The sequence below is a fragment of the Phalangium opilio genome, unplaced genomic scaffold (assembly GCF_054372755.1).
Source record: "Phalangium opilio isolate 3A_F unplaced genomic scaffold, DU_Popi_V2 ptg000528l_1, whole genome shotgun sequence".
Lineage (NCBI taxonomy): Eukaryota > Metazoa > Arthropoda > Arachnida > Opiliones > Phalangiidae > Phalangium > Phalangium opilio.
Window position 1 is genome coordinate 6536 of NW_028324242.1, and position 115731 is coordinate 122266.

At 37.6% G+C, this 115731-nt stretch overlaps 6 protein-coding genes and 2 long non-coding RNA genes across 15 annotated transcripts; 4 read left to right on the forward strand and 4 right to left on the reverse strand.

Annotated features, from left to right (window-relative positions):
- Nucleotides 1–3828: 3828 nt before the first annotated feature.
- On the forward strand, nt 3829–5889 carry LOC149588873 (mRNA cap guanine-N(7) methyltransferase-like). Its single transcript, XM_089861989.1, has 10 exons — nt 3829–3988; nt 4118–4244; nt 4309–4437; nt 4497–4624; nt 4712–4893; nt 4967–5131; nt 5206–5323; nt 5397–5525; nt 5604–5637; nt 5713–5889. Exons 1-10 carry the CDS (start codon nt 3947–3949, stop codon nt 5757–5759), a joined length of 1101 nt encoding a protein of 366 aa, XP_089718115.1. The 5' UTR covers nt 3829–3946; the 3' UTR covers nt 5760–5889.
- A 533-nt stretch (nt 5890–6422) lies between these two features.
- Nucleotides 6423–82053, forward strand: LOC149588874 (uncharacterized). 7 transcript variants are annotated; one of them, XR_016379754.1, is made up of 6 exons: nt 6423–6617; nt 44467–44640; nt 71227–71366; nt 79734–79795; nt 80758–80823; nt 81929–82053. It is a non-coding gene; the product is annotated as an uncharacterized LOC149588874 (long non-coding RNA). The 7 variants fall into 7 exon arrangements; XR_016379756.1 differs by having other exon boundaries at nt 71227–71345; nt 80758–82053; XR_016379757.1 differs by lacking the exon at nt 80758–80823 and having other exon boundaries at nt 71227–71345.
- LOC149588875 (beta-1,3-galactosyltransferase 1-like) lies at nt 6745–16627 on the reverse strand. The gene is made up of 2 exons (XM_089861988.1): nt 16265–16627; nt 6745–9506 (listed from the first exon to the last, which is right to left on the reverse strand). The coding sequence occupies exon 2, from the start codon at nt 9486–9488 to the stop codon at nt 8331–8333; it is 1158 nt and encodes a 385-aa protein (XP_089718114.1). The 5' UTR covers nt 9489–9506; nt 16265–16627; the 3' UTR covers nt 6745–8330.
- LOC149588876 (uncharacterized) lies at nt 16651–18446 on the reverse strand. The gene is made up of 3 exons (XR_016379761.1): nt 17774–18446; nt 17648–17707; nt 16651–16859 (listed from the first exon to the last, which is right to left on the reverse strand). It is a non-coding gene; the product is annotated as an uncharacterized LOC149588876 (long non-coding RNA).
- Nucleotides 35215–40130, forward strand: LOC149588877 (uncharacterized). Its single transcript, XM_089861987.1, has 2 exons — nt 35215–36383; nt 38670–40130. The coding sequence occupies exons 1-2, from the start codon at nt 35912–35914 to the stop codon at nt 39428–39430; spliced, it is 1233 nt and encodes a 410-aa protein (XP_089718113.1). The 5' UTR covers nt 35215–35911; the 3' UTR covers nt 39431–40130.
- Ctu2 (Cytosolic thiouridylase subunit 2) lies at nt 73430–75951 on the reverse strand. The gene is made up of 12 exons (XM_089861986.1): nt 75588–75951; nt 75431–75508; nt 75218–75356; nt 75090–75150; nt 74932–75023; nt 74563–74859; nt 74442–74488; nt 74304–74385; nt 74039–74200; nt 73828–73973; nt 73613–73726; nt 73430–73551 (listed from the first exon to the last, which is right to left on the reverse strand). Exons 1-12 carry the CDS (start codon nt 75659–75661, stop codon nt 73491–73493), a joined length of 1353 nt encoding a protein of 450 aa, XP_089718112.1. The 5' UTR covers nt 75662–75951; the 3' UTR covers nt 73430–73490.
- Nucleotides 76242–77620, forward strand: LOC149588879 (uncharacterized protein C18orf19 homolog A). The gene is made up of 4 exons (XM_089861990.1): nt 76242–76450; nt 76617–76850; nt 76927–77137; nt 77202–77620. Exons 2-4 carry the CDS (start codon nt 76637–76639, stop codon nt 77500–77502), a joined length of 726 nt encoding a protein of 241 aa, XP_089718116.1. The 5' UTR covers nt 76242–76450; nt 76617–76636; the 3' UTR covers nt 77503–77620.
- Nucleotides 82054–83692: 1639 nt separating the features above from the next.
- LOC149588880 (uncharacterized) lies at nt 83693–90302 on the reverse strand. 2 transcript variants are annotated; one of them, XM_089861980.1, is made up of 4 exons: nt 89878–90302; nt 89603–89794; nt 86067–86983; nt 83693–86000 (listed from the first exon to the last, which is right to left on the reverse strand). In XM_089861980.1, the coding sequence occupies exons 3-4, from the start codon at nt 86207–86209 to the stop codon at nt 85685–85687; spliced, it is 459 nt and encodes a 152-aa protein (XP_089718106.1). In that variant the 5' UTR covers nt 86210–86983; nt 89603–89794; nt 89878–90302; the 3' UTR covers nt 83693–85684. The 2 variants fall into 2 exon arrangements, with proteins under 2 accessions (XP_089718106.1, XP_089718107.1); XM_089861981.1 differs by having other exon boundaries at nt 89603–89821.
- Between the last annotated feature and the right edge of the window lie 25429 nt (nt 90303–115731).

The window sequence follows — 115731 nt, forward strand, 5'->3', positions numbered from 1 at the left end:
CTAAGCTATGCTATGCTAAGCTATGCTAAGCTATGCTAAGCTAAGCTATGCTAAGCTATGCTAAGCTATGCTATGCTAAGCTATGCTAAGCTATGCTAAGCTAAGCTATGCTAAGCTAAGCTAAGCTATGCTAAGCTATGCTAAGCTATGCTATGCTAAGCTATGCTAAGCTATGCTAAGCTAAGCTAAGCTAAGCTAAGCTAAGCTATGCTAAGCTATGCTAAGCTATGCTATGCTAAGCTATGCTAAGCTATGCTAAGCTATGCTATGCTAAGCTATGCTAAGCTATGCTAAGCTATGCTATACTAAGCTATGCTAAGCTATGCTAAGCTATGCTAAGCTATGCTATGCTAAGCTATGCTAAGCTATGCTAAGCTATGCTATGCTAAGCTATGCTAAGCTATGCTAAGCTATGCTAAGCTATGCTAAGCTATGCTATGCTAAGCTATGCTAAGCTATGCTATGCTAAGCTATGCTAAGCTATGCTAAGCTAAGCTAAGCTAAGCTATGCTAAGCTAAGCTAAGCTAAGCTATGCTAAGCTAAGCTAAGCTAAGCTAAGCTAAGCTATGCTATGCTAAGCTATGCTATGCTAAGCTATGCTAAGCTAAGCTAAGATATGCTAAGCTAAGCTATGCTATGCTATGCTAAGCTATGCTAAGCTAAGCTATGCTAAGCTATGCTAAGCTATGCTATGCTAAGCTATGCTAAGCTATGCTAAGCTATGCTAAGCTATGCTAAGCTAAGCTAAGCTATGCTAAGCTAAGCTATGCTAAGCTATGCTAAGCTAAGCTATGCTAAGCTATGCTAAGCTAAGCTATGCTAAGCTATGCTAAGCTATGCTAAGCTATGCTAAGCTATGCTAAGCTATGCTATGCTAAGCTATGCTAAGCTATGCTAAGCTAAGCTAAGCTATGCTAAGCTAAGCTATGCTAAGCTATGCTAAGCTATGCTATGCTAAGCTATGCTAAGCTATGCTAAGCTATGCTATGCTAAGCTATGCTAAGCTATGCTATGCTAAGCTATGCTAAGCTATGCTAAGCTAAGCTATGCTAAGCTATGCTAAGCTATGCTATGCTAAGCTATGCTAAGCTAAGCTATGGTAAGCTATGCTAAGCTATGCTAAGCTATGCTAAGCTATGCTATGCTAAGCTATGCTAAGCTATGCTAAGCTAAGCTAAGCTATGCTAAGCTATGCTAAGCTATGCTATGCTAAGCTATGCTAAGCTATGCTAAGCTAAGCTAAGCTAAGCTAAACTATGCTAAGCTAAGCTAAGCTAAGCTAAGCTAAGCTATGCTAAGCTATGCTAAGCTATGCTAAGCTATGCTATGCTAAGCTATGCTAAGCTATGCTAAGCTAAGCTAAGCTAAGCTAAGCTAAGCTATGCTAAGCTATGCTAAGCTATGCTATGCTAAGCTATGCTAAGCTATGCTAAGCTATGCTAAGCTATGCTAAGCTATGCTATGCTAAGCTATGCTAAGCTATGCTATGCTAAGCTATGCTATGCTAAGCTATGCTAAGCTATGCTATGCTAAGCTATGCTAAGCTAAGCTAAGCTAAGCTATGCTAAGCTAAGCTAAGCTAAGCTATGCTAAGCTAAGCTAAGCTATGCTAAGCTAAGCTAAGCTAAGCTAAGCTATGCTATGCTAAGCTATGCTATGCTAAGCTATGCTAAGCTATGCTAAGCTAAGCTAAGATATGCTAAGCTAAGCTATGCTATGCTATGCTAAGCTATGCTAAGCTAAGCTATGCTAAGCTATGCTAAGCTATGCTAAGCTATGCTAAGCTATGCTAAGCTAAGCTAAGCTATGCTAAGCTAAGCTATGCTAAGCTATGCTATGCTAAGCTATGCTAAGCTATGCTAAGCTAAGCTATGCCAAGCTAAGCTATGCTAAGCTATGCTAAGCTATGCTAAGCTATGCTAAGCTATGCTATGCTAAGCTATGCTAAGCTATGCTAAGCTAAGCTAAGCTATGCTAAGCTAAGCTATGCTAAGCTATGCTAAGCTATGCTATGCTAAGCTATGCTAAGCTATGCTATGCTAAGCTATGCTAAGCTATGCTATGCTAAGCTATGCTAAGCTATGCTAAGCTAAGCTATGCTAAGCTATGCTAAGCTATGCTATGCTAAGCTATGCTAAGCTAAGCTATGGTAAGCTATGCTAAGCTATGCTAAGCTATGCTATGCTAAGCTATGCTAAGCTATGCTAAGCTAAGCTAAGCTATGCTAAGCTATGCTAAGCTATGCTATGCTAAGCTATGCTAAGCTATGCTAAGCTAAGCTAAGCTAAGCTAAGCTAAACTATGCTAAGCTAAGCTAAGCTAAGCTAAGCTAAGCTATGCTAAGCTATGCTAAGCTATGCTATGCTAAGCTATGCTAAGCTATGCTAAGCTAAGCTAAGCTAAGCTAAGCTATGCTAAGCTATGCTAAGCTATGCTATGCTAAGCTATGCTAAGCTATGCTAAGCTATGCTAAGCTATGCTATGCTAAGCTATGCTAAGCTATGCTAAGCTATGCTATGCTAAGCTATGCTAAGCTATGCTAAGCTATGCTATGCTAAGCTATGCTAAGCTATGCTAAGCTATGCTAAGCTATGCTATGCTAATCTATGCTAAGCTATGCTAAGCTATGCTATGCTAAGCTATGCTAAGCTATGCTATGCTAAGCTATGCTAAGCTATGCTAAGCTATGCTAAGCTATGCTAAGCTAAGCTAAGCTAAGCTAAGCTAAGCTAAGCTATGCTAAGCTATGCTATGCTAAGCTATGCTAAGCTAAGCTATGCTAAGCTATGCTAAGCTATGCTATGCTATGCTATGCTAAGCTATGCTAAGCTATGCTAAGCTATGCTATGCTAAGCTATGCTAAGCTATGCTATGCTAAGCTATGCTAAGCTATGCTAAGCTAAGCTAAGCTAAGCTATGCTAAGCTATGCTAAGCTATGCTATGCTAAGCTATGCTAAGCTATGCTAAGCTAAGCTAAGCTATGCTAAGCTATGCTATGCTAAGCTATGCTATGCTAAGCTATGCTAAGCTATGCTAAGCTATGCTATGCTAAGCTATGCTATGCTAAGCTATGCTAAGCTAAGCTAAGCTATGCTATGCTAAGCTATGCTAAGCTATGCTAAGCTATGCTAAGCTATGCTATGCTAAGCTATGCTATGCTAAGCTATGCTAAGCTATGCTAAGCTACGCTAAGCTACGCTAAGCTATGCTATGCTAAGCTAAGCTAAGCTATGCTAAGCTATGCTAAGCTAAGTTATGCTAAGCTAAGCTAAGCTAAGCAAAGCAATGCTAAGCTATGCTAAGCTAAGCTAAGCTATGCTAAGCTATGCTAAGCTATGCTAAGCTAAGCTAAGCTATGCTAAGCTATGCTAAGCTATGCTAAGCTATGCTAAGCTATGCTAAGCTAAGCTAAGCTAAGCTATGCTCAGCTATGCTAAGCTTTTTTTGAAACCTGTGAAACCCTCAATATTATGTTATAAAATTAATCGCTAAATTATGAGCGTAAATAACTTAATAGGTTTCCTTGAAAAAACCATGAGTTTCATCGAGTTTTCGGTAAATTTATGCAAATTAGTATTATTGTAGCAAACTTTTTAAATTAGTGGCCTTATGCATGAGGAAGTTTGCTGGTGAATTTTATGCAAATTAGTATATTGGCTGCAAACTATTGAAAATCTGGTCTTATGCAAGAAAAAGTTTTATGCAAATTAGTATTTTGGAAGCAAACTTTTGAAAATGGCGGCCATATGCCAAAAAATTGGTTTGCTGTAAACTTAGGCAAATTAGTAGCGTCCTTTTTTCTCTCCCGTGTTTTGTCCTCCTTGCCCTATGTCCTTGCCTAATAGCAGACGACAGTTACTCTAAAAGAGCTCAGCTAATTCGACAAAGTTGCATTTTTTTAATTATTTGCGCGAGAAATTTAATTGAATTAGTTAAATTTCGTAATGGAAGAGTCAGCTACGGCGATGGAAAAACCTAAAGATGAAGTAAGATAAATTTTAAGTTGTATATTGGGATTTGGCGATTTAGTTTCGAAGTTTTGACCAAGGCTTAGCGTTTGTTTATGAAGAAGCCATTGTAGACGTTTGTAATTTATTTATTTTAATTATGAAAAGGGTGATTTAACGAAAGTTGTTGCCGAACACTATAACACCCTTGAAGAAAAAGGCCTCGAGGCCAGAAAAGAGAGCCGTATCTATTTTATGAGGAACTTTAATAACTGGACAAAGAGTATTCTTATTGGTATGATCTCTATTAGTTAACAAAAGCCTATGTCATTAACGTAAACTTTAAAACGATTTAAAAGGCGAAACTATAAACAAAGTTAGGAATAATGATCGTAGAAAAGAGATCAAAGTATTAGATATTGGTGCTGGTAAGGGAGGTGACCTTTTAAAATGGAAAAAGGGGAACATACATCACTTAGTTTGCGCTGGTAAATAAAAAACATTGATTTTAAAAGAGGTTGGTTAGAAGTTCATTTACTCGTATTAGATATTGCTGAAACCTCAATGGAACAATGCTACGATCGTTTTTGTGAAATGAAAGACCGTTCACGCGGACAAAGAGATCACGGTGGCCCAATGTTTACTTTAGAATGCATCCCGGCTGATTGCACCAAAGTATTAATAGGAAAATCAAACACACGTACACGCGGATGAGTGGAAGTGTGGTGGTTATTTGAAATTTACAAATTATTTAACATTCAGATTAGGTTGAAAGACAAGTTTAAAGACCCAGATATCAAATTTGATATTGTCAGCTGTCAATTCAGCTTTCATTATTGCTTTGAAAGTTTATCGCAGGCCAAATGTATGCTTAAAAACGTCAGTGAATGTTTAAAACCCGGTGGTTATTTTATTGGTACAACACCAAATGCGTATGATCTTGTGTAAGCTTTACAGAATGGCTTCCTTCCTTCTAAAAACACGTGTAAAATAATTAAAAATAATTATAATATTTAGTAAAAGACTAAAGGAATCTCCCGACTTAACATTTGGCAATGAAATATATTCAGCCACATTCAAATCTAAAGATAATTTTCCGTTATTCGGAACGCAATATAACTTTCATTTGGAAGGTGTTGTAGATTGCCCCGAATTTTTGGTTTATTTCCCAGCATTTATTGAGTAAGAATAGTTAAAAAAAAGTATTAATTAGCATAAACCAAGCTACAAGACTTAATTATTAATTATCTTCAAAGACTAGCATCGCAGTTTGGCTTAAAATTGTCCCTTAAACAAACATTCCAAGAATTTTTCCAAGAGAATTATCATAAGGGTGAAGGGAAATTTCTTTTAAGTAAAATGAACGCCCTTGAGGTAGAGTAATTAATTAGTTTTAAATTAATTGAGAAGAAGGTTTCGTTAAATTTATTTAAACTTTGTAATCTAGACTTATCCCCCTTTTGATGGTCAAGAATTAGTTGGTAAAAATGACCAGGATTATAGTAATACCAAAGAAAAGTTGACGGAGTTAAAAGAAAATCCGGGGGAAAGAAATCATGAAAGGAAAATTAGAGTGGTAATGATTTAATTAATTAATTAATTAATTAATTAGTCTTCAGCTTTATTTTATTTAAATTTAATTATCAATCATTAGGGAACATTAACAAAGTCAGAGTGGGAAGCAATTTGTAAGTTAAACAATGTTTAATTTGTTTAAGGATTCTTAATTAATTGATTGATTTTATATTTTTAATTATTTTCAGCTTTGTATTTGGTTTTCGTTTTCATTAAGGAAGATTCAAAAGATTAATTAATTTTTCTACTTTAATTTTTCTACTTTTGTTTGATTAAGTAATTTTTTTATAATAAAAATTAAAAGCATAAAATAAACATGTATCTATGCTAAATAAAATGAAATTAAAAAAAATTAAGTGATTTAATTTAGTAAAAATGTTTTTATTAGATGTTTGTGAAATTTTTTTTAATAATTTAACGCCTTTTCGGTTTTTTCACAAGAATGATAAATGCGCGATCAGCTTGCGTCCTGATGCGCGTGATCGAGTGGGCTATGCTATAATAAAAGCGGGAGTGTATGGCACTCATGTAAGCCAAGCTTCTGGCTGACAAAGGATGAGGGAATGCGACATGTCGGCGATCCTACCGTATAGGTGCCAACTGCCCCGGGTCCCCCCCCCCGAGGTGACTTGACCTCAACACCACTTCCGTCACCTCCCAAGGACATTGTCCACTGGAGTGTGCAAAAATAGTGTCGCATCTTCATAGTCAAGCTATCAAAACTTCGGAAAACTTATTGGTCAAAAAATTTTCAGTAATCTTAGTTTTTTAAAAAAAATATATGCAATGTGACATTTAAAAATTGCTTATTTCCGGCCTTGCATTTTACTTGGTAAAATTATAAACCATACCATGCTTTAGCGTCACCTATCTTTAGTACTCTTGGATTAGGTCATAGGTCAAGCAGCCGCTTCATTTCGTATCAGTTGCGGGAACTTGCGGCGCGCGTTAATGTCAATGTGATGGTGTTAATGGCTGGCTAAAAGAATGTTCGTGAGTTTTATGCGTGATTGACAATAAAAATGTGACTTTTTCTTGAAGAAATGTGATCCATAATAAAACTCTAGAGAAAAAACAACTGGAAACATAATTGGTAAGTTTATTTTCTTATAACTTAACGCGCGTACTTTTTTGGCGGGAAATGATGAGCCAGCTTGGCGGCCATTTTCGGGCCTTGGTCTGTCAGTATCTTATTCTTCGTTTGCCCAAATACGAATAAGTGATTTTCATAGATAATTTTAGTTTAATATCATTTAATAGCTTACAACTCTGTACAACAATATACATTCGTATTTTATCTTCTTCCAATTATTATTGGACCCAATGAAAATTATGAACAATGTAAAAAATAATTTCTTTCATTATGGGTTAACGGGTAAACTAATTTTTAAACAATATTTAGTTTAGGTTCGCTTGATTCCAAATTATTTATTTATATATTTCTTATTATAATTATTTAACAAATTTTATATAAAATTCATATTATTTAAACCTAGGAACAATTTAGGTTGAATTTGGTCATTTAGTAAAAACAATTGTTTTCTGGCACCTTTAATTTAAAAATTATTAATAGGTAAGGATTTATTCCCATGGAAATTATTATAGAATGTTCCTCTTTGGTTTACTAAAGGTAATTTCACTTTGAGGTGTCAGGGACTACTTTTTCTCTATCGGATTTAGTGTATAATATTCCTCCGCCCTAGGAGTCACCCGCTTTCCTTTCAAGGTGAAATTAAGACATACGGAACCCCTCTTGGTTAGAATTAAAATCTATAGTCAATACTGCATTTCAACCGATTTGAAAATTATTATTTTAGTGTTCTACTTAAATTAGGTTTAAATTAATAATCTAGTTATTTAAAGTTGATTAGATGAATGGTATAGCATGAATGCATCAAGGAGACTTTAGCAATCTTGGTTAATTATTTATTTAATTACGTATTGCCGTTTTTATTTTTTAAAAAAAGGAATCATTAATTGCCTCGCAATTTCCAGTTTTCACATCATACTCGTGTTTATAATCTGTTCAAAAATTCCAATTAGCCTTAATCCTGATCAGCGCCACCTACCCATAGCGGTGACTTTGAGAACTACTGTAAGCGGCAAGCCAATCAGATGTCGCTAAAATCTGGTGACGTCACTGACTGGCACTCTCGGGGGTCTTACCAAAAATGACGTCACCAGATTTTAGCGACATCTGATTGGCTTGCCGCTTACAGTAGTTCTCAAAGTCACCGCTATGGGTAGATGGCGCTGATCAGGAATAAGGCTAATTTGAAAAGACTACAAACATGGCGCGATATATTGCACAATGTGGGAAGCAGTTTATATTATTGCCTGACTTTCATGAAAAACATAAATAGCTTAATTTATTCACGCTAGATCCTTATTCCGATTCCTTATAATTTTTGGCAACTAACGATGAATGAACTATATTCTATTTAAAACGTTTTTGGCTATTTGTAGCTGGTTGGTGATGTAGTTAGTATTTGGCCACAATTTATGTTAAAAGCCCGCTCGCGTAAAATCCTCCTTGATGTAAATAATATGCCATGACGGACTAGAAACGTAATTTGAGCTAAACTTATTAATTAACGAATAATTAATTAATGAAGATGAGATGGTTACCATCTTTATATCTTACGCTATATTGTAAACTTGACAGCACAGTGGTGTTTTTTTTATTATTAATCTCCTTTAATAGAAACATACTCTTTCTTCGATCGCTTCTAAGCCCAAAGTGGTCTACTCTATGTCGATCCAGCTTCGAAACTATAGTTAGCTATTTTGTCCTTAAAACCCGAGTCTATGTCTTCTTCTGTATAAATCTCCTACAAGGTATCGAACCGTTGCGCAATTCCCGCCATATTTTGCGCATTTCTTGTACGTTGACGTGGTGTCCCGTAATTGAGTTTCTAAAGGCGCATCCATTGGACGGAAGTTTGTAATGATGGAAACCTTTGACCTCTACGCGTTTGACACCGACGTACGAGGCGCATATTCCCGTAACGAAAACGTCCTCCATGATTAGGAATGGTTTCTTTAGGCTAGCTTCGTATAATTTAGGTACCACGTCGCTGGTCATAGCGTACCCGGTACCGGATAGGTAATCCGGGAACCACTTTCCGGGGTATTGGGAGACGGGGACGTACCACTTGGCCGTCGCGTTACGTTCCGGGTTCGCCCGTCGGAAAAGCACGCCGAACATCAGGTTCTTTTTGTTACCCAATCTGGTGGCAGTCCGCATTAAGTTGGCCACGTTGACGTACATGTCGTCGTCGGTTTTCAAGACGAACTGTACGTTGGGGCAATACTTGGAGGCCCATTTTAGCATCATGACCGATTTGTGGGTTAAATTTTGATAAGAATCGACAAAATTCTCTTGCACAATGTCCCCGTATTTCTCAGACTCGGCTTTGACTTTGGCCGTGATTTCGGGGTTTTTGGAAGCGCCTAATAAGAAGACGAGTCTGACGGGACCCGTGTTACTACTTTTGGTGCACGCGGAACCCCACGTTTCGCGTATCGCTTGACGTTCTCGTAAGTTTTGAACGGCGGAACAAACGGCGATAAGTAGTAAGAGCTTGTTTCCCGCCGATTTGAGGCACAAATCTTCGCGGTTCATTAAGTATTCGTAAGGATGCGTTAGCGGGGTTCGGGTTAACGCGGGGATCCGTTTCTTTTTGGAAGGCAACGTCGGCGAAGCGAGCGCCGTGGTTGAGCTCGGTTCTTCGCCAATGGAAGCGTTAGTTGAGGCGATAGAGTGGATCTCTCGGTGAACCCGGCCGCTAGCCGTGGTGGTCAGGTCGTCGTGACCTTTACCACCACCGTCGCTCTCTTGACGAGTGACCGCGTGACCCGTCGTCTCTAGGAGTTGGAAACCTTTCGGTTGCAGGTACATTAGGCAAAGTAGAGCGTTGGCCGCCAGTATCAGTAAGAAAATAGCCAGCCGAAGTTTGCCCATCACACTGGGTGCAAGCACCTATAAAATAAAAGAAACCGTTTGATTAAAGTTCCCTAATTCCCTTAAAACTTTCCGCTCTCTGAAACCTTTAGAGTTTCTAACTGCTACGCCCTATAATCCTCCGTTTCAACCTTTTTTTTGTCAAACGTCTACACTGACGGGACAATGGAGAACACAGAATGAACATTAAATATGTTTACGTTGTTGACAACGTAATGCGTAACTCGTAAATTCACTAAAACTGTGTTTAAAATGTCGCTCTACGCGGTGATAAATTTCAAATTACGACAATCGTAAATAGCTATGATTGTACCGTCGTAACAGTGTCGGATTTTCGTGCGGTTTTATAATTAACAAAATATAATTACTCGCCGATCGCGTTCGGTACAAGTACCTACCGTTTCACGTGATAAGAAATTATATAAATATTTGGTACGGGACTAAAATCAATAATACAATAGATAAGTTCGACCGTTGTTGTAGTTGAGGCGTCAATCAATTTCTCTCGAGGTGGGTCGTCCCGTCCGCTTTTGGTTTGGTGTATGACATCAATGCTTAATGAGGGTCAGAAATTACAGACAACTATCCATGAATATATTTTTCTCTGTTATAATACACGCGTTCTATACTTGAACTTGAAATCCCAGTCTTTTCCCCGTTTTACTGTCATTTTTGGGTTTATTAGAATAAATCCACGTTTCGTGGGAATGCATTGTTTATCTTGTCTAATTGACAGTTATACCATAAGTTCATAAGATACGTTCCATAAGTTTGTCACTGGTTACAAACTGGAGCTTGTCATGACCCTCATTAAGTCTCTAGTATTTTGAAGTATATGTAGTGTCATACTTATTGAACGTATTTTATAAAATTATGGTTACACAGATGCTCTTACGAACAGCTGTTTCGCTCCATTTTTTTTCATCTTCAAAATCGTCAGAATAACCAATTACTACTTACTGAAATTTAATTACGTCATCCTAATCAAGGCCAACTTATGTTAATTTCCATCTGACATTTCGTTTAGTCACCAATTTTATTTTTTTACAAGCCATGACGTAAATTAAGGTTTTGCATAACGAACGTGTCACGTGATTGGTTTCTATACTGTATACTCTAGACATTGAGATTGCGACGGTATTTATAATGAGTATATGTATGATAATTTTGCGCATCTCATATCCGTTTGTATCGAAGAAGCATTAGAGTAACTTTATTTCAAAAAAGGGAAAGGTGACGTCATGCGTACATACGTCGAATATTTGAAGAGCTACCCAATCTAATTGGAGTCACGTATCTTATACTCGAAATTGACGAGGGGCGGGGATTACAAAATTAAATTTTTTTTAAAACCAAGTAATCATCATCGGTGGTGATGAATATTGAATTTTCCCGTCGAAGCATATCTAATTAAATACCTTTTGCGTTTGAGACGCGATAGGGTAAAGAGCGGGGAAACAGGTAAGGTAACCCGCAATTAATTCGACCAAGGACGTGTCTCCAATTCGCTTGGGTGGACTTCTCTACTCTTTTTTATAAATCCTCCGTGACTTATAAGTTGGTTTAAAGATCATGCAGAGTCCTACACAACGCCAACGTATCTGTTGGTATTTAGCCCACTTTTCCAAAATAACGCCAACTCTTTCTTAGTAAATAATCCCTTTTTTCGAGAGCGCGGAAAACTGTATCTCTAACTTTGATTATGGTACCACTTTTCGCTTGAATTACCGCGTATAAATAGCCGCGGAAGGTTTTATCTATAATTGATAATATATTGTTATAGTTGCTTATTCTACGCGTGTAATAATTTAAAATATATATATGTAGTATCTTTGGCATACTCCAGTGACCAAGTAACAGAGGTAATTTAGATGGGTCTTTTGCAATTTATTCACATAAACTGAATCCAATTTTAGATTATTGGTAACCAACTTTGGGAAGTCAGAACTCTGAAAATTTAAATGCATAAGGCGTCGCTCTGTGACGTTTCACCTACCACGTCACAAGCTCTCAGTAACTAGTGACAAACTTATAGAACATAACTTACGAACTTACGCTTGTACCTACATACACAGCTTTGGTTAATTAGCTTTGAAATGGATTCATTTTTGGAAATATATTAGGCTAAGTTGGGTTTTAGTTATGGGGATCTAACACTTCGTGACTGGGAGCAATGCGGGGAAACATGTTCTACAGGAACGATTTACTCTTTTAGGCGGAACAACCCATGACCACCAGGATCGTTAAAACCCGTACCGCCATTCCCCACCCTTTTTTTAAGCATTAATAAATGTTCAAAAGGCTCTGGTAATCCTAGCTTGCGCTGCTGTATTTATTATATAGCCAAAATATTGCACTGATGGTTTTGCTTTACGGTTTACGATGGCGGGACTAGATTTTGACCTCAAAACCTTGCTTTGGAAATTAAAGGAGCAATCTCGTGGAAAATGTTTAATTCAACTTTGAAAATTCGTGTGTGACAAGTTCGACGAAGATAATCGGTGGGAAAGGGACTTGTATACGAGAGTAGATGTTAAGTTCCATATATCCTACTTGATTGGAGTAGAAGTATATAATACTTCTCTTCGAGAGAGAATTGTACCAGCACAAAGCGGCCGGGGTAATTGTAACATGATTCTTCCCAACATCAGCATTGACATTTGGAGTGCACAAGGTTACTAAACCGAATCACATACACGATAAAAAGCTCCCTTATCATTAATCTATTAGCGGTTAATTATTTGCCAAGGCGCATGCGCTTGTGGATTTTTGTCCCACGTCAAGACAATCAAGGTTGCTGAGGATTTAGTAAATACCAAACAGAATTCACCCTAGCACGGTGCGATGCCCATCTGAAGTTTGATGAGCGGGAGAGCAAACAGCAAGGGGTGAGGGGCCTGGGAAGAATCATGTTACATAATAATGTATTAAGAGGAGACAGAGTGTCACCCTTCTTCCGTTATCCACTTCTGGTTGGTTAGAGCTAATCTCGGAGCTATCTTATATATATATGACTGTGGGAAATTCATTTCTTCTCTAAGAAGATACTGCCTGCACGTTGATGTAGTCCAGAGTGGGTCGTGGCCATATTTTTCCCCTTGTAAATGTAATAGGATATCTTTATATTCTTTCTAATTTAGTTTCTTTTTACGTACATTTTTTCTTCTTTCTGTAAAGGCTAAATGACATAAAACACTATCAGGAAATTGCCTCTTTTATCTTTGCAATAGGAGGAGTTGCTAAAAGTTATATTTGTATCCGATAAGATAACAATTTAGTAGAGTACCGAATTTGTGGGTCACAAAAGGGTTAATACGCTATTCGATTTACCGCAACACCTTATCTTACAAGTGCACTTTAAGACGTGTAGAAAACCGTACATGCAAAAGTCGATTTTGTCACAGAACGTGTGTGACAGATTATCACATTATACTCTACATAGCAAGTTTAGACGGAGCTCGCCCAGTAATTGTCAAAAATCAAAATTATCCTTCATTCTTCCAACGAATTAAAGCAGTTAGTTTTTACTGAAAAATTTGTTCGAGTCCAAAATTTTTAAAAACGTTAACAGTTAACGGTAGAGCACTCGCTTAAATTTGGGGGCTTTCTTTTTATTGAGAACGAAGCTCAAAATCACAGCGAAGTCAAGTAACCAACCCCTCTGTTGGGTTCGTTTTCTTTTTAATCATTTTTGACTTCCTGACACCAAGCTCAGCCTTGCTTGAATTTCTTATTATTTTTGATTTGAACAGGAAATTGAGTGTGGTACCCCCAACCCCCCTTCTTTTCCTTCCTATAGATCTCCATTCAATTGACTTAACTCAAAACGAATGCCGAACACGCCTCCCAATTATTTCGGCCTAAAACAAAGAGAACTATCATTTCGAAATTGAAACTTTTTGTAACTTTAAATTGGTTTCTATACCACAGAAAATATATAGCTCAACCGAGCCCCGAGCTCTGTTAAAAGTGCAGTCATTTCATATGGAAATCTCAGGTATATACAGGGTGTTTCTGATAAGTCTACATGCAAAAATTAAGAGGGATGTTCATTTGGGCACTGTTTTCGAGTTATGATTTGAGTGTTTTAAGGATGACCCCCTTAATTGAATTAGAAATCATTGTCTTAATCAGTTTTTAAATGTATCAACCATGTCTCTCTACATCTGATGGTGAATTTGGCGTACTTTTTAGTGTTGGAAGGGGGACCCTGACCCTGAAAACCGGGGACCCCGGTACCTAAGATATAAAATGTAATCTGGGTTTTTTTTCGTGGTTAGATTTTGGTACTGGGAAATTATTTTTTGACCTGTTTCAAAATCAAGCGTCGGATTCGTCTCAAAGAAGTACTCTTTTATGAAAAGCAGAGAGATGGGTAACAATTAAACAGACTGCATTACTTTTCCTACCTTTTTTGGCCTATGACGACTTAATTTCTTCAATTGTACAGGATAATACAGTGAAAATTTCGATCTGACTGTAAAATCTGTTCTATATGCTAAAATATTACACGTATAATTTGATGCCTCACAAACTGTTTCTGCCTCATTAATCCCGCTCAATCCCTTTATATGTATATCATTTTTTACTTTTCATTATTGGTAAAAGAATATAATGGATAAATCATGAGATTGCAAAGATAGTTTGGTAGGTGCATCGCTTTATAAATAATGATAAGCTGTAGAGGTTCGTTTTAAATGCTGTAGAGGCTCGTTTTAAATGCTGTAGAGGTTCGTTTTAAATGCTGTAGAGGTTCGTTTTAAATGCTGTAGAGGTTCGTTTTAAATGCTGTAGAGGTTCGTTTTAAATGCTGTAGAGGTTCGTTTTAAATGCTGTAGAGGTTCGTTTTAAATGCTGTAGAGGTTCGTTTTAAATGCTGTAGAGGTTCGTTTTAAATGCTGTAGAGGTTCGTTTTAAATAATTATACTCTGTTGAGGATCGTTTTAAATAATTATACTCTGTTGAGGATCGTTTTAAATAATTATACTCTGTTGAGGATCGTTTTAAATAATTATACTCTGTTGAGGATCGTTTTAAATAATTATACTCTGTTGAGGATCGTTTTAAATAATTATACTCTGTTGAGGATCGTTTTAAATAATTATACTCTGTTGAGGATCGTTTTAAATAATTATACTCTGTTGAGGATCGTTTTAAATAATTATACTCTGTTGAGGATCGTTTTAAATAATTATACTCTGTTGAGGATCGTTTTAAATAATTATACTCTGTTGAGGATCGTTTTAAATAATTATACTCTGTTGAGGATCGTTTTAAATAATTATACTCTGTTGAGGATCGTTTTAAATAATTATACTCTGTTGAGGATCGTTTTAAATAATTATACTCTGTTGAGGATCGTTTTAAATAATTATACTCTGTTGAGGATCGTTTTAAATAATTATACTCTGTTGAGGATCGTTTTAAATAATTATACTCTGTTGAGGATCGTTTTAAATAATTATACTCTGTTGAGGATCGTTTTAAATAATTATACTCTGTTGAGGATCGTTTTAAATAATTATACTCTGTTGAGGATCGTTTTAAATAATTATACTCTGTTGAGGATCGTTTTAAATAATTATACTCTGTTGAGGATCGTTTTAAATAATTATACTCTGTTGAGGATCGTTTTAAATAATTATACTCTGTTGAGGATCGTTTTAAATAATTATACTCTGTTGAGGATCGTTTTAAATAATTATACTCTGTTGAGGATCGTTTTAAATAATTATACTCTGTTGAGGATCGTTTTAAATAATTATACTCTGTTGAGGATCGTTTTAAATAATTATACTCTGTTGAGGATCGTTTTAAATAATTATACTCTGTTGAGGATCGTTTTAAATAATTATACTCTGTTGAGGATCGTTTTAAATAATATGGTTCTGACATAAAATCATCTTCGAAATTATTTATTCCTTCAACGGAAATAATTACACTTTAACCGTTTTGCCAACGAAATAATTACGCTAGCGGGTTTCATACTCTCAACTAATCAAACAAAGTGCACGAAATACGTAATAGTACCCTTGGGGAGGGGGGGGGGCTTCGTATATGAAAGGGAAAACTCCGTAAAAATAGTTTCAAATTGATTTCGTACGCTAATCGAGCAAGAAACGTTTTTAATTTCGAACGCGATACAGAAGGAGATAGCTCGAATAATTCGGTAGAGCGTGAAAACCAGAAACTCCCACTGCTCAGAACAGTTTCGAGAGCACTGAACGAACTTTCCTTTAATTAATAATTTATAGAACTCAATTTAACAGAAGGGGGACTCGTTTAAATTATTTAATCCGCACGACTAAGAGAGACTAGATTTTTTTTTAAGAGTCAATCCCTATCTATAGTGTTTGAACAGCTTTTTTTCACTTTCACTTTTGTCAACCCATTAGTTCTAATTGAAGCTTGAATTAAATTAGTTTCGTAGCTATAAAAAGTTGAGCGCGGTTTAACCGTCGCGCCATTATCGAGTTAGTGAATCGCGAGTCTAGGTTAGTCGCGTTTTGATTGAGTTTAGACGAGGCTTAGGCGTTAACGTTTTAAAACCCAGCCTAGCTAGCCTAGCTGCGTGCTGAGGTAGGAAAGGAAACGCGAAATTGTCAGTCGGAACTAGCTAGGAAGGTTCAGGAACCTTGGTTGGTCATACTCGAACCGAGAGACTCTAGCTTCGATCGGTTCTCTTATACTAGAGAAATAGCCCGGTCTCTTATTTTAGGTAATTTACCGAGAGTGCCCGTTTAACCGTTGGTTGGTAAAGAATGAAGGAAGCTTACCTGATATTGTCATCACACGGCAGTGAGATTGTCCGAAGATTTTACGCCAAGATGACCATGATTTTGAGTTGATCACGGGGCTTGGTGGTCTTGAGCATGTTGGACCGTTCGCCATAGTTGGTGGCCCCCTGAAGACCGAAGCATTTTTGCTATCAAGGCGGTTCTGTTCTATAAGCTGTATGGCAGGCAGCTTCTTAAAGCCGGCGGGCGCGGCAGGGCCCTAACGCTTCCTTCAGTCTCCACTGCCAGTCTGAGGAATCGATTTCATTTGTCTGTGAACGGGAAACACTCGGCTGCTGGTACTGGTGCTGCTTCCACCGGCTCGAAAGCCTTCACTTCCCCCTCTTCTCCCAATTCCGAGTCTCTCTCTTGCTCTCTCTTCTCTCTCTCTCTCTCTCTCTCTCTCTCTCTCTCTCTCTCTCTCTCTCTCTCTCTCTCTCTCTTGCTCTCTCTCGCTCTCTCTCGCTTGCTCTCTCTCTCTCTCTTGCTCTCTACTAGGGATCCTTCTTGTTGGAGGGTTTGCGCTTTACTGGTCTTGGAACGTCAGGATTTCAAGCGAGATTCTGCCTCAAAATATATTAGGGTTTATACAAACCTGGAAATTTCAGGGAAATAATGTTAAACTAAAATTAAGGGAAATTTAAACTCGGGAGAATTTATAAATTGTAGTAAAATTCAGGGAAATGGGGGGAAATTTGCGAGAAAATTTCAAACAAGGTCGGAGAGTTTACCTCCTCATAATATCACAAAAGGGAAGACCATGCAAAATGTTATGTTTACAACCCAAGTGTTGGCTTGGGTATATTGGTCAACGCAGGGCAGAATCTCGCTTTTGAAGCTACGAAATTCCCCGTGGTGCTCGTAGGGAAGCACCCGAACATATCTCTTCTCATAATGTATTCTCGGGTGTCAGGAGGTAAGGGAGTTGTGTACCGCATGCAAGAGCGATCCCTGGAAACGTGCATTTGCCGAGTGTTTCGCCGATTTTATATTTTTACGCTTGACTCGCTTTCGAGTGCTTCTGATTTGTTGAAATATAAATTTTATTTACCTGTTAATGATGATAAGTAATACACATTAATCGTAATATAGGGAAAAACTAGGCTTTTTAATAGAAATTTTATTCTAATTTAGAATTTTTTCGGACGTGAGTAATGTCATTACAATAATACCATTGTTTCAAAGTTTAGCGAAATGTTCTAATTTGTGGGTTATTTAGATGGAATTAAGATTCGCTTGGACGGAAAATTATTAGTGATTTCATAAGTTTATGAGATAGGTTCTATAAGTATGGCACTACCCATACTTGTGGAAGATATCTTATAAACTTATGGTGGTTTGTTTTCTTCTTGTAATGCACAATCTGATACGTTCTATCCCTACCTGATCAAGGTTTCCCTTTACATTGGCAATCAAAATTTGCATAACCAAACGTTGGAGTATCTTAGAAACCAATTTTTTTGACTCATTATGTTAAATATAGCATTCTCTAATGTTTACAACGTTTACCAGCACGATTTAAGTTGTATTTCCATGATTTATTTAAAGACAATCCAAAAATTATTGGAAAAATAATATGTCCATAATAAATATTTTAAATTGAGATGTCTCGTATAGATTCTAGATCCAGTCACATTTTTCCAATAGTACCTCACTATATTTGGCGTAAAAACACAACAAAATTTGCAAGCACTGCCAGATATATAAATAGCCTACATTTGAACGAAGCTCTGTATAGTTCTATAGATCGCAACGCGACGTCTGGTTATGTATATTTATTTATTTTTTTCCCCTAACGGCCTGGAAGAAAACTCGACTAAGATTGGAGATTTTCCTCTCTTTTGCTATGCTATGCTGGCATCCCTCAACCACGGGGAGTTTCTCGTTTCTTTTAACGTAAATAAAGAAATACAAGACGGGTAAACTAATATCTTTAGTACGGCTGTTTTTCCCTATCGAAAATATTCATAAGATATGTTCCATAAGTTTGTCACTGGCTACTGAGAGCTTGGCATGAAGTGAATGAGGTAGGTCATAGATTCGAGGTAAAGCGACACCTGGTGACTGGGGCGCTGTCAAAGGCTTAAATAGGAAGTTGGACTGCAAAATTAACCGAGTGTAGTCTCTCGAACAAGCTCGAGCTGTAAGTCTCTAGCATTACGAAGTATATGAAGTGTCATACTTATGGAACAAATCGTATAAACTTATGATAGCAGCCATGACGTCTTGTAGCTGTATAATTCTTATCTCCATTCGGGCCTCTTGTATTGCTGAAATGTTTATATTATAGACATACGTATAGCTATTATAGGCAATGGTTTGTTTCCGGTCGTGCATTTTGTTTATTTCCATGTAAATCATCGGCGTTTTGTTTTATAAATAGGCGATGATACTGTAGTTTTTCTGACAGTGTACGTTACGCTTTCTAATATAGAATATATAGTGTCTGAAGTTGATTTCTCCGAAGTCGTAAACGACAAACTGTAACGAAGTTGGCGTAGCTTTCGTACACGTCTTTATTTAAATTTTTTAAACTCTCACGTGATTAGTTTCTTATCAAAACTCAGAGAAATTTATCCCAAGTTTGACTTCAACTAACCGACTTTCGACAACACCGAAATAGGCCTAGATGCGTGTGATATATTTTGTTTTTATGTATATTTGTTGGTATTTGGCATGAAACCAACCACTCGGAAACTTAGACACACTCACAAGTAGTAGTTCCTGAATGACATTGGAAAAACCAAAAAATATTGTTAAAAAAAGAGGCGTTCCCCCCTCCTGTTTCACTTTCATCCCTGCTGTCACTTTGTTTTTGTCTTTTTGTTTTATGTTCCACCTAAAATACAACGACGATCTTTTGTTTTCGAAGTGTGTCACTTAATTTAGTCGTTTTCCAGTTAGCGGCGCAGCACCGGGGATTGAAGCTTTATTTAGGGTGGATTTACGAATTGTAATATAATATATACACTTCCTGTACTCTGTCGCAATATTTAACTGTAGGATTCTTGTTAAAATATTGGGCTCAAAATAGGCCCGTTTTCTGTCGTGAGGAATTAAGAATTTTTTATATTGAATATTATAACAAATTTATTCTGAAAATTCTTTTGGAAACAATGTCCCTAAGGTGGCAAAAAACCAAAGAATTCGTAATCCTGTACTTCACCCAAGTAAAGAGAACCGTTATAAATGTTTAGGTTTCATTATCTAAATCCGCGAAACGTGTTTCGAAATATTATACCCTGAGTTATTATGTTAATACACTGCACGTATACATTTATAATATTTCGGAACTTAAAAAAAAGTTTTATTTCCTCCCTAGAACAAACACGTTTTTGATGAATGTTAGTTCAAACTCCAGTGACGGTCTTTATACCTTATGTCAAGTGAGAATATTGACCCCCTCCCCTCATATAAGACGTGGTTCCCCCCCCCCTCTGTCAGAGAAGACTTTGACAGATATATGAAAAACTATTCTTGGAGAACGTGGTATTTGTATACCCGGCCCGAATGATTGTTCTTCTTTATTGTCTGGAGTCTGAATATAGCCAGAAGTGAATATAGCCTCTTATATTATAGTTCCATGACATTTAAGTCTTGTTTGAAACGTCACTCAACAGCTGCCTTTAAACGATCTGCACTGTAACGGTTAAAGATTTGATTGCTTCTATCTTGGCTAATCGAATAAAGACCGTTCTAACTACTCCCCAAGTCCCAATAGGCTGGATTCTACACAGATGAGCGTAGTTCCTTTTGGGTGCACCAACATTTTTGACGCTAAAAGATTGTCTAGAAGAAATCGTTAAGCTTTTAGGTTTTATCACGATTCGTTTTAGAGTTCCCGCGCCATCATCAATGTGAGAAATGTAAACCCAAAACTATCCCTGACGAAATTGAGGCACTCCGACCCCTCCTCTGTTACGAGGAGAAAATTCTTAGACACTGATTATTTACTCACTTGGTCTTGGGGGAAGAAATTAAGATAAGGAGTCAAGGGCTATATTTTTAGAGCGCCGCTGCTAAACGACAGACATCGTAAATTTAAAGGAGTATCCATTAAAGGGGCTTGTATCCTCTAACTGCTGCGTTCCTCCTAAAATTGAGGTTACCAGTCCCTTGAATTAATATTAATAATTAATTTAAATATCCCATAGCCCCTATGAGATAATTTCTCCTTGAACACCGGTGTAGTTAAGCAAAAACATTTCTACAGGCGCCCGTTTAAAATATATGGGATTTCATAACCCCTAATATGCCTCTTTACCTCATTGATTTTCTCTTTGGCGCGTTTCAATCTCCCGCCTTTATTTGAAAATGCACCGCAGTGCTGCCATCTACTTTTTAAAAGGCAAAACGTTTCACTTTCATAGAGATTAAGGGGGGGGGGGTTTGCCCTGCGTTTTTCGAAGGTGAAAGGAGTGGAGTCGAACTCGAACCACAAATGTGGATGGTATATTTAAGATTTTTATATTAATTTTTTTTAAAAAGTGTTCCTAAATATTTATACATACATATAGTTGGCTAACATTTTTGTAAACAACGTTCAAAATTTTTAAATCCGTAATGGAATTGCCTTGAAAGCAAAATACCGAGAAAATTTCAATATGCTAATAAATAACCAAGGCTTAGCTCTAAACTATCCCTTTCTTAATCTTACGTTACAAGAACCTTATACAGCAAGTTTTGAATCAAAACTACGCCAAATTATAAGAATTTCTTTTACCAAATTTCAACAAAGGTCCTGAAAGTCACCAGAGTTGGATATGACGCTAATCTGAAAGCTCCTGGTAAGATTATCAAGCCATATATCTTCAAGGATAAGCCTCAAAAATGCTTCGGAGACTTAATTCTTACGTTAATTATACTTAACACTTTTTTTCTGAAGTAAATTGGAAACAAAATGACGGAAACCAAGAAGATGCAGATGAATTTTAAACGTTACATTCTATTCCTTATTGCTTTCTTCTTTATATGGGCTTTTGTTTACCTACCGATTATATACTCTATACATCATCCCCAACTAGAAGTTCCATCTTGGATGTTAGAACAGCAATATTTACCTCAATACATACAACCCGATAACGACACGAACCTCTTAAACCCTAAAAGCATATGCAAACCATTTTACGGCCAAAAGATTTTAAACTTGGTCATTATTATATGTTCTTCCGTACCTAATTCTCTTTCCCGTCAAGCCATAAGAAACACATTTGGAAAATACGCGAGCCGCCATTATGGCCTTAAATACTACTTTTTAACTGGCACCTCGATAAACGAAACCTTAAATAAGAATTTGGCCGATGAAAATACCAAATACGGTGATATCATACAGGAGAATTTTTTAGATACCTATAATAATTTAACTTTGAAAACCGTTATGATGTTAAAATGGGTTGAAGCGCGATGCCAAAGGGTTAAATTTGTTATGAAAAGCGACGACGATGTCTTTGTCAATGTTCCTAATCTAATTAATTACTTAAAAACAGTTAACGATACTAAACTCTTGGCTGGTTGCCTGATAAAAAACGCCGAGCCTGTCAGAAACGCTAACTCTAAATGGTACACGCCAAATACCATTTTTGAGGGTAAATTTTATCCCGAGTATTTATCGGGAACGGGGTACGTCATGTCACGTGCCCTGGTCCAGCCTTTGTATAAAACGGCTCTTCAATCACCGTTTTTCTATTTAGAAGATATTTTTTTAACCGGAATGTGCGCGTCAAAATTAAATATAAGTCGGGTTAACAATGAGGGCTTTAAATTCGCCAAGCGAAAAAATGATCCTTGCGTATTTCGCGCGCTTATTACCGCGCACCATATGAATCCAAAGGAATTTTACACCATTTGGAATAAATTGTTTCAAAAGAATCTTAATTGCAAACCTGTAGTTGCCAAAAAAGTTAAGAAAAAGACTTAACACCTCGTTTTTTTCTCTATTTTGTCGGAGATTAAAATAATCCGCGAACATGTTGTGCCTAAAAACTATGAATGAATGATACTTTGTACCCCACAGTGTTACTTATATACTTTTAAATTAATTTATATTTAAAACTTTCTATTTCTAATATTTAATTAGCCTTATTCCTGATCAGCGCCACCTACCCATAGCGGCGACTTTGAGAACTACTGTAAGCGGCAAGCCAATCAGATGTCGCTAAAATCTGGTGACGTCACTGACTGGCACTCTCGGGTCTTACCAAAAATGACGTCACCAGATTTTAGCGACATCTGATTGGCTTGCCGCTTACAGTAGTTCTCAAAGTCACCGCTATGGGTAGATGGCGCTGATCAGGAATAAGGCTAATTAGGGACATATTAATTAATTAACCTTATCAACGCCCCCCCCCCTGTTAAGTCTGTAATACTCGCGGGTGCTTGGTATTGTTTTAAGTCTTTTTTAATATTATTTAAACGCAAATACTGCGCTGCAAAAAAAATCTTTAAATTTGCCGAATAAGTTTAAGAATTACTTGAGGGCGACACTGGTTCCATGAAATGGAAGGTAGCACCACCCTTGGGCGCGAAATATGAGAGAAATAGGCGCGCTAACTGTGGAACAGTTCAGGTTTGGTGGGACGATAGAAATGGCGGGGGGAATACTCGGAAAAATGGTGGGGGGAATACTGGGAAAAATGGCGGGTGGAATGCTGGGAACAATGGCGGGGGGAATACTGGGGGAAAATGGCGGGCGGAATGCTCGGGGAAAAATGGCGGGCGGAATGCTCGGGGAAAAATGGCGGGTGGAATGCTGGGGAAAAATGGTGGGTGGAATGCTGGGGAAAAATGGCGGACGGAATACTGGGAAAAATGGCGGACGGAATACTGGGAAAAATGGCGGACGGAATACTGGGAAAAATGGCGGGCGGAATACTGGGAAAAATGGCGGGCGGAATACTGGGAAAAATGGCGGGCGGAATACTGGGAAAAATGGCGGGCGGAATACTGGGAAAAATGGCGGGCGGAATGCTTGAGAAAAATGGCGGGCGGAATGCTTGAGAAAAATGGCGGGCGGAATGCTTGAGAAAAATGGTGGGCGGAATGCTCGGGAAAAATGGCGGGCGGAATGCTGAGAAAAATGGCGGGAAGACCTCCCTCCATTTTTCCGAGTATCCCCACCCCCTTTCTAGCGTCCCACCGAACCTGAACTGTTCCACAGTTAGCGCGCCTATTTCTCTCATATTTGGCATCTTAAAACTAAACATAAAAACTTCCCAAACACTTGAATCTCATCTCTCCTTTATCAGGTCATTTTACAGCTCGATCTAGGTGTCCTTTCCCCCCATTTGTTTTCCCCCACCATTTTAAAATACTCGGTTTTTGCAGACCAGTAGTAACACTCGTGAATTCTAAATAGATTTCTGGTTAAAGCAGCTCACTTACTCTTGTTTTTAAATTAAACTCTTCAGTATTTCTATTATATTTAATTATTTAATTGCTCTTTTTTTTAGCAGTATTCTTTAGCGCGATAAATTGTGATAAATTACTTTTTTTTAAAAAAGTAATTTAGTGTTCTACTACTTCTGAGATTAGTCCATAACGGAAACACTTGGCCTTCCACTAAAAAAAATTTCCTTCCAATATGGGATATATATTTTCTAGCGACTTGTTAATTAGACTTTGTTTATTATTTATATTAATAATGTTAAAGAAGCCTTTCTAATACTTGCAAAGGCTTTCGTTTTACCGTAACAATACTTAATATTACGTAAATATATATCGTAGAACGTAGACTCGACACCGGTTATTTAAAGAGATATCCCTTAAATTTTAACCACTAACTAAAACTTGACGTGCGTAGAACGTTTAACAGTGCCTAATTTCAAACGTGATAAAAAGAAAATATGAAATCTCGTTTAGTTGTCCATATTTACGCTATGAAAAAACAAAAAACACATGTACAGAAATATTTTCCTACAAAATGTTGTTGCCAAGGGGATGGACATACGTTAAAAATTTAAATCCCGTACAAATACAATTTTATTAAGAATCTCTACTCCAAATTTTAGTCTAAATAGCGGTATAACTATCCTCAACCCTCGGACTCGACGTAATCCTAAAATTTCAACTGTTCAACCCCTTGGTTACTTACTATATTAATTAAAAAAATTAATGCCAGATTAATAAACAAATATTGTTAATTATAAAATCTGGGTTATAAATAATAATAAAAAATGTAAAACTCTATTTAAAAGCAAAAGCAAATACTACCACTGTATCTTCTCGACGTCTGAACTCAAAAATTGTGCCTATAAAGATGTGATAAAGATGCAATTTTTTTACAATAAAAGATTAGAAATTGAATCTTGCGTTTCTGAGTTGCAATAGTAGTCCACCGCGTGTATCCTTTTTTTCAAGGCTGGTCTACAACCCCCACACCCCCGAGGTAAGACCGCTGACCTACCCAATTGACCCACAGTCAATCAACTGAAGTAACCAGGACCGTGATATTTGAGAATTGGGCTCTTCTTGGGGGGGGGCGCTCCGGTGTGTTGGCCCGCGCACCTACCTTTTTGGATAACGATAATTATGAAACTCCCCCAATCAACTTACGTCATCTCGACTCTCTTGCAGTTACAGCTTATCTTATCTTATTAGTTTTTGGTTCATATTGAAAGCTGAAAACGAGGAAAATCGGCAAATATGGACGGTGCATTTAGGACTTTCATCATTTTTTTAAAAGTACTCTTAAATATTTATATTGTTGGTTAAGAATTAATTTTGTAAGCATCTTTATAAATAAATTAAATCCGTAAAAATCCAAGTAAGCAGCGCTGAAAGTCACCGGAGTTCTGATTCTGAAACCACCTGGTAAGATTATCAACCCATAAGTCTCAAAAATGTTTTAGAGTGAGTTTTGTGATTTTTTAAGGAAAGCCTAAACTTTTTCAAAGATAATCCTTTGGAGACTTAATTCTTACGTTAAATTTAAAGCATAGTCAATTGAAACCAAAATGACGGAAACGAAGAAGCCGCGAATGAATCTTAAGCGCTACATTGTATTAGTCATTGCAGCCTTCTTTATATGGGTATTCTGTTATCTTCCGAGTATATACTCTATACATCAACCAGCTCAACTAGAATTATCATTGTCGATGCTACAGCAGCAGCGTTATATACCTAAGTGTATACAACCCTATAACAACACAAACATCTTAAACCCAAAAAGCATATGCGAACCGTACGACGGAAATAATATTTTGAACTTGGTCATCGTTATATGTACCGCTATACCTAATACCGTTGCCCGTCAAGCCATAAGAAGCACATTTGGAAAGTACGCCAATCGCCAATACGGAGTTAAATACTACTTTTTAACTGGTACCACAATAAACGAAACCCTAAATAGGAATTTGGCCGATGAAAATGCGAAATTCGGCGATATTATACAGGAGAATTTTATAGATACCTACAATAATTTAACTTTGAAAACCATTATGATGTTAAAATGGGTTGAAGCGCGATGCCAAAGGGTTAAATTTGTTATGAAGAGCGACGACGATACCTTTGTGAATGTTCCTAATCTAATTAGCTACTTAAACACGGTTAATGATACTAAACTCTTGGTTGGTTACACGATGGAAAACGTCGAGCCGATCAGAGACAAAAACTCTAAATGGTACGTGTCAAATACCGTTTTTGATGATAAATTTTATCCCGAGTATTTATCCGGATCAGGGTACGTCATGTCGCGCGCCCTGGTCCAGCCTTTGTATAAAACGGCTCTCCAATCAGAATTTTTCTATTTAGAAGATATTTTTTTAACCGGAATGTGCGCGTCAAAATTAAATGTAAGTCGGGTTGACAAGAGGGGATTCTTTTTCGGAAAGCGGAAAAATGATCCTTGTCTTTTTCGAACCATTATAACCGCGCATCATGTGATTCCAAATGAATTTTACACCGTTTGGAATAAAATGTCTCAAAAAAATCTTAGATGTTGAACAACTGTAGTAGCCATAAAAAGACTTCAACCCGACGCTTCAACCTCGTTGATAATTTGTTGATAATCGGCGAACAAGTTGTGTCTAAAAACTAAGAATGAACATTTGTGCCTAAAAACTTTCTAATATTAATTAACTTTGCCGTCTTGTCAAGTCTGTAAATTATTCCCATTTAAGCAATTTCAAAGACTTCAAAAAATAATTCGAATTTTCTCCTATAATTTCAATTTGGTTTCACGATTTGATCGTAAATTTGACCATTCCTAATGAAATTGACGAACCAATTCTTGAAAAGAAAAACGAATAGTGAATTGTGATAACCTATATGTGCTAAATTATCACTGATTGGTATTTTCAATAAAAAGGTGTGGTTTCTATGTACTTAATATATGAATATCAATTTCTCTAAAAAACAATTATTCATATTTAATCCTTATTTTTTCATCCATTTCTATTTCCATTGGCTGTTTTTGGCGATATTAAATTTTCATTTGACTATTTGACGGAGTCTTTCGCGTTTTCGACCTCTGGGTCACGGAGATCAGTAAACCAATTAAAACACGCGATTTTCAATAAATGTTGAACTTCTTTAATTGATAAAGTAAGTTCGATTTTTTTCTGGGCACCGAAAATACGAATATATTGAATTTGATATTTCAGGAATTCTTCTAAAGTTTTAAGGCGCAATTTTAGAGGGTATAATTTATGGGGGGTAAGAATTAATGCTTTTGATCGTTTCTTCAAAACCATATACTTATCATTTTGACCTTAAACAAATTCCATTTCGGAATAATTCGATACGGATCTCAACGAATGTCAAAACCTCCGTCACTTATACCAGAAAAACCCACAGATGGTGGTTGGTTACTTCTCAAAGTTCTCAGCCTATAGTCTCTGTTCATATCTGGATTCCCGAGGAACCGATATTATTGTTAAAGTAAGAGCTTTCAGATGGGATAGTAGTACGTCATACCCTCCCAAGTCTTACCGCTGTTTTGGTAGCCATATTGTTGGTGGTCTCAGCTTCATTCCTGCTTTAAACCCACCAATATGGCAGCGTAAATTATGTCACGAGATTCAGCTCCTCCCCCAACTGAAAGCTCTCTATTGGGCAAAGATTTGAATGCCACTTAAGGTTCAAAATATGATACAGGTGGTAAAACCGAAGTACGGTGCGTGTTGTACGGGCAATTTTGAGTTGAAAATGTTCTATGAGAACATAATAATAATTAAGACTCCTGGTGAATATGTTTGTATAAAAACAAAGAGTTGATCTTAATGTTGGAAGGAATATCGTGGAATGTTTTAAGCCAGTGTTTTCCGTGCGAACACAACCAGCAGCAGGCCCTCGGAGCCCGCAGGTGCTAAATAGAAAGAAGTGATGCAGTATCATTATAATGGCGGCATGTCCGCAGCTATTTAGCGCGTGAAGATTCACCGCCCTTCCATAATTTGAACCCCCTCATTATTGAACACCCCCCCCTCTTTTTCTTAGCGGGTTTGAACTCGGATACTCATGCACTGAGAAACAGAGCCCAGAGATAGATAAGACGCAGTCAAGAAAGAACTGGCCTAGCATACGAAATTACTCGGGACGCGAGATGCGGCGCCTTTCTTAAAGGAATTACAAATGGTCTTAGGTTCTTGTTTCCTTTTTACTTACCCCCCCTTTCGTATATAATTTTTTGTAACCCCCCCCCCCCTACTAAGTCACTCTTCCCTACCTTTCTACAAAATGTATAATAGTTAGACCCTCGGCGCTTATTAGGATTTAACTTATGATGGTACCGAAAAAGGGGGACTTTCAAAAAAGGTTTGTTGAAATACCTTAATTGTTACACGCAAATTTATCACTCTGTAATTTCTTATAATATTTTAGCTAAGTAGGACGCTCGAGGTGCGAATGTTTACGCCAAATTCTTTATATATATCTTAATTAGCGCACCTATTAAACGCTAATTAAAAACCGATCAAGTTTAATATCTATATTTCCTTATATTGGAAATGGCTAAAGGGCCTGTAATTTCAATCATATCCTGAAACTGAAAGAGATATAGAAAAAAAAACAGTTTGTAACCTAAAATTGGATAGAATTATTGTTTGAAACCACGACTTTAGGCTCGCGCCCCGAATACAAACAGAATGTTTAGCCCCAATTACGGCACCGAAGCTGTGAAACTGCTTCCTCACAGCCACACGATTTTTGCCATTCCCCCGTGGACCTCCAGAATTCTAAATCGCTCATCCTATCTTCTCTTTCTCTCTTTCGAATTTTTCAAAACGATTCAACAAGTTGGAACTTTACCTATGATTTCGCTCTCTCTAACTCCATACTATCATAAGTTTATATAAGATATGTTCCATAAGTTTGTCACTGGTTATTGAGAGCTTGTCACGAAGTGACGTAGGTCATGGATTCTCGTCATGGTATGACCCTTCCTATGCCTCGTAATGCTAAAGACTTTACTAAGCGCTAGTTTGAGGATTGATTGGCTACACTCGGTGGTCAATTTTGCAGTCCATCTAGTCCTATTTAGTACTAAGCCTTTGACAGAGCCTCACCAGGCATCGCTTTACCTCGAATCTATGTCCAAGCTCCAGTTTCTAAGTTACCAGTGACAAACTTATGGTGAACATATCTTATAAACTTATGATTCTAGTAACAAGAACGGACAATACCATAATCTCCCTAACAATGATGTTTGCACCGGTACAAAGATAATTTTTAAAATACCACACCACACCGCATCCTCTGTGATTTCGTACCTTTCTTCGCCATTTGAAGTTAAGTCTATTCTGAAGCGAGAATTGCTGCATGGGGTTTGTATAGTCAGTCGGCTCAGGCGCTAATTACAGTCCCGGTTTAGGACTCCACTGTATACGTGCTCGAGTACATAAATGATGAGTCGCGTTTCCCAGCCACGAAATAATTATTAAGCAGCCTGCAACTGAGTTAGAAAAAAAGAAAAGGTATGAGAGGGGGGGTTGGTACTCCTCTATTAGCAGAAGTAAGATGAGACTAGAAGTACTGAGCTAACCAAATTCTTCACTTGGCGAAAGTGAATATTCTTGATAACGCACCAACGGTTGGCCCTCTGGTAGCGGTTTCTAAATTTTCCCTCTCCAAAACGTGAGAGGCTCGTGGAGCCGCGTCCGTGTTCCGCTGCTTTAGGATGAGGGGAAGGGGATAGGAAATATTTTTGGAACTCGACCAATTTTTTCTCTCTATGGTGTAGGCGCGATGGAAGCGGCGAATAAAATCCTCAAATATGTTCACTAGTGCCAGGATCTATCTACTACCAATGCTAGAGCTCTTTACTTCTAGTCTTATCTTACTTCTGCTATTAGTAATCCTCCATACTTCTTTTCCTCCCAAGGTTTTTAAGGAAAACAAAAGGCCTTCTTCTAGAAGCGTGAAATGATAATGAATTAGAATCTTGAAAGTTATAAAAGAAACAGGAGATTATGAAGGGAGGGAGAGGGGATGGTAGAATAGATCGTAGATCTTAACGTAGTTACGAGTCGTGTCCGCGGGCTAGCAGATTATATTGTTTATATTTTCTTTTTCTAAATGTAAAAAAGAAAAAAAAATCTAGCTGGCTAGGAATATCATTAGTAAATCTTTTTTTTTATATTTTACCTTCCATCACGTTTTTTAAGTTTTTCTTTTCTACAACTGATAATTAATGGTATTTAATTTCAATTTGACGATCGTGAAACATTAGCTATAATTCCATCAACGCTTCCTATATAGCCCGATAGTAGAAGTTAATTTATCGATGTATGTGTGTTTGTATTTAAGTTCAATAGGCTTTACCATATGTCGTGGGAGAGTTTGTTGAAGTTGTAATTCTTTGGAGGGGGATCATAAAAATTATAGGAGCGAGTCGTTGAGAAATAATGCGCTTTCAAATATTAAAATTGTTATTCATATTATAAGCGTGGAAAACTTGGGGAAATAAATAGTTGATAATAAACTACTCGGGGGGAATTTATAATTCTTTTGTAAAATTCATGGAAAACTCGGGGAAATTTATAATTCTTTAGTAAAATTCATGGAAAACTCAGGGAAATTTATAATTCTTTAGTAAAATACATGGAAAACTCGGGGAAATTTATAATTCTTTAGTAAAATTCATGGAAAACTCAGGGAAATTTGTGAGGCTTGAGTAAGTTTGCTCTGATTGGGGTTGCTTCACTTACTATCGATATTATATGGGAAAACTCAGGGAAATATATGGGAAAAAGTTCGTCGTAGACAATAAGTGAAAATGGCTACTCAATGACTGTATTTGTATCCCTAGTATACTACATATTATGGTCTTTAAATCGATAGTTACTAAAATGACTGAAAGTGGAAACGCATCGTGGTGTGAATCACTAATTTCATTCGTTTTTTGGCTACTTTTAATTTTAAGTTACACTCGCGTGGAATTCAATTTTTAATGTACTTTAATTATAACAGGCATACGTGACGACGCCAGATGTAAAAGCATGCAAGCAGCGTTAAGAGGCCTCGATCCCTTCATTCCACACACACTTAAAATTGTCTTCCCCGAATTTCTTAAAAACCAATTTTCATTTCTTACCAATTAAACTTATTTTACACCTGTTTCAACTTTCAACATTGGAATTAAATTAACACTCCAAAGTGTATATAGACTTTATTACAGAAAAACGTGTGAAACGTACACATAGATACTGTACACTAAATTGGGTGTTAATTTCCTCACCTGTTTCTTAACTTCAACTCCGCTTCAGGGCTGCCAGTAACTTGCCGGAGCGTATTTAGAACTGAATTGTTCAGAACTACAAGCATGTAGATAGTGGTTGAACTTTAATTGCATTTACAACACTTAATAGTCCGCGCAGTATTTATTCACTCTTAAATCGAACCGAAATTTAATTCAAACTTTAATTTCAAAAACATACATATATCCGGTGTGTATTTGAAGAAAACCAATTAAATAACAATTATATTACATTGTTCAAAGGCGGCTTATCCTTAAAGCGGATAGGCTGTACTTTAATATGTAACCTAACGCGATGAAATCACCTAGAGGCATTTAGCGCTTGTTAAAAACGTCGAGGACTATAGTCCATCATATAAAGGAGTATTTATATCATAAATAATTCCTTATAAAATATAATAACCAATTCAGTTTCTAATGAAAATCAGCTCCAGGGCAGTTAAAGTTGAAATCCCGTCAATTTTCTAAACGCTATAGTGTGTTATTCGTAAGTGATGGCGTTCTTACATGGAGGATTCGTACCATTTACACCAGAAGTCCAAGATACCTGGAGGACAAAAGCAGACGGGAGTTAGCCCGGTCTCCTGGTGTAAATGGTATCAATCCTCCATGCGTGTAAATTATCTATAAATCGCTTTATAAAATATTCCGCGTTAAACGCAATTTTAAGCGGGAGACGAAAAATAGTGTCTTGCGGCACGAAATTGAATTGCCTAAAAGAAAATAAGTAACAAGTTGGAAAGATGCATGGACATGATAACTCTCAGTTTTGACATATCTTCGCTGTATATAGAGATCCTTCCTAAATACAATTCCCCTAATTCAGAAGCGGTCCCAACAATAAGTATGAAGCTAAATTAAAATTATCAAGGCGTTGTCTATATATACTATTATTACTTCTATTCTGTCCAAGTTCTAGTAATTACTTCCTTTGCTGCGTATAGCCTCTAGGTTGAAGACGATATGCTAATACGTATCTTCGTTTTTAAAGTCTAAAACAGACTTGGGGTTTGTATTTTTTGGCCTCTTTTTTTCACCCTTGTTTTGGGGTGAAAGTGGATTCATCTTTATTAGTGGGGTGTGTACGGTTTTTGAACGAGAAAACGTTTCGCGGTTTATAATTCGGAAGCTACTGGAAATTGCAAATTTACACGCGGTTTATTCTTATTTTTGGTTTTAAAAAGATGCTTCGGCCAGAGTTGTTTCTTTCATTCGATCAGACGTGGTCATTTTATTATTAGTTTGAAGTAAACCGAAAATTAGCTAAGTAACCGCCTATTAAATTTAAATATGCGCAGATTTTAAGGGATTTTTTGTGGAAATTCAGGAACATATTGCCTCCTTTGGCGGGAAATTCATGAGTGATTACACCGTCAGTATATCATCAGGAATCGATCCGTTTTAAAAGTAGTAATTTATAAAATTATTTTAAAAATTCGTTAACGTTCGTTGAAATTTTTTTTAAAATGTTCAATATTATCAAAAAAATAACTAAGGTTCTTTCCATTGAGCTTACTGAAAAGAAAACACATACTGAGACACTAACATGAATTTTCACTTTGAACTATTACCCATTCTTTACATTTGACAACTTGCAAACGCCTTAAACACCTCCAAGTTCTACATAGGGTACACGATTCAAGCGTATATGGCAAGTGTAACGAATGGAACACTTTTTTTCCAGGCACACACGTAGGTCTAGCCAGTATCTCTGCACCCTATAGGGATTCGTCCAACCTTAGAGGAGAGAGGCGATATGGAGTAGAAGTTTCCATGTGCCTATAGCGTAGGCTCTCCACCCAGTACGAAAACCTCGAAAATTCTATTTCACGAGAAGTAGCTTCAATTTTTAAATAGCTCTATACGGCAGCACTTAGCGTGCGCAAGGTACTCTGGGAGAATTTCATTGTCGCGTATGACCATCGAATATTTCTACTCCATCTCGCCTCTCTCCTCTATGGTCTAACTGACCGACCACACCTTCTCATGATGATTGTAAGGAGCTTCCAAAATAGGATTGAAGAAAAGGTTCCCACTCTTCCATGCAACTATTGTTATGGTTTTAATTGGCTCAAAAAAGTGCGGGAAACTCGACGGGGTGTGAGTCGACCTCTTCAATACCCTTCTGGTTTACAATAGATACCTTTTTTTTTTTTTGGTTTTGTCGGATTTCTTTAGAGGTCTAGAAAAAGCACTCCTATATAGTATCTAAACCAATACAGCACATTATTTACCTTATAAATCTTCAGACCTACTGCCAAACTTACCTGATCTGTTTCTGCTAGAATAGAAACGTTAAGAAATACAACTAAAGAGGCTTAGATATGGGCTGGTATAGATATGCCCTTCTAGGTAAAAACCCACACCCTCCCGAAATGTTATTGTAGTTGATACCATTTCTTAGCCTGTCTAATTTTTGAAAGTTAAGAGTGAACGTCCATTCGTTTCGAATGGTCTTCATTAGAGGCGTTGAAGTTGCTGGACAAGAGACCATGTTTTACGTTTATTGAAAGCGTGTGAACAACCAGATCCTGCGCCAAAATATTATGATGTCCCGCAGTTTTTGTAACCGTATATCAACATCAGTTACTTTTATCAGAAGGGGATAATTGAGGAAGGATAACACTCTGTATCCTCTTAATACATTAGTTACGTAACTTGATTCTTCCTTTTTGTTTGCTCTTCACAAGCGCATGCGCCTTAGCAAATAGTTAAGCGCTAATAGAGTAACGATGAGGGAACTATTTATTGGGTATGTGATTCGGTTTAGTAACCTTGCTCCAAATGTTCTGATCTAGGAAAAATCATGTTACAATTACCCCACTGCTTTGTGGTACACTTCTCTTGAAGAGAAGTATTATACACTTCTGGTTTTATGTGCATGTTAGACCGTCCCTGTTTAAGGTATAGTTTCTTAATTCAAATGAAAGATGTTGCAGGGTTTGTTTTTATGAGAGTTCACATATTTTCTGTAACCAAAATAGCTCGGCTCGTCTCGTGCCGAGTTTAGCTATCGACGAATATCTTCCGTGGCAATTAAAAGGGTTAAAACATCTCCAGGCATAAAGGACTTTGAGGTGCCATTTTCGCCAAACATCAAAACAGCGGTATCTTTTTTAATACCTTTTAACGACTGTTTATTCTCATCACGAGGTGTGAAGAAAATGCATTTTTCTCGCCCTAATTTTAATATTTCCATCAAGTATCTAATTAAAACTGATTCAAAACCGCAACTTACCAAAGTCGTTTTTGGGAATATAAAGGACCGCCATTCTTTTTTTTAAAAAAAATGAAAAACAATCTCATTAGTGAAATTTTTTAACAGTATTCGATAACGTGTGCCATCTTTAATTCTTAATTAAAGTCGGGAGTCAATTAACCGAAATATTTCGCATATATTAAACAATATGAAAATAATAACCTGCCCAATTTTTTTCTTTCTTCTTCATATTTTTATCTTTAATTTATTTTATCCTATCCAATTTAGTTGTATTAAATATAGTAAGGCGTTAGAACGATTAGAGTCATTAAGAGCTTTAAATTATTCCTTATAAATCTATCTGAAATAACGATTAAGTTTCTAGAAACGTATTTGTAATAAGGATAACGAAGTCGAGTTTTCTCAGTTCGTTTTTTTCTTCTTCGTAAGAGGAAAATTAAGCTCGGGTACCTTCTCTCGGAGAAATTATGAAGTCGCTGACGTTCCATTTGGTTTTTTTGCGGTTAGGCAACCAATAAACGAATGGCGGGAAAACGCCCATTTTCCCGCCTTTTCTCGCGCGCGGGAACCCGCTTGATTTTTATTTTGCCCCCTTTTTATCCAATAAGAAGTTGTCTTTTACCCGGGCTCTGTTTGCGTTCGATACTCGAAAGGTGGCGACTCCGGCGATAAAAAGTTTAAGCGTCGAGGCAATGTATGGGATTGGGATCGAACCCTAATATGTTTCTTTGGGTATTACTACGATAGAGCTTGGATGGTGTGCTTTTCAATATTGCAAAATTTATAGTACCATACTCCATAGGGTCAATGGGTTAACGTTTACTGCGGGAGACGCACTCCTGGTCAAACCGCGTGGAGTTAATTCTCTCACTATCTTATTTTAAAAATGGCGGGTTATCTAAAAAAATTTGAAACACCCTTAAGTTCAATACGGGGGCCATAACCCTTAAAACCCCCAAATCATCAAATGATCTCTGCCCCCTCTTTTTCTTCAACGTATATAGATAAAAAAGTACCCACAGTAGAAACCCTAAAATCAACAAAAACATTAACTACTGCTTGTAAGATCCTTTGGTATAAAGTTGCTGAAACTATAGAATTGTACGTCACGCCCACATCTTGATGGAGGGGTACTTTGCCAGAGTAAAGAGACCAGAGTTGGGGGGGGGATAAAATATAAGAACGGGGAGAGGAAAACCTCCTTATAAAGAACCCGGGTCTGACGATGGGGAAAAACAGATAATGTTTGATAAGGGGGGGAATAGAAGAAGGGTGTTAGTAGTGGTGGTGGTGTTTGATGATACTGGCGAGAACTGAGTCTCTGATAGTATTGCTAGTGCTAGTCACTGACTAGTGCGTGGTGGTGTGTAGGCTCTTTTTGGTAGACCCGTCAGCCTCGAGGGCTTATTCGTACGAAAAGCGAGAAGGCTTTAATCATTGCACCCCCGATTCCGAGCAGCGCGGTGTGTTTTTTGGGAGGGTCTTGAAATCGCTATCGAGGGAAGTTTTGGGGGTCTCAAAAAGAAGACCGCCGTAATTTGAGCAAGACCGATGGAAAATTCGGTCTATAGTTACCACCCCACAATTTAATACTTTCTACTAATAAGTCCGCGCGACCGAACTGGCCAGCACCCGCGAACGGTATAAGTCAAATAGAGTCAAACCGCGTACCCGTCTGCACCTTGCGTTCCGTTCCGTTCCGTTCACCACTCACTATGGTTTAAACGTCCCGAATTTCATGAAAAAATTGGAGACTAGTATTCAAATGCACCGAAGGTCCGGTTTCAGTATCGAATCCTTGATCGGCGGTGCCTCCGAAGTTTCACCCGGGGTCCGAGCAGCCGCTGCCGCAGCCATGGGTCCGAACGGTTTCCCATTCCCCTTGTTCTACAACGGCTATCTCTTACTGCAACAACAGCAGCGGGCCTTACATCCCGCCATGTATCCTGGTTATCCTTTCCCCACTGCAGGGGACGCGAGAACTGCCGAAGCCGCTGTTAGCCAAGCGGTTTTAGAATCGGTTAGATTAGCCGCCGTCAGGGATCGAATGACAATCGGTGCTCCTAAATCGGACAATCGTAGTTTAGACGCTCACGAAGCCGCGTTGAACTTGTTAAGAAGAAACGTAGTTGACGCCGGCGATTTAAGAGACATTGCAGCCGGTATACTACGCGATGAAGCCAATTATAACTACAAGATGTCCACTTTGGGTAAGTTTCATTTAATTTTTAATCTATTTTCAATCAACCCCCCTCCCCTCTATTCTTTTCTTAATTCGAACAGAGGTGTCTGTATATCCTTTAAATTTTTTTGCGTGCCAGTGTTAATTTCTTCAAGCGCAGTTTAATAACGGGCGTAACCTGATATGACAACGCTTGTAACGTCCAAGTGATTGATGGGACCCAAACTTGCTACGTTTTCAATCTCAAAATTTGACAATATAATCGTCAGCGACTAGACCTTTCGTCGTCGGGGTTAAGCGATCAGAAATAATCAATTTAGGGTTATTAATGCCTGGCCTAATATTTATGGGTTGGGTTTGCTAATGCTGACGACGTGGTTATATACGCATGCCCAAATAAGTAACGAGTTAATAGGAAGCCCTGATATCTTTGTGCAGGGGCATGGAAACCCTTTCGTTACGCAGCCCTGGATAATTTACATCAGATTTACAAGTGTTAGAACAGAAGCTAAAGGAATTGTCGCGGGACGTTTAATTGAAGAAATTTAATTAACCAATTTTAGCCCACAAGTAATTAAACCGTAAGTTGTGCAACTAAAAGTGCATTCATCCCATCTGGCCATTACAAACACACGCAACAATCTTACTCAATATTCAGCCAATCCTTCGCTTGTAGCGAAGATAACTTTTTTAACGTGGGGCCATACGTTTCTTAATATTAATCTGATAATACATCCTAACCGCCATTAAACGCTTTAGTACAAATCCATCAAAAAAGGTGTGTTAATCCGCCCAAAATCTCCGTGTCATCTTTGTATAATGTAACAAAACGCAGGATGTCAAAAATTAGGAAATTGAGCGAAGAATGAAATGCGTGTAACAACGCACGCACCTGGCTTCTTTACCCAAAAATTCTCAAACAAATTTTTGGTTACAAATTTTCTTATAGAAATCGGTTTTTCACACCACAAAAATTGTATCGACAAAATGCATGGGCAATTTTTTAAATGTAAAAAAAATGTCTCGCGTAATTCCGAGCAACAAAAGGTGTCGAAATATTCTTAACAAATTGTCGGTTTCATATACGTAAAAGTCGTCTGCTATATAGGAAGGGTGCGTTCAGTAGTTAATCCGGATTACCAATTGGGTTGGGGATAGTTAATCCGATTAAATATATAGTTTAGACCCCGGGTCGGCTTCTCGTATTATCGTCTATGGCTTTATTCAATTTCTCTTCCAATATCGCTTATTGATTGTCCTTTGTCAGTTAGTTTCCTTTAAATTGGTACCCCCTATATATCCCAGAAGTGTATAATTTTTCTTCAATAGAAGTAAACAGTTCTCGAATAGTATATACGTCCCAAAATACTGCGGCTTTTCATAATACTGAAAGTCCGGAACACTTCCCGACGAAAACTTACGTACTTCTGCTAAGTGCCCCCTGCGCGAGGGCCCACACGATTGAATACAGTTAAGTCGGTATGAAACCACGGCTTACAACGCTAACTGGGCATATTGTAAACGATAGTGAAGCCGGAATAAGGCCTGTCAAAAGGGTCTTTAAATAATCCGATGATTTCCAAGTTGGAAAACCTTTTGACAGCCCTTTCTAGGGGTCTTATCCTATAGCTCGTAATAGCGGGGTACGGTCGCGACCCATACCATAATGGCGGAAGCGAAATAAGTTTCGGGGCTTATACGGCTCTTGCCCTCTCGCCAGTGTCAAGCCTTCTCTTACTCGGTTATTATAAGCTTTTGCCTTTTTGACTAAAGCTCCGCGCTCTACCCGTTTCCCCTATTGATATCTGGGAATTATTTCCATTTAAAAGTATTTTGCTTTTGGAGAAATGTCAAAAGTGTTTTTCTTTTTTTCTATGAAAGGTTTTCGGTATGGTTTTCTCAAAGTCTAAGCTCCGACTGCTATAGCCTTAAACGTCAGTAATTCAAAGGTGATTTGAATTGCAAATTGTTAGGTTAGGTTTTTTTTTGGGTGCTTGCATGCGGCGATGTGTGAATCAAAACAAGTTTGGATCCATCTGTCATAATTTCGCGTTGATTGAAATACAATCGGTATTATGAATCTACTTTTTTTTACTGTTGTTAAATTGAAAATTAATATGGTCTGTATTATAAATGGGTATACTTAAATATAAGGGTATACAGATTGAGATATAAAGTTACTTACAAATGGCGTGCGGATGATTTTTCTCGAACTCTTAAATTATAGAAACTAAATCTTAACAAATCATCCCGCCCCTTGAAAAACAGACCCGACTTATCGATTATATAACAAAAGCCTTATCCTTTTATCTAGGTCTTCAGGCGGCGGCGGCCCAACAGCAGCAACGAGGTTCGTCCGACCTACCTTCATTGACCAATCGGGGAAACGGCGGAGGTGTTCCGGCGGAAACGATTACTCGCGAACCGTCAAACTCGGTCTGCCTCGAAGACGATGACGAGACGGGCGGTTGCCCTAGCGACATCAGCGACTACGAATGTTCTTCGCCGGCTTCTTTCGACGGCAACGCCGGAAGAGATTCGGCCACCGGTTCGAGAACGGGTCGGAAAAGGGAACACAGTCCCGATAGCGTTTCGAACAAGAGATCGTCTTCGGAGCATTCTTCGTCGGGTAAAGACAATCAAGGAAGTAACTCCAAGTCGCGACGTCGAAGAACCGCGTTTACGAGCGAACAACTTTTAGAACTCGAGAAGGAGTTTCACTCCAAGAAATACTTATCGTTGACCGAACGCTCTCAAATCGCCCACGCGTTGAAACTCAGCGAAGTACAAGTCAAAATATGGTTCCAAAATCGACGAGCCAAATGGAAGAGGGTCAAAGCCGGTTTGACCAATGGCTCGCGAACCAACACGAACCCTAACGCTCCGAAAATTGTCGTTCCTATCCCGGTGCACGTTAATCGTATGGCCATTCGAAGTCAACATCAACAGATGGAAAAAGTGGCCCATAATGCGGGAGCCACTCCGCCCGGCGCTATCGTACCACCCAGTGGTCCCGCCACCCTGGGCATCTCCAGGCTACAAAATGGCATCAAGTCATCCTTCGTATGTGCCTAGTTTGTAAATAATTAAAAAAAAACGTTAATAAAATCGGCGATATTCGCGAATTAACCAAAACAATCCGGTATTTCGATTTGTTATTTTAATAAATAATTTATAATTTACTGTCACGAAAGATTGAAAAATAATTGACATTCAAATCAAGGAAATAGGTCTATTGGTTTAAAGTTTTAATTGGAATAAAATCTACGAATTAAATTCGGAATAACTGAAGCCCACTTTCAGGGGTAAAGTTACTAATGCATTTCCTATTGGCCCCTGTAGAAATGTTTTCCTTTTAATACACCGGTGTTCAATAAAACATTTTTAAATATTAAAAAGACATTTTAGACCTATATATTCCTTGATATCATGCCAATATATTTTAACTATCGTGACGTAATTTTATTAACTATAAGTGTGTGTATTTAATATATATATATATACATTAAAATCGCGCCATTTTAAGGTATTTTTTTTTATTTGTTTTTCTTCGTAGTGTTTTAATTTCGCATTCTTATAAAAAAAATAACTATTTATGGAAAAATGATAATTATAATAAAGATTTAAATGCTAATGAGACTTATTTTAATTGTTATATACACAGTATAAAATTATTATTACCGCTATAAAATATTAAATATCAATTCAGGTACGTCGTAAAGGTGTATTTGCAGGCGCTTTTAAGGCTCATTAAAATACGAATGAAGCGTTCAAACTTCTGTTTCCACAAGTTTTTAATATTTCGCGGTTTATAACGACACTATCACACCTGGTAGCTCATGGGTGTACTTTTTTGTTATTTAAAACTGTAATCCTCGTCACCAAATTTTAACCATTAGTTATAAATTCTAATTTTCTTTCTTTCACCATTATCAAACAGTCGCTAGCCAAAGGGCTTCCCGACCTATACATTAGTTAGGGAAATTTTAGTCTGTCTGCGATCTTAAACTAATTTGAATTTGCTACCGTGAATGGTCTATACTGGTAATGAATTTTGACCTTTCCATTAAAAATATGAATAGATAATGCAGCCGTAAGCGAAATACTCAACTATATTATGCACGCTTTTTAATATAAAAATATATTAATTATATTTAGACATTCATAGATGTAGATGTAAGTATGCTAGTAAATAATTCATATACAGGGTGCTTTTGATAAGTCTGGCTTATAAATTAAGAGGGGATGTTCTTTGGTCGCGATTATGAGCCAAAAATGTAACTTCTATCTCCATTTTGGCGTCCGGGACACTTTTTTTTTCGAGTTAAGATTGTTAATTTAATGAAGATACTGAAAGGCAATGATTTTAAGGGATCATTCCTAAAACACTCAAAGCATAACTCGAAAAAAGTGGCCCGGACCGCAAAATGGCATAGTACATTTTCGACTAAAATTTCCCAATGAACATTCCCCTTAATTTATGCATGCAGACTTATCAGACATACCCTGTATATTCAGTTATAGTTAATCGTTTCAGACGATCTGGGAAGATGTGTCTCAAATTTATTTATTAGTATTTACCTTTTTTATACAGTATTTATCTTTGAATATTTTAACTAATATCAGCAAGGAGATCGAATCGAAGGCTGACCATATATTTAATTTCAATTACATCTAATAAATTAGTCGAGAAATAATTACTTTTTACAAAATGCACGTGTACACGATCCCATATTCCTTGGAATAATTTCCAAGTATATTTATTTTTTATAACAACTTCTAATATCCGTCGACACATATATACTGGTATCAAATTGCAACCTTGCATACAAATGACTTAATTATTTAGTAAAACAATTATTTTTTAAAAACCATAGATTTTCACACCTTTTTGCTGTTGGAAAACCCTGTAAGTTAATTTATTTAATGTCTCGCAATTTGTGGATAATTACTTTATTTTTTTTTCTGCGAAATTAGATACCACGTACCTCTGAATTCTTAATAACGACAGACCTAAATTCTACTTAATTGCAATAACATGGTAACTTATTTTTTGACGCTTGGAATACTGCCTTAAAAACCTTGTCTTCTTTTTTAATCAGTATACCGTGATTTGTATATTAGTATAGCTAGAATCAAGTTGAAATTTATTTCAGAATCGAATAATTCTTTTAAAACAAGTATTAAACAAATATTGTTATAGTCTACGGGTTCCCAGTGCCTTCAAATACCCCTGCAACGCCGGGTATCTCAGCTAGAATTACAATATTTTATCAAATTAACTTCTTTATAATTAATTTGGAAGTTTATAATTATTTTAAAAGAAGTGTTCAACAAATATTATTTTTCAATATTTTACCAATTTCACCCTAAGGTAGAAAGGCTTCAAAATGCAACAATATAGGCCCGGGAGAATGTGCCAAAAATCATTAAATATTTTTGCCTAGCATGAATTATAGTTAATTAAATACATCTGATTAAACCCAAATTAAAATATTTCGAAATTGAAGTTACGACATTATGGTATCCGAGAACTATATCGACACCTCACCGCAAATTATTCAGAAATGAAATGAATATGTTTAAAAGCGATTTATAATTGCCTAGACAAGTTAGACTTCGACTATATTCGCGCATTCATCTCTTATAGTACTGTACACCATAATGCATTTTTATTTAATTGGCCATGGAGACTGACACTAATTATTTCGAATTAGTTAAGCCTCGGGGGCACAGAAATAGAATTAAAAAAAAAACGAGAGGGATAAAATTTCCTGTTAAATAATTATACTTAAAGAAACTCTAAGCGGCGTGAAGGTGCAAATATCAACACGGAATAGTTTTAGTATTAGACCATTAAATACAGTATAAAGCAGTTCAATTAATCAATCAAAGTTATGAGCTATTTCATGATACTATTATCATTTATATGTTACATATGTATGACACTTCCAATACTTCGTAATGTTAGAGACGTCTTGAGAGCTAGGTTAATTTTGCAGTCCATCTTACTATTTAGTCTGTACTATATCTTTACCTCGAATCTATGACATTTAACCCACGTCACTTCGTGACAAACTCTCACCAGTGACAAACTTATGGTCAACATATCTTATAAACTTATGTTATTACTTTTAATTAATTAATGAACTTTTGTCACTAATTAATTTAAACGTAATGAAAACCCGTTTTATTTACAAATTTATTTACGATAAAATATATATTTCATCAATCGGAAATTCTTAAGTATAGGATATTATTAAAAGTAAACAGAAATCTTGTCGCACCTCACACCAGTCACGATAAGATAATTATCTCTTATACTGGAAAAGAAAAGGAAAATTAAGAAAATATCACGATATATCGTGTGGTATCAAATTTCACAGAAGAAATTATTAATTGACATACCACGCCCATATTATGAACTTAATTTGAACAACGCTATAAAGAAATTGAATTACTTTTTCTATAAATTTTATTTTATTTTATCCTTGTTTCAAAATGGATGGTGTTTCGTGCACGAATCGCTATAAAGCCCCCCGGTTATAGATAAAGAAATATAATAGAATAATAATTACTAAAGGATATTGATAAAATCAGTATATACTCATGGGTGCATGCGTGCCTTTTCAAAATGGGCTAATGTTTCGAGTTAATTTTTTTATTATTATTATATTAGTTAATCTTTTTTTTTTTCAAAAAATTTGATAATTAACCTTGGATTTCAAAGGTGTCTTGGGAATAATTCTTAAACGAGGTAGCTACACAGGGCCTGAAAAAGATGACGTCATAGTTAAAAATAACTCGGAAACAGAACGTCATTAATGTGTTTAATTGCGTTTAGAGTTGGATTCGTTTGATTATATTATAGTCACATTTGCCCCCCTCCTCCTTCGTTAACATTTGCTCCATTTGATACTCCATATACGGGAAAAACCTGGAAAACTCAGGGAAGTACATGGGGGAAAACCTGGAAATCTCAGGGAAATTTGTTTTCCAAAAGTTATATGAACCCTGTATAAAAATATTTACAAAAATTGATGTAAAGTTCCGCGAATTTAATTCAATGTATGATCTCCAAAATCCATATAGATGCAAAGCAAAAACTAGTTTGGTAAAGAGGAAAGTTGATAAATTTCTTAATTACATCATTTGTCAGTAGTAAATCATAATGCGTACGCGGCTTTTAAAGGTACAAAATGAGTCATAGCGCCTAAAGTATAGTCAAATTAATTCCGGGTGTCCCATGTAGCGGCAGTGCAGCTCTGTAAACATTCGGACTGAGCTAGACTTGTTTTACGAGAAAACCGTGACCATATGATCACGGTTGATACGCCTGGAAAATCTATTAAACATTTTTTTCTTCTTAATTCTTCTCTCTCAAATACGGTATAATATCCTCTAAAATAAATTAGTGGCAGCTAGGGCAGTTAAAGGCGCTAATATCGTGTCCGTAAGGTTTGTTTTGCCGCGGTTTATCCCTAAGGGCCCTAAATGAATGTAAAAAAGATTTCAAGAGATATTTAGGGCCATATTTTAATTTTATTTTTTCTTTTCTTCGCCAATATCCTCGTTTTGAAAGCTACACTCGCTCCGGGGAATCATCCGTTAATTTTAAAGTCATTCTTAAACGCGCTGTTTCTGATATGATAAGTCTGCCATTAATGAAATGTGTATTGTTTGGGTCAAGCTGAGTAGAAAGTGTCACAGAACGTGGGGTCCAAATGGACTTCCAAATGTTAAATAGCCTTCTCTGTTACCTTTCCAACTGAAGATCTACATCTCTCTCTCTATCTACTCCATGGTACCGTTAGCTTTTAAACGCCGAAATTATTATCTTTCCATACCATTTAAGTATCCGTTTAATTCTTACGACAAGGAGAAGAAACGAGCCAAAAAGAAGAAAAAAAAAACCTTCCCAAGTTTAAATAATAAATTGTCTCGATATTTCCATCAAATATTCTCCTCGAGAAATGAAGGGGCGGACCCTCTAACACGTAAAAGAAAATGTGTGATATTACCGGCGGCGCCTCGAACCCCCCCCCTCTCTCTCCTATCCCCCCATTATCAAGTTATACGCAATTTTTATATCGCCTTCTTACACTTTTCAGCCGTTCTTGGTATAATCCCCCCGAGGCGGCCCGTTTTCTCGCCGAAATTTAATAGCTGAGCGGCGGCGGCGGCCTCCAAGAAAGAAAGAACCCGAGAAGTGGCGGATTTACTCATTAAGGGCTCTTCAGGTATTATATCGAAATTAAACAAGACTACACCGAAGAATTAGAAAGGTAAGCATTGCGCCTGTGCAATATATCTTGAACGAATTAGGTCGTTGACGTAAGCCTTCAACCCCGCGCCAACTCGAACCGATAATGAGACTGCATGTGTATAGCCTATCACGTTATTTTTAAATTGATCGATTCGGTTCTGAACATCTGGACTATGGAAACATTTGTAACTAAATACATCCAATTAAGGGTTTGCTCATGGGTAAGTGATATTAGCTCAGAATGACCTTTGCTAATCATAATCGAAATTAATACGCAGTTAGGTATTGTATAGGATCATTGGATTGGTAGGTAGCCGCGTTAGAGAGTTATTTCTGTTGGTCAGATTATCTTTTTTTTGTTACGCGAGAGGGTCAAGCTATAGGACTATTGATTGCGACCCACGATATTGGGGTCAAAGTCTATGGGTTGCTATTGACCAGGAGGTCAAAGTTAATTGGCCATTCAGAAGAATTAATTTACAATGGCCGCGTTAGAGAGTTAATTCTGTTGGTCAGATTATCTTATTTTGTTACGCGAGAGGGTCAAGCTAGGACTATTGGGGTCAAAGTCTATGGGTTGCTATTGACCAGGAGGTCAAAGTTAATTGGCCATTCAGAGGAATTAATTTATAATGGCTGCTCGCCGTTCGGGTAAAGTCATACGTCACTGATCCTCATTTCAAACTAGCTGGAACTAATTTAGACAGACAATTGAATCCCAATCCATCGGTAACCTCGAAAGACGTAATGTTTGAAATTTGCAAAAACAGTAAAAGTAATTTTTAACGATCATTATGGCCGAATTCATTCTTGGCCGCGCGGCTCTTTCTTTCTTCAAGTTCTACTTCTCTGTCGGCGGCGATATAGCGTCCCGGGCGCATGATTCTTCCGTCTTATTAGAGAACCGTCGAATCATTAAAGAAATATTTGCCTTAATATCATGGGGGGAGACTCCCAAGCCGTGATTACGGAATGAAATATTTACTTTTATATTCTCCGATACCAACCAGTTTTATCTGGGAGGGGGGGGAACGAAGGTATACTATTTTTCTTTTTAGAGGGCCGCGTCTCGGTGGTTAAGACGAAATTGCTAAGGAGAGATCTTCCAACGCGTCACCCCATCCCCCTTCCACTCCATCACCAATTCTATCTTTAAGTTATCAAGTCGGTATACGGTAATTAGAAATATTTCCCGTGTCTTAGATAATTACCCCTTTACGCGTTTCGTAACACTTCAGGCGCCAATGTAAAAGAGACTATGCGGTTTTACGTGTTTTTGCCGCTTTCATGTCTTCAATATATACCTAAAAAGACTTATCCATAAATTCAAAAATACATACGGAGCTAATAGGAATTATTGAGTACCCGTTTTCTCAACGTATCTAAAGAAGACCTATCTCGTTTCGCCTTGTACCAGCTTGCGCGCACGCGCGTAGGACCTGGCGTTGCTATACCAACCAATTAAATCACAGCTAGAAAGACGCCATCAGAATTAAGAGACGTGACGGATACTAAGGTCTCAAGCCCGGCCCACAAAACCCATGTAGAAATTAACACGGGATATATGAGGGCGCGCAATTATTCTTAGTGGCTGTATTTATTCCCGATACTTTGTAAAAATGTAGATAATACCCTAGTATCTTCTTATTTGGCTAATGTCAACGAAAAGTGACGTTCAAAACAAACACACTCGGTTGTTTGATTTTTTTTAAAGGTTTTTGTTTGGTGAAAGTAGTCGTGGTTACACGCAATGTCTGATGGTAATTATCCGTTATTAATATCTATATACCCAAAAGGTCATGGCCATTTCAAATACAAATTAATTTAGGCTTAAAGAATTTTTGTAATTAATATATACTACGCAGTTTTCTAATGTTTCATAGAAGGGAAATAACCCAAGATGGTGGCGTCTCTTTGGTAATTAATGGAAAATGGTTTATAGAGCTCAGTTGATTAGCAGCACCCGAATCTGCGAAACATTATCATTCAATAACGGTACAGCTCCAACCAAAACAAATCACATAAACCTTCGAAAGAAAAACCAGTTGTAACACGCATCCATCCACTTGGCGAGCCATATACTTCTGAGGTCTATAATTCATATTTTTACAACAAATCTAGTTGCATCCCCTATTTTAAAGCCTCTGATCCCATCTTTTGTGTTATCCGAGTCTAACGTGGCGTAACCAATTTTGGGGTTTAAACGCCTGCCTAATGTCTCTTTGAACTTAATGGTCCGAATTTGGCGGCTGATAATACCTCCAACGTTATATCCCCTACTAGGGGTCGCTCGCTACATTTTCGGTGGTGCTACGCTAGCTAGTGTCGACGCTGGGATTCTTCCTTCCCGTTCTTTTTATACCCACCCGTATACAACGCCTGTTTCGTTCGCCCCTTGATTCGACTAAATTAAAGGTTTCGGGTTCACGCGTCGAAGAATACACCCCCTTATCTCTCTCCAACCCCCCCCCCCCGAAGGTTTGCCCTCAGGGTTGAGTTTGGTATCAGACGAGGGGTACAAAACCCAGAAGTATAGAAAACGATATTGCAAACAGACATCCAGGGGATGGGGTGTGGTGTGGGCCCGATATACTACTCCTTGCAGACATTTTCGACGTAATAAAGGGGGTAGGCAAGCCTCAGTTACGGGACGTACCATCCGTCTCTGCGCATGCACTCTCGTGATACAGAAAGACTACAGCGCAGGTGCCCAAAAGCGAGATGGAAAGCAAAGTTTTACCCTTTTAGTTACATCGAAATGGTCTATAAAGGTTTCTGTAACTGGGGAAGAAAGATATACTGAACCATCTCGGTCTCTTCGCGAGGTCAAGAACCAGTTACGTCTTTGGATCAACGTACCCATCAAAAAAGCTGATGAAAAAGGGTCATTAGTGGTGAGCCCCTTGTTACCAGAAGTGCCTTGTACAGTGTAAGATTGAGTAGGATCCCGCGAGGTCTGCTTCACCCCGCGACGCTTTTCGCGCCGCCGTTGATAATTATACGATTGCCCGCCTGAGAAATCGTGTAGGCTTTTATATCAAGCCAGGGGTGTGCTATAAATCCTGGTAAGAAAAATATACATTTGACCCCCCCCCCCTTCTTTTTTCGCCTTCTTGACCTCCCTGGTCCCGGGTTGGGGCGTCTATTGTTTCTCTACAGGATTAATTTTGGGCCCCCGGCTTCTAGCTTTTCGATGTGATTGCCATCCTCCATGGGCTGTCTTATCAAATTGAGAAGGGGGCGCGCTAATTAGACCCTTTGCCCACCCTCCCCCCTTCCAAAGGAAGAACTTATTTCAACTTTTACTTCCTTAGCTTGTCTTTAAACTTTGCGTCACCGAGAGCATCCGGGCTGTGACATTGTGGTGAAAATTAAAATCATATCCCTGAGTAATAATATTGCAAATAAAATAATCAAATACAAAGGTTGTAACATGTAAAATTGGACCATTACATTCGTCAGTGCAAGGGGGGAGGGGGTTGGAACTGTCTTTTCTAGATTCTCTATTTTTACCGAGAATTTTATGAACTTTGAACATTGAGGAACTGAGCATGCGCGAATGCGGCTTTTGTGACTCACAGTATCTTTTGATTCTCAACTAAAACGCGTTTGTTAACCAGCCGCGATAAGTGAAAACTGAGACAGAAATTTACCACGATCAAGTCGTAAATTAGATCAAATTAATTACAATATTAAATAGATATTTAAATCCAAGAAAGGTTCATCGATAATAACAGCGAAGCGCTTTTTTTAATGGTGAGATCATTTTGTATTTATTATCTATTACAAAGTTGGGGTTTTAAGTCATGCCATGAAGCATCTTGCGGATACATTATTTTGGCATATCTTTCCACGTGTACTGTCGCTTACCGGAGCGTGTCCGCAAATTTGTTTCACTATTAATAGCCGCTTATTTGGATTGAACCGCCTTTAGGAGAGTGTTAAAACCTTCCACCGAGATCCCCTTTAGCCTAAACGCGTCGTAGGAGTGACTGTTGGAAACAGAATGACCCATAGACTCATTTAGTAGTCAATCCATAAATATTTAAATAGCTAACGAAATTTGGTAAAAATGTCTGTCAAACATTGTTTTCCATAATATTTCCCAATGTTGGTACTACTTATTTCCTGGCGCCATTAGTAAGAGAACCAATCTCCATTCGCGGTCCCAGGCACCCATGCGCGAGATATTTTCAATCATTGCTCACTTGTCCCTTTGCACTATCTCGCAGCTTGAATCATGGATCTCATAAACCCAATGGGACAAGAAAACTGCATGGGACCTTTGTTGATATTATATTCCCCTAAACTCACTGTGGGTTGCGAAAAATTACTAATTTACTGGCCCTTTTCATAATACAAAGACCACGCTTGAATAATTAATATACATACTGAGGACCAAATGATTCGGAGATTTTTTCCGAGGCACAGGGTTCCATTTCATTCGTGGTCGCATTAATCCCCCCTTCTTTGTCTTCTACCGAAGCTCCCTGGCCTCTCGTCGCCCTAGCGTCCCGAATGGGAGGAACCACGATTTGAATAATTAATTTCCCAGAGTTCCCCTGTCGCAAAAATCCGACAAAACATAAATGGGAAGGGGGAGAGATGTATAATTATTTTACGATTGATTCTAGTCTATGATCCCGAACAAGAGTAGATAAAGTAGCGTGTAAAGTGCAGTTATCCCAGTGGGTATGTCACCTGAAACGCGTTCGAACCGCCCATGCCACTGGAGTATTCATTCTCATTGTTTATCTACTCTTGTATGTATGTAGCCTACATCTCAGCATTTTAGGTTTATTAATTTTATACGACCGGTTCATTTTCGCGGTGTCGACAGGTGTTGATTTTATGTACATACATTGTGTTTTTACTGTTCATATGTCTGGGTACTTGTAAACTCGCGTAGTCCGCAATGGGCAGCTATAGCTAGCTCGCGTTTGTAGTAATTGTTTTGGGTATAAAAGGTTTGCTAAGGGTCAACGATATCGATTGTTGGTGCGGTGTGTTATTAGGGCGTGTGTCGCGTTGGAGTAATTATGAATTTAATTTCAAGTAAGTATGGGTTAAAGCGCGAATTGTGATTGTGGTTCGGTCGGATATAAATTACTTTATGGGTTGGTATCAAAGTTAAGCCTGTGTTTAGAGGGAAAGAACTGAACTATTTTCGAGATGTTCCTGCAGATTTGACCTGTCTTGTATGAATAAGATAAGGAAGCATTTGAATGCAAATTAATAACCTCGAGGAACCACTCCTTGCCCACCGAAATTTGAAAAGGCCTGGCGTTTATTTAATGTTTTTGACACCTTGTTAAGAAGAATAATGATAAACATCCAGATTGAAAGCGCGCGCATGCACCGCGCATTGTGTTTAGGTACTTTAACACGGCGTAATAGAATAACAAAACATTTTGGGAGACGTACGAGTGAAAAGTTGAAGCTTTTTAAAAAGGTATCTTAGAAAATGAGGTCTATAATTATCGAGTATGTAGGCCGCTTTATTGATACAGAAAAGGCTCTGATACGCACGACGTCGATGGTGGTCAGAGCCGCGCGGCCGAGTGGCTAAAATGGGCTGCAACTTCACGCTCGTGACCTCCCTTGATTCGCCAAGTCATCAACGCCCGAAATTCGCCAAAAACCATTGCGCCATCCAAGGTTCTAGGATTCGATTATAGTCATGTCAGAAGTTGATTTTTATCCATTATAAGTTTATTTGTTTTTCGGTTTATTGATGTAAGAATTTCAAGTCGGCATTCCCAATGGTAAATAGAATACCCTTTACCCATCCTCAGGGTTGTCCAGGTGACGGGGGCTCCAAAAACCTGGGTAGTCTCTGTCGTCTAGGACCAAGTAGTTGGCGGTCATTGAGCAAATGATTAACTACAGTTTTTAGGGTTTTTTGTCGACGTTATCCTCTTGTTTGGTATTCGAAACACGGGATAGATATGGGTACAGTATACATACGTGGAATAAAACTACCCCGCATAGCCACCCATGTAATATTCATTGGGCTGTCTGTCCCATCAACGTCAATCCTCAAAGTTCCCTCCCTTCTATAACGCATTTAAGCAACGTTTTGTTCCCCCTTTTGCCGCGCTTACATTTCTTCCGCTTTCATCTTTGGAATATATATTCGTTTATGCAGGAAAAAATATTCCCGCTGATTTTTCACGCGCTAAGATATTGGAAAAATCATATCTTATATGGAAACAGATGAAAACAATTTAAGTAGTTTGCAAAGATATTTTGATTTTTAATCGTAATCTATTTCATACTTATGGAACATATCACTTATAAACTAATACTTTAACCAAGAGTGGACAAGGAAGGTTATAGAGTGGACCTTTGAAGTAGCCCTCTAATTGGTGCGGTATCATCCATTCTGTCTGACAATCCCCATTTACCTTATTTAGACAGGACACCGGAAGTCGCTACATACTCACTGACGGGTCTTAATTTCTTATAGCGTACGCCATTCTCTTTGAAAATCAAATTTTTGTTTTGAAATTCAGTGTCAAACATAAACCAACATATTCTTTTTTTCCTTAAACAAATACTAACAAACTGTTGAAAGGGCATGGGAGGGGATAATAATTTGGCCACTTGGCCGCATCATCTCGCATGGCAGACTCTCTCTTATAAAGAGTCACACCTTAAAAATGTGTAAATATACATGATTGCTTGGATGTGTTTATATAATAGCCGAAAGAGAAAATAAATTTCGGCTCACCCCGCGTTTTTAAAGTTACTTGGCTTCGTTATGATTTCGAGATTCTGTTGTAGAAGTAGCTCTTCAAAACATCGAAATTCATGGCAGTTGTCGAACGCGAAACTATTGATTAAATGCGCAATCGTGCAGGGAAAATGAGCACTGCGCAATTTACTACGCTTTTGTCCAAGTTTTGATGTAACTAAGGGGTAAAACTTTGCCTTCCATCTAGGTTTTTATCGCCTGCGCTACAGAGAGTGCGCAGAGACGACAATGGGTCAACCCCCTTGTATGTCCCCCGGTTTTTTACATCGAGGAGGCTTTTTCGTTTCTGGACACGGGGTTTAAGTAACGTCAAGGTTAGAGATGTAATCATTTCGGCACTTGACCAAATTGTTGAGTATATCTAAAAAAACACAGGGGACGTGTAAGGGTATAATTAGAAAAGCATCGCGCCCTAAGTGTGGGCATAGCCACGGCGTTTGATGGAGCGATAGGGGACGAATTAGATTGGGGGGGGGTCAGATTTGGCTGCGGGTTAGCGGAGGGGGCTATTACACGACGCCATCATCCTTCTAAAAAATGCCTCGAGATGCCGCTATCAGAAAATTATAGATGAAAACCCGTAGCAGGTGTTACGTTGCAAATTTCCCGGCGCCTTAAATTATGGGCGATGTTTTATAAGAGAGATCACTTCTTTCTTTCATTTTTTGTCTATATTCATTGGCCAAATAATAGGCTATACGTTTTTAAAGCCCCCGAGCCTTTAGAAACCCTTGCTAACGCGTAAAAACTTTATTTTTTTTAACAACTCGTCAAAGATGGGTGCAGTAGCTCGATCTAATTTGTCCGAACGTTTATAATTATTTAATTGCCCTATCTGTTATTTTTTCGAATGTATCAACATGTGTTATTTTATGTTTGACAAAATTGTCACGTAATGATTTATTTAATACGTAGTTTGTTTTTTACTCGAGTATAAGTGACATGTGTTATTTAAACATAAATTGTTTTTTTCGATACATTTGACTGCTGCAAAAATGTCTTTTAGAAACTGTTGTTGCTATTTTTAAATTAAACAGCCGCACTAAAAGTTAATTAATTTTTTATACCTTAATGTCAACGATCGAAACGTTATTAAACAAGGAAGGATTTTTTACATATATGGTCGCCATTTTGCAAGATGTCCGTGAATTGAAAAAATCTTTCTTGATGATCGAGTACCTACTACTTACGATTAACGTCTCTGCCAATTTTAAGCTTTCTAGGTTAAGCGCTTTGGGTATAGGAGTTGATTATCTGTCAGTCATTCGGAATTTTTTTAAATTAATGATAAATATGGCATTTTTTCAAGGTTTTTGTGACTATTTTGGTTGTTTTCTATATGTCTTTGCAAGATATCTACCAAATTGGGGTTAATTAGTACTGCAAAAACTAGTTGCAAGCGTAGAAAAACAGTTTGAAACCTTCATTAAATTATTAGGAACAATTTATAATATTTTTTAATAAAAAAATTTTCATACAAATTCTATAAGGTATCTTAATTAAAGGGAATGAAAAGGGACCAGGTGATTATATACGAAGCCAATTAATCAGGTTGACTATTTTGTGAATTTTTAAGGCTTATCTAAAATTCCGCGCACGCACATAGAATGATTAGTTCCAATCAAAGTGTACATCTGAAACACAATAGCCGCATCAGTCAGTATTTAAAAATAAAGGATATCTATTCGAACCTTTTCACAAATTATATTATTATTATAATGCCATCCACATCCATGACCCTTTTAATGGTTTATACTTTTCGTTTTAATATTCATATTGTTGTAACTTAAGGATAGAAAGATTCAAAAATTAACAGCTTCGATTTAAAGGGAGTATAAATGAAATATCTTTCTATGTAGCAGAAATAAATAAGGACGGCTTGACCTCTAACCCAAGCCTAACACTAACTCTAACCCGAGCCTAAACCTAACTCTAACCCGAGCCTAACCCTAACTCTAACCCGAGCCTAAAACTAACTCTAACCCGAGCCTAAAACTAACTCTAACCCGAGCCTAAAACTAACTCTAACCCGAGCCTAAAACTAACTCTAACCCGAGCCTAAAACTAACTCTAACCCGAGCCTAAAACTAACTCTAACCCGAGCCTAACCCAAACTCTAACCCGAGCCTAACCCAAACTCTAACCCGAGCCTAACCCTAACTCTAACCCGAGCCTAACCCTAATTCTAACCCGACCCTAACCCTAACTCTAACCCGACCCTAACCCTAACTCTAACCCGACCCTAACCCTAACTCTAACCCGACCCTAACCCTAACTCTAACCCGACCTTAACCCTAACTCTAACCCGACCCTAACCTTAACCCTAACTCTAACCCGACCCTAACCCTAACTCTAACCCGACTATAACCCTAACTCTAACCCGACCCTAACCCTAACTCTAACCCGACTCTAACCCGACCCTAACTCTAACCCAAGCCTAACCCTAACCCTAACTTCAACTTAACCTAATCTAAGCCTAACCCAAAAATAGGCCTAATTCTAATCTATGATTAAGCCTGACCCATAACCTAAACTATCACACCATAAACACATGGAGGGAGTCAGGTACCCAGGTTGCCGTCTCTTCTCCGGTAAATCAACTATAGAAGTATATTGAACTTGATACTAAACCGTTGTTTATATCCCCTTTAAAATAAACTGGATAAGCTGATCCACGGCGTCCACGTATGCAACGAGCGAGCTCCTTGAAAAAATCAACTTCAAACCGAGATTGTAATTGACCTGGCCGGTATATGGTCGCGTTAATGCGTTATAATTATTAACAACTGCATTTCTCGCCTTTAAGATAATTAAAACTAATTATTCCATTAAAAGACAAAGACCCTCTCTAATCAAGACACCTTCTATAGCCACCGCACTCATTAGCGAAAGAATATACGATTTACCTGATTTTTTTTCACCCTGTTGATTATTTAAATATGCTAATTAGAATTTTCATCAAGGCATTGGATTCGAATTTTATAAATTGCGCTGTTCAGATATTCTTCATTTCCAGTTTTATACCATAAGTATATAATTATAAGTATAAAACAGGCTAATGACTGCTGTTGCATGGTTATGTTAACTAGCGAGTAGTGACTCGTATCGCGTCTGAAGGTCTGTGTGGTCTACGTTTTTAATTTCGTTAGGTTTAAATTTCGCAAGAACGTCTACTGGTTAAGCCGAATTTAATTGGCACAGCACGTATAATTTTTTTTCATGGTGCTATTCAAATTAGAAATTATTATCGAAGGTGTGAAACGTTTTCATGCACGTTTTTTTGGCCAATTCCTTAGTAGGCCTAATTGTAGATCTACGATTTGTTTATCAACAGTAAATGAGCCATACTAGATCCTCATTAACTCAAATTGAATCAATTAGTAATTAAATATTTGGTGTCAAAGCCATGGGCACAAAGACCTTTTATAATAAATGTTTTATTAAAGCTAGCCACTTTTAATTCGAAACAATTTATTCTGATTACAATTAACCATACTGGTTTTTCTTTTGAGAAATGGCACACTAGTTTGCCGCGAGAGTGGTGATATAGAAAAGCGGCCGGCAGGGTAAACTTGGTATAATAAGGAACCAGCGAAGAATAATACCAATATTACTCTCCCCGCAAAGATAATTTGGAAACCCTGCCCCTTGAATTTTTTCATTTATATACCTTTAGCCTAACCATCATCAAAATAAGACTCGTTTTCACCATGGCCTTTCAGCGGATCGAGATGATGCCAGAGAGTTCGACGAAAAGGAGTTGAAAGTGTATCGTAATAACAGCCCTTTTATATTTAGAGAGTTTTCTATCGCGAGGAATTATGGAATTGCATCATTGCAGAACCACAGCCCACTCGATCACGCTTTGGCTTCACGCGCTATAGAATCCCCATTGGAAAAGAACTTTGAAACTTTGCACGATAATTTAAATAATTAATTCTATATGCCTCTCACTAAAATATTTGTTAAGCCTTTGTTTTTGAACATTTCAATTCCAGCAATTGATATAATGTCACGTGATTAGTGAATACGGTTGTTTCGGTTGCGAGAAGCGGGTTGGGCTTCTACTTCTTTAATTTTCCCTCGAAGGTTTTCTTTTTCTTCTCGAAAAAACGACTTGTTGAATTTGTTATCCGAGCATGATCGAGTCGGAGTTTTCACACCTCGTCCTCCGTGTTAAAAAACACTTCTGTATTATCACTGGCTATGATAATATATCGTATATTCACACTGCCTATTATCACCCTATGTTATTTTCTATATATTCCGGTACCAGACCCCGCTTATCAGGATAACGAAAGACATTATTAATGCGGTGTACGGCTAGGGGTCCCCCGAAGGACTTTTTCACGTATGGGCGTTCTGTGCTGGTATTTTTTTTGCGCCAAATTGTCTTTAGGCTGGGGCTCCGTTGATCCGTTCCGTTTTCAGTCTATGCATTCTTAGTTTGGTCGATCGTCTTATAAGAAGTTTAACTATGGCCCTGGGCTAAGACAACTTATATCTAATGGTTTCTCTGGCACCCCTCTCTAAAACATATTTCATATTTTTCGACCAGATAATTCTTTAGTTTTTATCAATTATGCTGGGATATGAGGTTTAATTTGTTGTCTGTCTCAGAAAATTGACTTAAACCATCCAAAAATGATATACGGATGAGCCTCGTTTCGATTAAGCTGCTCAAATAAAGTACCATCGATGTTTTTACCTGCTCATCTTGACCAGGTACAATACCAGCTCTCACATTGTCAATACTTTGCGAATTATTCCCGTCAGTATGGTCCCAGCACACGTGATACCAAATAGCCCTATGGGCTTTTGGTGAAACTGCCTAGAAATGAGATAAACGTTCCTTGCAAAATACCTCTTGTTTTCGGGCATAGGATATCAAATGGCACAACTTGTGTCTCTGATGGCGTACGTTCGTTTCTTATCTGTTGCACCACTACCATGACCATTAAATATATTTTCACGAACATGGGCGTTCATAAATGGTATTGCTATAGAGAAAGAGGGCTGATATGGGGAGCCCCTGTTTTTTCTTGCTTCTCTGGAATCGACTTACATCCTTAAAGGAACCCTAATTTCGGCACCTTGTTAAGGAATGGTATCTGTTTCTTTTTATACCCCCTCTATGCTCCGCGGGTGTTAAAAACCGGCGTATCCCAGAGGTGTCAAATTTACGCGGCGTGAGGAGAACTCGCGCATAATTACTGGCTTTGAGATCGAGCCGTTTCAAATCGTTTTCTTAGATCGGAATAAATCTCCATTTGCGCGCCTTCTTTTTTTATTCCGAACTCCCTTAAGGTGGACTCTATATACTATGCGAATAGATGGGAGTGTATAGTTGGCCGTACTACCACGTAATGGCTAGACGAAACCTTAGTACTTCTTAGATGGATAAAGATAAATCCAAAGTTTCGTTCTTATTTATAAACAATATCATAATCTCATCTTTTTTAACAGTTTTATCTAAATGTATTCGATTAACTTAACGATATTTATGAGGTTAAATCGAGAGGTTAAATTCTAAAAATATCGTTTTCTAATGTTATGGCAATCTCATTGAAGATGCCAGGTCAAAATATGTATTTTTTCCATTTTCTCTCCCCATAAACATAAAGTTTACCCGTACTTTCCAGGCTAGGAGGATTGATACCTTTTACACCAGGAGCTATAGCCAGATAGGCCAATTGGTAATGCGCAGTAGCCTGGCTCTTTTTCGAGATATAATTTGAGTGTTTTAGGGACGACCCCTTAATTAAATTATTAATTAATCATTGTCTTAATCAGTTTCTTAATTAAATTTAAGGGGCCATCCGTAAAATATTCAAACCTTAACTTGAAAACAGTGGCCCGGGACCGCAAAATGGAGATAGAACACGACTCAAAATTGCCCAAAGAACAATTCCCTTAATTTATTGCAAACTTACCAAAAACACCCTGTATAAATAACGTCCATTACATTACATTTACTTTGAAATCTCGCAGTGCACTAAAAGCGAAAATATCAAAATTCCGAAAATATCGTTCGAACACGACCCCTTGGGCTCTCGATTTTCAAGCACATGGCCTAAAGGTATTCGAGTACCGCGTTGGATGAAGCTTCTTTAAACTGTATAGTATCATCATACCTTCTCGATACAAGTTTAGCGCCGCATAAGTAATTGGGCTCCTCATAACGAAAAAAAAATATATAGGTATATATCTATGGCTTTTTATCGAGGGGTCGGACGTTTAGGAAAAAGTGTACGGGATTTCGAAATCCAATTTGATTTAGTCGGATTTCATCGGATTTCATTTGATTTCATCGGATTTCGTTTGATTTCGTCGGATTTTGTTTGATTTCAGTATTCGATAAAATCCAATGGATTTCATCGAATTTTGAGTTTTTTCCGTGATTCCGTTGGATTTTGCTATTTTTACCGTGATTTCGACTGATTTTGCGATATCTCCCTTGATTTCGTTGGATTTTGAGGTTTTTCGCGTGATTTCCTCGGATTTTGAGATTTTTCCCCGTAATTTCGTCGGATTTTGTGATTTCTTTTGATTTTGGATTTCGTGAATTTTGTAATGGATTTCATGATTTATTTACTGATTTTGCTTCTGATTTTGTGATTTCGCTTCTGATTTCGTGATTTCGCTTCTGATTTCGTGATTTCGCTTCTGATTTCGTGATTTCTTTGTTGATTTTGTGATTATTTTTACTGATTTTATGATTTCTTTACTGATTTTGTGATTTCGTTGCTGATTTCGGATTTTTTGTTTGATTTCGAAATCAGCATTGATTTCGGATTTTTTAAATTGGATTTCACGGGTAGCGTACGGGATTTCATGAATGACCGACCCCTCGCTTTTTATCGTAGGGGGGATTTTTTTTACATCGTTACCCGATACACGTTCCGAATTAAAAAGGCGTGAAAAAAGTCTGGAATGTTTAATAGTCGACTAGATGGGCGTGAATTTCTCACATTGCTCGATTAATCAAAAACGGGGGAAAATTCGGGCTTATCCGTTTGATATTCAAGCGTAAAACAAGCTAAATTGAAGTCTTCAAGTATTAGTTCAATAATCTAGAATTCAGCCCGAGTATTGAAATAACGTATTTAGCATGCGTTGCAAAAATATTTTAGTGTGAAGTTAGTTCATGTTACGAAAGTCGAAGATACGACAAACAAACCGTAATTGACTTCGGCTCGGTAAAGTGTCGGCAACAATTTATCAAAAACAAATTGTGAGTTCCTAATCATTTGTTGTTAATACTCACGTCATTCTGAATTTAATCTAAAACCTTTAAACACACGGACTGGAATGATACGCTAAAGACCCCGTTCTTCTAATATCATCCCGAAACTCTCGACTCATGGTCATGATCATGCGCTATGGTTTGAGTCGAAAAAGTGTTCAATATTGGTTTTAGAATTAATTTACCTCAGAAAGACTGCAATTAAATGAAAAGGCAATCGGTTTGGGGTTGGTAAGGTGTCGTCAACTCTTTGGAAATAATTCGTGCATGTGTCCAGGATTGCGTCATTCTGAAACTAGTCCAGAAGGGCTTCATTCGTTTTATGTGAAAACTACAACTTCAATATAATATTCTTCTGAACAAGCGCGTCATCTCCCTCTTAAGACAAAAAATCGAGTAACAGGGGTAAAAACACTAGCTGATGCGTCTAATTACCAAATTAAACGAATATTATCAGCATCTGCATCCTAAATGGCGTTTGACAGCTACACTTTGAACAGAATTTAAATACCTTTCGGCGATATATACCATCCTAGTAATTATCCTATATTTTTGTAATTATCTTTACGTGTAAAATAATTTAACGCGGCACTTTTTGGGGTTATTTTGCAAACGTGAGATTATAGATCTCGAACACTCAACTCAATAAGTGAAATATCTAAAGTTCGTAACATATATTTAGCTTAACAACCTATGGTGAAATGTATACTCCGCTTGCACGCGAGTTTCCAAATATTTAAATGAAGTCGTCGTAAATGGTCATTAAATAATATTACCATCATTGTATAATTGCTAACCACTCGCATTGAAGATACGTAGTTTTGATTTACTCATTGCATGATCTGTTACGCGCACACTAATGTGCTTAGTGACTAAATCAGTCGACCATCACATGATCACAACGACGTATTCAGTTTGGTATAACCATTTTCATTCTCCCATAGTATTTGCTGTCAAACGCGTTTGGGGGTGTTTGAGTGTAGCACCGTGAAGTGGGTATTCGTTTTCTATCTAATGTTATCCGAGAGCGTGCGGTGGCGTGTAAAGAAGAGTGTCTCTCTCTCTCTCTGGTCCCGGCGTTGTCTTGATTGAATAGGCCTAACCCCATCAGTCTGAAGGTTATCCTGGCAAACCTATCATTCTGGGAAGACTTAGATCAGGATAGTTCCGATTGCGGACGCGATCTCGTGCACCGAAGGGGCGTGGTTCGACTTCGTTGCTATAGAAACACCCGCCGAAAATGACCATTTTCACTATAATTGGTTTGCATTCTACGAAGGACTTCTTTTCCTGAAATTGATAAGACTAGGTTTGACCGCTTTTAAGAAGGCGCGCACTTTTTGAAGCAATGTGTTTCGCGTGATGTACGGATTTTTGACGTATTGTAACCTTTTAACTGTATCAAATCGAGCACCGTGCTTCGAAGAACGATTGCTTTTGCTATTTATACGCTATAGTCTGTGGTATTTCACGGGTCAAAATCATACGTTTTCCAATGGTGTTTTGATACCAAAAACCACATACGTGCAGTTAATATCCATTGTCATAAAGAGACCGAGAAGGTCCTTAATCATAAAATTATACATGACCAACAAAAATAGCTAAATACGTACTTCGTATGCCTTCCTTATTACATCTATGTCCTCTAAAATAACTCAAATTACTCGCTTGGTAAACCTCAATCTTTGACAAACCCTAAATATTCTAATTCAATTTTAATATGGGCTTTTTTTTCAGAAGGGTATAATAGAAGAAGTATGACACTCTGTATCCTAGTTCTTATTACTTTAGTTACGTAACATGCATGATTCTTCCTAGGCCCCTGACCTCTCTTTGTGTTTGCTCTATACGCTAATCAAACTTCAATTACCTCGCTATGTGGTACACTTCTCTCGATGAGAAGTATGATATACTTCTAACTTTTTTACATTAATATGGATACAAAAATAGATAGTCGTATATACCATTTCTTTTTTCGTAAATCCAATTTATAGCTTTGAGGCTTATATAAAAAAGAACGAGGTGTGTAATAAACATTATATTTCCAAATAGATTTTTGTCTCGGCAGTAATTTAATTTTCCACATGCCTCTTGGCGTCAAATTATCAAATGACACGGTTGGACAAGTTAGAGGCAAAAATTGTACCGACTTGAAAAAGCCCGATATACCCTTTTTTATTTCATTTCTCGGATAGCTAGTTAAGATTCTTTTCAATTACTCTTGTCCCGAATTCGCTGCTAAGGCTGCAGTGCTGGGGTGATGACGGGCCCCATAGGGATTATAAGCTCGAGGTTCCTTTTTCTCCAAATTACAGTCTAATAAACGCTGTACAAACAGGGGAGCTTCGGGGCTATTTTCTATCGATTGGCGGACGGTGCGCGCTAAGCTAGGAGTGATAACTATTAATTTCTATGATTATAGCTCTCTCGCGTACGTCGCGTCCCAGCGCGCCTTTTTTCACTTCCCCTACTTACCCAATACGATTGGTGTACCGAGAAATGTAATATAATATACCGTTCATAATACGTTTCGCACGAATTTCGTTTCAATCAAGGTTGCTTTTTCGTTTAGTGACTTCCAAGGAGTGCTGTTGGTTTTATGAAAAATTTAGTTAAAGGTACTTATTATGACCTAGACTTAAGTCATTACCATGATCAATGTACGGTCCCAACTGCGTGCTCTTAATTGCCATACCTTAACTAGAGAGAAATTAATCTTTTTACTGAATTTACTAAATTTTTCAGTTAAATTTAAAGATTCAAACTATAGTTTTTAGTTTTAATGAAATTGTTATACCACTTTAAGAGTGACCGACTGGTATCGACCCCTCGAGCGAGAGAGAAAGAACAGGTCAGACTAAGTGACCTTCGCGAATGATCGACTTTCTCTCATACCGCCCTTTTTCGGACACCCCATCAGGGCAACTGGCTCGCCTGGGGAGGAGGTCAGTGCTGGCCATAGATCCTGGACAATTATGATGGGAGAACTAGAATTCTGGAAGCGTTTACATAGCCGGTCATCATCATTATCATTTGCGCGCGCGGCCTCGATGGACAATCGGTGGATAGGGAGAGAGAGAACCAAAAACTCGGACGCCCCCTTTTTTCTTCTAAATGACCCCTGCAGTGTCCCCATCCGTGTCAATGGTAAAAGTCCTAACTGTTACTATAAAGTCTATTTGATCTTGCAGAAATGGTAGCCCTGACATTTTCGATTGACTCGGGTATGGTTGCTTGCCCCCCTTTATCAGTGGCCGTAAATTAAACTTAGTTGTAACGTCGCTCGGTCGAAACAAGAATACTCTTGATCCCAGAGTAATCGCTTATATGTGTTGTTTGTTTTTTGGCCAATTTACTATAGGCGTTATTTTGGCCCTATTGCGTCAAAAATATCGATGTGGTCCACGTCGAATTTAGTCGCTGAAGTTTGCAAAGACACTGTCTAATTTGGTCGGTCCGTAATGTTATTGGCTTCAAATTAACCTTATTAAGGCTAAGATCAGTTGAACGTAAAGTTTCAAACCATAACTGTCTCAATCAAAAGTAAATTAAATCTCTGTGTTAAATTAAATTAATTTAATGTTACTTTTCAATTTCAATCGTAATATTTCACGTCTTTTCCTGTATAGTCAAATAAATGCGCGCTATAAACCGAGGATAGATTATTTCACGCATGGCAGGGCCGACTCGGAATTCTGACGTTGGATAAATAACCTTTTTTCTTCCCCCACTTTTATTGGTCGGTAATTTATTCCCAGTGTCTTTTGGCTTTTTGGGGGGCGTGGTTGAGAAGCGCGCGATAATTTTTTGGCTCTTTACTTCATCTTAAGACGAGATCGTTGTTTCGGAAGAGCGAGCAGCTGCGATGAAGAAGCGGCGGCTCGCGGGAAGATTATCCCCAAAATATTCCTCGCGCCAAAAGAGTATTGGGAGCTCGAGGGCCAGAGAGAGTGGAGATGGAGAAGAAGCACTGGCACTCTCAATTGTCGCCCGAGGTTTCTTCGCACCATCCCTCTTTAGCAGGTGATAAATTACTCCTTCATCTTTTAGGAATAAAAGAGGCGCTTCTGCTCCAGCCAAAAAGCGGGGGCGACTCGCGCGCCCTGACGCAATCGCTCTAGCTCTTCTCTCTCGGACATCGTTCTATCATCCCAACGTATATATTCCTTCTCCACCCACGCCGCCAACCAAATCACTTCTGAGCTCGTTATTAACTAATATAGACCTGTCACGCGGTTAACTCGGCTCTCGGTGCGCCGCTACGTACACTTTTTGCGGGATGTTTGCTACTATAGCTGCAAAGGGTTGCCTGTCCATGCTGCATGGGTAAAGGAAAATAGTTCTCTTATAGCTGGTACATACTGTATTAAGGTCAAATTAAAACTAAATTGGAGGAGTAACCTTTAACCCCTGGTTTGTGTAATGTTCTTAATTATGTGAAGAATAGGGAAATTCATGTGGGCTATTTTTTGTTGGATTACATGGTCTTAAATTATTGCAAAATTTTGGAAAAGTTTTTGAATTTTCCTTAACAATATCTTTCCTATGAGAAAACTTTTCCATATAATTATGGAGCCTTTAATCCACAAAATATATATTAACTAAGCAGGCTCGCAATTAAATATATAAATATAAATTAATGGCAAGAATGTTAATCACGTCAAAATTTGTTATCCATTAGCTACGAATTAATGAATAATTTAAACGTTATCAGAATCGGCCTTATTTCGAATCGCATTTCGATAACATTATATAGCTAATTTTTCCATTATTACCCTTATGAGACTTTAATCACCTCGAGTACCCTAGGGTAACACGACACCACGGGTTTAAAAAAGAAATGACGCCTTAAATTGGGCAACGATTTGGCGTGAACCCCGGCCGCCAAGAAATTAAGGATAGAAAAATAATTATGAATGATTAAACCCGAGGAAAGAAAGAAAGAAAAAATGTCTCCGAATTTTATGTCTATCAGCTGGTGGCGAAAAATAACGTGGCAAAAAAAAAAAAATGAAAAGACACCGCGCCCCTTCTATATATCTTACCCCTAAGTGTAAATGAGTCCCAGGCTAAGATCTTTCAGTTAAAACAAGACGTCCCTACTACACACGATTCAATTTATTAGTTAAAACGGACTTTTTCTAAATATTGGACAAATATTAATAAAAAAATAAATAAATGATCTCTTGTAACAAAATAATTATCATTAAATTAGTCTTAAAAACAAGGATTACTGCTTTAAGTAGTAGGAACCACCTAGATATGCGACGGCCATCTTGGATGCTTGCGTATCTAGGTGGTTCCTACTACTGCTTTAGTGGCGTCTGCTAAATCTAACCTTACATCTCTCTCAGCCTGTAAGAATTCAACCAATCCCGTAGGGGTAAGTGGTTCGATTTAGCAGACGCCACTAACCAATGGCGGATGGAGCAGTAGTCCTTGATTATTTTTAACCCTAATTGAATACTAATTATTTTGCAATGAGAGATTTTTTTAAAGCTAGACCCTAACGGAGAGCCTTCCATCATTTTAACTATCAATAGCTTCCCCAAAACTATTCTAAGAAAAGATGAACACGTGATCAGCACATTTCCAAAAAGCAAATCCGCTCCCAGCTCTAATCGTTTTGAGAAAAACTTTGTGTCGTTTTGAGTAACGATTAAAAGAAAAATTGGTAAAGGGGGGAGGGGGGAGAGAACGGGGATAATTAACCATTTAAGAAATCGCAAGGTGTGGATTTAGTATTCCGTGGCAATTTAGAAGGGAACAAAAAAAAATGATTTCCGTACTATAGGTTCGGTTCTTCATTTAAGTTTGGGCTAAAGATGAGGACCCCTCGGGTTGTTGAGTATATACCGACAGAAAAGATAATCAGTCACGGTTATAATAACTATTTCACACTTCGGAGGTGTATAAATCGTCCATTTATTTCAAGCATTGTTAGGGCCGGAGACTTTGGCCGCCAGCGTCTTGTCGTCACCTGGTGGAGTTTTAAAATTATTCTGTTTACGGGGAATATATATATTTATATACTGAGGTATAGCGACGGCCTTTTTTTTTTGCCCCCCGGACTATAACGAGCGCTTATTTATTAATGTTTCATTCTATCACTTTTAACAAAAGACCATTAACGTGGAAGTTATCAGTGTGAAAAACTGATTATCCTTACAGTTTTTATAACGTATATATTATTATAGATAAATAATGTTTCTGAGAAATTTTGAAGAAAATAGCACCGTTTCTACCCCATGCGCCTGTAAAAGTGTTCTACCCGCTACACACCCATGTACAGCAGGGAAAAGCCTGGCTAAATTTTCAGAGAAAGTTGAATTGAAATGCTTTAAATATTTAGCGCGTAAGAAATATCTAAATCTAGTTGGTTAAATCAAATCTATTAGAAATTTTATTTCTTTGGCCTGTTTAACTTCTGTTTCTTTTAAAACATTTTTAAACTCTGGAAGCCTAATCGGCCATGTGTGAAATCTTTTCAAATTGAGGTTTTAATTAGAAAGTACCTTCACCGTGCAGTTTTTTTTAGAAAAGGGATAATTATTGTATAAAAAGTTAAACCATAACAATAGAATAAGATTCCTTTTGGCTTCTGTTGTACAGAAGTTGATACATGGCTATGAGATTAAACGTGAAGAAATTGCGAAGATGAACAATTCAATTAAAATTGTTTTAGATCTTAAAAATCCATCAGAAAATCGTAATAAATTGAAAAATATTTATTATTTTTGCAAATTAAGCAGACGTCGTTTTACAGCGAAAACATTTTTAGCTTAATAGCTAGCTGATTTTTCAAAATGATTTTGAAAGTGGGCCGGGGAGTTTTGTATAAGTGAGGCATGTTCCAAATCTAGCTTTCTTCGCGTGAATTTTTTCTTACCGACACGTTGAAAAAGAACAACTATACACTTTGATTGACAAGCTTACGGCGGCCGCAAAAATTCGTTTAAACGAACGTCAAAGCGTCGGGGTTTCTTGGTAACGCTGAATCCTTCGCTTCTCGTATACCAAAACGCTGTTATCGCAGAAACAGCTTTTACAAAAGAAAGAATCAAACGCTGCCAAAAAAGTGACGAGGTAACCCCCTGAACATCCACGATATCATGATCGTCAGTGGTGCTTAAGAAATTAGGCCCGAACGAAAACGTTTTAGCTCCAACCTGATCCGGAGAAGTTTGTACAAGTGTTTCCGATGTAGTTTCGTTGTGTTAGGTACGTTCTTGCTTCGTAACTGCGCTTTTCAAAAAGGTGTTTACTAGAAAATGCTCAACAGATTTCAATTTACTGGATAAATAAACCTAAATCACTGTTAAGTTGAGAAATTTGGATAGCACCAAACTTCAGCCTATCCTAACCCTAACCTAAACTCGGCCCGAACCTAACCCTAACCTAAACTCGGCCCGAACCTAACCCTAACCTAAACTCGGCCCGAACTTAACCCTAACCTAAACCCGGCCCGAAGCTAACCCTAACCTTAACCTTAACACACCAAGAATAATAAGGGGTACGTCTTTCACGTGAATTAAGTTTCTGGAATTTAAGAATTGTTTACTCGGACATCTTGTTTCCAAAAATATTCAGGCCGCCCGTGGTATTGGCGCTTAGAAAATAGCCCGTTTTGTTGCCGCTTTTGAAAACCCACCGATGTGGAAGGTCAGGGAAAGGTTAGGTTTTTTTCCTGACGAGACATTTTTGGTGTAAAATAGGGTAGGTATGGTTGACAGGAGGAAGAACTCGCGCGATAGTTCAAACGCCTCCGTGTTTATTACACCAAGATCATTTTTTTTAGTCTGCCCCTATATGTATGTGTGGAAATCTTCGTTTGTTGGAAGGTGTATGGACCTTTTTGACGTGAAAAGTATATAGCAGTCCGAAATTTAGCTAAAGATTCTCGTGCCCCTAACGTTTTGACAAGACCACCGTAATAAACCTGATAAAACCCTTTTCTTCTGGATGTTTTTCTAACTTATCGCTGAATGTTCTTTCAATAATATTCTGAGTTTCGCTTCACAAAAAAATTATAAGCCTTGAATCCGCTCATTTTTTAACCTAAATCAAAAATAGCTGAACTGTCAAAGGAAACTTGGTTAACCTTAAAAATGTTACATACCTAAATCTCTGTTAAATAAATCATTAAATTAACATTCTTCCCATTCAATGTTCCTAGTTAAGTCCGTCGACTTATAATGGAAGTCTCCTTTATTATAATTATTTTTTTTTTTACTTTCAAAACCGAAGCTGGTATTAAGGGAACTATATAATTATGACACATTAAGCTCGAACTGTTTTTCTATAAGTTTTATTATAATTACCTTGCTATAGGTATTGGTAGTTATACTATAAACGCTGGCCCCAAATTATCTTTTACGTCGTCTTGTTATAAAAGTGCCCAAGACCTTTTTAATCGCTTAGCGATTTATTTTGAAAGTATATTTGCGGGGAAGATATAGTTTTCGTTAGCCTGGTCCGTCCTTAATCGCGTTGGTCAAGCGAAAGTCGTTTATCCAAATAGTTTAATTAAAATATATCCAAATGTTTTTGCTTATCGCTTCAAGGTACGAAATAGAACACCATCGAAATAAAGTTTATTTCACAGGTGATATTTTTTTATTTAAAATTTAAAGTGTTTATTTACTAATTACAATTTAAATATCGGTTTCATTCCCAGCTGAATTTAATTACTCCGTCTATTTTGTTAAAAATATGGCAATTAAGCGTTATTCGACTAATGACAGTCGGCGTTAGTCATAATATCGTATTATTTTTTTTATTTTTATTATTATCCTTTTAAAATCGCCTGCTGAAAATTTAATGAACGTTTTTTTAATTACACGACCCAAATAATGGCGCGAGTTTGAGGTTTGGTCTCAAAATTAATGGGAGGGGTTTACCGAAAGGATATTTTTCGTTTAAAATGTATCATAGTAAACACCTTTCTTCAAATGTATTTTCCTCCAACTTTTGAATCTCCTTACTTATATATTTTTAAAATTATCGTGCGAAAATTTAATGATTCATATTTGAAGAATCGCATGCAGTTACCAAACTCCAACTACAATAACGGCTTAATTCATTGTTTTTCTAACATTTATTTTATCATTTTCTAAACATTTTCGTCGTGATAACACTTTTGGTAATACTTAGAGCTAAACAAAAGTGTATACATTACGCCGTTTCATTATTCCATTATAAATTGCAGTTGTTTGTAAGTTATAAAGAAGTTATAGCTCCAGTAATAACCGAGCGAACCGGTTTACTCGTTCGTATCTCCAAGACGTTAAAATTAAAACCCAATCTGTTCGAGTTAAACTTTTATTTTTTCCCCTAACAATCACCTCAGAAGAACTCGCTAGAAAACGGAACAAAAGCGGCTAGTTGGGTACCCTATAATCAGGAAAATAAAAACTGACCAATTTGGGTCTTTAAAAAATTTTACCTACGCCTTTTAATGCTTCGTCCGTAAAGGTGGCGTTATCGGCGTTAAATCTCCATTCCGTTTTAAACTGAAGACGTGAGGGGTAGCGCACTTGCCCATTTTCCGTGGACTTAAGAGTAAACGCAACGTTGAGTTCTACTTTTTAAGTCTCCTAAATTTTAGAGTGGAAAATTTTTTACTAGATTAGTCACGTGTGAATAGTAGTTCTTGTTGCAGTAACAAGGTGGCGCCTGAAGCTTATGCCCAATGTAAAACCGGGGTACTATGGGTAAACTTTACGGCCAAGCATGGGAGGGCCCTCTCGTGTTAGCGATATAGAGTATGATTGCCACTCCAGCGAGTTTAAGCTTCCCTCCTCCAAGATTTCCATTTTAGAAACTGTCCAGTCTCTTGGAGATAATCCCGATCCTTTTGAACTCTCGTTTCTGTTAAGGGGGGTGTTTAATACGATATCTTGAAAGAAGAACTTGTTTTATCTTGTTTTCTAATCTTTCATAATATAACTAGAATGATGTGGATTTGACACATTGATGACCGCGGAGACTTTCGCCGCTAATATTAACTCCCATCTCGCGCCCTCTCTTTTACCAGCCGATTTTTAAAACTACAATTATCCCGCGCAATTTCTGTTTCCCAGGAGCTCTAATAAGCTCCGCTTAGAGCTAGCTAGCTGGAAGCTATTTTCCAAGAATAAGATTAAGATTATCGCGAGAATTATCATCGGTTGAAGAGCGGTGTAATATCATAGAGATTTCATCAACGAGTGATTGCGCTTTTATGTCCGAAAGACGATGACCAGTAGATGTTGAAAACCCCGTATTCAATATCCTATTTGTATCTTTAGAGGAGATAGTTTGAACTTGTAGTGTCTGAAGTTTTGTGGTTGAACCTTCCACGTTCAAATCAGCGTGATAGTAAGACCAGGGAGTCTATCCTCCCTGGTAAGACTAAGGAGCAGAATTTCAACTTGTGAAGTGCGGATCAAATATAGAAAGACGTCAGAACTCAAGGCCGGCCCACAAAACCCGCATAGGGATATGGGGCACATAGATTCCTATTAACTGTATCTTTTCCTGATTCTGATCATTTAATAATTTGACTTAAGCTGGCTTTCATTCAGTACTATCCATGCAAGCCTCAAATAAATAATAACAGCGTAAGTAAAATTTAATTTTTTTTTGGCTCAAATATGACGTATCCTTGGAGCTACAATGAAAATGTGTTTTAAAGATGTTTAGAACCCATAGACGCGGGCGTCATGCAGTCTGGTACGGTCTAGTGCACAAACGAAGGGGATACTTTACGCGTAAATGAAGATATGACCGTATAACCCAGGGACAGCGTTTCTCTACAGCGCTGTTAGTACTCCAGAGGTCCCCGTCATTAAAATTCGTCGTCTAGATTATTGCGTACGCGTATATTCCTTCCGGTTAAGCGGCGGTAGCCTCAAAGACTCCTATAGGAGACATTCCATAACTGGGTAACAAGCTATCCTCTTCAATGGCTCGCCGAAAAACGCGTACATTTTTAACGACGACTCGATGTTTAGTCACATGTCCACATTTATTATTAATTAAAAAGGGCCTTCCCCCACTATAGCTATAACCCAAAACCATAAGCGGAGAAAAATCACTGACTGGTGCGACGCATCTGGTGACGCTTTCGATTGACAAAAGAATGGAAATTTAACACGACCCGGCTCGACGTTGCTTGTTTTTACATCTGGGATTTTATAGATTTTTACAATGAAACTTAATATAGTTTCAATGTGTCGACTAATCTTTGAGGCTCTTCATTTCGTAAGAATTGGGATTATGAAGTTAGATGAATTCCATAAAAGTTCTGACTGACTTATTATCAACGCCCAGCCCAAACCGCTTAACTTAGCAAGCTGAAATTTTGCCAGGACATTACTCTTAAGTAGTAGGTACTCGTAAAGAAAGAGTTTTTCCAATCAGCGGCCATCTTCTAAAATGGCAGCTGAAAATGTACGGTCGTACGTTTCAAACGATTTGAGTACTTATTATTTCATCTTTCTTCTGAGACTGAAGTCCCCATCGTGCATGCTGATGAAAACTTCACAAAAGTTGAAGACATGTCTAATAGGTGTATTTCCAATGATACCTCTAACACGCGAGTGTCACGAATGTACCATTATTTACTGACTAAACGGATCTGAACGTCCAGGCAGCAATTTTCACCTTATTAAGTTTAAGTCCCATGACGGTAAACGAGTTTTTAGAGAGGCACGAAAAGAAAAGTACACCTATTAAAATAGCTAAAACCTTATAGTCAAATAATCGACACCTTTGAGTAACATCCAAATTTGTTCCTGACCGGCTGGCTGGCTTACCTGGCTATTTGGTAATTTTATTCGGGCGGCACATGGTTTGTAGTACCAACAAGAACCGAATAATCTTTTGGAAACCCACGTATATCGTGACCGGGCCTCATTAGCTTTGATATAACCATAAGTTTATTATTCTATAAGTATGACACTTCGTAATGCCAGATAATGAAAGCTAGTTCGAGAACGACTGCACCCGGTTTTGCAGGACTTTCATCTTCCTATTTTGTCACTCTGCATTACTAAGGCTTTGACAGCGCCTCACCAGGCCTCCTTCGCTTTATCTATGGCCTACCTCATTCACTTCTTTACAAAGCTCCAGTTTCTAAGTTACCAGTGACAAACTTATGGTGAATATATCTTATGAGCTTATACGATATAACGAAAAATCCATACCGCGCTCTGGAGTTGTACCTACGTGGCCCTCGTACTATAGGTTTGGCTTCAAAAACGAACCGTTCACGAAATTTAGGGGTAATATCTGCAAAGGAGGGGGGGGGGAGGCGGCTTTTTTTCCGAATACGAATGCTCGTTATTATTACGCGTTATCGGAGTGGGGATCGGCGTGAAAATTGAACCGTTTAGCGGGGCAGCGCCTCACGATTTTCCATTGAAAATATTTCGTCCTTTTTATTAATCGTAAACTTCTAGGAGGATTAACCCAGATCATTTTTCTCGCATAATTCCCGCCCAATTTGTTTAGCGCGTTTTATTTAAATATTTCAATTTATATTCTGTTGTTTTACCTACAAAAGAATCGCGTCCTACCACGGCGCATTGAACTGAATTGATATTTCTTTTATTTAACAGTTGGGAAGCCAACCTGTTCATAATCTTGATTGGACTTGCTGACCAACTCATTGAACAAGACAAGTATGAAACACCGTGTATACAGTAGCCACGTACGTCTCGGTGGTCGGTTTTTACGTGTAAGCAATGGATTATTTTGGGTAATTCAATTTTGACACGCTCTATAGCTTCGTTTAACGTTTTAATCCCCCAAAGCTATAAATACTAGCATAATTTTCTGCTCTCCGATCTTCGGCGGCGTATCCAGTATATATATTGGAGTTGCCATTTACTCTATAGGCCTAGCTAATTCTGTCGAGAGGGAAAATTCCGTTATGGCTTGTTGCCTTCCTGATGGACGCGAACATTGCAATCTTTTATTATTTTTAACGTTGCTGATCTAGTCAGAAACACATTTCGTGTAAACCCGAGTAACTGCCTCTTTCCCAAAACAAACGCGTGCCCTTTTAAGATGACCCCTAGTCGTGGGACGAAGCCAGAATCCAGTCGGAATTATATGAAGGATATTAGGCCCGAGTCAAACAAAAGAAACTTCTATTTTTAATGCATTTATTTGACTGCGCTCTATGACTCTAAAAAAATACAAAAATATAAAAAACCACACTAATCGTTTTTGAGATGACGGATGATGCAAGGAGAGCTATGGTATTTCTTTCGGTTTCATTTTTAAAAGGGGAACCATTTTTTACGTAATGCCAAGAGCAACAAATCGTTTAATTTCTTTGGGGAGCACTTTCTACTCTTAAAAGTTTCGCTTTATTACTTCTTGACGGCGGGGAATGGGGCGTTACAGTCTGGCTTAGTGTATCGTGAAATACTGATGATACATAACGCGCCATTATTATGCACCGATTTCCTCATCGTTTGCATTGGAAACCAACCAATGTGGCCGGGTACTCTTTTCAAAGGCAACGCCAAAAACTTTGGGTAATGTATATTTCGGCGGAAAAATCCACTACGAGGATGCGGAACAGAAGTGTATTATACTTGTCTTCGAGAGAGAAGTGTACCAGCACAAAGCGGTGGGGTAATTATAACATGTTTCTTCGCAACATCCCTTAACATTTGGAGCCAGGTTACTAAACCGAATCACATACGCGATAAATAGTTTCCATCTATTAGCCAAGGCGCATGCGCTTGTGGATTTTTGTCCCAGTCCCACGTTAAGACAATCAAGGTTTGTGGGTTCATTGCTGAGGATTTAGTATCAAACAGTAATTATAGAATTGACCCTAGCACGGTGCGATAGTTACCCATTTGAAGTGTGATGAGCGGGAGAGCAAACAAAAAGGGACTCCCTCGCCTGGGAAGGATCATGCTACATAACTAAAGTATTAAGAGGATACGGAGTGTCACCCTTCTTCTATTATCCCCTTCTGGTAGTATAAACAGTCAGAGTGAGCGCTAGTATCTTCAGGAATAAGACCAATACACTTTTAATAAGAGTTGATAATCTGAAATAGGCTAAATATCATAGTTTGACCTACAAATTGAGGCTCGAGGTTAAACACAGGCGCTATACATCAATCTAGATACTTCTAATAAAGCCCGAATAATTCGTACGGGATTTACAAGGACTAGTTGAAAGACTGAAACTAAAGGAACCCAAGTCGCCGGCGAAAGTCACTTCCCCGAAGTGTTATAGATGATGTTCCCTTTAACAGTAGTTCCGCCGTCTAGTAAGAGCCAAAGGAACAACTTATCGAGCGATACTCTTGGAATACATTCCCTTAAATAATCTCGCATTAAATACTACCCAAGTATCTAAAACCCCATTAGACTAAAAGCAAGCGTCGTACTACTTTCGTACGAAGTGGGCGGTTTATTCTTTGATGATTTATGTATTTCCTGGGATTTTCATTGAATTTCACTGGTCAGAAAAGTCAAGGGCTACCATCGCCCAATTTCCGAAAGGATGTTCGCGATTCTCGGGCTCTAAGGTTTCCTTAGGGATGAACTGGCGGCGGAGTGGAGGACAAACTAGGGAACTTAGGCGGGTTATTTGTCATTGATATGATGTTACGAGACTTAGAAGTAGAACCTGACCCTCTAATGGAATATTTTCATCAATCAGACGGTACTTAACTTTAGGATGAAAAGTTAGAAACGCCCATATGGAACCAAGAGTTAACCACCCCAAGTAGGCCTATCGCGCGCGTCCCCAAGTCCCAATAGAGTCCGTTAGCCGAAATTATTAACAACCTTATATGAATAATATCAGAAACAAATTTTATTTTTATTTGATTACATTGAATTGAATTGAATTAACTTAATTCTTCGTCACTTTCGCATAAAAATTCTTGTATTTCTTTTTTCATGACGCGCCTGTAAAACATTAATAACAATGTTAGGGCAGATGAGGCCGTAGTTCGGTTCAGTTCGGTACCTTCTGGCGTTGTTTCCCAGTTCTTTTACAATATGTTCAGGCATAAAACGCGAACCATTCGCTTCTCTGGCTAAACATTGACACGAATAACATAACTCGGAACTTATATTCTGCCTGAAAACATAAGAATACATTATATTTGCTAAGCCTTGGCGTCGATAACAAAATCCCCAAAAACCAAGGCTTAAATGTGTATAAAAAAGGCGCCATCTTACCACTCTATACCAGTTGAATCACTGCAAGAACAATCCCCGTCGCAACCTTCTTTGATCGCGCTTTTTTGCATCTTGCAGAGTTGTTGCGATAGCAATAGTGCCTCAAGGGCGCCATATTTTTCAATTTCTGACGTATCCAAATGGGACTGTTTAAAAATAACCTTAAATCCTTGATATAATCCAATTAAACTACGTATATTTTATTAACTACCGAGCATAGAACGCATTTTTCTTTATGACTCGACGCGTTTGAGATTGTGGAGCATATTTTATCTCCAGTTCGAAATATTGTAGGGATTGTGGCGGGAAAATCTTCTTGAAGACCATTAACAAAGGTTTCAGTTAATTTTCTAATACTTCCTTTCGCGCCAATCTAAAACGCCGGTAAAATTTTAGATATTCGCGGTTTATAAGAGACGGCGGCGCGCGCATCCTCTTGCCAAGTGGCGACATCTAGCGGAATTTAGTATACATACCATTGTGCTTAATGTTGGTATAATTACGCTATTTAACTTTAAGTAGTGATTATACAATGCGAGATCCCTCATTTGAAACTCCCTATAAATTATTAATCTATAAAATTAAACCCTTTAAACCCTTTTTAAGATTTGTACCTTAGAGGTCTTAATATTGAAACTCCGTATCTTTTATCCTCAAAACCCTTAAATAAATAAAATACTCGTAATTAAATTAATTAATTAATTAATTAATTAATTAAATGGGATAGGAACTTACAACGTAACTCGGTATCTGATTGCCTCTACCTAAAGCGATACCGCTAAGCATTTCAACAGCTAATAGAGAAGAGGTATCTCCGACAAATACATGATTAAATTTAAGTCTTTGCCCAATTTCTGATATTAATCTTAATCTCAATTGTTTAATATAATCCTCTTTGGATGATAAATGTGGTAGGGCTTTTAAGGCTGAAGTTAATTTCTCGTTAGTTTTAAATACGCTGTTAATTTCAAAGCTTTCTGGGCTGAGTTCTTCGTAAAGACAATTTTCAATTAAGGTAATGTCACAAAAATACTAAAAAATGATTTAAAATATTTAAAATTAGTTAATATTAATTATAATAATTAATAATAGACTCATTAGTACCATTTCTAATGAGGAAATATAACACGGCAATCCTGATGCAATCATATTTTTAATAATCTGTTTACTTTCTTCTAAATTATTTTCACCATTTTCTAAAACAAAAGTGGCCGTGTTTTTTTAGAGATCAAGAACATGTATGTTTAAATCATTTTAAATACCATGAACATATAGTAAAGATGGGTGAAACTTTATTCTTTTATGGGATGAATCAGAGAGGCCCTGAAATTATATCTTTAATTAATTATGTTTTTTTTATTAAAAATTCAAGTTCTGACCAATCCCGTACTTGTAAAATCATGTGTAGCATCGCAGTTGAAGCTTCACCTCCTGAAAATGCTATAAGTATTTTATCTCCGTGTCTAACAACATGGGCTTTTCCAATGGTTGACCGAAATTTATGTGTACAATATACTACAAAGCATGGACTATAATATAATATATAAATTTATTAAAGTAATTAATTTATTTAAATGTATATTAAACAATAATTAATACTAACTGGCATATAAAGTCCTTTCCATGATACACCAATGGTCCTTTCTCTTGACATTTCTTGCATATTCCATCCTTAATTCCACTTTAAAGTAATTAAAATTAGTTAAATAAAAGGGAAATTTAATTCTATTCTATTCTATGCTATATTAAAATGAACCTACTTTAATCTTAGTTGTTTAGCTTCCTCACTTTGCTTCATTAATTCATCATTCGCGTCTTGATCCACGGAGCACATGGTGTTTTGTTCTTTAAATTTAGCGGGAAATTGTCACGAGATGTAAATGCAATTTTTGCGCCAAATCTGCTGGTGTAACTGTACAAAGCGTTCTATGTTTGGAATTGGTGACGCAACGCTTAATTTTATTTCAAAATATAAAACTTATTGATTTGGAAATATCGCGTATAAATTAAATTGGGCAGTAAAACAAGAAAGATTAAATTATTTACGAGGCAATAAACCTTTCGCCGAGGCTTACCCAAATATCAAAACGCGTACGCGACAATTGAGTTGAGAAAATTACCACTAGATTGGTCGATATAAGACCCAATTAACTATATAACGCGCTTGTGGCGACATCCCGATGCAACCAAACGAACTAAAAGAAAAAGCGGGAAGAACCAATTAACTACATCACGCGCTTGTGGCGCCATCTCGGTGCAACCATGGGAACTAAAAGAAAAGGCGGGAAATTTGACTGATTTCAAGAATACATTTCTTAATCCTAGGTTTCGAGATGGCGACACCATCGCGTGATAAACTTTGAAGCTGTCCGTCCGTCCCAATGTTTTCAAAAGTGTCCCACGTACCCCAATAGGCAGGTTAATGCAAAGGCCACTCTAGTGGAACTTTTCTCAACTCAACGTACGCACGCGACCTCACTCACGAAACATGACGTAACGATGACGATTATTGGACGCTCCCTGACGTCATACGACCTTGAATACGCTGATGGGAAGATTCGCTCACGAGGAAATCGAAAATTCTACATAAAAAAATGTGGAAAATATTAATTAAAGATTAAATGTAAGTAATTAAAGTCGTTGAAAATATATTTACGAACGTTAATATAATTGCTTTTAAACTATAATTACGCTATTCATTATTTTAATACGAATATAAATGGAGAAAAGCAATTTTTGTCCAAGGCTTAGCAATCATAATTTTAATAAAGCTCATATATTTATATCAGATTCAATAATTTTGGTGATAATGTTTGGCCACCGTTCATTGAACCGCATATGGAGACTTAGTAACACCTGTTATTTAAAAAAGTATGCAATCTACTCGAATATTGTTTCACCCGGAAGTAGTTGTCATTTCAACTATCAACAACATCAAAACATAAACAACTTAGCCATGTTTAAACAATGCAAAGTTCCTTTTAAAAACTTATATACTACTATAACTACTTTACCACAGAGAGGTGAGAACCGTTTTACTGGTGATATATTAAAAGTACTTAACTATGTTTAAAATAGAAGTATAATATTTTATTTTAGGATTGGTAACTAATAGTGGGGAAGATACAAAAGCAAAGTTGAATAAAACAGAAGCTCAGGAAAATGAGATTACCTCGGAAGAAGAGGAGAAAAAGTTATCACTATTTCAGCGTTACAAAAAGATGGCTAAGGAGTATTGGTATGTTTTAATACCCGTACATTTGGCCACATCAACACTATGGTTTGGAGGGTTTTTCTACGCTTCAAAGTGGTAAATTAACTATTAAAATAATCATTTAATTAGTTTATTTTAACGTTTTATTATTGTATTTCAGTGGCTTTGACATTGTACCCTATTTGGAATATTTTGGTGCTAGTGATACTATAATACGTCCCTTCAAAACTTCTAGTTTGGGTCATGTAGCGGTAGCTTGGGCTTTGTATAAAGTAGCTACACCAGCTCGTTACACGCTCACTTTAGCCGGCACTACAATGTCAATAAAAGCTTTGACCAGTCGTGGTTTAATTAAACCGATGCCTTCGAAGGAAAACATCAAAGCTATTTATCAACAAAAGAAAGACGAGTTTCAACAGAAAAAAGATGAATTTATTCAAAGAAAAACTAAATCCGACTAATTTTACAATTGTAGATATATTGTATAATTTTAAAATTTCATGTTAAGTTTGTCCTGTTGTGTAGGTGTTTCAAATTTCAGTCATTCTAATTAATAAAAATATGCTTGTACGAGACTGAGTTGAATGTGTGTTTTATTTCAAAGTTTTGAAGGTAGATGGCGCTCGCGACTGTAGTACTGTTTTGGGGCCCTTGGGGGGGGGGGGGTTATTTTTTCCCAGGGGTAATGTAGGCTTCTCCCTAGTGGTTTTCTTAATTCTATATTCCACCATAGCCCACTCGATCACGCGCAACACGACAACTTTTGATGATTATTCAAAGGAACCCAAAATTAACATTAAGTTCTACGGGAGGTGGTCAGTTTTTTGGCCAGATCCTTTGTCCTATACATCCGAATGACCTGAAATGTTAATGAGACGTGTGTTTTGGCGTGCTTTATTATACTAAAAAGGGTCCAAGCTTCTAGAGTGGATAGTTTTTCTTATAAAAATTATTTTCCAAAATCAAAATGATGGCTTCAGTGCTTTGCTAAGACTGAATCAGGGATAGATTTAATTTTAGAAGTAGGAATGGAGAACGGTTAGTATAGAGCCCCTCCCTTCAACACGTAACCAAAAAATTAAATTTTCTTACTGGCTCACAAAAACTACGTATTGGTGACGTTGCTGACACGGAGGGCCAAAAATACGTAATTCCTGTTTACCTCTGTCGCTATGACTACGACCCCTTGCGCGTTGTACAGATAAGCGGCGTCTTCACAGGGGTTCAAAATGGAACCGTCTAAAAGCGAGGGTGTGGAAATTATTCGGGAATTGTTTTTAATAGCAATTAAGAAGGTAGTTAGTGAATTTGGTTCCGGTGTTTTGGATTTGGACTACAGATGTAAGGGTGAAAAGTGCTCGCTAATTCTTTCCCTGATTATACTTAGTTGTCAAGGGGGGGGGGAGGAGAAAAAAGCTTCCTCGCAGCGGTAGTCTGCTTGTTCGATGACATTCTGAAGCTTCTAGCGTTTTTTTACTGCATTAATTTTTTATCAGTATCCAAGAGAGAGAGGGATAGGATATAAACAGGGATAGATTTAATTTTAGAAGTAGGAATGGAGAACAGAGTAATGTGGGCGCGCGTCAAAGTCCCGGACCCCCCTTCCACGGGACGGAGGGGTATGAAAGAAGAGACGGGTCATAGCGACAGAGGTAAAAAGGAATTGCGTATTTTTCGCCAGGTGCTCTATCCTGGCGCTATGAGTCGGACTGAAGTAAATACTAACCGTTCTCCATTCCTGCTTCTAAAATTAAATCTATCCCTGATATAAAAGTGGTACGAGCATGTAGTAGTAGTATTAGCAAGAAGCGATATCTAGTTTACTAGGGAGAAGCTATAAGATGCCTAAGTATTCGCGCGCCATAGTCCCAGTCCCCCTTTCAAAATAAAAGGGGGGACGTAAAAGGAGGCCGGGCTATTTCGGAATTTTCATCATTCGCGTCGCGCTGACGTGAGTTTTCAAGAACCAATGAGATGCTGGTTGTAATTTAGAGGCGGCGGGGATTAAGTACGGACCTAAGTTTGGACTGGAGATAAAGCTAGAAATGTGGCGAATTTATACCTTCTCCCTAGTAAACTAGATATCACTTCTTTCTTGGTATTAGCAGGGATAGATTTAATTTTAGAAGTAGGAATGGAGAACAGAGTAATCTGGGCGCGCGTCAAAGTCCCGGACCCCCTTCCCCCCACGGGACGGAGGGGTATGAAAGAAGAGGCGGGTCATAGCGACAGAGGTAAAAAGGAATTACGTATTTTTTCGCCTTCCCCGTCAGCAACGTCATCAAAACGTACTTTAAGTGAGCCTATAAGATAATTTAAACTTTTCGTTACGTGTTGGAGAGGGAGGGGCTCTATACTGGGGCTATGAGTCGGACTGAAGTAAATACTAACCGTTCTCCATTCCTGCTTCTAAAATTAAATCTATCCCTGGTATTAGTAATTAAATTAGTAACTTGAAAAATATGCTAAATACAAAGGAAAATATTACATTCGCAATAGAGAATTACTAGATTTGAAAGTTGTATTCCCGCCTAATCTAGGTCTAGATTTAATATCTGCATATTGAGGAAGGTAAGCTCTTTCAGTTCGTAAAAGGGTCCCAAAAATTAATTTGAAAAATATATTTCTTTAATTTGGTTTGTGAAAAGGCGTTCTTAAGTGTTTAATTTTGATCCCTTACATGTTCTTTCAGTTACATATTCGGTTTGAACGTTTCTCTTCATCCCAGCCCCCATCCTCCTTACATCATGAAAGGTAAGACTCGATTTACATATTATCAACTCTACATTAGCTTTCAGTAGTAATACTTCTCAAGTAAGAGAAAGTATGTTAAATTATTTTTAACAAAATCGTTTGATGTCCATCTAACGATGGTGGCATTGGTTTGGCTTAGTCCGAAGAAGAACAAGTATCGTTCGTCTTTTTAAAGGGAGAGTGAAAAGAGGAATTTTCGATTTCAAAGGGTGGGGATTATGATTTGTCTATAACAGTGCTATGTACAACGCGCGTGATAATGAACGCGCTTAGAGAGAAAAGGGATAAATTGTGTTAAGGTGATATTTTTCATTCATTGGTGATTTTTAAAGGGGAAATGCTTTTGATTTATCTATAACAATATAATGCGGATGTACTGTGAAAATATTAATGAACAAACAGTAATATCTGTAATTTCTTTTATGAACACGCAAATTTATCATATCGCCTTACCTAAAATGAGAAATTTCATTCTCTCTTTAAAATTTCTCATACTTTAAGCCATGACTATTCTAAGAATCCGAAATTTCTATACAATAAAAAGTTCGGGATTTACTTAGAGAAAGGGCTCAAATTGGGTGTTTTACCGAATTCTTTCCCTTTCAAACGCTTCCGGTCATAAATCCGTGTTATAAATTTATATGACGCGATATGTACGCGTCGGCATCGAGAGCACTTTTCACTCGTTAGGGTAGGTCATCGAGGGGCTTTTCACTCGTTAGGGTAGCGCGTCGAGGGGCTTTTCACTCAAATACGATACGATGTGGCACTGGCTACTATTACGATCCCAGCCCTTGGGTCGTCTTGTTTACCTTTTATTTATTAGAAAATTTTGATTTGTTTGTTAAATCGAATCTTTCGTGTTCAAGCATTATTATTTGCCGATTCAAGCAAATTAATTGAATATTTCTGTTCAGTTCTATCATTTATTATTATCATTTATTTATTTATTATAATTGCAGATGTTCGGTATTGTTTCAAACGTTCCTGGCAATTCCGGCGTTACTCCATTCCTTTCCGTCATATTGGTATTTTCTTCTAAGCTATAAATGTTTATGTTTTGAGGCATACCAAGTACAATATACGAGGGGTCCGACATTCCATAAAAAGGGTTGAGAATTTCGTGATTTTCTCTTTGATTTCGTAATTTATCGATTTCTTGAAAGATTTCGCGAGAAGCGTACGGGATTTCGTGTAAATGTCGGACCCCTCTACAATGTATAATTTAATAGTGAGATTAATGTAGTTTATAGTGTCACCGAGGGGCTAAACACTCGCGCATTCTGGCATCAGTGTAGGGAGAGAAAATTTATTTTTTGAATCCATCCACCGGACTGAAACAATGGTTGGGTAGTTTCTTTTGTTTATTAATTGGTCTTAGTTCCGAGGTAATTAATAATTATTTAGCAACTCTGGGTTATCTAAACAAATAATTTAATACGAAGTTATAACAAGACGACCCAAGGGCTGGGCTCGTAATAGTAGCCACATCGTACCGTACTTCGACGCGCGTCCTTTAACAGTGGTAAAACATGGTACCATTAAAAGAAGTACAGAAAATCAGAGTGAATAGCCCATCGATACTCTAACGAAAAATTAGAACCCTTAATCCTTATTTCAATAAATTTACTTACGTTATAAGTACAAGCTAGTACTTTCTTTTAAAACTGTTCCCGATTTGTGGAGAAACAGACGTGTTTTGGGAACGTTCCCCTTTCGCTAGCTTGATAGAGAAGCTCTCCAGGATTACATTTTAACAAATCTTGTTTTACAAATACGAAGGTGTATTTTGGTTACTTTTAAGGGTTGGTCGCTTTAGAAATTGAAAGCTCAAGGTTTTTACTTCCGTTATTTTTGTATTCAAGGTTGGGTGGGGTTTTTTTTTTACTGTTGTTCACTTGCACGCTTAATCTATACATGGTTAATAATATTTACGCAATTTTTCAACACTCAGTGACTTTACGCGCTTCCTATCTGGACGCAAAAGCATAATGCTACGTTTTGCCACCAAATACTCTGGTTTTCCATCCTAACAACCTCGTTTTCCACCGTAGGATATTAGCGTGGAAAAGCGGTGGAAATTCTAAGCCGATTAAAATTTGTTAATAATAGAAATTTTCTTATTATTTTCAGTACCTGGACTCAACACTCGGAAGTTACACGTTTATAAAAATATTCTTATTATTTTCAATATTAATCTTTTTAATAAAATCTAATGTATCAATGAAATGTATTTCAAAATAAAAACTTGCATTATATTATTTGATAAAATTATTTCTATTTATAAGCTTATTAATTATAGTTACGGCGTCAAATAATAAACATAATAAATGACTTTAACCAAAGTTATAATGAATGATTACACATTTTTGAAAAGTATTTTAATTACAAATTTTTATTAAATCCGATTGTATCAAATGGAATGTATTTCGAAATAAAATATTACATTAATATTTATAAGTCTGCCTGATCGAAATTTATTTTTACTTGTAAGCTTACTAATTACATTTAGTGACTAAGGTATAGAAACTTGCTCCATACCTCTGAGTATGATTAAAATGCTTTCCCAACATGGTAGAGCCGTGAGTCGAGTATGATGACGTGAGACCAATGACACACTCTTAATTTAAGAACAGTCAGAATAACTGGCTTTATCCAATGAATATTTTGAATACAGTATCAAAGTTATAATGAATGATTTTTATTTAACAGTGGGCTTGTTTATGTGTGTGGTAGTGAACGGACTAATCATACCTATATATATATATAGACCTGTGACGTCAGATCACGTGACCTATGACGTCAGATCACGTGACCTATGACGTCAAATCACGTGACTAATGACGTTAGATCACTTGATATGACGTCAGATCACGTGACCTATGACGTCAAATCACGTGACTATGACGTCAGATCACGTGACCTATGACGTAAAACCACGTGACTATGAGTCAAATCACGCGACCTATGATCACGTGACTATGACGTCAGATCACGTGACCTATGACGTCAGATCACGCGACCTATGACGTAAAACCACGTGACTATGACGTCAAATCACGCGACCTATGACGTCAAATCACGTGACTATGACGTCAAATCACGCGACTTATGACGTCAAATCACGTGACTATGACGTCAAATCACGTGACTATGACGTCAGATCACGTGACCTATGACGTAAAACCACGTGACTATGACGTCAGATCACGTGACTATGACGTCAGATCACTTGACTATGACGTCAGATCACGTGACTATGACGTCACATCACGTGACCTATGACGTCAGATCACGTGACCTATGACGTCGCCGAGGTAATTGACTTGTGACGTCACGACAGATGTTAATGGTAATGATTGTCCATTCAGTTAGGCCTAGCGTTCATTCATTTAGGCCTAGCGTTCATTCATATAGGCCTAGCAGTGTTCAGCTATTTGGATTTCGTGCCCGGGGTATGGCGCACCCGAGTCCGCGCATAGGTGCTTTTAGCGCCCCCCAACGTTGGAAATGTATTTGGTTACAGGCAAAGTTCAGACGGCTCATTCGGTCCTGGAAGCCGCCGAGGTCAGACGGGTCATTCTTTGCCTGGAAACCGTCTAGGTCAGACGGCTCATTCGTTGCCTGGAAAACATCGAGGAGGGTCGCTTTGGAAAAACCTTTCCAGCTCAGCTGATCGTGATCCCGGCTTTTGAGGAAGATTCTTGATAGCCCAGCCATTTCACTGATCGTTTTTGCCGAGGACGCAAGCCGAATTGGAAGTTCTTCAACGGCGGCCATTGCTTCGCCTCGTGGTGCTTTAACAGTCCGTAAGCCTAACTTTACAATAATCCAAACTCATCTAGCTCCCCTTAAATTATTTATTTTATTTCAAGTATTTAAATTAATTAGCTAGTGTTAAATGTTAGTGAATTTTATTTATTTATTAAAAATCAAGTACCACAAATAAAATTTTACAACGAGATCTTGGACAAAAGAGAATCCCTTAATAAATGGTTTAGGTGCTATTATTTAAAGATATTAAACGGGGTACGTTATTAATTTAGAGATAACGCGACAGATTTCCGGAAATCGGGTCCCGCCGAGAGAATTTTAAAACACGAGGACCCTAAGCCTAAATTAAACTGTGTCTTATTAAACTCTAGTTATTTACGGATACTGTCTGTGGGAATAGTTTTAAAATAAATGGAAGGTTTTCCTAAAATTAGTTTAGAGGCTATTATTAATTAATTTAGAGATAAAGCGACAGATTTTCGAAAATCGGGTCCCGCCGAGAGAATTTTAAAGCCTAAATTAAACTGTGTCTTATTAAACTCTAGTTATTTACGGATATTGTCTGTGGGAATAGTTTTAAAATAAATGGAAGGTTTTCCTAAAATTAGTTTAGAGGCTATTATTAATTAATTTAGAGATAAAGCGACAGATTTTCGAAAATCAAGTCCCGCCCGCAGAGATAGTTTTAAGACACGTCGACGTTTGCCCTAAGCCTAAGTTAACCCTTGTCCAATTTCGACTAGAGATTTTATTTGTGGGTTCTACCTGTGGGAATAGTTTTAAATAAAGATCAGGTTTTAATAAAATTAGCTAAGAAGATATTTTAAATTATTATGCTATTAAAAGGGGCAAGCAATTTAGTTTAAATAAATGTCGTTTTCCTAAAATCAATTTAGGGGATATTTAAATTAATTTCATTATTAAACCGCGTATTTTAAAATAAATAAATAGAAGATTTTTCTGAAATTAGTTTAGGGATGTTTTAAATTATTTTCATTATTAAGTTATATAATTTAACTTAAAATTAAGGGCTGGTTCACTTAAAACTATTTTCTATACAATTTTGGGAAATAATTAGCTAGCGAGAATATTTAATTCAGGGTGGAAATCGCGGTAGTCAAGTCTTTCTTTAATTTAGGGTGGCAATTAGTTGGTGTAGTTCGTCTCGGGTAGCCAGTTTTTTAAAACAAGGACACCCTCTTCTTAAATTATTTAAATCTACGAGGTTAGTTTGTTAGTAGGCAATAGTTTAATATGTGTTATTAATATGTTTTCATTTATAGATGCTGCAGATATTCTTGGATTTTTCTGTCGCTGGTCATTCCGAGACGTATCCTTCCAGACGACATCCTTTGCTCCGATTGACGCAAGACGAAGCTGTTCTGGACTTGCTATGTATCATTCCTGATGACACGCTTCTTTGGGTTCACGTTACATGATGTCTTCTGGACTTGCTCTTTCTCTCAGCGCTGACTTAAAGATTTGGAGGAAATCATCGAAGCTAGAAGACACAAAATACATCTTTTTTTACTTGAAAATTTTTCATGTAACCACTTAACTTAATTTTTTCGTGGAAATTTTATTTGTAACTACTTATTTTTTTTCGCGTTCAAACTTTAACTTAACCTCTTTAATCTTTTTTTTTGTTCGGAATTTTTGTAAACACTTTGGTTTTTTTGTTTTTTATTGAATAAATTTTGCCTTAAACCTCGTTCTTTCTTTTCTTGAATTTTTAATATACTAGACTTGGTTTCGATTTTTTTGCCTCTGGACTTGGGGGGATATTTTTAGGCCCCTTTTTAAGCTTTTTACTAAATAAAAAAGGCAAAAACATTATAAAAAAAAATTTTTATATAAAAATGTAAAATTTATAAAAAAATTAATAAAAATACAAAAAAAGCACGCAAAAAAGGTCAAAAAAACTACCCTAAGTGTTTTTCTTATGTTTTTGTACCTTCCATAGTAACGAAACTTAAATTTTAAACTTAAGCTACCACCCCCAAAGTAAGCCTTGCGAGCCCAATTTAAATTTAACAAGCCCCTGTTCAACTGGGGAATCATTAAATTTAAACTAAGGCCCGCTATGGAGACCCCAAAAACCAGGAAACTTCGTCCTTAGCATGGGATTTCCAATGAAAGTCCACTCGATGATAGAAGTCCTCCACTAGATGATAGAAGTCTTCCACTAGATGATAGAAGTCCTCCACTCGATGATAGATGTCCTCCACTCGATGATAGATGTCCTCCACTCGATGTTAGATGTCCTCCACTCGAGGTTAGAAGTCCTCCACTCGAGGTTAGAAGTCCTCCACTCGAGGTTAGAAGTCCTCCACTCGAGGTTAGAAGTCCTCCACTCGAGGTTAGAAGTCCTCCACTCGATGTTAGATGTCCTCCACTCGATGTTAGATGTCCTCCACTCGAGAGAATGTTCCTGCGCAAGAGAAATTCTTATTATTATTCAGAGAAAATAGCACATGCATAACTTCAAATTAATTACCTTAATATGAAAATCCACTTGAATATTCTTGCATGATGTAACGTAAAATGTTCGGGCAGAAGACAAATTATTATGATTTGACAAATTGCACACGCGTAACATTCAACTAAATACCTTAGTATGGAGAAGTAAAATAATACCATAAAAACCTAAGCCTTGATTTAATAATAATAATGATAATAATAAAGGTTTTGTTTATAGGAAACCCGCTTAAAATCGTGTTTACTTTTAAAGGACAAAGCGTATGAGCAACCTTCTACCTTAAACATAAATCATAAATTTATTTAGATCCTACAAAACTCCCTCAAAGAGTTGCCAAACGCTTTTCCCCTAAAAATATTTATAATTAAAATCATAAACTAGATGCCTTAATACCGCAAAGGGAATCTCACCCTTAAAATCCTTCATTATTCTTAAAAGGGAGGGCTAGGACCAGTGAGCACCTATTCCATATTTCAGCATTTTATTTATGTCCTGGCGAAAAGAAAAATCCCTAAAAACAACAGGACACGTAGCGCTTTCCTTCTAAGAATAAATAGAATAATAAATAATAAACTAAATAGCCCAATAATTGCCTACAATGTTTGACAGGCTGTCGAAATAGTCTTTTTGCTAATGAGATTCCCTTTAAACGGATAAAATCAAAGTGTAGACCTGAATTGAGAATGGAATTGTCCCGTTAATATTGATAAAATTACCATTAATAAGATTTAATTACTTCACTGAGAGCCTAAAATGTCTACATTGTTTTCCTAGTGAGATTCAGTTTCAACGGATAAAATCAAAGTGTAGACCTGAATTGAGAATGGAATTGTAATGGGTTCATTGACCTGATTAATATAGTGTGCAATTTGTCAAATGATAAATAATTCATTCTAGAATCCAACATAAATTTCTCCTTTGGAAACAGATGATAGCTAAAAAATACAATCTGTTCAATTCAAACAATCTAATACAAAATTAAAAGTATTATCAGCTTAATTGACACAAGCATTTTGAGTAACATTAATTGCACTTTCAAATTAATCATTTAAAATAACGAGAAAGATAATTATTAATACGGTTTAGGGTCAATCTTGAAATATTTGTCAATTAAACAATCACTTTGAATTACTTTTAAACCGACAAAAAGATTGAACAGTAAAACCAGGAATAAATGCAACGCGCAATTAATTAGAAGAATTTAATAAGATTAATTTCAAATATTTTGAATAAGTACGACACAAATGTGAATCATGAATACTGTGTGCCAAAATAAACTTCTAAATTCTTGTGACTACACAAATGGTGCTGTTACCGTGAAAACTAATGGGCTTGACACCCACAGGGCCGGAAATAAGAAAACTTTCATATAGAACATGTGTCCCCTCCTTAGACTAGAAAATTTATAGGACCTTGTCCACTATTGTGTGCAAAAATCCGCGTATCTCTAGTAGGACCACAGTTATGAGCCCCCAAAGTTGGGTGTAATTATGGTGGGATTAGGGGGGGGGCAAATAGGACTATAACATAGTCAAAGGACACCCCCATATCTCTAGTAGAACCACAGTTATGAGCCCCCATAGTTGGGTTTAATTATGGTGGGGGGGGGGCAAATAGGACTATAACAGTCAAAGGACACCCCCATATCTCTAGTAGAACCACAGTTATGAGCCCCCATAGTTGGGTTTAATTATGGTGGGGGGGGGGCAAATAGGACTATAACATAGTCAAAGGACACCCCCATATCTCTAGTAGAACCACAGTTATGAGCCCCCATAGTTGGGTTTAATTATGGTGGGGGGGGGCAAATAGGACTATAACATAGTCAAAGGACACCCCCATATCTCTAGTAGAACCACAGTTATGAGCCCCCATAGTTGGGTTTAATTATGGTGGGGGGGGGCAAATAGGACTATAACATAGTCAAAGGACACCCCCATATCTCTAGTAGAACCACAGTTATGAGCACCCAAAGTTGGGTTTAATTATGGTGGGGGGGGGCAAATAGGACTATAACATGGTCAAAGGACACCCCCATATCTCTAGTAGAACCACAGTTATGAGCCCCCAAAGTTGGGTTTAATTATGGTGGGGGGGGGGGGCAAATAGGACTATAACATGGTCAAAGGACACCCCAATATCTCTAGTAGAACCACAGTTATGAGCCCCCATAGTTGGGTTTAATTATTTTGGGGGGGGGGCAAATAGGACTATAACATAGTCAAAGGACACCCCCATATCTCTAGTAGAACCACAGTTATGAGCCCCCATAGTTGGGTTTAATTATGGTGGGGGGGGGGGCAAGTAGGACTATAACATAGTCAAAGGACACCCCCATATCTCTAGTAGAACCACAGTTATGAGCCCCCAAAGTTGGGTTTAATTATGGTGGGGGGGGGGGCAAATAGGACTATAACATGGTCAAAGGACACCCCCATATCTCTAGTAGAACCACAGTTATGAGCCCCCATAGTTGGGTTTAATTATGGTGGGGGGGGGCAAATAGGACTAAAACATAGTCAAAGGACACCCCCATATCTCTAGTAGAACCACAGTTATGAGCCCCCATAGTTGGGTTTAATTATGGTGGGGGGGGGCAAATAGGACTATAACATGGTCAAAGGACACCCCCATATCTCTAGTAGAACCACAGTTATGAGCCCCCATAGTTGGGTTTAATTATGGTGGGGGGGGCAAATAGGACTATAACATAGTCAAAGGACACCCCCATATCTCTAGTAGAACCACAGTTATGAGCCCCCATAGTTGGGTTTAATTATGGTGGGGGGGGCAAATAGGACTATAACATGGTCAAAGGACACCCCAATATCTCTAGTAGGACCACAGTTATGAGCCCCCAAAGTTGGGTTTAATTATGGTGGGGGGGGGGCAAATAGGACTATAACATGGTCAAAGGACACCCCAATATCTCTAGTAGGACCACAGTTATGAGCCCCCAAAGTTGGGTTTAATTATGGTGGTGGGGGGCAAATAGGACTATAACATAGTCAAAGGACACCCCCGTATCTCTAGTAGAACCAGAGTTATGAGCCCCCAAAGTTCGATATAATGCTATTCCTACGGAGGGGGTATGTTTATTGGTCAAACTGGCCAATGACCCGCTTAGTTTTTAAAAATATTATGGGACATTTTAAAATGTTATTGGACAATGTCCTGTGCTTATTTCCGGCCGTGGACACCCATATTTACACCAATAGATTTGTTAATTGAAAACGTTTTAGAGAACTACAGTTCTGCCGTTAATGGTTTTCTACTCGCTTCAGTTAAGGGCAATATACAGCCAATAACCAAAGCAACAAAAGTGCATTAGTTATTTAGAACTATGGAGTTCCAAATAACTACCATTATGTTTGGTAATCAATATATAAAATCAACTAAGGCTATGTTTTCTTCAAACAGACAATGGTCGTAATTAACAAACCTATCTGGCACCGTTAACGATATATTTTTCACCTGTAACGCTTCATTTCCATTCGTTTGCGATAAAATTTTGGTATTTAATCTAAATTAACCCTTATAAATAAAATATTTACCTGGAAAGATCTCTGTATCCACTGATAGAGGCTATGACTTCCAGCATGGATTTATAATAGAAGCTTACGCTTCTATTATAAATCCATGCTTCCAGCAAACGCAGCACCGCCCCCAAAGACAAAGGCTTAAGCCTTGGTCGTAATTAACAAACGTATTTGGCACGGTAAACCATAAATTTTCCACTTGCAACGCTTAATTTCCGATTGGTAGCGATAAAACTTTGGTATTTAATCCAAATTAACCCTTAAAATGTACATAAAATCATAATATTTACCAGCAAAAATCGGACAGAAAATCGCAGCGGCTAGTTCTCACGGAAATCGACCCCAAAATTTACCTTGATTGAAAAGGATTATGGGCTGCAAACACGGACCGCTAGATGGCGCTGCTGAAGTTAGGCTGCGGCAGACTTCAAAATATGGCGGGAGCGTGCGTTTCAATTGTATTGTTTCTATTTTCTAATATAATTAATAATTTAGTTAATTATAATTTAATAATGTCTTCTAAACAGCCCAAAACACTTTTCTCTACTTTAAAAAGGGGGAACCGGAGTTTATGGATTCCTACAGCTGAAAGAAACACCCTATAAACATGTTTGTCTAATAGGCTGAAACCTGAAATCATCAAACTAATTCCTGTGAAAGCTAATTCATTTTACAGGGGACCCAGTTTTACGTTGATCTAGATCAAATAAAAGTTCTGAAAATCCAAAGTCTTTCTTTGTTTTTGGCCTAATTATTCCTGTTCTTAATTAGAAAATTAGTAAAATAAAAATAGCAATGAAGAAAGAAGATGCTATAGGTTTACCGCCCCATAAATAGGGTGTCCTGTAAGAATAGTCGGGTTGCAATACACGTCAAAATGCTCTCAGAAATTCCACCTAAAATGGTTCAATCGCGAGAGATGCATATTCTTCCCTCCAGTACTAATGACAATGGTCAATAATACCAGAAGTATATAATACTTCTCTTCGAGAGAAGTGTACCACAAAGCGGGGTAAGTGTAACGTCACTCTTCCCAACATCGGAACATTTAGAGCAAGGTTACTAAAACGAATCACATACGCGATAAATAGTTCCCTCATCATTACTCTATTAGCGTTTAAATATTTGGCAAGACGCGCTTGCGCATTTTTGTCCCACGTCCAGACGAGGTTTGTGGGATGATTGCTGGGGATTTAGTGCCAAACAATTATAGAATTCACCTTACGGTGCGATGCCCATTTGTAGTTTGACGAGCGGGAAAGCAAACTAAAAGGATGAGCCTGGGAAGAATGACGTTACATAACTAAAGCATTAAAAGGATACAGAGTGTCATCCTTCTTCTATTATCCCCTTCTGATAATACTAAGGTTAGTTTCCCCGAGATGTGTGCTAGCTTCAAAGGTTACAGCGAAAGCGTTCCTTGGTTTCTTGAAGTAAAACTAATTAATTATGGCCTAGACAATCTGGTACAATCTTGTATAATCTAATACTTTCTAAATGGCATGTTTTGGATAAGGAGGATGGGGTGGGGGTTTTTTATCTTTGAAAACGGTTATAAGTACTGAATTTAAAATTTTGACATTGGAAATAAATTTGTATTAAAAAAAATCCATCGACTCTAAAAGCTTGAATCCTTTGTAGAATTAAAACACACGTCTTATTAACATTTCAGGTCATTTGGATGAATAGGATAAAGGATCAGGCTAAAACACCTACCTCCTCCCATAGAACTTAATGTTAATTTTGGGTTCCTTCGAACTCCCAGCCGATAGTCCAAAAGTCGCACTTTTTGGCTGGTTGAATGGGCTGGGTCCGTTACTAGCTGGAGAGCTTTAAATTTTAAAACAAGGTGAGCATTGATATATATTGTTTTACAAACACTTTATACAAATTTCGCGCGTTCGCTTACGGTTTTTTTTTTTTTAGAAATTTCTCTATAAATTTACATTCGATTTTAACAAATGAGGTGCTTTTGGTTTTATTTCTCTCCCGGGATGACACTAAAGCATTTAGTTTTTAACCTTTACGTCACAGGGGTCATCAAAACTTGAAAACAAGCATTTCCCAATGCCAATTGTATAATTAAACCCAATTTAAGGTGGGTAAAGTTGGGAAAAACTTTGTTTTTCAAATATGGTGGTCGGATCACGACCTTTCTGTTCTCACTTTATCATTTTCGTTACTCTGAGCCGTATTACTACGCGAATTATTTAAATTTTAAACTTGTACGCTCGCGAATTTCTAAAAAGGTCCCATTTTTCGTAGTTGAGGCGCGGTGGTGGTAGTGGTGTCGAAAAAAGAGAACCGATTAACTTAAAGCCAAGAAGAGTTGAGCTCCAAGAAGATATATCGACGCTCCCCCGTATCGATGAAACCTTTTACCTTCTCGATATTGATCCGAAAATTTCCAGATCGTTGTAAAATATTCTTCAATCTCTATGGTTTATGATAGTTTCCATCTATGTCCGTCCATACCTTAAATCAGTGGGTACTCCCAAGTACCATCTTGGCAGGCCTTACACTACGTAACTCGTTTCAGTTCAGTTTAAATCTTTTTCCGAAGATATAGGCCCAGAATATGTGAGCCCCTAAGTAGGCAGCTTTTCGTTGGCAAATTTCTGGTAACTGGTATTCGTCATCTCCCCCCATTGAACGTCAAGTTACATTTCCTACTTGGAACTTTTTTCATTTTGTTCTCGCCCATCTTTTGCCCTGAATGTTACGGTGGAAAATCGCATCTAGATAGAGTATAAAAATTACATTAAAGGGACTGTGAAACGAAATGAACTTGTTGTAAACCAGTTGGTCAGGTTGGAGCGAGCAAAGAGCTAATCCCTCTTAGATTCTCTGTGCGCCGATGACGCGTTAGATGGTAAAGTTTTAGGACAGTCAAAAGTAGAGCGTGTACTCTCTCTCTCTGGGTGATTGATACTTCGTCTCAAACGCTTCTGTCCGAGTTCATCCAGACTGTGGGGTCATGGGGTGACCATCAAAGGTCGTGACATTAAGCAAACGTTCGTTCCTTTCACCGTTCCTTTATAAGAATGAATTTTTTCCTCGTGATCTACGGCGAGAAAATAGCATCTTCCACCCGTCCCAAGAACATCTTATAACCAAGGCCTGATGCCTAGACGATTTATTTAAAAAAAGAGAAAGATATTCCTGAAGAAGCGAACTTTTTCTCTCCCTCTTCTTGTTCGCCTTCCTTTTCTGGGAAAACTGGGGAACTTTGTCAGTCGCGTTTTTCAATGTCATTTTTCTTTTTCCAATTTTTTCCTTTATTTTTTCTCTCACCCTCTCTACTCCTTCCATTTAGTTTTCTTCATTCTTTGGTATTGAGTTAGGGCGGGAAAGTTTTTCTCGAGATTACGTAATAGAACCATTTCTTTTATTTTTACCTAATTTGTCTTAGGATAAGAGAAGGGTAACGTATATGATATGATAAACTATCTTGACCATAAGGAATTATGGTAAATTTGTTTAGCGTCAAAAACACCGCGCGTACTTTATTTTTAGAAGTTGAAGACTCGTAAAGTTTACTCCCCCTAATACTCGCGTATAGTCCTTGGTATGGTTGAGTGTCATTGGTTGTGTAATAGACCATTTCGATGTAACTAAAGGGGGAAACACACTGGGGTAAAACTTTGCCTTCCACCTTGCTTTTTGGCGCCTGCGCTGTTGCCTTTTTGTATCACGAGAGTGCGCAGAGTGGGAAATGTGTCAACCCCCTTGTATGTCCCAAGATTGAGGGTTGTTCATTGCCAGCAATTTTTCTTAGGCTAGAAGACGGACCCCATTGAACCTAAGCTAACCTATTTTAGACTCGACCTGACCAAACCCAAACCTTACCTAAACAAACAACACTATAAATACAATCATAAGTCCATTATTATTGGTTGTCGAAATTTTTCTCGAATAATCCTTATTATAAAGATGAAAAATTCCGTTTTTCTAAAGCGATATTGATTTTATTCGATTGCAAAAACGAATACTATTCACCCCATAATCCCTCGGGTGTAAAATTCAAGAAAATTATAAAGAAATCCCTTTGAAAGCGTAAACTCGAATCCCTTAATGCGTAGGACAGTACTCTTTCTGGGTATTCCTTGGAGTACCAATGATCAAAGGAAAGGAACTTCATCCCTTTACAATCTCTCTGTTCATTTCCTTTTATAAGGATATAGTAACTCGAGGTCGTATATTATGGCAAGTGTGTTGAGTGCGGTTATAACCTCGTTTATTCCATGGCGCGAGTATAGCGCTTCAAATCCCCAAACCAATCTTGCGAATCCCTTTTTGATAACTTTTAATCAGTATAACCTTAACGAAAAAAAAGTACTTGGTGTACGTAAAAACTTTTGCTGCTCTGAGAAATGAAAACAGTTTGCCTTCCTTCCCGTTATGGCGATACAACTGGAATCGTTACTTTTAAACGAAAAAATTGTATCTTTTTCGTATGTTTACAGTTGTATTTACGTGGTTTTTGAAGTGATTTTGTACCGGGCTGTATCCTTTCCTCGTTAGTGGTTGAGAAAGTGGTGGGCGGAAGGTTTTTAACTGCGAGCAAACGTCAAAGTCGATATTTTTGATCCGAGGAGCGAGAGCAAACGACCCGAAAAGTTGGGAAACTTGAAAATATCGAAAATACCGTATAGAGGTAGAAATGACACGTGTTTTATAATTATTATCCGGTCATGGTTGAAAATAGTTACGAAGACCAGCTTTGGGACCTCTGAACTCTAAACTCGAGCATCTTAAACGCTGGAGTAAAAGGGTTTTAACGAAATTAAGTTGTGATTACAATATTACTAAGTCACATTTTGAACTTTAACCTTACGTCTGAAAAAGGAGGGAGGCAACCCTAAAGAAAAATATTGAGAAGGGGATTAGGCTTAAGCCGCAAACCTTGTTCACGCTAAATCTTTTTCTTGTACACCAATGCAAGATGTTATGCTAAAGAATAACATAAACCTTACAAACCGGCCCAGCTCTGATTTTTTTCAACCGGGAGCAATTTTAAGTGAGAGAGAGAGAGAGAGGAGAAAAAAGAAAGTCATTTCGTAGCATCATGCCGTTGTATGTATGTTCCGTACAACGACGAACTTTGTATGGAATTCCATTAAGCTAAATGGGACCTATCTATCATTGTAAACGACAATTTTTTAAGCCGGTGGGATGTAATTCGGTATAATGTTATTCCATACACGCTTACTCTATCTAGATAGGAACTTGATTCTTTTATAATTTTGTTCTTTTTTTTGTTGGCGAAGTCAATCAGGCGATTGGTTATGAAACCTCGTCTCATTTATCACATCACAAATGTACTTTATCTGATTTACTGTGTCACTGAGCTTAGATTCAATTCTACCGCGAAATAGAATTACTATTAGCGAAAAAAGGAAGCAACTAGTACGGTGAGATTCAAAACGAATTTGGGAAAGAATAGGAACTCAGGTATTTTGTCATCAGATCGTTTTCAATGCGCATGTCCAATTTTTTTTTTTTAACTTTTTTATCTGGGATTGTCCCGTCATTGTATGGAATATGAAGGTCAACTGCTTCAGTTCATAGTTTTGAGGTTGACCGGCGTGGGTTTAATTACTTTTTAGTCAATTTTAGACCATCTTTAGAAATAGTTTTATAGGCCTACATTGTTTTTCTGATAAGTCTGCCATAAATTAAAGTGTTTGTTCTTGGGGTCAAACTGAGTGTAACGTGCCATCAAAGAACAATGAAGGGGTCAATCAATGTTTGGGAACCAATATCTCCGTTATTATTATATAAATATTATAGACCCCATGCTGTATGTTCCACAAATTTTGACCCAAAATACACACCCTTTAGCCAGACTTATCAAAAAGACCCTTTTATTTTAACACCATATGCGGAAAAGGATCCCGCATAATAATATCCCTTAGTTTTAAAATTTCGTTGCCTGAAACCAAATAAAAAAAGTTTGCAAGTCTAAACTAAAAACTTCGAGATAATTTACATTTTAGTGTATATTTTTGGGCGAATTCGCGTCGTATCGTACACATTTTTTTCCCACGAGTATAAAATATTTCTCCGAAATTTGTATTCTTCTGACAGAGTTTACAACGTTGAAATTGTCGCCTAAGAATATCTATTTCCATTTAAACTTGAATATTTTTTTTCGCTGGTTTCGTCAAAATGTTTTTTCTTCTAGATACTTGCTGAGGGAAATATATTTTTTTCATTCAAAGCCCGAAAGGGAAAGCGAAAATGTCAAAAAACACAGAGTAAAAAAAAAAGGAAAGGGTTTGCTCTAGAAGGCTAAGCACGAATGGCGTGTAGCAAAGTTAAGATTTTCCTTAGTTTTTCTACGAAGCCAGCTGTGACAATTCTTCCCAACATTTTTGGATATATTCTTTTTTCTTTTTGTTTTAAACATCGCGAACCCTTTGTGCGTTAGTCTTTAACTGAAAGCGAAGCCAATTTCTTGTTTAGTATCAACTGTTCTTGATAGTTATCGAAAAAAGGACCAGTTTCTATCATTTAGAAAGAGCACCACGATTTCTTAAAAGGAGACTTAAAACTTTGCCTTCTTATTTTTTTGATTCGTGGAACTGAAATTTTCGGTGTTATAACGTTAAGTTGATGCTACGTTACCACCGTCGCGTTCTTTTCCATTTCATTAAAATGAGAAGGAATAAATTAAACCGTCACCATTCGATATTCATATATTGGGGATTGTTTAAGAACAGTTGGCAACAAATTGTTTAAACGTTAGGGGAATATTTTGAAAGAATTGATATTGCAACGTTAAACGCGCTTCATAACTGACTTAACAAGTCTCCGAAACCAGTTTATTAATTGCTTGGACCAGTTTTTAAATTCAAATAGTGGGGGGGGGGGGAGACTCTAGGCCTACCACCGAATTTTGAAAACGGTTCTCCGAACTACGTGGTTCATTTACTTCTGATATAACCCAAGTTTGTTTCGTGCTCAAAAAAACCCTCCTCGCACGGTTAAAATCTCTAAACAACTCTCAAATGCTATTTAAGGAATGGTCATCATTCTAGAGCTCTTGGATTGGAGGAAACCTTAGTACCTAGCGTCATTACGATTTGACCATTTGGCTCATCCGACCAGAACCTGAGAGGGGTTAAAAAAATAAAGAAAATTACGAGTACGAATCTTAGTTTACGTCCGGTCCTGGTCATTCTCGCTTGTCAGAGGATGGCGAGTGCCTGGTCCACTTAAAAACCGCCATCGTCAGGGCTGCCAGCTTGCCAAGTACTTCGTGATCGTGTAAAAAAAGAAACCTCTCGTGGTATACGAGGCTTAAAAACCACTCGAAAATGTCTCGTATTTCTCCAAGAATAAGGAAAAAAGAAAATATATACCTTTAGCCCCAGCGTCTCAACGTGGGGTTATTTTCTTTTCTTCATCGTTCACGTTTAAACCTTTACCTTTTAAGGCCTTTGCGAGGATTTTTTCGTAATATTTTTAATATCACTTTCCCGCGGTGTAAGAAATACCCTAGCCTATTATTTTCAATTTCCTCTCGCGTTAGAAAAGGCTTAGTCGTTATGGATCCCGAGGTATTGTAGGTTCGCGGTCGTTAGCCATAGGGGTTAGGTTTTCTTAACCGCGCCACTATAGTTACAAATTATGTTTGTATCGTTTCAAATTTGTTCTCTAGTACAGAATGACAAAGAAAGGGATGTACAATGTGTTATATTAAATAGAGCTCTACTGCTAGATTCACCTGACATTGCCTAATCACTACTCCAGGAAATAGTAGCCCTACTACCGCAAAATGTAGTTCTTGACACCCCTCTTGCATCATTTTAAAAAATAGTAAAAACATTATTATAAGTTTATTATTAAATTCAATTTATTTAAGTCTAGTACCCTAATGACTTAGATTCGGTTCTGTCGCCAGGGTTTATCCGAATTTCTTTCACTGTCCAAATAGAAATAGGTCTAATACATTCCGTATCTCTAGGCCGCCCCATATCTATCCGTAGTTCCGGACTAGTTAGGATTATGTTCGTTTCCGTTGTAGAGGATCTTCTTCTTCTACTATTTCCTTCTTTTTCGTATTTCCATTTTGCCTTTTTATCCGTTTGCGTCCCGTTTTTCCACAGTTGGGCGATCGACTTAATTGGGAGTCTCGATGTAAAGCCCTATTCGGCATTATGGCTCGACTTCCCAAATCCCTCCGGATCATTTATGGTGGCCCCTTATATTCTCGGGCGTCTACTTATACCCCGAAAGAGCCAAAACACTGGAGCCTTCTTATAACCCCCAAACAGATATTGCACCCAGGCGTCCCAGCTTCTAAACATAATCCAGTTCGCCCATTTTTACGCCTCATCCCGAAGAAAATCCATAGCTTCAAATTCTGCCGATTGTATTTTCTCGCGCTACCTCCTAACTGTATCAGATTTGCGAGGGGCTATGCACTAAATATTTTAATATTTGTTCAGGGTGTTTCTGAAAGATCTATTTCAAATTAATGGGGATGTTCTTTGAGTCGAAAATTTAACTTCTAAGGGGCACTTTTTCGAGTTATGTTTGGAGTGTTTTACGGATGACCCCTTAAATATAATTAAGAAACTGTAAGGCGATGATTTGTAATTTAATTAATCTAGGGGTTATCCCTAAACACTCCAAATATAACTTTGAAACGGTGGCTCGGACGGACACATTTCATAGAACATTTTCGACTCAAAATTTTGCACTCAAAGAACATCTCCCTTAACTTCTGACAGACCCTTCATCACAATTTATTTACCTGGAATGAGCAGCTTTCTCGCAGATTTGAGAGACATTTCCTTTCGCAAATGATGTTTCTATCTCTATCCACTCTTGTTAAAATTTTAAAAATAATTTCTCCAAGGATGCTTATACAAGTTTTTAATTTTTTTTTCTTTTTCAAAGCTTAGGACCCTTGAGAAGGGAATCGTGGTGTGGTCTAGAGGGTCAGGTACTTTTTACTCTAGTTCGTATTGAACGGTGTTTTTTTCTTGCTGTTTCTTGTGGGAATCCGGCAAGGTGTTCGATAGACGATGTCTAAAGAGGCGATTTTCCTCGTCAGATTTTTACTTCGTGTTTTCGAGGCTAGACCCGGGGTATATTTTTTCTTTCAGGTTTTCTTTTTGTGCCCAAAGGCTTTAGCCTCATTTTTAGGCTCAAACTGACATCCTTGTCCGAGATTTTTCCTTCAAATCCCTAGGATTTTTTCTCACCAATCGATATATACTATACCGCGCTATAATTCTACGAATTGAATTGCAGTTTATTCTAGCTAGAAAAGGATTTCAACTCGGACGAAAAAGGAATGGATGGTTAGCTAAGCCTAGTTAAGATTGCCAATTTACCCCCTTCGTACGTACGTGTTTTCCCTAAATTACAATAATTTTCCAAGTGTTATTAAAAATTGTAGAGCATTGTTTTGAATTTTTGAAATTTCGCGCGCGCTTTAACAAATGATAGAACATGGTCACGTGATTAGTGGTTGATCGGAGAGGTACACCCATTCTTCGCGGACAACCATAATTTTTCTTTACCCCCAATCATTTAAATATATGTATAGGCGTTAATTACCATGACGTCGAGAGTAATGTCATACCGTATTTCATGTTCATTAATTGAGTAGCTATAAGAAAGAGGGGCAGTTGAAATTGAAAACTAGAAACGTGATAGTTCGAGAGTCAAACGCTTAGTTCGTGTATATGAAAGTAATTCCAATTTTGTGTTTTTTTTTTTTTTTTCATGGAAGCACGTCGGTCGAGCTGGCGTTTTACTAAATCTGAAAACGTTCTTTTAATGAGTTTGAAGGAAGCTAGCATTTCCAGCATAATGGCCTAGAAATGAAATAATAAAAAGAAAGAATAACTAGGGAAAGAAAGCATTTTTCATTTTGACACCCCTTTTTTCCTAAATAAACCGGCTAATTGTTTCTAAGCTATTTAAACCTATTTTTTTTCTTACATACATTGATTATTAAAAAGGGGTTTCTCTCTTTATCTTTTTCTTTCTTTCTTCGTTTAAAACGCTTCTTTTTTTCTAAAAAAAAAGAATTCTTTTCAGTAAGAAATTACGAAGGCAAAAATCCGTGACTAAAACCATAAATTTTTGAAGCTTAAAAAATACAAGCAAAAAAAGGGAGAAACGTTTCCCGTCCGATGGCTCTAAAATTTATTTCGATCTAATGCGCGTAACGCGTGAAAACTTAATTATTCCAAAGAACGAAAGAGAGTTTTCTATTCGCGATTGGTCTTAGAGTATGTACTGTACGCTACATCTCGCAATGTTTCTTATCTCTCAAGTTTCACGTGAAGAGCTTCATCGTTATTCTTTTTTATGTACCAGAGATCTTATTTTAGTGCCTAAAATAACGTCAGAACTAGGCCTAGGAGGGTTTATACGCGATTGGAGTTGAAGTTTAGTAACTTGCGAGGAAGCCACCATTTAGGGTGAAACACCTCCATTGTATTTCAATAATGAATGAATGAATGAATGGTTTATTGACCCTTTTGATTACAAATCCCTTTTGGAACAGGGAGGAACCCTCTAACGTGGGTTCACAGGTCCGAAAATAAAAAAAAAAACTAAAACAAAGCATTAAATGTCGTACAATAAAAAAACACTAAATTAATATTTACACGTTACAAAGTCAACAAGAAAACTATTTACAATTATGTACAATGACAGCTGATCGACATATACGCGCCTGTAGAAATGTTTAACCCGCAATACACTTGTGTTCAGGGTGAAGAAACTTTCCAGGGGCCATAGAGATTAGCTTATCTGGTTTGAAAATTGGGTTTAAATTATTATTATGTAAGACATAATTCGATTACAATAATCAACACTATACAGGGTGTTTCTGATAAGTCTGACATAAAATAAAGGGATTTTTTTTGGGCGATTTTGAGTCGAAAATGTAAGTTCTATGATATTTTGTCGTATGGGCCACTGTTTTTGAGTTATGGTTTGAGTGTTTTAGGGATTAATTTGTTTATATTAAAATTTTACAAAAATCTAAACATTCAATATACAACTTAAGCAATATTTCGTAGAATTTCAACTAAGCTCGGATATTTTTTAACTTTGATTTGAGAGATAGTTGAAAATGAACGGTATGGAAATTACAGACTATATTACACCTCCGTTTGAAACTGCTCCTTGGTTCGAATCCTTTTTTCTTTAGTTTTCATTCTTTAGCTTGAAATATTTTCTTCTTATATAGCAAATGGGCCACTTTAACACCTTTTTTCCATTCCATCTCTCTGCCTTGGCAAAGCGTTTCTCCATTGAGAGACTAGTTAAGCCTTTTGCATATTCTGCCTGATGATTTTGTTTAGAAACGCAATTTTTCACCATCGACTTTTTCCTCCCTCACTTTAAGGGGTAAGAAAAAAATCCTTGGAAAGGTTTATTGGTTGACGAGGCTTACGTAGTTCCACTCGCAGTGTATGCTCAGGTGCCAGGCCTCTTCCGCGCTATATACAAAAGTCGCTGCTACTTGAGCTCCTTCGATTCTACAGTCTAAGCGGCAACTTATTCCTTCGCTTCAAACTCAAAATGGTTCCTGATTTTTTTTCGTTCCTCTACTTTTCTTTACTCATAGCCTTCAACCTTTGCTTAAACAAGATGTTGCTTTGAAAGGTGTGCGTGTTATATTCAACCCTTGATTATCCTCGATATCTTGTACGGGGCATTGTTTACGGAAGTTAACTCTATAGTTGTTTGTTTAGGAAGTAATTTAAGTTTGTTCGTTTATCGAAGTAGCACCATAATGTTTTTATTATATTCAGGAAACCACACATTATATCTTGTTTGTCTAGGAAGCCACATTTTATTGTTTATCAACGAAACGACATAGTATTGTTTGTAATCCAGGAAACACCCTAATATTGCACCTTTATCCAGGATGTACCTTAATATTGCACTTTTATCCAGGGAGTACCTCAATATTGCACCTTTATCCAGGAAGTACCTTAATATTGCACCTTTATCCAGGAAGCACCTTAATATTGCACCTTTAACCAGGAAACACCTAAATATTGCACCTTTATCCAGGAAGCACCTTAATATTGCACCTTTATCCAGGAAACACCTTAATATTGCACCTTTATCCAGGAAGCACCTTAATATTGCACCTTAGTCGTTCTTGAACCGGTAGAGACGGACGCTTTCCAAAACTCCGATAACATACCTGCAAAATAAGTTCCTATCCATAGTAAAAAGAATATAGCTTATCTTTGTAGCTGGTTCCTCAGGATTATTTTCAAGCGTAGCATTTTTTTTTACCTTTGCTAAGCGATAAAAATGAACATACGTTAGGCTTAGGGTGAAAAAGCTTTTAAATAAATTATGTCAAGAGATCATACCCCCGTGAAACCCCCCCCACCCACTTATATTTATACTATACCCCTTATATTTTTTTTAACTAGTTTTAAGTCTTTTTTTTTGGTTATTTCAATTATTGATTAAAGGCAGTCGCCACTAATATTTTGCACGTGACCTAAGCTCATTAGCGGGGTTTAAGCAAGTATAATTAATTGACCGTCAGGACGATGAGGTTCTTCTTTTTTTTCGCAAATATACCCCTTACCCCTTACCTCCCCCCGATCTGCTTGGGTATAATTAAGATTTATATCAATGGCTGGCTTATGCGGTGTGGAATTTGTTTTTAATATAAGAAAATAGTCAAAATGAGATATGGTAGAAAATAATTAAACCATGCCCTTGCCATTTACAAGCTATAGGTTATTTTGTTTTTTATAGTACTTGATTATAAGTTATCTGGGTGTTTTATGGTAGTGGGAACCGAGAAGAGTTTCCTGTCTATGTAGATGATAAGTCAATGTTGTTTGGTATGGAATACAAGTTTTTTGTTTAGCCCAATTGAAGTTATACTTCAAAGAAGTTTATTATCATAATATTATATAGTTTCCAGGGATGATATTGCGCTCGTATTGGGGAAACTCTTGCTGGAATTTTAATTATAATTGAAGGATGTTATTTACTAAGAAAATATGACTCTCTTTTTAATCTTTCTTAATATACTTATAATATTGAACATCCGGGTCTCGCGAATAACAATTTTAATAGAAAATAATTGAGCTTTATTTGGGGCACCAAAAAATAATGAAGCTCGGGCTCCAACTGGGACATTTTGCTTAACATAATCTTTCAGTAAGGCTGGTCGTGGTGGCTTTCTTAATATTTGGTAGTTTGCCTCGAGCTGCTTTTCTAAACAAAACTCTTGGCGTTGGCTGCGGTCGAGCTGCTGGTGCGAGACCAACGTTAAAGGAGTAAGGGTCCTTTTTTGAGACGTCCGTTGATTATTCCGAAATTTTGCTTAACTTATTAATAAGATTGGATGGAGGAGAGGCCAGAAGTTTTCTTACCCATTTATATGCAAATGACGATTAGTCACGTTTTAGCTCTTAGCGTAGCCCCCCCCTAAAACTCCTAATTAAGATCTCGCTAATATTGGAGGCTTACTAATGCGGCGGTGGACGTCTTGGGCTCTACACGTACACTTTCTAAAAGCTTGTTGTTTTGTTCCTTCATTTATGGGAAGTGTTTTTTCGGTCTCATACCTAAACTTTTAGAAAGAAATTCTACAGTTGACGCGTGGAATTGTTAAATAACACCTATCCAAGTCCAACAAGGCCCAAGCGTTGCCAGAAATTGTTATCGTTCCGCCGTGATACTTACCCATTTATTGACATCAACAAGGCCCAAGAGTAGCCAGCTGTACCTCCTAAGTTTAGTCCTTACTCAGTAGAGTCGTGAAGATAAGGATTCCCCGTTTCACCTCTACAATGTTCTGATTTTTCTTACATAAATATTTTGCTAAGCCTTGCCACGATGTTTACTTTTAACCCCCCATTAGAAAGCCAATTTCCTCCGAGGATTAGACTAAATTAACCTAAAACAAGGTAATGAGCGCGTGCAGCTGTAAGTAATTTGGTCTTCCGTGACCTATTCCCTTATATTTGATTACGCATCCACACCTTGTAAATATTAGTAAAAGATAAAAGTAATAATTTAAATCCAACTCGCTGGTGGCTTTCCTTCGAAAAACTAATTCGACTTATACCTTTCAACGAAAAAAGGGGACCTTCGAATAAACTCCCGTTTCTGAGTACCACGTTCCTTAGATGTTGGTACGGACGAAAAGAAATCTTTAGGAACTGACCCTATTTTTAATAAAAGCTCTCGAGGAAGTTGGCAGTTTCGAATTACTTTTTAGCTTTCATTTGTTGCCCTTCCTTGTGGCTAGAGGCTGAACCTCGCCGCGCCTTATTTGGGATCGTCCATTCCCCCATAGGAATGCGTGGCCTGTAACCGGCGAAGAAATGGGGATGGCTGTACAGAATTCAGAAGGAATACCGTATATTGGTGCCATGGTTTTGGTAAAAGGAATGAACCGCGTGCGATGCTAGCGTACGTCCTTGTTTGTCTTAGCCCGCCACCCCCTTCACTCTGACTTGCCTGAACTGAACTGAAAAGAGTATAAAGACAAGCCGCGCGGGCTTATTAATTAAACGAGCTTATAATCCGAGCAGTCAAAAAGCTAAACGTCCTCTTCTTTCTATCTGTTAGTTTTCTTCTTTTATATGACTTTAAATTGGGAAGTGCCTTTATCAACGGTTCGTTAAAGGATTTTTTATTTCTTCCCCACAGTCACCAATGATATTATCTGTTTAATGAACCTTTTTTCCGCTAAAAGATTTGTCTTTCTTTCTCGTTGGTTTGGGAGTCAGAAAAGGGACCGAGGTTTATCGCAATTTGAACCTTTGGGGATTTTATTTTGATATCAGATGTTTTTGAATGTCCAATTTCCAAAAGTGAGCGAAACAGAGTTGCATCCTACAATTTTCTGGTTTAATCATAACCTCCGTTTCATTTTACATTCGTGTAGGCAGTTTCGATTTGAACTTTTGGGCTGTCGTAAGAAATGGCTATTCGACCTTTTCGCCTTTTCGATCTTTCAAGAACTTTTTCCCCGGTGAAATATAGAGAAGAATAATCGTTCTTGGACGGGTCTTTTTCTAAGAAAGATTTCGCGTCCATTGTCTTAAAATCTCCGGGGACATTTCTGTTTTTAAATTAGGAATAGTAGGTTGACAACTCTATATTTTCGTACCATTTTCCCCCGAAAGGCTTGAGTAAAACAAAACCTTAAGTAATTTATCATCGCTGTTAGGAAAAGTTTCCGCCCCCTTAAAAAAATCAAAAACCGTCGAACTATTCCAATTCAAAAGAAGGAAGAAAATAAAAGATAAATAAAAAGTTCAAGTTCTTATATAAATATAAAAAATCGGTATATCGATTTTCATCTTCTTTTTAAACCTTTGATAGCCTGGTGATGGTGGTGCTGGTATCACGTATTTGGGACAACTTATATATGTAGGTTGGGCATTGATATCAAGTAGAATGGGGTCCAGAAGTTGTTAGCCAACCCTCGAACTCCTCAACTCAAGAACTTGAACATTGAAAAAGGGATGTGAGATGGTGTAGAAAGTTTCGTGGGGCATGTGAGGCGATGAATGTTTCCCATAGTACCTTGCACACGCCCCTGCACATCCATGGTTGTTTCTTACTACTGGTTGTATACTCTTGTTTTCACAACGACATCGAAGTCTTACACTTTTATCGTCCAGAAAAATATTTCAAACAGTAAAATTATTCCACAAGCGCCGAAACTTAATTTATAAATATAGTTACATTAAGATCAAGGGGACTTCTAATAAATACGGAAAAAACTAAATTCATGCTTTTTACCCCAAAACCCAAAATGACCAAGCATGCAGAAGCTGTGGATAGTATATATTACGGAAAAATAGCGCGAGTCAAATCTTACAAATATTTGGGCATATGGATTGAAGAATCATTAAGATGGACGGAACAAAATCATTATGTCTCAAGGAAGGTCAGATCAAGGATATGGCTACTCAAGCCACTGCAAAACCACCTAGACACAGAAACACTAAGGATGTTATATATTGCTTGCATTAAACCGGTGATGGATTACGGTAATCTCTTTTACGGGAATGCTAACAAAACAACCTTCTCACAATTACACGCCTTATATATTTCTTGCGCGAAATTCATTACGAAAGCCACAAAATATTCGTCGGCCACAAAAGCGGTTGCAAACTCTAATACAGATACGCCGTACCAAAGTTATTTAAGAAATATGTTAGTATTTATGTACAAAATTAAAAACCATCTTGTACCGCATTATGTACTCAGCCGGTTTCCTACAAGTAAACAAAAACACAATATGCGGAATGATACAAATTTTTACGTCGAAACATTCACCTCAAAATATCGGAATAAAAGCGTTAAGCACAAGGGCGTTAGTCTCTGGAATGATCTCAACAATGCCACAAAAGCCCTAAACTCTATAAATACTTTTAAAAACGACATAAACAGTTACATTAAGACAATCTTAAATTAAGAACTTTATATTTTATTTATTTTATTAATTTAATTGAAACTAAATAAATTTATTAGCACGGACATCTTTGTAAACAAGAATTATCTTAAAGATTGTTTCCGAATAAAAAGCCTTTTATTATTATTATTATTATTATTATTATTTATTATTATTATTATTAGTTTCGCTGTGTTTGAATTTAAACAGCTAGAGAAAAGCTTTTCATATATATAGTTCTTTTTATAACAATCCTTTAAGTATTTTTATTTATTCTGGCTATATGCTAGGCCTATAAAAGGGTGTTTTACAAATATCAGCGTGTTTCCAGGGGTGTTGGCCATGCATGCTGGTATTTTCTTCCAATTTTCGCTTCTTTTCGGGGTAGGGGGTCTTGTCCCTAGAGCGTGAACGAGCGAGCGAGCAAGTTGCAATGCCCCATGCATAATTTATTCTACACCTGTTATGTGATACGGGAAAGCGACTATGTGGAAGATTCTTTTCCCCTGTCCTTTCTTTTATACATATATAGGCTTATGTCAAGAACACCGCGCGTTTCTTCTCCTTCTTTGGCTGTAGTTTGCTTTATCTTTATATTCGTTATACGTTTCTTTTACACTGGTCAGTTTTACGCCTCGCGTCGTGTTGTTTAAATTCAAATTTTGTTTGCACATAACGTTTTTGGTCGAAAAAGGTTTTAGTGGGATATTTACTTAAGAAGTTTTAGCGCAATTTTACATTTTTATCCGCGAGAGACGAGGTTCCTTTTAATGTTTATACGGGTTAAATTTCAACTTGTTTTAAGTTGGCCTATCAAAACTTTCCAGGGTATTGTTGACGTTTCTAGATACTTTCTTGCCCTTAAGGATCTTTGCTGGACAAAACCCTTAACATCCGTAGGGCAAACCCTTAGAAGCTCTTTAAAAACAACAAATGAGTTTTTGGGCAAAGAAAACGATGTATTTTCCTTCCACTGACCCCTATCGGGTCATGTGCGTGTGTCCGGTTCAGAATTATTGGTCAAAAAAAACCTAGTATCGGATAAAAAACAATAGAAAATAACTTACTGTAGTATATATATATATATATCTTTTTTTCGTTTTGCCCCAAAAGTATCGTTTGTCTTTTTATCGCCCGCTTTATGACGTATCTCTACTGTTCAAGGCAGCACTCTGGGTTTGAAAGCGACGATACCCTTCTAGTAAAGAATTTCTTAAGAGTAGGGGTTTGTCTTAAGCCTTTTAATAGAGTTTTTCGAGCGAAAAATTCCATGTGGGTATGAAAGGAAGAGGCGGGAAAGATACACGCGCTCTACCGAGCTTCTCGAGCGCGCCAAAACTCAACCGTCGTTCGTATTTCCGGAAGATTTACTTTTTTAAGGCGCTGAAGTTTGCAAAAAGCTTAACGCAAATTTTGTTGTGGCCAAACCGAAAAAATTGATAATATTTTTAGTTGGTGTGTTGACATTTTTGTCATTTCTTAATTTCACGCTACTACAAACTTATTTTTTTCCTCTGTTGTCTATTGTTTCATAGTAGAGATGGTTAAGAAACTATACTACTTTCTCAATACGCGCAATGTTTAGAAGAAAACCTTAAAACTTTATTGGACTAATATATATTGATTAAATTCCATATTATTTATTTAATTATATTGAATATATTTTTTTCATAATGAAAAACTCTCTGAATGTATAATTGTTTAGTTTCTTATGCAAATATTGTCCAAAATTTACCATGGTGTTTCATTTCCTGAAAAATATTGTGGCATTATAGTTAAACTTGGCACAAATGTTTTTTCCCCGTTTAGGGTGAGCTTTATATTTATTTGCAGCTCTGAGTTCACGTACCGCTTAAGCATTAAATCAAACAACAAAATTTTATCGGTTTAACTGTTATATTATCAGCCTGGAATTTCCTCGATTTAAGTAACTGGTTTTCTATTTTCATATTTATTATCTAAACAAACAACAAACTTTTGGGGGTAATTTCGGGAATTCGAAGGGTCGTAATTAGAGAGGTCAGGTTTAGTTGGAAATTAGAATGATAGGGACTCTCTCTCTCCCCTCGCAATTTTCTGATTGGTTTCAGTGATAACGAACGAATAAACTACAACTAAAGTACGTCGAGAGAACTAAATTTTTCTGGCGAGTTTTGGTTTACCTAAAGGGGTCGAAGTCGCAAACTTTAATTAGCATATTTGGCGCTCTAGACTAATTAGTGCGCGGTGATTTAGATTTTACGGATTCGAAAGGGAGAATTTTCGGAAAATGCTTAACACCTACCTTTCCAACGTTAATGAGAAATTTTATGTAAATTGGTTCAAAAACGAAGAAAAGAAAATTAGTATTTCGATTAATGATAATTATTTAGGCTAAATAATTTAAATTAAATATTTTGCTTAGTAAGTTTCTCTATTTTTTCCATATCACAAAATAGAGACGAATAACGTGCACACTATAAATAAATAAATATAATTTTTGTTCACTTTCAGAAGCGAAGCAGGTTGGTTTACCTTAACTCGGCAATTAAAATCAATACACGAGTATACTTAAGTATACTTTGTAAGTAAGCAGTTAACACGGCGGGCCTTTATTCTTAAAAGCCACTTTCTCCACTTACTTAGGCGGCAACCTGACGAAGCATTAAAATTGTTCAAGACATTTATACCGTATTCTAACCGTAAATTTAAAAGGTGGGAGGGGGGTGAGGCCTTGCCACATTTGAGTGGGGCCACGTTGGGTCAATCCTAAAGGTTTTGTTCCGGTCTATTTAACTTCTAGCGCGTAATTCGTTGGTTTTCCTTAACGACCACGATAGGAAGAATCCCAAACTAAAAGGGTCCGGCTGCGGGCTATACGGACACCGAAGGCATGGGAGCTCAATTTTCGAAGGGATGAATTTTAAGCTAAGGCTTTTAATTTACAAACGCTTGCCTGTATAAACCTATGGCCGAATCGAACTACGTTTAAAACGCGATGGCTTTCCTTTCAACTGGGATACGAGGTAGATATACCTAACCCGTTTCTCCTAACCTTTATAAATTGAGCTTGTTTGGAAAAGGCCCCAGCATCTTGAGAGAAAGTATATTGTTGGATGAAGGATTTGCTCCTTTAGGGATTGTACCTGTACAGGGTTGACTGAGCAGCCTCCTGACGTTGTATCGTAAGATATGTTCCATAAGTCTGTCACTGGTAACTTAGAAACTGGAGCTTTTCATGAAGTAACCTAGGTAGGTCATAGAATCTGGTAGCGCGACGCCTGGTGAGGCATTGTCAAGGCTTAGCATAGAGGACTAAATAGGAAGATGGAAGTTCTGCAAAATTAACCGAGTGTAGTCTGCAATTCTCGTTTGTCGTTCTCGAACTAGCTCGAGCTGTAAGTTTCCAGTATTTGAAGTATCATACTTGTGGAACGTATCTTATAAACTTATGATTTTAGGTATAACAAGTTCCCTTATAGAGCTAGGTGGCAAGGCTTTTGACGCGCGAAATAATTCTAGAGATAGGGGAAATGGAAATGGTGTTGGCGAAATTCGTTCTCGTATCTTTCCTAATTCATCTTTTCGGAGGAAAGTGCGTGGCGGCACCAATAATAATATGCACTGTTCTCTTATTTTGCTCTTAAGAATTACCCGTACCAATTTCTATTCATTTCTAGAACTAGAAAGGCGCGCTTAAGACGAAATGAATGCCTTTAATTTATTGACAAATAGATCTCTTCTAGAAATTGAACTCTTATTTATTTATTCCGTGTTAATTTAAATATATAAACAGCTTTTTAAATATTTTTAATCTACTTGGAAAATTAGAATTAGATAATTTCTATGAGAAAATCATTTATTTATGAAATATTTTAAAATCTGTTGATAGTTACTTAAGGGAGAAAACCTCGTGCAATAGAGTGGTACTGAGAGGGGAGGAGCTACGAGGACGTGACGTCATTATTGGTATAGTCTAAATGGTATGGCCTGAGCTGACAACTTCCAATATGGTCGCCAAAACCGAGGTAAAAGATAGGAGGATGTGACGTCACGAGAAAGTTCGTGGTATCAGACTATTTGTCAAGCCTAATTCAGACCTCTTGGGGAAGAGACTTGAGAAACGCGTGGGTGTTATACCATTTTAAAAATGAATATTTTAACGTTAAGACCAAACAAATGTTCTCCGTGTCATTTATCGTCCTACATCTTTCTTGGCTTGTTAAAGGGATTTATTTAAACGTGGGTAGCGCCGCATACCTGAATTTTGAAACGAGCTATTTTCGACTGAGCGCTAGTTTCCGCCGGAGGCTCCTCTTCTACTCGACTCGATCTCGAGTCGAGGAATACATTTTAAATAAGGACGAATCTTAGATTTCCCAAGGGTCCGCGAGTTTCTTTCTGTCAAAGTCGACAGTCACTCGAATTTAAAACAAAGAGTTCTTTCATTTTATACGTATAAATTTCATCTCTCTGTTGATTGTGGAACTGAAAAGCTAGCTGAATTTTCAAAAATTCTTTATTTTTTTTAGCCAAATTTTTATTTCTTTTAATTTTGCGAACGCTAAGCCTTTTTTCTTTGTTAAGGTTTGAGATTCTTCTGGTAAAATCGAAACTATACGGTTTTAGGATAGAAACCTTAGGTTGAATGGAATGGGGATAGATGAAGAGAGAGAGAGAGAGAGAGAGAGAGAGAGAGAGAGAGAGAGAGAGAGAGAGAGAGAGAGAGAGAGACAGAGAGAGAGAGAGGGAAAGAGACGGATTTTCTCTGGAAAATGGAAGACGTTTCCAACTTTTACCATCTACGGCTCAAGTCATGCATAAGAATTTGGGGCTTCACTTTTTTTTCCTCCTTTTTTTGCTCCGGCTTTACATTTTTTTCTTTATCCGGCACAAGTGGCCAGTAGTACTTGATAATACCCATCTTATGGGGGTTTACTTTTTGTATGGGTAGAAATATTACATTGAATGCTGTTTAAAGTACCTAAACTAGGTATTAATTGCTCAAAATTTAACGTTTTTTAATAGACTAAAAATAAATTACCGACAGGACAGTAATTTGAATCCGTAATTTACCGTTACGGTAATTCCACATCTCTGCCTATAATAAGGATCACAAACTCCAAATTCAGTGGATGGTCATTGTTTGTTGCCAATGTTATGTTTATTGTGACTAAAATCAAGACTGCCCGCCTGCAGCGTTACACTCTCTTTTTATATGTTCGGTAGCACCAAAGGTCTATATCTTATCAATCCTTATCTCCCGTAGGTATTGACCTTTGGTACTAACCCAACATCTCCCTTTTTTTATAATAAAAACTCTTTGCATAACTAACATTGATACAAGCAAACATTTAAATTTGGTTAATCCAAAATTATTAAAATTCAACTAAAGCCGGGTTACTTCAACAAAACTAACATAGTATTATTTCAATTAACGTAACATTTGCATTATGATTAGAAAACTTCAAATTACAATAATATACATTTATAACACCAAAAATCCACTACATTTTAGTTTTCTTAAAAGTCCACCTTTCATATTCTGCCGTCCCTCCATGATACCTTTGGGGTAAATTGATTTTATTACGGTCCCGGAGACAATGTCTTGTTTCGGTGGCCAACTCTGCCAGCTGCTTGTCCATATCCGTCCTAGCACAGTCATGACTGTCATCTGGAAAATTGGTTTGGCCATGAGGATGGGCGACATCGTCAGATACATTGATTCGAACAATGGGGTCAGTGATTTGGTCATCAGGAACATCAACTCGAACGTCAGGATCGATGGTTTGGTTGTCAGGAATATTAACTCGAACGTCGGGGAAAGTGGCTCGGTAGTCAGGAACATTTGCTCGAACCTCGGGAACAGAAACTGGATTTTTGGGATATGTGGCTCGTCGGTAGTTGCTTAAAACTGTTCTTGGTCTAAGTCCATAGTATGGATTCCTTATGTGACTCAGGTTCGGTTCAGTTTGGTCTTTTAGTTGTATCGACTGAACAGGTGACTTGGCAATCCGAATGTCTTGGCGGTTTCGTCTAAAAATAGACCCTTTGTCTGTTCGTAGAAGATAGGACCTGGATCCAACTTTAGCTTCGCAGGTGGCAGTTATCCATGGTGTATGCCGTTTCCTTGGATCCATTTTGACACTTTGACCTTTTGTAATCGTTGGCAATGCTCGTGTGCCCTTGTCATACCAACGCTTCATGTTCCTCTGTCTTTCCGCTATGACTTGAGGGACATTCCTTATGACGGCTGGTTGTAGTTTTTCTGGAGCCATTGGTATTGGTGTTTTTACTTGGCGTGAAAAAAGCTTCTGTGCTGGCGTCGATCCGTCTTTTTGCGGCGTATTTCTCCATACCAGAATCGCTAACATGACATCTTGTTTCGCGAATTCGACCTTCTTAAGAAGGTTTTTTACTATTTTGACAGTTGACTCTGCTTTCCCATTGGATTTACTATGGTACGGGGACGTTGTTACGTGAATAAAACCCCATTTTGCGGCGAAATCCGCATATTCTTTTCCGACGAAGTTCGTTCCATTATCGGTTATCAACACCTGCGGGACGCCGTGTCTAGCAAAATGAGCTCTGGTGTTGTTGACTAATGTCGCGGCCGTCATGTTTTTCAGGACATCGAGTTCCCAGAAACCACTGTAGTAGTCGACGGTGACCAGATAGTTGACGTCGTTAAGTGTAAATATGTCTTGCGCTACCATTTGCCATGGGAGTGTTGGAATTTCGAAAGGTTTCAGTGGTTCTCGATACTGCTTCGTTAAGAATGTTTGGCAAGGGCTACATCGGCCTACATAGTTTTCAATCTCCTTCTCGATTCCCGGCCAATAAACGGTTTCTCGTGCTTTCCTAATGGTCGCCGCTGAGCCCAGGTGACTGTAGTGGAGTCTTTCCAAAATGGTTTGTCTAACGGCTTCCGGAACTATCAGTCTTTGCCCTTTGTACAAGATTCCGCGATCAGTTGTATACTCGTCTCTTGTGTGCCAAAAACATCGCAGTTCGACGGGAAGTTCCTTTTGCCCCTGTGGCCAACCTTTCAGGATGACTTGTTTGAGCTTCTGTAGAACGTCATCTTTCTGCGTGGCGGCTCGTATCTCTTCCAGTGTGGTGGAGCTTACCGGTAAGTACCGTTCTGGCTCTACAGAGGCAATATCTTGAAAATTTTCTTCTTCCACGTTGTAAATGTCAATGTTTGGAGATTGCGATTGGCCCGTATATGGCAGAAAACTTCGACTTAGCATATCCGCTATATGAAGCGTTGGCCCCGGTTTGTATTGGACGTGTAAGCTTCGTGACTGTAGTTGTAATAGCATCCGTTGCAGACGCTTGGGCGCTAAACGTAGTGGTTTCGTAAATATGGGTATCAAAGGCTTGTGGTCCGTTTCAACTACTACTTTATTGCAGCCTCCTATGTAATGTTCAAAGCGCCCACAGGCGAACACTATTCCGAGACATTCCTTTTCTATTTGAGCGTAGTTTGTTTCGCTCGACGTCAAAGCTCTGGAGGCATAAGCCACTGGACGGCCTTCTTGCAACAGTACGGCTCCTAGGCCCGATTCCGAAGCATCGCATTGAATCGTGATAGTCTGATGTAAAATTGATCCACTGTTTCGGAGGGTTGTTGCGTAGCGGCGCGGAACAAGAATCTGGGGTAAAGCGTGTTTTTTCTCGACGTAAAGTGGTTGGTTAAGGCGGTAAGGATGCCCTCAGTAGTGGATTGAGATTCGGCTGAGAGATTTATAGTTTTGAGTACCTTCCGACATTCGTCTCCCAGTAACGAGCGTAGAGTTGCAACCTGAACGGCATCCGTTTTTGTGTTGAGGCCGGTGGCAATCCGGTAGTCAGCAAAAGCTTCTTGAAATGTGGCAAAATTCTCGGCGGCTTCCACGGTACATTCTACAGGCTTTGGCGCCGGTACGCCGGAGGCAGCCATATTCGTGGCGGCGGGTATAAGTCCGAGACTAGGTATGGGTTAAACGCGAGAACGTTAAATTTCCGCGTACTCCAACTTCTGACACCATGTTTGTTGCCAATGTTATGTTTATTGTGACTAAAATCAAGACTGCCCGCCTGCAGCGTTACACTCTCTTTTTATATGTTCGGTAGCACCAAAGGTCTATATCTTATCAATCCTTATCTCCCGTAGGTATTGACCTTTGGTACTAACCCAACAGTCATGTAAAACCAAGAAAAGAACAAGAAGGTGCCATTACTCGAAGAATCCTTGGACACGGATAGCGAGCGACCTCTTATTCTTATACAAGGTTGGTGTATGCATATGTATTACCTTTTTTCCAGCCCATTCGCGATTTCTCTAGGTTGGTGGCGTCTCTCCACCTTTTTTTCTTTTTTGTTCAGTTTCCTCGAGTTAACTAGGCGTATTTTCTAGAAGCCCTTTGATGTACGCGAATCATTACGAATCTGAAATATTAATCGAGCTTTTCGGTCCTTTCGTAAAGAAGGCGGTCTCTTGGCTCTCAGTTCGGAACTGCTTTAGTTCCCCTTGTAATTCCAGGAACGGGAAAGCCACTGTTCCCGAGCTTAGAACTTAACTTTTATAGTTAAGTTTCTCCAAGTTTATAATTTATCAAAGCCCTAGGAGGAGTAACTTTACGGTTTATTCCCACTCGCTTACACTCTTTTCGCAATGAAATTAAGGTTTGTCGCGATTTGAAATCAACATAACAACGCGGTAATTTGTCAGGAAAGACGGAAACCTCTCGAGATACTTCCTGTATACCGAATACGAGTGTTTAGCGGTTTGTAAGAGTAAATATTTATTTTGTTTTCTCTGATGTTGAGCATTTAATTGTTTTATTAATTAAGCTCTTTGATGTTGGTTAATTCGCAAATAGTAAAAATAATTTGAATTGTGTTAAAATTTACTAAGCAATTCCAATTTTCTTATTATTTTTATTGCTAAACAAACCTCTACACGATGCTTATAGTTTAGAACCTCGTAATTAATATAATTATAAACGCTGTACTCCCACGTACGTTATTTCGCAATGGCAAAACTAAAAACTAATTGCTATGGCATGCCAATTAATTCTAATTTAATATTTAATTAGGTCGTCTACATTATGACAGATCTGTCTCGACAATATCAGACTCGGAGAAATGTTCACGAAGTATATCTCATGGTTTTATAAATTGTCCGTCTAGATGATTGTTGAGTAATCAACTTCCGGTTTGAAGTTTTTCTCCCACTAAACTGTGTCTCGTATGCGGAACTGGTTATATAAGAGCATTTGAAGATTTAAAACGTGGGGATTGCGTTATACTTCTTAATTGTTGTTAGTTCTTTGTGATATTACTAATCCTAGCTGAACCAGTATCGTTCTAGTTCGGTATCTGCTAGGGGGTAGAAAAGGGATAATGCATAATATCCCGTTACGTCACTCTCTTCCCTGCTTTGTTGTGAGATCATAGGGGAGCCGGGGGGGTTGAAAAATTCGGGGAGCAAGTGCCACTCCCCCAAACCAGGGACTGAGGGACAACGCCGGGATAAGCTATTGACTCCTCGCGTCTCTCCCGGAAAACCAGGGGCTCCTATTCCCTTACTAACTCTAAAACCCGTTGTAGGTGGCCATTCCGGGGGTTGAAGGAATCGAGGGTATCGAGACTCGTTTGAAATTTTTACATTCTTTCTAATCGAAGCTGGGCCTTTATCTTCGGAAAGGGTTTTGAAAGTCGATCGCTCTAGTATTGTGTCCCATTT

Excerpts from the sequence above, each read along its gene's own strand:
- Ctu2 (XM_089861986.1), bottom strand. The coding sequence starts at position 75,661 with ATGTGCTCCGTGGATCAAGACGCGAATGATGAATTAATGAAGCAAAGT. Across the intron at positions 74,860-74,931 it reads ATATTTCCTCATTAGAAATG|TATTTTTGTGACATTACCTT; the intron begins GTACTAATGAGT and ends ATCATTTTTTAG. Across the intron at positions 73,552-73,612 it reads CTGGGAAACAACGCCAGAAG|GCGCGTCATGAAAAAAGAAA; the intron begins GTACCGAACTGA and ends AATGTTTTACAG.
- LOC149588877 (XM_089861987.1), top strand. The coding sequence starts at position 35,912 with ATGAAAAAATTGGAGACTAGTATTCAAATGCACCGAAGGTCCGGTTTC. Across the intron at positions 36,384-38,669 it reads CTACAAGATGTCCACTTTGG|GTCTTCAGGCGGCGGCGGCC; the intron begins GTAAGTTTCATT and ends CCTTTTATCTAG.
- LOC149588880 (XM_089861980.1), bottom strand. The coding sequence starts at position 86,209 with ATGGTATTATTTTACTTCTCCATACTAAGGTATTTAGTTGAATGTTAC. Across the intron at positions 86,001-86,066 it reads AAGTGGATTTTCATATTAAG|GAACATTCTCTCGAGTGGAG; the intron begins GTAATTAATTTG and ends TCTCTTGCGCAG.
- LOC149588875 (XM_089861988.1), bottom strand. The coding sequence starts at position 9,488 with ATGGGCAAACTTCGGCTGGCTATTTTCTTACTGATACTGGCGGCCAAC.
- LOC149588873 (XM_089861989.1), top strand. The coding sequence starts at position 3,947 with ATGGAAGAGTCAGCTACGGCGATGGAAAAACCTAAAGATGAA. Across the intron at positions 3,989-4,117 it reads TGGAAAAACCTAAAGATGAA|GGTGATTTAACGAAAGTTGT; the intron begins GTAAGATAAATT and ends AATTATGAAAAG. Across the intron at positions 5,638-5,712 it reads GTCAGAGTGGGAAGCAATTT|CTTTGTATTTGGTTTTCGTT; the intron begins GTAAGTTAAACA and ends AATTATTTTCAG.
- LOC149588879 (XM_089861990.1), top strand. The coding sequence starts at position 76,637 with ATGTTTGGCCACCGTTCATTGAACCGCATATGGAGACTTAGTAACACC. Across the intron at positions 76,851-76,926 it reads AACTACTTTACCACAGAGAG|GATTGGTAACTAATAGTGGG; the intron begins GTGAGAACCGTT and ends ATTTTATTTTAG. Across the intron at positions 77,138-77,201 it reads TTTTTCTACGCTTCAAAGTG|TGGCTTTGACATTGTACCCT; the intron begins GTAAATTAACTA and ends ATTGTATTTCAG.